This window comes from Rattus norvegicus, chromosome 14, assembly GCF_021556685.1.
Source record: "Rattus norvegicus strain SHRSP/BbbUtx chromosome 14, alternate assembly SHRSP_T2T, whole genome shotgun sequence".
Classification (NCBI taxonomy): domain Eukaryota; kingdom Metazoa; phylum Chordata; class Mammalia; order Rodentia; family Muridae; genus Rattus; species Rattus norvegicus.
This window is the reverse complement of record NC_141547.1, coordinates 61,557,600-61,701,778: the sequence shown is the minus strand read 5'-3', so window position 1 is coordinate 61,701,778 and position 144,179 is coordinate 61,557,600. Positions and strand designations below refer to the sequence as shown.

General features: G+C 40.3%; 1 protein-coding gene across 4 annotated transcripts; it reads left to right on the top strand.

Annotated features, from left to right (window-relative positions):
- The first annotated feature begins 27,819 nt into the window (after positions 1-27,819).
- On the top strand, positions 27,820-143,770 carry Tbc1d19 (TBC1 domain family, member 19). Of its 4 annotated transcripts, NM_001106008.2 has the most exons (21): positions 27,866-28,035; positions 46,584-46,656; positions 47,652-47,697; positions 50,125-50,200; positions 52,500-52,574; positions 53,899-53,962; positions 55,229-55,275; positions 55,437-55,547; positions 57,560-57,632; positions 58,490-58,528; positions 59,919-60,031; positions 67,974-68,048; positions 71,222-71,284; positions 93,556-93,640; positions 96,427-96,471; positions 114,613-114,645; positions 129,824-129,933; positions 131,825-131,916; positions 136,659-136,774; positions 140,811-140,881; positions 142,549-142,757. In NM_001106008.2, the coding sequence occupies exons 1-21, from the start codon at positions 27,937-27,939 to the stop codon at positions 142,621-142,623; spliced, it is 1,581 nt and encodes a 526-aa protein (NP_001099478.1). In that variant the 5' UTR covers positions 27,866-27,936; the 3' UTR covers positions 142,624-142,757. The 4 variants fall into 4 exon arrangements, 3 of the variants coding, with proteins under 3 accessions (XP_087438648.1, XP_087438649.1, NP_001099478.1); XR_015636536.1 differs by lacking the exon at positions 129,824-129,933 and having other exon boundaries at positions 27,820-28,035; positions 142,549-143,770; XM_087582522.1 differs by lacking the exons at positions 129,824-129,933; positions 131,825-131,916; positions 136,659-136,774; positions 140,811-140,881; positions 142,549-142,757 and adding an exon at positions 119,329-121,259 and having other exon boundaries at positions 27,820-28,035.
- Positions 143,771-144,179: the final 409 nt, after the last annotated feature.

The following is a 144,179-nucleotide window of genomic DNA, read 5'->3' as shown; positions in this document are numbered from 1 at the left end:
GTACAGGAAGGTGCTGTGCATGGTAGTACAGGAAGGTGCTGTGCATGGTAGTACAGGAAGGTGCTGTGCATGGTAGTACAGGAAGGTGCTGTACATGGTAGTACAGGAAGGTGCTGTACATGGTAGTACAGGAAGGTGCTGTGCATGGTAGTACAGGAAGGTGCTGTGCATGGTAGTACAGGAAGGTGCTGTGCATGGTAGTACAGGAAGGTGCTGTAAATGATACCAGAGAAAAGGAATCATCAGTGTTAGCAGCTATGATTCTGCCATGTGTAACAGTGACCAACTTGGCAAGATATGCCCACAGATTCAATGGTATTACCAATGTTACAGTAGCAACCAACCACTATGTAACTGGATTTAAGGTCTGTCCCACAAGACAGAACCCATGCCTGAAGCTATTATCAGAGCCAAGAACCTGGGGCTAAATAGGCCATAGCCTTTAGAATTTACTATTATTTTGTGAAGTGAACATGATGTTAGGCTAGCTTTAAATGACGTATCAGTATACCCATATGTGATGGTTTGAATGAGAATGCCTCCCATGGGCTTATATATTTGAATACTTGGTCCCTTGCTGGTAATATGTTTGGGAAGGTTTAGGAGGTATGGCCTTTCTGGGAGAGGTATGTCACTGGAGGTGGGCTTTGAGATTTCAAAAGTTCTTACCATTTCCAGTTTGCTCTCTATGCTTAGTGCTAACATCTCAAGATGTCAGTTAGCTCTCTGCTATGTCTCCAGCCCCATGCTTGCCTGCCTGATTGCCTGCTACGGTGTTACCTGCCTTGCTGGTCGTCAATTCTAACCCTCTGAAATTGAAGATCCAAAGTACATGCTTTCTGTTATAAGCTGCCTTGGTTGTGGTGTTTTATCACACCAATAGGAAAATGACTAAGACACCATATATACGCACATCTCTTGAATCTTACCAGAGAGCACCCTACCCTGCAAAACTGGTCAATGTGCAGAAGATAAGAAACTGTGGAGTCTCACAGCAGTCAGAATGGCTAAGATCAAAAACTCAGGTGACAGCAGATGCTGGTGAGGATGTGGAGAAAGAGGAACACTCCTCCATTGTTGGTGGGATTGCAAGCTGGTTCAACCACTGTGGAAATCAGTCTAGTGGTTCCTCAGAAAATTGGACATAGTACTACCTGAGGACCCAGCCATACCACTCCTGGGCATATTCCCAAAAGATGCTCCAACATATAACAAGGACACATGCTCCACTATGTTCATAGCAGCCCTATTTATAATAGCCAGAATCTGGAAAGAACCCAGATGTCCCTTAACAGAGGAATGAATACAGAAAATGTGGTACATCTACACAATGGAGTACTACTCAGCTATCAAAAACAATGACTTTGGGGCTGGAGAGATGGCTCAGAGGTTAAGAGCACTGACTGCTCTTCCAGAGGTCCTGAGTTCAAATCCCAGCAAGCACATGGTGACTCACAACCATCTGTAATGAGATCTGATGCCCTCTTCTGGTGTGTCTGAAGACAGCTACAGTGTACTTATATATAGTAAATAAATCCTTTAAAAATGGCTTCATTAAATCCATAGACAAATGGATGGAACATCATCCTGAGTGAGGTAACCCAATCACAAAAGAACACACAGGGTATGTACTCACTGATAAGTGGATATTAGCCCAAATCTCTGATTACGCAAGATACAATCCACGGACTACATGAAGCTCAAGAAGAAGGATGACCAAAGTGTGGATGCTTCAGTCCTTCTTAGAAGGGGGAACAAAAATACTCATAGGAGAGGAAATATGGAGACAAAGTTTGGAATAGAGACTAAAGGAAAGACCATCCAGAGACTGCCCCACCTGGGGATTCAGCCCATACACATACAGCCACCAAACCCAGACAATATTGGGGATGCCAAGAAGTGCATGCTGACAGAAGCCTGATATAGCTGTCTCCTGAGAGGCTCTGCCAGAGTCTGACAAATACAGAGGCGGATGCTGGCAGCCAACCATTTAACCGAGAACAGGGTCCCCAATGGAGGAGTTAGAGAAAGAATTGAAGGAGCTGAAGGAGTTTGTAACCCCATAAGAACGTCAATACCAACCAGCGCTCCCAGGGACTAAACCACCATCCAAAGACTATACATGGACAGACCCATGGCTCCAGCTCTTGGCAAGTGACAGCTACTCAGAGGAGGGTCCTTTCCCCTAAGGGCGTGGCCTCTAGTAGGTTAAAAACAGCTGAAAGTTGCCCTCTGACTTGCACATCTTCATCTTTCCTAATGTTTGTATCTTTCAGAAATGGGCCGTGACTCAGCTGACTGTTCCAGAACAGTCAGTCTGTTTCCAATCAGCTCTGGCAATGTGAAGTCATCCCCTTCCTGCACCTAATAAATACCTATTTCTGCAAAGACAGAATCTTTGTACTTCCTGGAAAGAGGGATCATGAGATGGTGAGAGCCGTGGACCATATGATGCTCTCGCTGGCAGGATTTCATGACGCTCAGGAAATAAAGAAACGTGAGCGAGGAAGAAAGGAGATTGCAAATGGATTTCTTTTTAATAACATGTCTAAAGAGTAAGACAAGGAGCATTCGGTCCCCTGAGGGAAACGAGCACTGATTACATTTGTTGTCAGAGTGGATGCTGAATCACTGGCAAGTGGGTGGGGTTTGCCTCTGAGTACCCAGCCTCCCCTAGGATCTCTAATATTTCTTAGGCTTCTGCAGTTTACAGACAGCTTTGCTTGTTGGTGGCCCCTTCCCTATATCCTCCCTGGCTCCCATGGGCTTTCATCAGATCTGATCTCAGGAATGCATTTGCTTAATTCATTCCTGGGAAACAGCATGAGATCCTTCACAGAAGACAGGGTCAAATGGAAAAAGAATATTATTCAAACAAAGGCAAAAATTACCAACAGTGTTGAATGTGTGACCTTTCCAGAGGCACTCGTAATTTCTCCAGAAAATAAGGCCCTAAGTTAAACAGATGAATCTCAAATTCTACACGTCAGTCAGCAGGAGAGGTTTTCTGAGCATGGGACTTGAAAATGTCCTTTTGTGATATTCTTGAAAAAGCTTTTGTGTTTAGGAAGCTATTTTGCTTGCTGGGAAGGTATTCCTTTCTCTCCCCAGGTCTGAATAGCTGGCAGCAGGCACTTCATAGGTTGGTTGAAATGAGTTAATTAGTGTATATATCAAAACTATCCAAAAATAAAGATTCTTGGGATGTTGGCAATTGGGGGAACCTCTCACATTCATGTGGTTAAGCCTTTTATAGACAAGGAGCAAAGCCAAGAGGAATTCTGGACCATTCTGTAGTTAGAACCACAAGACTCACATGTCTTAGTAATCAGAGAAGTTGGCAGTGTGAAAACAAGGCACAGACTGGGTCAACTGAGGAAGTCTCTTTAAATGTATTATAATTTAGACACACACGGAGGGTCCTTCGCTTGTGACCCTGTTATTGTGCCATTACTGTAATGACTACATGGGAGCAGTGTAGACAATCCCACTTCTATCAGTGCCTGTCAAAGTGTTTGCCTCAATGTAATCACTACTTTTTGTTCCTATATCAATCCTTAGTTCTTCAGTTTAGTCGTTTATGTTCGGTATAAATACAGTACATTCGTTTTTGATTCATCAAAAATTAATATTTAGCCAAATTCTGAAAAGGTATCAGATCTTTATTAATACAATTTTTACTACATTATGAATATCTTCCTCCTTGTTAAGATAGCATCACTGAGCTGTTGGGTCCTTTGTTAGTTTCATATCATCATAGGTTTCTTTTTCTTTTTTGATACAGAGATCCCCATTGTAGTTCAAGTCTTCAAAGCTAACTTTGAACTCCCCATTTTGCTACCTGAGAATTCCAAACAAGCAGGGGTACAGCTCGTGCCCACCATGCCAGATTCTTGAGATTATCTTTAGAGAGCATCTTGTCCTGTCATTTGGTGATGACAATTTGGTGATACAATGTTGTACACTCCTAGTTTCTCAGCAAGACAAGAATGAGACTTAGATGTTCTGAGTGGTAGCTGGGTCTCTGTCTGCCACAGCACAGGGTACCAGTTGACACTTTCAGAAGTCCCTGGTTCCAAAACAACACTGGTCCCACATCCTTCAAGCCCAGAGCCAGTTGACTGGCATGATGGCTTTAAACGAACCTAATTTTACAGGAAGAGAGAATTGGTGATTCTCTCTCCAGCTCTCATGAGGTCACCCACTGTGCTATCAGGTGATGTGTGGTGTCTAAGAGTTTGATTTTCCATTCAGCTCCACATTTTCCCGTGCTTGGCCTTACAAGGAAGGAAAATTCCATGTAAAAGATAAAGTCATTACCATCTTGAGTGTTTGTTTTATGCTTTCTGAAGTATTTCCATTTTGTATTTAAAACTCAGGAGTTCATTTTATTAGGGCAGAGGTTACAATCAAGGTTAAAGTCACAAAGAGAAACTGAGCTCTTAGGCGACAGAGAACACTCTTTCTAAGATGGACAGTACCTTGTCTGGTTATAGATTCCTGAAGCTAGAACGTTCACAATTCAAATAATTTCTTGGCTTCATCTACCCTGAGTCATCTGGAGAAAAGTTGGGGAAAAAATACAAGAAAATAAAACAAGAAAACAATACAAAACAAAACCCAGTTGCTGGTTAGGGTAACTTGGCCACATCATAACAAGTATAGCTGTTTGTAAATATCATGTGACACCCTGGTATATATATATATATATATATATATATATATATATATATATATATATATATATATATATATATATTTAAATCAGCTGTCTTTACAGCCATCTACTCTGAAATACAAGCTTGTATTATCATCCAGGAACAATTTGTTTCCACAGGAACATAATTGGAAATTTCAGCTACGAGTTTTGATGATTACTGTCTTAATGAATGAACTGAGTTTAGTGGGATGGGAAATCATGCAACTAAAAATAAGCAAAAATTAGTTAAAGGAAAATATCACGTGAAAGAAAGGATATAGCAATCGAGATGCAAGTTGCAATCAGAAGCCAGCATCCTTTAGGTATAATGAGGTGCTTTTACATGTAAATGCTTACCAAGTAACCATTTTAAAGTTTTCTACGTGATGGCAGAGTTTCAGCAATGCTGGGCCCGGAGTTGTCCTGCTGACTGACAGAAAGAAATGTCTACATAGAACTTGCAGTTTCAAAGGCTCATAGTTTTCTATGTGGGCGTCTGCAAAGCAATCTTTGGGCCCACAAACACCTACTGGAGCAGGGACAATTATACACGTGCTAGTCTGTTCAAATCACATCTCTTGGACTCCAAACCTCTCCCAACCTGCAACCTGGACTTCATTTCCTTTGCGTTTTACATGTTTGCACAAGCAATAATAATTTTTATGAGTTCAGTAATTGTTTGATGAATATAATTTAATGATTGTTTTAGGTTTAATTGTCAACCTCAGATAGCTTGGAGTCATCAGAGGGCAGAAGCCTCAGTTGAGGAGTTGCCTAGATTAGGTTGGTCTGAGGAATGTCTCTCAGGAATTGATTTGATAACTGATAGAGGTAGGAGGGCCCAGGTGTGTGTGGGCAGCACTGGTCCTAGGTTGTCCTGGGCTGTATACAAAAGCAAGCCAAGCATGAGCCAATGAGAGAGCCAGAGAGTGAGCCTTTCCTTCATGACTTCTGCTTTCAGACTCCTGCCTTGAGTTTCTGCCTTGACTACCCTCCCTGGTGGATGGAAATCAGCCCTTTCTTCCAATATGTTGCTTTTGGTTGTGGCATTTAGCATAGTAACAGAAAGCAGCTGGAAGGACGCTGAAGATTATGGATCTGGCCTTGTTGAGTGTCACTGCTGTCCCTGGCCACCCTGTCCTCATCTCAGATACATCAACCTTGCCACCAAAACAACCAGGATTATTTAAAGTGTTTCACATTTGAAAAGGGTGTGTTTGCAGTTCATTCCATTGTAGAGTGCAAGCACTGTAAGATCTTGTGGCTTGGCTACCCAATTTGTGACTGTGTCCTTTATTTAGGATGGCCCAGTATATGAAAGACACCTCATAATCATGTGTCAATCAAATATCTGAAACTTTAAGGCACATAGTCTTAATCAGATCTCTCTTTTTTCCTCTCTAGAATGAAACTCACTCCAAGTTGCCTTGCAAGGCAGGCATGGGTAAAAAAATCATAAAGACAAACAGAGAAATTTGAAACAAACCAAAAAAGCAAAATACAAGACTAAACAAAACCTGCAGAGCTGGACAGCAAAAGGAATAAGAAAAAAATTTAAGTGATTTTACAGCTAAATGTTCAGAAGCAAAACAAAAATATTAAGGCAGAAATACATTTGAGGAAACTGAAAAAGGCAGACATAGGTTCAAAAGCTTTAAACTGCAGACTCAATTGAGACATCAGGGAGGCATAGGACCTGGACCTCCTGGCATTACAAATGAGCCTGGGCATTGGAAACATTTAGTTTAGATTAATGCAGATTTTCCGTTTTCTACCATGTGACCCCAGTGAGTCACACAGTCCAAGGTTCATTCTCCTCTGCTGATGTCTTAGGTCAGGCTGCTGTCACCAGATACATTACAAGGGATTATTCATAAGCAACAAAAACCTGTCACTTCTAGCGCTGGAAGCTAGAGAGTCCAAGACTGGGGTGCTGGCAGATCTGTTGTCTGGTGAGAGTCCCTTTTGACTTCATAGGTGTGCTGGAGCTGTGCTCTCACGTGGGGTAAGGGGTCAGGGTATCTCTCAGGCCTCTTAACATTTATTTATTTATTTATTTCATGTATGTGAGTTCACTGTAGCTGTCTTCAGACACACCAGAGGAAGCCATCAGATCCCATTACAGATGGTTGTGAGCCACCATGTGGTTGCTGGGAATTGAACTCAGGACCTCCAGAAGAGCAGTCAGTGCTCTTAACCGCTGAGCCTTCTGAATAACTCACAGGCCTCTTTTTGCAGAACACTAATTCTATTCTTGGCAGGAGAACCCTAATGATTTGTTCATGGTCCAGAAGCCCTCATGTCTTAATACTACCTACAACACGATTAGATTCTTTAAAAGCTTTAAAAATATTTGTTTTCTTATTCATTTGTTTGTTTATTCTGTGAGTTCACGCACATGTGTGAGTACATGCATGCCGCAGTGTGTGAGGAGGAGGTCAGAGGACGACATGTGGTAGCTGGATCTTTCCTTCTGCCACGCAGGTCCTGGGGATCCCACTCAGACTGCCAGGATCAGCACCAAGAACCCTTATCTGCTGAGACATCTTGCCTATCTAAGGATTAGATTTGAACATGAATTCTGAGGGACACATTCAGACCACCATGGCTAAAAATCTAGATAGTTCTGATTTAGAGCTTAAAGGTGATTGATGGGTAAGGATCCCACACTATTTCTGATTCTTACTAAGAGTTCAGAGCTGCTCCTTTTATTTAAGCATTTTCTGTTCATGAGCAGAGAGCTCACAAGGAAAGCTGCCTTGCTTCCCTCTGAGACTAGGTTGCTCCTGAAATCAAAGAAGGGGTGGAGGTCTGCATAGAAATATAGCAACAACCTGCATGGAGTAGTCTGTATGCTCCTATCCCTTACTACTAAGTACTTGGGTTTTTAGGGAACTCCCTACATCTGGAATGGAGAAGAATGAATTAGAATTAAGCCTCGGACCAGTAGATGCAGTTCTATACACAGGGCTTGTTGTCCGGGGCTCGTTCATAACCATGTGTACATTCACCCTCCTCTCTACACTCTTTTGCTGAGACACTCAGCTCATGTTCATGCTCTCTCCTGGAGCAAATCCTTCACAGCAGACGTCTGTTCTACTCATTGTTATGGATGTATCATGGTCTCCCCAAATCTACAGTTAAAGTCCTAGCTCTGATTCAACTATATTTGGAGCTAGGCCCTTGAAAGGAGTAATTACTGTTAATTGAGCTCATTAGAGTCAGACTTAATCTGGTAGGAATGGTGTCTTCATAAGGAGAAAAGAGATGTGAGCTTTTGGGAGCTTTTTCAAGCTTCTCTGCTCACATAAGACGCAGTGAGAGTGCAGCATATTCAAACCGAAGAGGAGAGAGAATCCGGGAGAAACCATAACAGCATGACCTTGGGTTTCTACCCTGCAAAGTTTGGATAAACAGCTTTCTGTTGTTTAGGGCATCCTGTCTGTTGAGCTTTAGCAGACTATACTTATCTATTGTGACTATGAATGTATCTTTCCTGACTTTATCCCAGTGTTTCCCTCCTACTATTTGAGAGCTTGAACTGTTTCCCCGCTCCAGATGTTAATTTGATTCCCCAATTAGGTAAGCTCATATGAGATGTGGAGGGTTGAGGTGCAGGAAGGAACTTGTCCAGATGTTGCAAGTGAAATGAGTGCAGTCCGGAGGGTTTTCCTACCGAAGACTGTAGTGCCTGGTTCCCAGCTATGAGTGCCCTGGAAGCTCCGAGACAGTGGCTCATTAGAAGGCAATTAAAGGGGTGTCCTCAAATTCAACAGTTCTTCCTGGTGGCCACCCACCCCATCCTCCCATTGCTGGTGGCAGAAGTAGCAGCTGCCTTGGTAGGCCACTTTGGGAGGAGGGGGGCTTCAAGACATCAGTTCCAGATGGGGCCTAGAACTTGCTGAGGTCTTCCAACTATTTTGTTCTAAGTGTTTAAACAGCCTTTCCCACATGTTCTTTTGTTTAAAAAGTGACATCTGGTTTTTGCAGATGAACTGTAACATTCTTATCTGCCCGTGGCATTGAGCACAATGTTTGGGACATAAAAAAGATTAAGAAAGATTTATTGTGGATGTTTCCACTGGTGGTTTTCAATCAACATACTATCAGGTAGGAACCTAATATTGATCACTGAGCTAGACTAATTTCCCGGCCTCTGAATTTGTATCATTTTCTCTCAGCGATTCAAACACTCACACAAATTTGGAAAGTACTGGTTCGAACATTCTCTGAGACCAGTGAAGAATGAGACATACTATGAAGCACTTGAGGTTCAGAGCCTCGGATTGTTTTTCCTAATAATCTAATAAGGCATGAAATCCATTTTAGAGATGAGAAAACCGAGGCACACAGGCCTTAGAAAAGTACCTAGGATCACACAATTAGTGAGTAGGAGATTTTGATATCTAACTTTATGAGCACAAGCCACAAGCTCATGACTCACAAACTCTTCTATTTGCACGATTTCCCACTTGTAGTGTCTAAGCTGGAATTTATTCAAGTTTAAACTTAATTCCTCTAAATATTTTTTACTTACTAATACCATAATATTTCTGGCCAAGTCATTAATGTGCTAAAGACAGGAAATGGACTCAGCTCCTGTCTGTCCAGGGAAGTAATAGTGGCTTGAGTAAACACATGTATACTTCAAAGCCTAGTAAGATTTATTCAAGTCGAGGAATGGACTGAGGAAATAATTGCTCTCAGACACAGAATCGTCATGTTCCAAGTTCTATTATTATCTTTGAAGTGGGGGATGCCAGCAGTGACTCTGGGTCTATCCATTTATGGGAGAAAGTATTACGAATTTTCAAGAAGAATAGGAGGAAATACTGTTACTTAGCTGCAGAATCCCACACTCTTCTTCTTAGTAATCATGTTTCTAACATTTTAAAGATTGAATCTCTAAGTTTAATAAAATTCCATTATCCTTTAATATTTAGAAATTAATAATGTAGAGTCATATCCAGCTCTGTAGCAGAAAACTTGTGTGGTCTCCCTTTTTTATCTGACCCCATCCCCAAGGGATCGCAAAGGTCTTCTCTCTCACCCTTCCTTCCCCCAACTCATCCCGTCATCCCAGCCTCCAACACCAGCAGGCATTCACTGAGACCAGTTAAGCAGAGAAGGGAAGTGAGTATGCAAATGAAGACCCTCATCACTGTCTCCTCCCCTCCAAATCCAGTCTCCCAGTCTCAACCCCAGTGCTACTACAGAACACCAGCTGCAGCCTTCCTTCACTCCTGCCCACATTTCCTGTGGACCCCAGGGTGTATCCCTCTTAATCCTCCACCTGACTCAATCACTTTATCCCAGCCCCAAGCCCGGTAGCAGTCACCTTCTATCACCCAAAGACGGCTTTTCCCAGCACAACAAGCAATCTGAGGGCAGACCCATACCTCTCCTGATGCTCCTGAGATTCACCCCCACCCCTACCTCCAGGTTAGGACCTATTGTGGGCATATAGGTCCTTGTACTCACAGAGAAGCACTAAGAGACCCAGGGATGTTAACCCTCAATGGAGGGATAAAATCAAATACCTGCATCCCATCCAGAAAGCTGAAGGTTGTTTACAACTTGGTTAACCTTTTGCTATCTGAGGGGACAGAACTCCTCCAAATTCCCTAGAATGATTATCCCAGACTCCTGCTTCTAGACCATTATACATCTTTAGAGGAGATGTTATGTTTATGACCTGTTGCCCTCTATGCTATCAGTCAGAACCCAATTAAATTCTAAGCCTTTTAGCTATAGAGCCCACCCTCACATAACATGTACCTTGTAAAAGAGTTTCTATGTAGTCACACCTTAAGCTTTTTTGTGTAACTGAAATTGGACTGATTGGACTGATTGTTGCCTGGAAACCTTTTCTCAAATTGTACTGTGTTTTAAATACACTGACAATGAACCACCTGGCATTAGACTTCCCAGAGTATGATCCAGGTTGATTAAGTTAATTGACACAGGGTCACAGGGTTTTCATTCTTATCTCTTTGTAGGATTTGTTTCCTCCCATGGATACCTTCAGGGACCCCTTCATAGAACTATAATCACTAGTGAAACAGAAGTAGTCATTAAAAGTTTTCCAACCAAAAGAAGCTCAGGGCCAGAAGGTTTTAGCATAGAATTCAAACAGACTTTCAAAGAGTCAATGCCAATACTCCTTAAATTATTCCACAAAATAGAAACAGAAGAAACATTGCCCAACTCACTTTATGAGGCCACAGTTACCCTCATATCCAAATGATATAAAGATTCAACATATAAACAAAATTATAGATAATTTCCCTGATGAACATAGACGTAAAATACTCAATACTTGCAAACTGAATCCAAGAACACACCAAAATTTCATCCACCATGATCAATAGGCTCATCCCAGAGATGTAGGGATGCTTAAATATAAACAAAATCAATAAATATTATCCACCATATAAACAAACTGAAAGACAAAAAAAAATCACGTGATCATCTATCTCTTTAGCTGCAGAAAAGCCTTTGACAAAGTTCAACACTCCTTTATGATAAAAGTCTTGGAGACATTAGGGATACAAGGAATATATCTAAACATGATAAAGGCATTTTATAACAAGCTCATAGCCAATATAAAATTAAATGGAGAGAAACTCAAAATAATTCTACTAAAATCAGGAACAAGACAATGTCCATTCTCTCCATATCTATTCATTATAATATTCAGCTTCTTAGCTTAATAGGACAACTGAAGAAGACCAAGGGGATACAAATTGGAAAGGAAGAAGTCCAAACATTGTCATTTGCAGATGATATGATAGCATACATAAGTGATCCTAAAAATTCCTATAGTTGATAAACGCTTGCAGCAAGGTTGCTGGATACAAGGTTAACTAAAAAACAAAAACAAAAACAAACACCCTTAGTAGTCCTCTTCTATACAAATGACAGATTGAGAAAGAAATCAGGGAAGCAACATTTTTTACAATAGCCTCAAACAATATGAAATATCATGCAGGGTTACTCTACCCAAGCAAGTGAAAGACTTGTATGACAAAACATCAGGTCTTTGAAGAAAGAAATGGAAGATATCAGAAGATGGAAAGATCTTTCATGTCCATTAATTGGTAGGATTAACATATTAAAAATGGCTTTCCAACCAAAAAAATCAATCTACAGATTCAATGAAATCCTCATTGAATCCTCATTCCAACACAATTTTTCAGAGATCTTGAAAAAACAATTCTCAACTTCATATGGAAAAACAAAACAAAACAACAACAACAAAAAACAGGATAGCTAAAACAATCTTCAACAATGAAAGAACTACTGGAGGTTTCCCTATTTCCAATTTCGAGTTGTACTACAGAACTATACTAATAAAAGTCTGCATGGTATTGGCATAAAACAGACATCTTTACCAATGAAATTAAATTGGAGACCCAAACGTAAGTACACACACACACACACACACACACACACACACACACACACACACACACACACACACATTCAGGCACCTGATTGTTGATAAGGAAGCCAGAAATAAACACTGGAAGAAAGAAAGCATCTTCAACAGATGGTACTGGTCAAACTAGATGTCTGTATGAAGAAAAATGCAAATAGATCCATGCTTATCACCCTGCACAAAACTCAACTCCAAGGGTATCATAAAGCTAGATTGATACTGATAGAAGAGAAAGTGGTGACTAGCCTTGAATGCATTGGCACAAGAGATGGATTTCTGAATAGAAAGAACATCAATAGCATAGGCACTAAGATCAACAATTAATAAACAGGATTTCATGAAATTGAGAAGCTTCTATAAGGCAAAGGACATATCAACCTGACAAAGTGGCAGACTAGAGAATGGGAAAAGCTCTTTTTTTAAAACTAACTCCCCATTTGATAGAGGACTAATATCCAAAATATATAGAGAACTCAAGAAACTAGACATCAATAAACCAAATAATCCAATTAAAAAGGGTGTACAGATCTAAACAGAGGGTTCTCAATAGAGGAAACTCAAATGGCTGCGAAACCCTTCAATAAATATTCATCATCCTTGGTTATCAGGGAAATTTATTTTAGATAGGGCTTCACTGCTGTGAGGAAACATCATGATCATGACAACTCTTATACAGGAAAACATTTAGTCAGGGCTGGTTTACAGTTTCAGAGACAGTTCATAATCATCCTGGTGGGAAGCATGGCAGTAAGCATGGCATTGTGCAGGCAGTCGTGGTGCTAGAGGAGCTGAGAGTGCCACATCTTGATCCTCAGGCAGCAGAAAGAGACTGTGTGCCACAATGGGCATAGCTTGGGCATTGGAGACCTCAAAATCTGACCCCACATTGACACGCTTCCTCCAACAAGACCATACCTACCTACTCCTCCTAACAGTCTACTCCTTACAGACCAAGCATTCAAATACATAAATCTATGTGGCCATACCTATCACAAAATGCAAGTCAAGACTATTTTGAGAATGTCAGAATTACTAAGATTAATAACACGAGTGACAGCTCATGCTGATGAGGATGTGGAGCAAGAGGAGTGCTCCTTTATTGCTGGTGGGGGGTGCAAACTTGTACGGCCTCTATGGAAATCAATATGGCATTTCCTCAGAAAGCTGGGACTCTATCTACCTCAAGATCAAGCTATACCACTCTTGGGCATATACCCAAAGGCTGTGCTATCCTACCACACAGACACTGCTCAATCATATTCATGGTGTCTTTATTTGTAACAGAAAGAACGTGGAACCAATCTAGATGTCCCTCAACAGAAGAATGGACAAAGAACACGTGGTACATTTACATAATGAAGTATTACTCAGCTACTGAAAAAAAAAAGACATCATGAAATTTGCAGGCAAATGGATCAAACTAGAAAAAGAAAATCATCCTGCGTGAGCTAACCAAACCCAGAAAGATAAAAATGATATGTATTCACTTACAAGTGGATATCAGCCATTACAGAAATGATAACCGTTACAATTTGTAAACTCAGCAAGATTAGGTAAAGAGGAGGGGTCTGGGGTGTGTGTGTGTGTGCATGGATCTCCCTGGCAGGGGAAAATAGAAAAGATTTTATAGGCAGCCTGGGGGTAGGAGGGATGAGGGCATGAGAGGGATCAGGTGTGTGGGAGATATGGTGGAGGAGGAGAGTGAGGGAAAGACAGCTGGAGTTGGAGGACATTTGATGGGTAGTGTGGAACCCCAGTGCAGTGGAAACTTCCTGGAATGTATAAAGGTGATCTTAGTGAAGATTTCTAGCAATGGGGGATATGGAGTCTCAACAGGGCATCTCTCCTCACCAGTCAAGGCTTCCAGTGGTAGAACTGGGTTGCATTTAGTTGAGTTATTGGCCAGGGGTGTCTCATGGAAATTCTCAAATGATCCAGGCTGAGGCTAAGTCAAAGAGTTGCTCTCTACAAATGGACAATGGGGACTCATTGCTAAGGACAACATCCACACAACTCACTGAACTCAAAGAAATTGAGTTGGTGTCTACATGGAGCCCTAACCCCTATGTTCTAGTCTCTTTGGTGTGTGAAGGTTCTCTGCAGACTGCCAAAGGAGAAATGTGTGGTAACTTTATTGTACTTTTAGACAAATTATCTAATTTTAAATGTTGGCATCTTAATCTGTCAACAATGAGAAACAATAGCTCTCAACTTGTGAGGGTGTCAATGGTTAAATAAAACAGCATCACATCTTCTTCCTTTGCACTCTTGAAATGAAAAATGCATGCAAACAAATGAGTCATCAGCCAGGCACACGTTGCAAGATGCACATTTCAGGAGAGTGGAAAATTGCTGTACAAATTTTCAGCAAACTCAGTTGTGATCCTGGAATTGAGCCTAGATCACATTGTGTGACTTACATGATTCTCTGAATTCCACCCTTGGAAAAATATATTTCACTGTTGCTGAAGGAAAATGAAAAAATTTAGCTTTTCAAATTTGCTATGACAGCTAACATTTCAGGAATGTAGAGAATCTTAACATTGATTAACAATTTTATACCTTTGCTCATATCCTGAATAACATGGAATGTAGTTTTGACATTCTCAGTTCCTGTCTTTTCTTTTTTCATGTTATCCAGTGACGTGGTTCCAGCAAGCGAGTCTGTTAAGATGGAATCATTTATTTGTATGATGTAGTTTTCTAGAAACACTGTTTTAAAGTGTTGCCAGCACGATTGGACATTAAATAATGTCATCAAACAAATACAAATGCTTAGATTGAATTACCCCTGGTGAATTCTGGCTTTCCCTCTTTCTCCCCTGGGGACTACAGTTTGATTTATTTTTCCACATTTCGTTTCTCATAACAAAAGTGCAATTTGGCACATATTTTGTGTTTAGTTCCATAATTAAAATGTGTTTTGTTTTGGGGAATCTGGAGACAGTCTTACATCTTGACTGAGGCACAATGGACCACTGGATACAGATGCTTGCAGACAGCGTCTTGAATAGACCCTGTGCCCAACTCTAGTGGTTAGGCCCAAAGCATGGAGCCTCACTCAACAGAGTAACAGTAGATGGAAGAATGGAGCAATACAGAGAAGACCCAAAAAGCACCTGGAAACCAAAACAACCTACAAGTGTTGTAGAGATATCAGGGAGATGACTCCAAGGAAATTGTGATTAAGACATGGTAGATTAAAGGGTCGGTCATATCATGATCATGGAGACCTGTGGCAGTTTATTACTATGTGCCTCTGTGGTAAGGCTAGTGCACAAGTTTCTTAATCACTAATCCAGATGTTGCTGTGAGGTTATCTGACAGACTTAAGGAAAGCTTTTGATCAGCTGATTTTAGATGGACCTCTTCCTTCCATCATGTGAGGGTCTCCACAGCCAAGTCAAGAAGAAAAGATTCTGTGTCAGGATTGTAACATAGAAATTCTTTCTGAGTTTGTAGCCTGCTGGTCTGTATTCATTTTAGACTCAAGACTGTAATATTGTCTTAGTTGGAGTTTCCTTTGCTAAGACACCATGACCATAGCAACTCTTATAAAAGTGAACATTTAATTGGGTCTGGCTTATAGTTTCAGAGGTTCAGTCCATTATCATCATGGTGGGAAGCATGGAATCATGCAAGCAGACTTGGGGAGGAAGTACCTGAGGGTCCTACATCTTGATCTGAAGTTGGCTGGGAGAAGACTGTTCTCTTCTGCACTGGGTGGAGCTTGAGTATTAGGAACTCACCTACACAGTGCCACACTTCCTCCAACAAGGCCACACCTCCTAATAGTAGCATTTCTCATGGGTCAAGAATATTCAAACCACCACAATTCCCACTTTGAGTTATGCCACCCCCAACTGTGTGAATCAAATTCTCAATTATCCATCTTCTCTCATCCCCTCCCTTCTTTTCATCCTCTTCCTCCATATTCTTCTTCATTGGCTCTTGGTGATGAGGCTAGATTCACCTCTCTTAGCAATTTTCCTTCTCTATTGCTGGGTTTAGAAGATCCTGTTGAGCTGGACTGTCATACATCTCCAAGAACCCACCAATCTGCACCCTGAAGGAAATTGGAGATGGTTGCATTTTTCTTCAACCAGAAATCCTTAAGAACACTACCCTACCAGCTACTATATAGGGTTATGTCCATAAAACTGACAGTGAAGTAAGAACTTATATATGAATGGGACAGTGGAAGTGATTGCAGGAAACACTAATAGTGGAACACGAAGGGGAGAGAAGGAAAGGAAGGTGGAAGTAAATGGGTAGGCGTAGGGTTGTAGGACCGCTTCTGTTGTACCACTGGATACAGAGACTTGGGGAGATGGAACTCGAGGAGTTTGACTGTGCTTATCCCAGGCTGCTATGGGGCAGGTACTGGGCTGTGGGTGCTGGGGAAAGTGCAGTCTGAAATGTGGGAAAGCTGGAGTTGATTGGAGGGTTCCTGGGCCTGCAATAAGGCTGGAGCCATGGGATTCTCAGACCCTTGGTAATTGAGGCACTGAGTTGGGACAGGGAGAAAAGAGGAGCTCAGGCTTGTTACATGGGGGTTGCCCTTGGCTTGGTGACAGCAGGCTTGGCAGCAGCAGGCTTGATGGCTGTTGTGGCTGGGCGTGCAGAGAGGCCTTCTAGGGTGGATGAGTCTGCAAGTCTGTAGAAGAAGGCCTTCTTGGTTCACCATGGCAGATCCCGATGAAAAGAGGCAGCCCACGGTTCTGAACAGTTTATTGTCATGGCCGAAAAAACGGATGTGTAAAGCCATACCCTACTTCTCAGGGTGGGCCTGAGATTAAATAACTTTTGTAGGGAAGAATATCTGGAAAAGGAAGCTTATTGGCTAAGCCCTCTGGGCCTCTAGGTACTTCATTAACACGGAGAACTCAGTTTTGAGGCTATATGACCATGGGCCACATCTCTTTTATGTGAGAAGCATGGCACATGTTCCAAGTCAGGAGTCCGGCAGGGAGCTGGGCGTCACCTAAGCCTCAGGTGCTGTGCCCACTGAGTCTCTGGATCTTGACCTGCTCTACTTTACCAAACTTCCTGGCATGGCTTTACATCCCACAGGTAGGGTCTAGATGAGGACCACTGAGATAAATGACAGTGGGATGTCTGAGAGACTATGCAGTAGGGTTATGTATTTATTAGCTGGGTGTTAGTGGGGTACTAGAACCCAAGGATTGCAATGGTGCATTGATTTTAGGAATGCTGCATTATTCATAGGTTTTTCACATCACAAGAATAAACACATGCAATGGAGTACAGTCTTTGTGAATTTTTAGCAAAAAAAAGCAAGATAACTCATAGAAATTTTGCACTAAGAATCATTGTTTTTTTTTTATTACAGTCTTTCCCTTTTTACCCCCTCTCTTTTGTATAATAAACATTTAATTCAATTTTTGATCAACAAATTTCTTTTTTTTTTACCCAAGTCTTGTTCCATACCCTGTACCAAATTTGTTTCGGGGTCAAGTCCTGGTAGGAGATTTTGGTCCTTGCTCCAGGGCATCCTAAGGGCATCTTTGATGTGGCTGTGCTTAATCTACCCAAGGGTCCTGCTCCTGATTACTGGGTCTTGGATGTTTCTAGTTCTATTAGCTTACCCTAATTTCTTATCTGCAAACGTAGGAACAGCTAGTGAATGTCCATGATGAATTCAAAGATGCCCAATTGTACTCTTCAATGTAACCTCAAGGGCTAATACTCTAGTCACATTATTCTTTACACTTGCACTTGTCGTGTACATATTGTTACACATTCAAGAACACTGGCAGTGTGCATACACCAAGAGGGCAGGTGGTATGTAAGTTTCCAAGGAAACAGTAAAGAGAAGCACATATACAATAAGAAAAGACAAGGAAAGATAAATATCTAGAATTAAAATGTGTGAATGTGCAAGGGGAAGTTTGGTGTGACAAGTAAACAGAGTTGTGCTTAGAGAACCGAGGAGGCAATGAGCTAGGAAATCTTGTTCTACCATCAGCTCTGCCTGCAGGAAGGGACCGGAGAAACTAGGGCCTCTCTCTCTCTCTCTCTCTCTCTCTCTCTCTCTCTCTCTCTCTCTCTCTCTCTCTCTCATATTAACCAGTAAATTCCCTTTGCTCCAAATAGAGCAAATTGTGTTCCTAAAGGTCATTCTCATTTTTAGGACCAAAGAAAATCACTGAGAATTCTAGTAGAGTGACTTCCAATTATAGGGAGGAATTAGATGGAAGTAATTTACAAACTATTTCGTTCTCAAGTCACCAGGCCTGATCTATTTTTTAAAATTCCATTTGCAAATATTCTCCTCTTGTTATTTAGTCTCATACCATATTTTCTTTTTCTAAAATTGGATATTTTTTATTTATTTACACTTCAAATATTATCCCTTTCCCGGTTTCTCGAACATAACCCCCTATCCCATCCCACCTACCCCTTCTTCAATGAGGGTGTTCCTCCATCCACTCACCCACCCCTTTCTGCTTCCCCCTCCGACAATACCCTATGCTGGGGTGGATGTCCAGCTTTGGCAGGATCAAGGGCTTTTCCTCCCATTGGTGCCCACCAAGGCCATCCTCTGCTACATGTGGAGTTGGAGCCACGGGTCTGTCCATGTGTACTCTTTGGATGGTGGTTTAGTCCCTGGGAGCTCTGGTTGGTTGGTATTGTTCTTATGGGGTTGCAAACCCCTCAGCTTCTACAATCCTTTCTTTAAATCCTCTAATGGGGACCCTATTCTCAGTTAAATGATTCGCTGTGAGCATCCACTTCTGTATTTGTCATGCTCTGTCAGAGCCTGTCTGGCTCAAGCAGGAGACAGCTATATCAGGCTCCGGTCAGCATGCACTTCTTGGCATCAACAGTATTGTCTGGGTTTGGTGGTTGTTTGTATATGGGCTGGATCCCCATATGGGGCAGGATCTGAATGGTGATTCCTTCAGTCTCTGCTCCAAACTTTGTCTCCGTATCTCCTCCTATGAATATTTTTGTTCCCCTTTCTAAGAAGGACTGAAGCGTCCGCACTTCGATTGTCTTTCTTGAGCTTCACGTAGTCTGTAGATTGTATCTTGGGTAATCTGAGCTTTTGGGCTAATATCCACTTATCAGTGAGTGCATACCATGTATGGTTTTTTTTTTGTGATTGGGTTACTTCACTCAAGATGATATTTTCTAGTTCTACCCATTTGCCTATGAATTTCATGAAGCCATTGCTTTTAATAGCTAAGTAGTACTCCATTGTGTAGATGTACCACATTTTCTGTATCCATTCCTCTGTTGAGGGACATCTGGGTTCTTTCCAGCTTCTGGCTATTATAAATAAGGCTGCTATGAACATAGTGGAGCATGTATCCTTGTTATATGTTGGAGCATATTTTGGGTATATGCCCAGGTTATAGTTATAACTATAAGGTTATAGTTGAATCCTTAGGTAGTACTATGTCCAATTTTCTGAGGAACCTCCAGACTGATTTCCAGAGTGGTTGTACCAGCTTGCAATCCCACCAACAATGGAGGAGTGTTCCTCTTTCTCCACATCCTCTCCAGCACCTGCAGCTTTGTCTAGTCCCTGATTTTAGTGGGGTTGTTAGTTTGATGTTGGCTACTTTTTTGCTGTATATTGCTTTTACTATGTTTAGGTATGGGCCTTGAATTCCTGATCTTTCCAAAAAATTTTTAACATGAAGGGGTGTTGAATTTTGTCAAGTGTTTTCTCAGCATCTAATGAGGTAATCATGTGGTTTTTTGCTTTGAGTTTGTTTACACAGTGAATTACATTGATGGATTTCTGTATATTGAACCATCTCTGCATTTCTGGGATGAAGCCTATTTGATTATAATGGATGATCATTTTGATGTATTCTTGGATTAGGTTTGTGAGAATTTTATTGAGTATTTCCATCAATATTCATAAAGGAAATTGATCTGAAGTTCTTTTTCTTTGTTGGGTCTTTGTATGGTTTAGGTGTAAGTATAATTGTGGCTTCATAGAAAGAATTGGGTAGTGTTCCTTCTGTTTCTATTTTGTGGAATAGTTTGGAGAGTATTGGTATTAGGTTTTCTATGAAGGTCTGATAGAATTCTGCACTAAACCCATCCTGGTCCTGGGCTTTTTTTGGTTGGGAGACTTAATGAATGCTTTTATTTCTTTAGGAGTTATAGGACTATTTAGATGGTTCATCTGATCCTGATTTTACTTTGATACCTGGTATCTGTCTAAAAAATTGTCCACTTTATCCAAAATTTCCAGGTTAGTTGAATATAGGCTTTTGTAGTAGGATATGATGGTTTTTTCAATTTCCTCTGATTCTGTTTTTATGTCTCCTTTTTCATTTCTGATTTTGTTAATTTAGGTACTGTCTCTGTGCCCTCTGTTTAGTCTTGCTTAGAGTTTATCTATCTTGTTGATTTTCTCAAAGAACCAGCTCCTGGTTTTGTTGATTCTTTGTATAAATTTTTTGTTTCTACTTGGTTGATTTCAGCTCAGAGTTTGATTATTTCCTGCCTTCTAATCCTCTTGAGTGTATTTGATTCTTTTCATTCTTGAGCTTTTAGGTGTGTTGTCCAGCTGTTACTGCATGTTCTCCATGTTCTCTCCAGTTTCTTTTTTGGAGGCTCTCAGAGCTAAGAGTTTTCCTCTTAGCACTGTTTTCATTGTGTCCCATAAATTTGGGTATGTTGTGCCTTCATTTTCATTAAATCCTAAAAAGACTTTATTTCTTCCTTGACCAAGTTATCATTGAGTAGAGCATTGTTCAGCTTCCATGTATATATGGGTTTTCTGTAGTTTTTGTTGTTTTTGAAGACCAGTTTTAGTCTATGGAGATATGATAGAATGCATAGGATTATTTCAATCTTCTTGTATCTGTTGAGGTTTGTTTTGTGACCAATTATATGATCAATTTTGGAGAAGGTACCATGAGGTTCTGAGGAGAAGGCATATTCTTTTGTTTTAGGATGAAATATTCTACAGATATCTGCTAAATCCATCTGGTTCATAACTTCTGCTAGTTTCTCTGTGTCTTTGTTTAGTTTCTGTTTCCATTGTCAATCTGTCCACTGATGAGAGTAGGGTGTTGAAATCTCCCACTATTATTGTCTGAGGTGCTTTGAGCTTTAGTAAGGTTTCTTTCATGAATGTAGCTGTCCTTGAATTTGGAGTATAGATATTTAGGATTGAGAGTTCATCATGGTGGATTTTTCCTTTTATGACTATGAAGTGTTCTTACCTTTTTTGATAACTTTTCGTTGAAAGTCAGTTTTATTTGATATTAGAATGACTACTCCATCTTGTTTCTTGGGACCATTTGCTTGGAAATCTTTTCCAGCCTTTTACTCTGAGGTAGTGTCTGTCTTTGTTACTGAGGTGTGTTTCCTGTATGCAGCAAAATTCTGGGTCCTCTTTCCATATCCAGTCTGTTAGTCTATGTCTTTTTATTGGAGAATTGAATACATTCATGTTGAGAGATATTGGGGTCCAATGATTGTTGTTTCCTGTTATTTTTGTTGTTAGAGGAGGAATTATGTTTATGTGGCCATCTTCTTTTGGGTTAGTTGAAATTAGATTACTTTCTTGCTTTTTCTTGGGTGTAGTTTCCCTCCTTCTGTTGGAGTTTTCCATTTATTAACCTTTGTTGGCCTGGATTTGTGGAAAGATATTGTGTAAATTTGGTTTTGTCATGGAAAATCTTGGTTTCTCCTTCTACGTTAATTGAGAGTTTTACTGGATATAGTAACCTAGGCTGGCATTTAGCCATAGGGTCAGTATGACATCTGTCCAGGATCTTCTGGCTTTCATAGTCTTTGGTGAGACTTCTGGTTTAATTTTGATAGGTCTGCCTTTATATGTTACGTGACCTTTTTCTCTTACTGCTTTTAATATTCTTTCTTTGTTTTGTGCATTTGGTGTTTTGACTATTATGTGACTGGAGGAATTTCTTTTCTGGTCCAATCTATTTGGAGTTCTGTAGGCTTCTTGTATGTTTATGGGTCTCTCTCTCTCTCTCTCTCTCTCTCTCTCTCTCTCTCTTCTAGGTTAGGGAAGTTTTCTTCTATAATTTTGTTGAATACATTTACTGGCCCTTTAAGTTGGGAGACTTCATTCTCTTCTATAGCTATTATCCTTAGGTTTGATCTTCTTCTTTTTTTTTTTTAAAGATTTATTTATTTTGTATATGAATACGCTGTAGCTGTCTTCTGACACACCAGAAGAGGGCATCGGATTCCATTACAGATGGTTGTGAGCCACCATATGGTTGCTGGGATTTGAACTCAGGACCTCTGGAAGAGCAGTCAGTGCTCTTAACCACTGAGCCATCTCTCCAACCCCAGGTTTGATCTTCTTATTGTGTTCTGGATTTCCTGATTGTTTTGGGTTAGGAGTTTTTGCATTTTCTTTGATGGTTGTGTTAATGTTTTGTATGGCATGTTCTGTCCCTGAGATTCTCTCTTCTATCTTTTATATTTTGCTGGTAATGTTTGCATTTATGATTCCCGATCTCTTTCCTAGGTTTTCTATCTCTAGGGTTGACTCCCTTTGTACTTTCTTTATTGTTTCTATTTCCATTTTTAGATGATACCAAGGGAAATGCCATATGAATAAATAATTTAGATTTTTGATATGAATCATATGTGATCAGTCTTGAACCCATATGTTGCCTTTTTTAAAAAATTATTTAATCTTATTTTACAGTTCAGATTTTATCCTTCTCCTGGTCAACCCTCTGACTGTTCCACATCTCTAACTCCCCATCCTTCCAGACCTCTTGACTCCCTGGGGCCTCCAGAATCTTCAGGGTTAGGTGCATCTTCTCTCACTGAGTCCAGACTAGGCAGTCCTCTGCTGTATGTGTGTCAGGAGCCTTATGTCAGCTGGTATATACTGCCTGGTTGGTGGCCCAGTGTCTGAGAAATCTCAGGGCTCCACATTAGTTGAGACTGCTCGTCTTTCTACAGGGTTGCCCTCCTCCTCAGCTTCTTCCAACTTTTCCCTAATTCAACCACAGGGGTCAGAAGCTACTGTTCATTGGTTGGGTGTAAATGACTGCATTTGACTTTTTCAACTGCTTGTTGGGTCTTTCATAGGGCAGTCATGAAAGGCCCCTTTTTGTGAGTACTCGATAGCCTCAGTAATAGTGTCAAGCCTTGGGGCCTCCCCTTGAGCTCGATCCCATTTTGGACCTTTTGCTGGACCTCCTTTTCCTCAGGCGCTTCTCCATTTTTGTCCCTGCAGTTCTTTCAGAGAGGAACAAATATGGGTCAGGATTTTTGACTGTGGGATGGCAACTCCATTCCTCCACTTGATGCCCTGTCTTTCTGCTGGAGGTGGGCTCTACCATTTCCCCCTGCCCATCGTAGGGCATTTCATTTACAGTCCCTCCTTTTGAGTCCTGAGAGTGTCTCTCACCTCCCAGGTCTCTGGTCCATTCTTGAGGGTCCCCACACCTCCTACTTCCAGGAGTTGCCTGTTTCCACTCTTTCTGCTGGCCCTTAGGGCTTCAGTTCTGTTCCCCTACCCAATACCAGATCATGCTCTCCTCTTCCCCTCCCTGGCCCCTTTCCCACCTAGGCCTCTCCCTCCCTCCCCACTCCTGCGATTGCCTTCTTTTCCCTCCCAAGTGGAATTGAGCCATCCTTTGACTTGTTAACCTTTTTGAGTTATGTGGATTGTATCCTGGGTATTCTGTACTTTTGGGGAGCTAATATCCATTTATTGATGAGTACATAACAGGTATGTCCTTTTGGGTTTGAGTTACCTCACTCAGGATGATATTTTCTAGTTCTATCCATTTGTCTTCAAAGTTCAGGATGTCCTCATTCTTAATAGCTGGGTAGTAATCCCTTGTGAAAATGAACCACATTTTCTGCATCCATTCTTCTGTTGTGGGACATCTGGGTTGTTTCCAGCTCTGGCTATTATAAATAAGACTGCTATGAACATAGTGGAACATGTGCCCTGTGGAATGGTGGAGCACCTTTTGGGTATATACTTAAGAGTGGTATAGTTGGATCTTCAGGTAGATCGATTTCCAATTTTCTGAGGAATCTCCAGATTGGTTTCCAGAGGGGTTGTACTAGTTTGGAGTCCCACCAGCAATGGAGGAGTGTTCCTTTCTTTCCACCTCCTCACCAACATGTGCTTCCACCTGAGGTTTGATCATAGCTATTCTCTTTTGATTTGCATTTTTCTGATCATTAAGGAAAGAGGCATAACCCACATCTTTTCATAAGGTATTCAGTGCTTTTTACATGTATGCTTGGCAACTATCCAGTAAGATCCATACAAAAATCAGAGCATGGCTGAGAAAGGTGAGTCTTAGGGTTTTATTGCTGTGAAGAGACACTATGATGAAGGAAACTTTTTTTTTTTTTTTTTTTTTTGGAGCTGGGGACCGAACCCGGGGCCTTGCGCTTGCTAGACAAGGGCTCTACCGCTGAGCTAACTCCCCAACCCTGAAGGAAACTCTTATAAAGGAAAACATTCAATTGGCTTAAAGCTCCAAATTATTGTCCATTACCGTCATGGTGAGAAGCCTAGTAGTATGCAGGCAGTCATGGTGATAGAGAAGGAGCTGAGAGTTCTACATCTTGATCCAAAGGTAGCAGAAGGAGACTGTACCACACTGGGCACAGCTTGAGCATAGGAGCCCTCAAAACCCAGTCCCAAAGTGGCATACTTTCTCCAACAAGTCTGCACCTCCTAATAGTGTCATTTCCCATGGACCTAGCATTCAGACACTTGAGTCTATGTGGGCCATATCTATTCAAATCACCATAGGTGGGTTGGGCCCAGAGACCCAAATCTGTTGCTTCAAAAATACCACTCTTCTAATTTGAAGGTATTTCAGGGGATGCCTTTCTGTGACTTTTTTACTTATGCCTTTGTTTAGGCAGCTGTAACCACTCAGGTGACATTGGACTCTGTTATTCACATAGTAGGCTGAGTCAGGTTCACTGTGAAATGTGAAATTAGAACATCTTCCCAGTCTCTACTCATTGTGGGTACAGTAATGATTTTGAATGCAAAGCCCTCTATTGGAGCCTGGAATTGAGACTTTTCCTCTTCAGTTAACTGTGGAACAGGGCCCGGAATACAGCAAAATGTGCACACACACACAGGTGGAAGAATGATGGGGCCTGTCTTTTATTAAAGCTCTTTGCATACTGGCTACATCATCCCTCAGGGACTGAGAATTCCTTGAGAGAAGGGGTAGTTCCTTACTTATCTTTGTATTCTTGCCAGTCTGAAGCAGGTGCTTTGAAAGGTCTTGCCAAATTAAATTGGAAAGAGGGATCAGAGGGCAGTCTGGAATTGAATCACACTCCAGCACACCTGCTTCTATGTCTGTAGGAAACATTTTTTAGTGTTACAATTGAGGGTTTATTTTTCTTGTGTATGACTTGAGAATTAAATCTACACCAACTTCTTGACTGTTGCTTTAAGCCTGAACATTGGTCTCTCAGAAACGATTTAAAGCATCTGTCTGTACAAAAACCTAGGCTTGGCCCACTCATACTTCTTGTATGTTTAGTTACTTTCTGTTTCCTGTCAATATTTTGAGGTTTCCCCATAATTATGTCAGTTTTAATATCTTATTAATATTATAATACTAGGTACCCTTTTTCTACAGATTACTCACCAGGATGGGATTTTCTTTCTTTTTAAGGTGGGGAGGCTGAAGTTCTCATGGGGAAGAAAACTCACATAATTCTTAGGGCACATGCTAGGAAGGGAGCTAGAATGTTTTCAGAGTGCAGGAGTCTTGCTTCTTTGCTCCAAGACCCTCTTAAGCCTAAGCAAGCACAGTTACCACTTTCTGTATCATTCCTTTATTTGCCACATCAAAGGAGCATTTACCCTGGTTTTTATTTTTTATTGTTCAAAGCCAAGTTGCTTGGAACAGGTTCATGAGCAGGCAGGTCATTGACTTGGAGGGACTACAAAGAATAGAGTTATATTCATCACAGGTCTGACACACTCTGTGTCAAGGAATAATGTTTTGTAAAGAGACAAAGTACCCTTATCCCTTTCCTGCCTGGTTCCTTTGGAGTTGTTTTCTTGAACCGTGCAGACCAGGTGGATTATCTAGAATCTGTATCTATCTGTATCTATTGTCACGGTATGTCTGTGATGGTGTGACAAATGCCAGGATGTGGGAGTGGTACATAGGTGGCAGGTGTCCAATCTCACGGAATCCCTATTGTCTATCTGCTTTGTCCCTTTCCTATTTAAAATTTAGCTTCTGCGTCGTAAGTGTTACAATCTTCAGGCCACTGTCAGCAATTCAAGTTAACAGACCCCACTAGAGGCCCATTGAATCAGAACCCGCATTTGATTTAACAAAATCTCCTGTGATTCTTAAGCTCATTAAAGTTTAGTGTAATTAGGCTAAACTAGCCTTTTCAGCATTCTCAGGCTGTTTTCCTGAAATTATTCTCTTGCCTTGCTCCATATATATATATATATATATATATATACATATATATATATATAATCCTTAATTACCCTGGTGATATTATTTTAATGTGTAATTATACCTTAGGGCTTTTGCTGATCTACTATTGCCCTTTAGATTGACATTCAATTAGTTAAATCAGTTACTTCTAAATATAAATATGTTTCATTTATTTCCTTGAGGAAACAAACTGCATTTTATTAAATATTTGTGCTCACACAATTCCTTGTATGTAAATGCTTGCTAAACTGAAAGTTCGACCATGACTAAAAGATGGGATGAACACATAGAAATTTAGATAGTAGTTTCTTAAGACCAGGACAGACAGGATCTTAGTCATTTTTAAATTAAGAATACTATCAAAAAGTATTAGTAGTGGTTGTTGGTTAATTTGTATATGTAAGGAGACTAATTCTAGGATATGTTTCTAGACTCTAAATAGCAGTTCACAACCTGTGGGTCCCATGCAACCTCTCTAGGGGTCAAATGACCCTTTCACAGGAGTTGCTTAGGACCATTGAAAAACACATATATTTATATTATGATTCATAACAGTAGCAAAATTACAGTTATGAAGAAGCAACGAAAATAATTTTATGGTTAGGGTTCACCACAACATGAGGAACTGAATTAAAGGGTGGCTGCATTAGGAAGACTGAGAACCACTGCTCTATAGAGTCTAGAGAGTAGACACAGTATCGAAGGAGACAAACATCCAACTTCATGCATTGTTTCTTTTCTCAGCCAATTATCAAAACATCCTGCCAACTGGTGTAAACTGAATTTTGACATTTAAATACGTCTCTTAAGTGTAACATCTAGTGTCAGAGCACGACAATTGTGTGGTGTAATCAGCAGCAATTGTGTTCACAGGCTTGTTCTTTAGAGATTGACTGGCGGAAGAGTTATGAACCTCTGTAAAAAGAGTCTACATATACATTTCAACACACACACACACACACACACACACACACACACACACACACACACACACACACACACACACACACACAGAGTTCTCGGTTCTTTTTCGGGCATCCGAAACTTTGTGGCTGTGGAAGAAAAGCTTTTGTTCTGCATTTTCGATCAGACTGAGTAGGAACAATGAAATGAAATCTACTTCCCGGTCCTGCTCTCTTTCCGCCCTCGGAACGCATGTGCGAGGTCTTTCAGATGCGGAGGGGACCAGAGAGGGACGGACACACGGCCCAGCAGTTGCCAGGCAACGCCCGCTGGAGGAGTCCTAGCGTAAAAAAGGTCCGGGAGAAGTGTCAGCGGCCAGGAGTGGGACCCTGCAGCGCATTCTTTCCTTGCCGGCGGCCGTACCCGCGGCTGAGCGGGTTAGGGCAGGGGAAATGTTGCAGGAGGAGTCGGACCTGTCTCTCATCATTGCCCAAATAGTCCAGAAACTCAAGGGCTCCAATTTGTATGCTCAGCTGGAACGGCAGGCCTGGGTAAGCGGGGCTGATGGGAAGCTATGGAGACCGGCAGGCCGCAGGATGACCTGCCTGCTACTTTGCTTTCACCCAAGCCAGAGCTCTCTGCTCTCTCCACCCCTTTCTGGTGTTTTAAACCCCTCCCTGAGCCTTGCACCTTGTTTGCTCAGACTCAGGCGTGGGGTGATAGTATTTTATAAAAGATGGGTGGGGCTCATCACGCCCTTCTTCAAGCCAGAGAATGGCCATTCGTTTATCTATTCTTTTAGTCGTTTAAGGAACCTATTTTTTCTTTTTTTAAGCTGTTGGACTCACTAGCAGCATGCCTTCCTTCTCTTTTACTGTCTCGTAGATGGATTGGTGCCCCTATCCGGTTTTCTAATGTGTCACTTTGTTGCACTTTACTCTTCTACAGTGATTTCCTATGTGCCCACCAGCGTTTATTGAACTCATTTAAACAGACTAGGCACCACGACTAGACAGAATAACCAGGAGATCTTTACTATATGAGACTTTTGTGTAAATGGAATTCTAAACTTTTGTGGATGCTTCTGTCCTCGTTGGGCTTTTGGGATCCATCCGAACTTGGTATTTTAGTACTTCTGTTCCTTTTAACTGCTGGTTAATATTCCATTGTTTGGAAGCCCCGCCATTAGTTTCTCTATTTAGTATTTGCCTGGTAGAGATTTAGGATGCTTAGAGATTATAGAGAATGCCAATGTGCATATTCTGTGACTTTATCTTTAGCCCATGGGTTGTCTAGAAAACACATTGTTTCGTTTTCAAATTTGGGGAGAGATTTCCAGGGTTTTTTTTCTTCTTCCGTTGATTTCTAGTTTAACTTCAGGATGGAGAAAATTCATATTATGTTAATTCTTTAAATTTGGTTGAAGTATTTTTTATTTTTAAGATTCATAATTTGCTTTATCTTGTTGAACATTCTACCTGTACTTAATAAGCATCTTTTCTTAGGACAGTTTAGAAATGTCAGTTAAATCAAGTAGATTGGAAGTTTTGTTCAAGTGTTCTGTATCTTTACTGAGGCCAGAAAGCAGCACTCCTCCATGATCTCTACCTTAGTTTCTACCTTGAGTTGCTGCTCTGGCTTTTCTCAACGATAGACTGTAATTTGTAAAACAAGTGAATTCTTTGCTCCCCCAAGTTGTTTTTGGTCAGTGTTTTGTCATAGCAACAAAGATCAAAGCAAGATGTGGTGCTTCAGTTAGCATATATAGGTCAGGGGGTGAGGCAAATTCTGAGGTTTTCACTGTTACCTTCCTTACACCCTAGACTGCAGATTCCTCCACCTGGACTTCTATTACTTTTGCTTAGAGTAGGTCTTGGAACATAGAGAAATTGTCTCAATATTTCTATTACTTCCCCGCTTTCACAAGTCTCTCTGCCTGTGTGTCCCTTTCCAAGCAGTAGGCTGCTTTAGTCTGTGCTAGGATCATGGTAGGTGTGGGAGCTCCCAATTCTACATTATTAGTTCATCTGCTTTATCCGTGCAGGATCCTTCTTACCCCTGGCTTTTATCTTTCTCCTCTGTTTTGCAACCAAACTCTGCCTTGTATCTGTGGCAAGTGTGAGAGACAGACATACCTGCTCAGGTGTCTGCCAACCTTTCTGCATTGGCATGGGGTCCTAGAATTTTTTTCAACCTGTCCACAAGGCAGAGAGCTTTTACGGCAATTCTAACTGGGAGGAGTTATTGCCTGCAATTTTAAATAGAGAGTTTCTGATGTTGCTATGGTTTAGGGCCTTTGCTTCACACCAGAGGAGAGTTTGGTTGATGTAGCAGTTTTATGCTTGTTTTTACATATTTAGCCAGCAGAAGGTGCTCTCTGTGATACCCTGCTAGAGGCTCATGGGGAAGGGCATGAGATGAAAGTAGATTCTTTCTGTTGTCCTCTGGGCTACTCTAGACCGGTGCGCTAGCTCATAATTAGTCTGTATCACTTCTGTGGTTATCCAGATTATAGCTCACATATGGAAAGTTTAAAAGCTATGTCCACGTATGGCAGAAACCATACCATATTTATCTTTTTTGGGGTATAGGCTACCTCACTCATGATTATTGTTTTTTAGTTCCATCCATCCATCTGAAAACTTTATAATTTTATTTCTCTCAACAGCTGAGTAATAGTCCATTGTGTAAATAAACTCCAGTTCTGTTATCCATTAGTCAGTTGATGGACATCTGGGCTGTTTCCAACTTCTGGCTAGTATGAATAGAGCATCAAGGAGCATAGATGAGCAAAAGTCGTGTAATGGGAAGTAGAATCCTTTAATTATATGTTCAAGAGTAGTAGAGCTGAATCATAAGATAGATCAATTCCCTGAGAAACCACCACAGTGATTTCCATAGTGACTGTACACATTTGCCCTTCCCTTTGAATAGAAATGAATAGATGTCCCCCTTTCCCAGCAGCCTCGCCCGCATGTGCTATCATTTGTTTTATTGACCTTGGCCATTCTGCCTGAGGGAAAATGAAATATCAAAGTATCTTAATTTCCATTTTTCTGATGGCTAAGAATGTTACACACTAGTGTTTCTGAGTTCCTTGGGTTTCATCTTCTGGAAACTCTCTGGTTAGTTTTGTACTCCATTTTTTAAATGAAATGACTTTTTTAAAATCCGGTTTTTGGTTTTTATTCTTTTATAGTTCTGTATATAGACTATATACTAACCTTTGTAACAGTTGATGATCATTTCCCATTCTGTAGGTTAATGCTGTGCCTGATGATTATGTCCTTTGCTGTAGGAGAGCCTCTTCAGAGGAAGAGGAGAGAAAATATATTGCTATGGTGATAAAAAGGGGAAATTAGATAGATGATTAAATGAGGAGAGGGATGAGAGAGGGGAGAACACAGAGCGACAACTAACAACAAATGCTATTGGAAACACCAAATCAAAGTCTACTTCTGCAGAAACTTCCTAAAATATATACACATGAGAATGGAATCTAAATGAAGTTACCAAATGGCAGGTAGACAATGCTCCAGCTAGACATTTTAATGCCACCCAGTAAAGCTTGCAATGGCAGGAATGGATTAATATTGTTAAGTCATTGGTCAAAAGGGTCCTGTGAACATGCCTTCACCCCCAAACATTGAAGGCTATTGCCAAAGCTATTGAATACTCACCACAACCTGCACTATTGCTGAAGAAAAAATCTATCTACATTATCAGACATGGAGAAATCAAGCTGGTGCCTAACGATACGCTTCACTAGTACTAACTAGCATTCATGGTACCAGGAGTTATCCAGTCTACTACCAAGGGAGAAAAGTAATAATATCTCTCATCTTCAGACCCTGCCACCTGCAGCAGTGACTTGCCTGGGAGATTATATAGTGACACAGTGTTAAGGGAGAAACGCTAAGGCCCATGCCATAAGGTAGAACCCAGACCTTACTGTCTTAGTGTAGGTGTTTTTTGTTTTGTTTTTTTTGTTTTTTGTTTTTTAGCTGTGAAGAGACACTGTGTCGATGGCAACTCTTATAAAAGAAAGCATTTCATTGGGACCTGCTTACAGAGGTTTAGCTCACTCTTACGGCAGGAAGCATGGCAGCATGCAGGCAGACATGGGGCCTGGAGAAGTAGCTGAGAGTTCTACATTTGAATCTGCAGGCAGCAGGAAAAGAGAGAGCCACTGGGCTTCTGAACCCCAAAACTTACCCCCAGTGATATATTCCTCTAACAAGGCCACACCTACCCCAGCAAGGCCACATCTCCTAATCCCACTAAAGCAGTGCTGCTCCCTGATGACCAAGCATTCAAATGTATGAGCCTCCGGGGGCCACTGTCATTCACACCACCACATTTACACTGTTAACATGGTCAAGAACTCGAGTCTACATAGGTAACAAACCTACAGGAAAGCCGTTATTCTTCTAAAAGCTCAAAGTAATAAAATGGCTCCTAACATACATTAGAGCAACTTCTTACAGTAGAAGATAATTAACACAGAGACCCACACAGAGAATGTACAGAGAGTATGAGTCTTTGGAGAACTTAGTCTGTATACGATGTCTTTATCAATGCCCTTCCTTCAAGGCTTAGGGATCTATGTGGAAGAGAAAGATTCTGAGAGTCAGAAGTGATGGGTGATTCTAGGGAAACTGTATCTTCCAGACACAACAGGGTTGATGATCACATGAACTCACAGAGACTGTGGTAGCATGCACATGAACCTATGCAACCTCAAGTCAGATGGGGTCCCATGCTGAGAGGGGAAAGTAAACAGAATTTTTCACCTCTAACCAAGAAGCTTTCTGCAATTCGTATCTACTGGCAAAAAGCAAACCAAATTTTTCCCCAATAGATTGTTACTGGGTATGTCAACCATGCTCCAGGGTAGTCTCCAGCCATGCTCCAGGATAGTCTCCATGCCCATGGCCTGGTGGCTTTAACATTTTCTTTTTGTTTTGGGTGTTTCACCAGACTTGTTAAGATGTACATTGGTAAACTATTGTTGCGGATGATTGTTTATTCTGTCTGGGTCTGTGCTGGTCAGTCTCATGTCAATTTGACACAAGATCTAGTCATCTGAGGAGGGAGCCTCAGTTGATACAATGCCTCCATGAGATCATGAGGTAGGCAAGCCTGTGGAGCATTTTCTTAATTTGTGATTAACCCATTGTAGGTGGTTCCATCCCTGGGCTGGTGGTCCTGGGTTCTATAAGAAAATAGGTTGAGCAAGCCATGGGGAGCAAGCCAGTAGGCAACACCCCTCCATGATGACCTCTGTATCAGTTCCTGCTTACAGGTTCCTGCCCTGTTTGAGTTCCAGTCCTGACTTCCATCAGTGGTTAACAATGATGTGGAAATGTTCAGCAAATAAACCCTTTCCTGTTCAAGTTGCTTTTTGTCATGGTGTTTCTTCACAGCAGTAGTAACCTTATGTAAGATAGGGCCTATAGCCTGTCTGAAACCCAGTATCAGTTTGGGAAATCAATTGACTCACCTTTTCAAGTATGAGGTTTGGTTTCTTGTTCCTGGTTCCACATTAGGACTCATAGCTAAATATGCCTCTAATACTTTTTTTTGTAAATCTCTTTGCAACCCTTTCTGTTCAGTTTAGGGATTTCCTACGTGCTTTCTAATCCTGTTTTGTGCTGTATATTACCTCTAATAAATCTACCTAATGGGTTCTTTTGTATATATTATATCTTTTGGTTATAAAATATCTAGGTGATTTTTAAAAAAAGATGTATTTTTATTTATGTGTCTCCATGTGTCGACCATATGTATGTGTGTATGCACAGGCGGAGGTAAGAAGAAGTTGAATCCCCTGGACCTGGGGTTACAGGCCATTGTGAACCACTGGGTATGTATGGGTTCTGGGAACCAAATTCAGGTCCTCTGGAAGAGCAGTGAGTGCTTTTAACTGCTGAGCCTTGTGGACAACCCCTTCAGATGATTTTTGTTTAATGAGGCTAGTCCTGGATTTTTTATAACAATTTTCCATGTGGGTGTGATGTTAGGTTCTGTGTCCTTCATAATTGTAAAGGTCCCTCTTCATTAAAACTGTTATCTAGATTATCCATGGAGCTCTTTGTAGTCTTTCTGCCTCTTGCCTTTGTTCACGTGCTGTCAGTTAGACAAGCATGCCTTTATTGAGTGCTTTGCATTCTGTACAAATTAAAATATAGCCGCCAAACCACAACATCATTGTCACCTTCTCCACGAGTCAGTCTTGGACTAGTTACCAGTTTTCATGCCATTATGGACTGTGCTGAGTCAAGGCTGAGTTTTCTCAAGATCAATCTTCCCTGGGTTCTTTCCTGGGTCTCCTTGGTTTTCAACAAAGGATTTAATGTATTCTGTGTGTTCATTACATTTGGGTCTCAAACTTTAATCTTTTCCTCAGACTGTCAAAGTACTTTGTCAGTGCATTTTATTGTTTGAGTTTTTAGCCTTCTATCCCACAGAGTACCAGTTTCTTGAGGATAAAACTGGCTAAGCACTTAATACTTACAAAGTCTTTACTTATTTCTCTGTGTGTCTTCAGCAGCCCTGCATGAGACTTTGTGCTGGGCTAGTCCTGATTTTCAAGCTATGTCTTTGGGAATAGACTTACAATCCTATTCCTCTTTCAGGATTTTCTCTTGTTACTCTAAGTCCTCTTTACTTAGCAACAATTTTCTACATTTATGTGTGTGTGTGTGTGTGTGTGTGTGTGTGTGTGTGTGTGTGAGAAAGAGACAGAGACAGAGACACAGAGAGACAGAGGCAGAGAGAGACAGAGAGACAAAGAAAGAGACACACACAGAGACAGAGACACAGACAAGAGACAGAGAGACAGAGAGACAGAGACAGACAAGAGACACAGACAGAGAGACAGAGACAGACAAGAGACACAGAGACACAGAGACAGAGACAGACAAGAGACACAGAGACAGAGAGAGACAGAGACCGACAAGAGACACAGAGACAGAGAGACAGAGACAGTGACAGAGTCCACTCTTTGTACATCCACTTATCCCCTTTGTACACATTCATCCCATTGGTGAGGACTGAACAAGATAACACACTTCTCATTTATATTAGTAAGTTCTTTATAAAAAAAACCTTGGCTTTTAAAAAAGATGCAAATGATTCAGCATTTCTTCATCCAATGTCCTTCATTGTCTCAGTGTTCACTGTGGTACATTGCCCTTTACACTTGAAACACCGACCCACTTTTTCTTCTAATCGGCTTTGCTAATGTACTTTTAACCAGCTGACTGAATACTATGTGTCTTTTACATTTAATGAGCATATTTTCCTGCTGGTGTCTCCTGTACTGCCTCAAGTTTTCTGTTTAGGTGTTCATAGAAATTGGTAGGGCAACTTACAGAGTAAAACATAATTGTGTAAATGTTTAAAATTTAAATACAGATCTTAAAAATATTTTTCTCCTTGTAACCAAATGTCATCTTTAACATATATAATTAGCCACTGATTATGTTTAACACCTCTTACATAGTAGAATGGTCAAGTGTTTTGTTTTCTGACTATTCCTTAGTAACTGTCTTGAAGTTATTTTGAATGAATGGAGTTTTCTCATTCATTCTCATTCATTCTCTAGACACCAGGGTGACAGTCTAATTCCAGATTGATGGCCAGGGCTGTATTGGTATTGTTACTTTATTTTACTTCCCATTGAAGTGGATCTTGTATAAACATGTTGTTTCATTCCATTAAGCATTAAATATATCTTGTTAGTCAATTTATTAAATTATAAATAAGAGAATTATAACAGGCAGGGGCCCTGAAAGAAGAGCTTTGAGAGAGGAATATAATAGGTATTGTAATGTTTAGAATTCTGTGTTAGAATATTTTGGTACTAGTAAAAAGCTCAGGAAATTTTATCTCAAATATATATTAGTATGAAAGGTCTGTGCCTTGAGCAAAATATGTTCTATCTTTTAAAAAGGATTTTTATTATTTTAAAATTACATGTGTGCGTGTGTCTGCCTGGGGAGAGTTGGTGAGTACAGCTGCCTACAGAGGCTAGGGATGTCAGCACTCTCTGCAGCTGGAGGTAGAGGAACCTACCTGGTATGGGTGCTGAGAACTGAACTTGGATCCTCTGCAAACGCGGTGTGCATAACCTGTCCTTTTGGGTATATTTTCAGGCAGTGTTTGGCATATACGTGGGGAAGATACAGATTGGGTTGTTGCAGTTGGTATATAAATTGGAAACTCAGGGTCTCTTATTTGTCCTGAGCCAGGAAGAGGTATCATCTTTATTCTTCATATGTTGGCTTCTATTGTACCTTGGATTTTTGTAAAGTAGCATAGTAAAGAAGTGAATGATGGCATGTAGGATTCCAAGAGAAGGAAGTTCTTGCCTGTATGAGATTTATACTTCAGATACAGGATATACACTATAATGCAAATTTGGCTTGTTAAAATATATCTCATTTTTTTTTATGTCACACCCAGTTGCTTAGACAATGCCATGTAGGGTTCCTGGAATAGTTAGAACAAGCCTAAAGGACTAATTGAAAGATTGGCCATAAAAAGTAAACTGAGAATGATTTTACAAAAGGGAACAAGAGGTAACAGAATGGAGAAGAGAGTGTAGGTAGGAGAGTGGGTTAGCTTGGCCATGTCAGCAGAAGGCCCCGGGACAGATTCATCTTCAAGGTGAGAGAAACTGGAGCAGGGCGGGAATTATACAGCACATGTTGAGTGTAAGGCTCAGTCAGCGTTCAGGGCGCCAGGCCTTGCAATCTGAAATTAACACGTACTCCTGGCTACAGGGTGTACCACTGGGACTGCTAGGATTACAGCAATGAGTCTGCACTACGGTTTTAGATGGAACCAGAAGTATTAGGAAGAAATGGAGATACCCAATTCAGCATGTTTACATTGAGCGTCTCATTAGTGATGGTAATGGGCTCTTGAGAGGAATTAGATAACTCTAGAATAATGACAAGGACGTCTGGGAATTACTGTGAGAAAGGGCAATATCTTTTTAAATAGTATGTTTCACTTTTATTTTAATGTCTTTAATTTTGCTGTGAGATCTTTAAAAGCAAGAAAAGCTATCTTTTTATTTTTAAACTCAGCAACTAGCACATACAAAGAACTCTCATTGCAAGAGCAGTGTAGGTGAAGAGAGCATAGATGCACTTAGAGGGAATGGCTGGGGAGTCAGGAAGTCTGGGCAGTGTCCAAAGATGAAACCAGTTCCCAATGTTGGCACAATGAGAAGGCCACGCTGGTTTCTTGTGTGGAAACTTTCTAGATTGGTAGAAGTATCTAGGTTGAGTGACTAACTTTTTGGAGAGTTGGAAGTTTCTGAATGAATATTATTATCATCATCATCATCATCAACAACAACAACAATCACCACCACCACCACCACGGCCTGAAGAAGTTGTTGAGGTAAGTTCAGAAGGGGAAGCCACAGGATTGTTTACAGAGCTTACTCACATACCTTTGATAATCAGGAGAGACAGAGGACAGAGAGTGCTGTAGCTTCTTCCTGTGCTCGTTTTTACTTTCTCTGTTCTGTGGGATCTTCTGTGATTCCCTAGGCAGCCCATGAACTGAGGTCAGGAGCCTCCAGCTACACAAAGAACTACATGCAACTAAGGAATGCTGAGAGAGGGAGGAGAAGTCTTCCACAGGGAAGAGCAGACCCACTGATTATCCAGCACCAAGTTGTCAGCCCTGCAAACATACAAGTAACATACAGACTATGCAGGTTCTATTTAGGAATATATATATGTTATATACTTTATATTATATAATTACTTATATATTCTATAGTTACAATGCATATATTATATAATTATATATTCTATATGATTATTATATATTCTATATAACATCCATATATATTTCATATATAATTATATATAATTTCCATACACATATTCCACATATATAATTATACATAATATATACATTATAAGTGTATATAGTTTATAAATAATCATTCCATATTTTATACTATGGAATTTTATAACAAATATTTTATATATTATATATAATTATATATGGAATATATAATTATATGGAATATATAATCTAATGTAAAATATATTCCATAAGTATGGAATATCTATATGTATATAGAATATAATACATATGTATTTATGTAATAACAATTAATAAAAAAGAGACCGTGAATTTAAAAAACATCAAAGAGGGGTAATGAAAGGTTTGGAGGGAGGAAAATGAAGGAGACAGTGATGTAATTATAGGCTCAAAAAATAAAAGTAATAATTAAAAAAGTACTTAAGAGTTACAAGCAAATGGATTTGATTTTTCAAAAATGAAAACAGTTGTGAAACTGGCTAAAGCTATTATATATAATCCATATGCATTCATATAAGCTGTTATTCGTAGAATTGATGCTGTTATTCAAAATATTTGGAAGATGCTTTTTCAAAAAGAAATATGTGACATTAACATGCCACTCAAAGGAAAGCCATTGTGTGTGGTGATGAATTCAGGCTTTGAATAAAAATGAGGCATTGAGAGAATGTGCCTGTCACTGTGAACTTAATGGCTTCTCAATATTTAAAAACTATTTGTGGATGATACTGGTGGTGATATTAATGAATATTACTTTCTGATGTTGTTCAATGATTTAGTCAATCACTTGACTTAGTTAGCGAGTATCTGACCATGCATGATATTACAGAATCAAATGTAGGGAAAAGTCTCAGGTTCAAAGCTGAGCAATGCATTTTTATATGTTAGAGACCGGAGAGTTTATTGATATTAAATTCCACATCACAGCCAATCTTTAGGAAACCATGGGTTATCAGATCTTGGTGTTTCATAGAAGAACATCTTCAGTTGTCTGCAAAGGATAATAAAGTTCTACTCAATTTCCAGTTATTCACACACGTATAATCCAAATACATCAGACCAAACAGCAAGTGCCCTAGATTGACTGCCATGGAAATTACAAGAAAGTGGTAGTTTTTGTCTACTACTTTATACATTGTAAAGATTATATAATGCTTCTCACTGATGTTTTGAATTTGTATTTGTTTCTAAAATTAAAGCTGCTTTAATATTTAGGATGTTATATAATGAGTTATGATGATTATTTTAAAATAAATCAGATAATTCTTTCTTGTGGTCCAATATTCATAAAATTTAGCTCTGCTCCTTGGTTGAGCAGTCCTTTGGCATGAGGTACATTCACACTGTCGTTAAACACACCACTATCCGTGTCCAGAACTGTTGAAAACCTTCCCTACTGAAGCAGCGTGCTGTTAAACACTGACTCCCCCATCCATGATCAGCACTTTCTACTGTTTCTGACTGTGACTGTTCTGTATTTGCTTTTGTTTTCTTATGTGTGTGTCCCTTCAATGTCGTACGGTGTCTTCACAATCATCTGTGTTATAAACAGTGTCAGAAATGATATTCCCCTACAGACAACATTTTGCTTATCCACTCATTAGCTATAGTTTTTTGGGCTGTTTCCACCTTTGGGCTGTTGAGAATTAATACTGCTGTCAAGTGTCTATTTGGTTCCCTTCTTTGGGTTCCTTGGGGATGCACCCAGAAGTAGAATTCCTGAATCATGGCACAATCATGTACTTCATTTTAAAGGAACCACCATACTAACAATTACTTTTAATTGGTTTTACTTTAATCTAATTCTGTGCCAATACATATAATTTACATAAAGCATCTAAGAGTCCTCAATGATTTTTAAGAGAGTGAGGAACCTGCGATTGAAAAGTTAAGAATCAATGTTGTAGAGGAATGAGCTCCAGAGGCCAATTCTGAAGCCACAACCGTGGCAGACTAGCAAGGGGAGAGCAGCTCAGAGAGTGTCACAGAGCTAACTCTTGGAACAAGAGATCTTGAAGTTTGACACAGATGTGGTCTTGAGGAAAGAAAATTCAGTGAAGACACATCTATTATTAAAAGGCTCTCAGCAAAAGATATCAAGTGTACTCTGTGGCCTGAGGTGGGGGTCAGTGCTGGCACCTGTTAAGTCAGTGCTGCCTGGCATTAACTCAGCACAGGTGTAAGGTAAGGGAGGCACTGCTAAGGTTGCCATATAAACATTTCTAAGCTGAAAAGCTAATTCAGCTTCCATGTTGGACTTTCTCAGGCAGATCACCACAGGGAGAGAGAGGGCGTGGCCTGTATGTGGTTAGTGGTGCAGTAGAGCTTCCTCTAGGCCCTTCTAATCCTAAATTTCTATGATTTTCAGGCACAGATGGATACCTGGAGTGCAGCATTGATATGTGAGTGTAGTGAAAAGGGGAGGTGATGGGGACCTGTCAAGCAAAGGCTCATGGGAGTCTTTACTGTGTGCTCTGCTTTCTGTTCCTAGAGCACATACATGGCCTAAGCTTCTCTCCCTCTGCTTCTTCACTTCCGGTAATCACCAGGATCAGAAGTTTAAGATTGTTCATAGCTAAGGCTTTGAAATTAGGGCTGTTCTAGTGGAAATGAAAACTGTATGTGTCCGTGTGTGTGTGTGTGTGTGTGTGTGTGTGTGTGTGTGTGTGTATGTTTCTCCACATGTGTGTGCACACCTGTGCATCAGCAAGAGCAAGCATGTGTTTTTAGACATGCAGAATGTACACAGCACGAAAACTGTACATCTCCTGCCTGCTGTTTTGCAGGAGAGTATATTTTAGTTCTTATTGTGAGCTACAGGCATTGGGTTTAAAGAAGGCTCAAGTTCTGCTTGTAGATTTTCCAGAAAACCTCCTTCTCTAAGACTCATATCTTTTTCCTTGAAAATCTGTTACAGATACCTACTCCATTACCATCTGGACACATCTTACATTTTATAACATAACATATACTAGACTATATAGCCAAAAAATTACTTTGATAATTTTCTACTCAATTTTTATAATAACTTTATTTAGTTTCTTTTCTCTGTTAAATAAAAAAGAAACAAATGCAGAGATGTTAAGTGGCTTAATCAAATTAATAAGTCAGCCTGGGAGATAATGTCAGCTCTCTGGTGCCAAACCTAAGTGCTTTGTAAGCTGTGCTCTATTACAGCCAGGCTTAAAAACAGGCACTTGAACAGCTCCTCAGAGTCCCCAGCAGCAGCAGGTCAGTGCAGTCTGCACTGCTCCGGTATGTCTGTGCTCGCACACGCTTGCCTGAGCATCACACAAGCGAGGATGCGGCTGCAGCTGCCGTGCATGTCAGGGTGAGGGCCAGAAGAGCACAAGTGTTCATGCTCACTAGGCTGCTACAGTAGCACACTGCTGAGGCGAATGCAGCAAGGGAAAGATCCCATGCACACACTGGTGAGCAGTTGGTCAGAAGCCCTATTCTGATCTAGGCATTAGTGATAAAGGAATTTTGGATTTGTCCTAAAAATAAAAATTTCTAAGTACTTCTCTGTCATTTTCTCTATCTGTTTAGGTTGGGAGTGTGATTAGATTACTAGGAAATTTATTAGTAACACGAATACTTCTCTGTGAATCAGAATCTTTCTGTATCAGACTAAAGCTGCACCTTTTACACACTGAGTGTTAGTGAGAAAGGTTCATTGTGCTGCCTTCAGTGTGGTTTATACAGTGGGATTCCCAAAGTGTCTCGAGGGAATTTTTCAGAGAGGCTCGTGCTACTGAATCATGTGTCAGAACCATGTCACAGCATATGGTGCTCTTGTTATTGCCCTGCTGTGTGTTGGTCTGTGTGGTGACTGTCTCTGTGCCTTTGGTATGGCTTTGGTCCTGGGCTCTGACCCAGATCTTTGAGCCTGCTATGCAATCTCTCCACCACTTAGCTGCATCCTTGGATACCCTACCCTAGTTTTGATTCTCCATTTTCTAAAGATTTTAATAATTAACTTGAATAGTTAGTTAATTTGGTTCATGCTTTGTCCAGCAGGGCTCAGGGAATGGACCTCATTGGGGCAGCAAGGAGATGAAGGAGAGACAGGCAGGCAGGCAGATAGGCAGACTCATGGGCAGGAAACTGGGAGCCAGTGGTCTGGGCTCTCTGTCTCTGTCCCTGCCCCACCTCAAGCTCATTATGTTATTGTGGTAGAATTGAACAGAGAGGAGGGGTTATCGCATACAGATAATCAAGGAGGCAGGGTTTATGTAAATAGCTGAACCGAGGAGGCAGACTTATCCAATCTTATATCTTGAAGTAGTCTCCAGACAGTATCTCAGAAGAAAGCTATGGTGGATATTTTCTGCACTCTGTCAGCGTCCTTACACAAACTAGAGGGGAAGGAAGGCTTTGCTCTTCCTCCAAGGACCTGAGCCTCTGGAGTCTTTGCTGTGGCTCCCGGGTCAGTAGTACATATTCACTCGGGGCTGCACGCTCAGGCCTTCTCTGCTCCCTGTAGGCTGCATTTACTATAAAAGATCTACCAAGGAAGTCTAACAACCTTGAAATAGTGAAAATGTTTAAAAAGAATAACAAGCTTTTTCTTCATATTCTTTAAATGGTACTCTATGAACCATTTACAAATACAAACTAGAGGAAAGAGGAAAAAAAAAAAAAAAACCACAAGAGAAGTTAAGTTTCCATTTGCCTCCGTCATTGTGAGTAATGAGCCGGAGGTTTTACAGCTTTTAAAATCAAATACTTCTGGGGATAATGGACTGGAAATTACTCTGCTCAGTTAAAAATAATTTTATGAAGTTCCTTATTTATTTTAGGGTAAAATTGACTAAAAAAGATAGAACATGGTTCAGTCAGTATAATTTTGCCAAGCAGCAATTAATGCCAGTGTACTAAAAAGGATGCAGAATGGAGGCCCGGCCTTGTCCGCCAGCTGATAGTCTAGTCAGAAAGATAAATGGGACGAGAGCTCCATTGTTGTCCCTGTGCTGCCACAGAGGACATAGTGCTTTACCTTTGTTAGGGGAGCTGGAAGGAGGGGTTTGGAAGTTACTATTTTGTGATTTGTGATGAGGGAGCATTTGCTTCTAATGACGTGACATAAACAAAAGGGATTTCCAGTTGTGGGACCAAGGGATACTCTAACTAGTGAGTACCATGGAGAGAAACGGAGATCTTTAGCTTGGTCAGGCAGCACCAGCCACAGATCTGTAGGGCAAAGTGTATTTACACTGTAAAGGGCTACATATGCCTGTTGAAAATTTCAGGCTTCTTTGTATGTCTGGAGAGCCACAGCCAGGAAGACATATTTTAGGAAAAAAGCACTAGAAGGCAGATTGGAAAAGAAAGACTTAGGCACACCCATTCATTCAATAAACATTTATTATGTATCTGCTTTGTGAAAGTAACTATTTAAGGCATACAGATAGCTGCCCTAGTGAAGCTTGCTATTAAACGATGAGGCATATAATTTACCAATGAATACAGTAAATGAATCAACTAATAGTGAATGCTAAGAAAGAAGTAACAGAGCTTGGGCATGCAGGTGAGGCGTACAGTTGGGGTAGGGTGGTCCGTCAAGTTCAGAACCTATAGCAGTCAAGTGAAAGATGAGGAGGACTGACTGCGGAGAGCTCAGGCTTCACTCCTTCTTTAAAAGGGGAATAAGATACCGGTGGCAGGGAATAGAGAGGCAAAGATTAAAACAGACACAGAAGGAACACCCATTCAGAGCCTGCCCCACATGTGGCCCATACATATACAGCCACCCAATTAGACAAGATCGATGAAGCAAAGAAGTGCAGACCGACAGGAGCCGGATGTAGATCGCTCCTGAGAGACACAGCCAGAATACAGCAAATACAGAGGCGAATGCCAGCAGCATACCACTGAACTGAGAATAGGAACCCCGTTGAAGGAATCAGAGAAAGAACTGGAAGAGCTTGAAGGGGCTCGAGACCCCATATGTAAAACAATGCCAAGCAACCAGAGCTTCCAGAGACTAAGCCACTACCTAAAGACTATACATGGACTGACCCTGGACTCTGACCTCATAGGTAGCAATGAATATCCTAGTAAGAGCACCAGTGGAAGGGGAAGCCCTGGGTCCTGCTAAGACTGAACCCCCAGTGAACTAGACTGTTGGGGGGAGGGCGGCAATGGGGGGAGGGTTGGGAGGGGAACACCCATAAGGAAGGGGAGGGGGGAGGGGGATGTTTGCTGGGAAACCGGGAAAGGGAATAACACTCGAAATGTATATAAGAAATACTCAAGTTAATTAAAAAAAAAAAAAAGAGTACTCACTCTTTCAGTACTCACAAATTCAGAGGGCCTGAATTTGCTTCCCAGCACCCATCTTCAGTGCTTATAACTGTCTGTAATTCCGTGCCAGGGGATCTGTCACCCTCTCCTTGCATAGATTTTTAAAAGAAAAAGGAAAAAGAGTACTAGATCAGAAGTAAGACTTTAGAATGGAGTAAATGAGGGTATTAGAAGATGTGTTTTTCTTTTTTTCTTTTTTCATTTTTGAAGCTTTTCCATACAGATGACCAGTCTGTAATGCATTGTTTCAAGGTAAATGATCTTTGTAATACCTTACTTATGGGGGCAGGTTGGCTGTCATAGCCAGACTCCTCCATGAGCCCCAGTAGAACTGCAGATCAGTTTCTCCCTGGCCACCTGATGTTTATGCTTGCCAACTTCCTGCATATGTATATCTCTTAGTATAGCTTTGTCTTGCCAACTTAAAAATCAAATGCTAGTATTTTAGAATATAGGTTTATTTATTTATGTATTTATATGTGTATGTGTGTATATGTAGTTGTGTATGTATGCTCATGTATGTGTGCTCAGGTGCATGTGCACAAGTGTTTTTGTATATGTGGTTGCCAGAGGGTGATGATGGGTGTCTTCCTCAATCATTCTTCACTTCTTCTTAAATCTAAAACAGGGTTAGACCTTTGGCTACTCTAGTGAGCCAGCTTGCTCTGGAATCCCTTGTCTTTGACTTAGAGGTTCTAGAAATATGAGCAGGCCACCATATCTGCCTAGCATTTTATGTTAGTTCTGCGGATCCATGTCTGGTCCTCTCATTCTCACAGCAAGCACTTTATTCATTGAATCTTCTTTCCAACCTTCCTTCCTCCTTTTTAAAAGAATGGTTCCTCAGCTAAAGGCTGGACTGTTTATCTCAGTGTTCACATAGCCTGAACTTTACTGGCTGTAAACTGCTAGTACAGCTCACTGTGTTCTGTCCTTCATATGTTTCCTCAGCTGCGTCCCAGGCTTCATTGGACTTGGGTGTCGTCTTTTGGCACAGCTGCTGGTAGTAGAGTGTTCTTTCATTGAGCAACACACACTGTCTATGAATCTCTCTGCAGACTTAATAGCTGTGTCTGCTCAATGCCTAGGGCCAGCAACTCATTGGGGTTCTAACTGGATCTGTTTTAGTTGTTAGCTGTGATGTACAAATGATTTACCTTAATGTATATTTATACACCACATATATTCCTGGCGCCAATGGAGGCTAGAGTGTATTGAAACTCCTTCAACTGGAGTTAAGGACAGTTGTGAACTGTCATGTGGGTGCTGTCAACTGAACTCCGATCTTTTGTAAGAGCAGCAAGTGTCATTTGAGCTATCACTGTAGCCCATAAGCTGAAATACTTATATAAATTAAACATTTCCCTTTTTCTGTTTGGTTTCTCACTTGAGACAGGATAGAAAGACAGGATAAGTGTGTTTTCTTTTACTTAACAGTTTTCAAGGTAAGGAGAGATTTCTCTAGCATTCACAATTTGATTACCCATGTTTTCACTCTATGTGTTATTAGGAAAAGGAGCCCCAGTTGACTGTACCATTTTAGTTTCCTTACATCTCACAATGGAGTTGACCAAACCACTCCAGACTTTAGGTCCTGTTCTACAGTAGGCTCCTTAACTGCTCCAAAGCATATTTGTGGGCTAATTGGGGGGGTCTTTCTCCCGACACATGACAGGTACCCTTGATCACTTTGGTTTCTTTGCATACAGTTGCTAACACTGAACATATCTCCCAGCTGTTAAGTGGTCAGAGCCAGTTGTATTTTGGGCTTATGGTAGATATCACCTAGTCTTCCTATAAATATTTTTCCTGGAATTTTGATTTGATATTAGCTGGTCTGTTTATGTGATAATATAGGAGATTAAAAAAAAAAAACCAAAAAAACCAAACCTCCAGATAGAGATGACTCAGCAGTTAAGAGTGTGTATTAAACTTGAGAGAACCCAAATTTAGCCCCGGCATCCATGTTGGGCAGCTTACAACTTCATGTAATTCCAGCTCCAGGGAGATATGATACTTGTGACTTCCATAGGCACCTGCATTTGTCTACACATATACCTGCACAGAAAGGCATATATCCACATAATACAAAAATAAAAATAAAGAGGTTGAGCCACAGAGATGCTAATGTGCAGCTGAGAATTGCTAAATGTGAAGTTTCTGACCTGGAAGGTCAGGTGGGTGGCAGTTTCCTTGCAGAAGATTTAAAGTTTGAGGAAAGGAGCAAGGTAGATGAATGAAAGCAATCTTTGATTTCATAGGTTTGAGCGAGTATAAAATACCATGAAGTAACAAACTTGCTAAGAACTGTGTTTCTAGCGTTTCCCAGACAAAACTGTCATGAAACTCCCACACACTGAGGATGATCAAATCCATCACAAGCAGGAAAAGTACATTATTTATGGCAAAAACTGCAGTGTGGAATGCAAAGCATCCAGTTGAACATAAAAGAAACCTTATAATAAACACCAATGAATAGGGTTTTATGGACTTTGAAAAATAGGCACAACACATGTATATTGAGCAGCAATCCAACCTGGAAGGCACTATCCAGACATGTAACACATCAGCAGATCTTTGTCCAGGTGTGACTGCCATAGACATCAGATTTAATGTGAAACTAGATGGCTAAAATGTGAGCCTTTTTCTACTTGGACTTTAGCTAAGCATGCTAAGTATTTGTAAGCTGTACGTTGATGTATTTTGCATATGTTAGAGTGCTATTATGAAAGTAGGCAAGGAGACCTTCTCTGTGGGGAACCAATTCAGGCAGGTCTATGCTGATATAGTTTCCAAGTGCATTTCAAAAACAAAAAAAACCCAAACAAACCAAAAACCAAAAAACAGGTGTTTCTTTCTACATATTTGTTAGCATGACAACTCAAATGACTTAACTTTTACTTCTATTTTCTCTTTCCCTTGTTTTCCAAAAATCTAGGCCTGTCTTCAGAGACCCGAAATCAGACTTGAATCACTCAAAGAAGATATTAAGGAATTCTTTAAAATATCAGGTTTGTTAAGTCCCCAGCATTCTCAGACTTCCAGCTACTTCAAAACTGATGTAACTTGTTTGAGGACTTCTGTTTGGAGAGGATTAGAATGCACATATTGTAATGAAACTGTACCAACATGCGAGGACACTGTAGAAAGGACTGCTTCTCATTAGTCACTTGTTTTCTTCCTAGTCAAAATTGTCCCTAGTGTGGGGAGTATACCCTTAAATAAGTAGCTCAAGCAGCATATCTTCTCCTTCTACAGTATTTTTCTATGCTTTCAAAACACAATAAAACAATAAAACAAAACAAAACAAAACAAACAAACAAAAAAACCAAACGAAAAATCCCAGAGGCCAGAAATGAAAAAAAGAAAGGAAATTGTTAGTTTTTGGACAAGAAGGCCTAACATCGGACCAGCACTTGCATGTGGGAGCTGAGACTTTGCTTGGTGGCTCCTTAGAATGGTACATGATTGTTGGCCAGCAGTGTGTTAACTAGCCTCTGTACTTGGTTCTTATGTTCTTTCTCTGGTATGGACCAGACTGTCTATTCTTGATGCTGACACACTCACCCTAGTGTCAGTTCAGACACTGGCACGCATTTAGAGCTTCTGTAGTGGAAGAAGGCATTACTCTTAACTCAAGAGAAGGATTCAGTAGTTTTACTTAGATAGCAGCTAATTTCTTTCACAAATAACCATGATGCCAACATTTTAGTGAGTTAAATTTATTAAGTTCGGGCTAGAGAGAGAGCTCAGTAGTTAGATTACTGGTTGCTGTCGTCAGGGTCTCTGGTTCAGTTCCCAGCACCCACGTGGCAGCCTACAAATGTATAATTCTGGTTGCAGAGCATCTGATGCCCTCTTCTGACACTCGCAGGCTCATGCATGAATTTTGGTGTGTATATATACATTTAAGCACATATACGTAAAATAATAAAGTTAAGAAGCTATAAAAATTACTACGTTGCATATTTAAGAAACTAATACTTATTTTTTTAAAACTTAACAGGTTGGGAGAAGAAACTTCAGAATGCTGTTTATAGTGAACTGAATGTGTGAGTTTTTTCCCATCTATTTTGAGATACTATTTTGTTCAACTATACTTACTCTGTAAGTAGTAAAATTATTGTTGCTGTCTATACCTATACTCTTGTTAGACTACTTATAGAATTTCCAGCAAGTTACTATCACAGTCACTGCAGTCTAGTCTGAGTCTGAGTAATAGATAGGTAGGAATTTTCTATATTACCAGTTTGTATATTGAGAATATATTCATCCAAGGCAATTAGGTAATGAGATAGTTGTCATAATACTTACATTCTTCTTTTTATTGTTGAATTTAAAACATTATACTTCTTTCAGTTATTACAAACTGACCATACATAATTTCTTTTTCTTCACAAGATTATTATTGTTACTAAAAACCTAATGTTTTTATTTTTATTTGCTGTCAGTCCTTATTAAGATGTATAGAATTTTGCTCTCAAAACTATAGCTGCAGAATATTAACTTGGTGGTTTATTAAATACCCCATTATTCATCCACCATTCATGAGTGTTCTCTCTGCACTCAGGGTGTGGAGTAGAAAACTAAGCACACATCCTGCCCTCATGATGTGTATAATAGGCCAAAGGAGTGGTGTATCTGCTCTTTTGTTTAACCACTTTATCTGTCTCTAGCATGCTGTAGTTTCTAACACTCCGTTTCCCACAGTCTCTGTCTAAGCTATGTGACTGGGAACTGAGATACCGTTGTTTAATCAGACTGCTTCTGAGGTAGGCTCACATGAAGACCTGAGGATTTATACTTTAGATATACAACTAGTTACTTTTCTATTGTTGTGAAGAAACTTCAGGACCAAGGCGACTTATAAAAAGAATCATTTAATTAGGGGGTTGCTTACTGTTTCAGAGGGTGAATTCATGACCGTCTTGGTGGGAAGCAAGACAGCAGGTGGACTGGCATACTACTGGAGTAGTAATTGAGAGCTTCCACCTGGTGCATAAGGCCAAGATGGGGGTTGAAGCGGGTATAAGGGAGGAAGAGACTGGGCTTGGTGTGGGCTTTTGAAGCCTCAAAACATAATCTTCAGTGAAACCCCTCCTCTAACAAGGCTTAATCTCTTATTCCTTTATGAACAGTTCCAAAAACTAGGAACCCAACATTCAGATAGACAGTGGAAGCTATTCTCATTCAAACCACCAACACGTTTTAAAGTTAGATTTTAGTGCTTTGCCTATTATCATCTTCTAAGGTGGTCTGTGACGTCTCAGATAACATCGAATGTAAGTGCCATCTATTACTGAAATTGACTGCAACCATGCCATTGGTAGTTCTGGCTACTAAAGGAATAGGTGTTAGTTATGACAAGTAAATATTTACTTCACACAATGTAGTAGAGATACCTGCTGTGTATTATTCTCAATTCTGGCTTTTCAGTCTGAGATTTTAGTAATGACTTCTATTTTAGTGAACTGATGTATTTCTAAAAATAGTTTTGTATGACAGATTGTGCCTTTTTAGTTAATGACAAAGCCTATCTTTCATTCATTTTTATACCTTTAATATCCTACACAATGCAACTTTAATATTTTTTAATAACTAGTTGAGAGTTTTGTGGGAGTTCAGTAATACTGCCTTTCTTCTTACTTGGGTTCTGAACCAAAGGAGAAAAAAATCATAAAACATCATGGAAAGTGAGAGCTCAATATCAGACTTCTTTTTACTGAGAAAGACTAGGTAGACACAGGCATGCGAACATACACAAGTTCACATATATGTAAAGATACACAGACTTGTTTTTTAAGGCTAACTAAAGGCCATAGCTCATAATGAGAGTACAGGGAATCTCTAACCTGAACTCCAAGAATAAACAGTCTTAAAAATCCAGTCAAACAGTTATTTAAGTGGTCTACTATGGTTTAAATGTCCCCTCCGAAGTTCATAGGTGAAATGTAATTGACACTGTAATAATATTACCAACTGCAACCCTCTGGAGTCATTAGGGGTTGAACTGAAGATAGTGTAAAAGGCTAGGTTTGAGACTGTCTTTTTTCAGTGAGTGTCTTACTATCTGTCACCAGATGTCATCCAGATGTTGGGACCTGGATGTTTGACTTACCGGGCTCCAGAACTATAAGCCAGAGCATTTCTGTTCTTGACTGACTGCATTTTATCTGGGTGTGGTGTTGCACACATAGAATCTCAGTGCTTGGGAGGCAGAGGCAAAAACAGTTCAAGGCTATTCCGGTCTGTGTAGTGAGTTCCCGGTCTGCCAGGGCTACCCAGTGAGACCCTGTGTGAAATACAAAACAAACATTAACCATTAGTAGGATGATATAATTAAATATTTTATTAGACTCTGAACATACAAATGAACTATTAATGAATACTCTTATTTTGTTTGTAGCATCGACTTCTTACCAAGGTAATTCATTATTGAGAGCTCAGTATGCTAATTAGCTGCATCTCTTTGCTTCTAGGTTTCCTTTGCCCAGTCATCCTTCTGCACCCCCTGAGCATCTCAAAGAACCTTTGGTGTACATGAGGAAAGCACAGGTTGGCCAGTGTTCGTTTCATTTTCTTCTTGCATGCCAAGCAATGCAATGCATAGTGTATTTTTATTGGCATAATATATATTATTTGCCATATAAAGACTGGGTAAGGATCTCTTAAATAATAAGTCTTGTACACTCTGCCTTTTTCTTTTTAGTAATCAAGGGTCATACCTATTTAACTATGGTAACCTGGAAAACATTACATAGAAAGAAAGGGTCACGTACCATACTGGCCTGAAGTTTGAAATAGGGTAAAGCCTTCTATAACCATCTGTTCCTCATGGCCTGTGAATTTAAAAGAATGAAAACTTGATGAACACACACACACACACACACACACACACACACACACACACACACAAAACAACAACAACAACAACAACAACAACAACAAAACCACCAAACAACCACCATTCCCCAAACAACAAAAAAACTCTCTGTCCTTTGAAGCCAGTGTTACTGATACCATATTTAAAATAAATTTACTCTCCCAGCAGGCTATCACTGCTAATTGGCTGACAACAAGAGAGAAGCCAGTTTAAAAGTTAAAAATAAAACACGTACAGAGGGCTGGAGAGATGGCTCAGTGGTTAAGAGCACCGACTGCTCTTCCAGAGTCCTGAGTTCAAATCCCAGCAACCACATGGTGGCTCACACCCATCTGTAATGAGATCTGATGCCCTCTTCTGGTGTGTCAGAAGAGAGTTACAATATACTTTCATATAATAAACAAACAAACAAGCAAACACATACAGAAACTATGAGAAGACATTAACATGTAAAGTCAGCGAGCCTGTCGCTTGCTCCCTTCTCTCTTCACCGTCCTTTCCTGGGCACAGCCCTGCCTCCCTCTTTGGCACAGCGATGCTTGGGAACCTTCCTCTGAGTGCTGGAAGGGACTGTAGGACCATCACAGGCAGAGATGGGGTTCTTCTCCCCAACATGGCCTCAGAAAGAGATTGAACATTTTTATTATGAAAATTTTGAATCATTCCTATAGAAATCCTGTGAACTCATTCATCCCTCTGCTCCAGGTCATGCCTTTAATGCTGTAGAAAAAACTATGCTGTGTCCCATTGCCAGGTTCACTGTAGTATATACATTAGCAATATCCTAACTTTTACTTTCATTAAAATCTCCTTTAAATTAGATGATTGTCTTGGTTAGGATTTCCATTGCTGTGAAGAGACACCAAGGCAACTCTTATAAAGGACAACATTTAGTTGGGACTGGCTAACACTTTCAAAGGTTTGGTTGGTCCATTATCATCACGGTGAGAAGCATGGCAGCAGGCCAGCATGCATGGTGCTGGAGAAGAAGCTGAGTGTCTGAGAAGACAGCGAGGCAGCTAGGAGGAGTGTCTTAAAGCTTATCCCCAAAATGACACATTTCCTTGAACAAGGCCACACCTACTCCAACAAGACCATACCCACCAATAGTGTCAGTGCCTGGACCAATCATATTCAAACTACTACAATGATGATGTAGTATAATAGAAACCATGGAGAGTTTGAGGAAATATGTCATACATTTATTCTTGGTGATATCTCTAGAGTTTGCAGCTTTCCTACCAATCAGGTTGCGTACGTTTGAACAACACTGGATTAACTGATATTTAAACATTTAAGATTTTATCCAGTGTTATTTAAACTTCCGTGACTATGAAAGCTCATGTTTGTATATAATATTTTGGGAACTCCATTGGTACATTCAAATAAAGTGGTATCTGAAGAAACTAGTAGATGTATGGTGCTTGTCAGTGGGTGAGTTTTCTTTTACAGCAGTGTTAGTAGCACACTGAGCTCACGGGAACTAAGGACGTGGCTCACTGTGCCCAGCTTCACACATGCGGCCAGCTGTAGACCTGAAACATGACCTGAGCAGTATGCTCCAGAGTCCGTGCTTCCTGGTGGGACTCACCTGTGGGAACTCAAAATACACTATGTGTATGTCTGTTGGTTCCCCAAATGACCTACAGGACTCCTGCCCAGTGCCTTAAAGGACTTCTCACTACGCTCTAGTTCTCAAAAGTTCCCTTGCATCTCAACTATACACCACTGGGATAAAAGACTTTAATGCATCTATCTGAGACTATCCAAATTAAAGGACTGGACACCACAGCACTCTGGACAGTCAGTATCTGCACACAGAGAGAAGTCATCAGTGTTTGTTGAGTGAACTAATGGGTGAGGATAACCTCAACTAGCTTTGCCATTTCTGTGTATATCATAGTAACTGGTTTTCTTATTAGGGTAGATATTGTTAGTGAAAAACAATGATATATTGTTGTTTTGTTTCAGGGAAGTTGGGAAAAAAGAATTTTGAAGAGTTTAAATAGTATGTGCACAGAACTAAGTATCCCATTAGCACGAAAGGTACATTTAACATTTTTCTGCTAAAGTATTTTATTGTGAGTTAACTTCTTAAAAATGTCATAAAGTTGTATAATAGGCTTGGTATTCTTCATTTAATGGTGTGTCTTTATAAATAAAAATCTCTGTCAGTTGTTGTTTTGTACATATTCTTTACATATTTAATGGTTGCTATAATGAACCTATGCTGTAGCCTACTCAGATATTTGGCTATTGTCTTAGTTACTTTCCTATTTCCTATTCCTATGGAAGGAAGTGTTTATTTGGTGCTTACTGTTCCAGAGGGGTAGAGTCCATCCCTGTTACAGTTAGGAAGCCTGGCACTGCCCACTGTCAGGCATAGTGATTAGAGCAGCAGCTAGGATACACGCAGGAATCAGAGAACAAATTGGGAGTGGTACAACCCTTTGAACTCCCAAAGCACACCCCAGTGACATACTTTTTTCAGTATGGCCACACCTTTGAGCCTCCTGAAATAGTATCTACCACCAACAAGGGGAACAAGTATTTTAATGCCTGAGACTTTAGGGAACATCTCACTCAAACCACCACAGCTATAAAGAATGAATATACTTCAAAGATTTTAATGACATTTAGTTTTCGTACATTCTGAGTAAATGAGCTCCATAGCACTATGTCTTCAAGTTCAAGATTACTGCAGCCTTGTAATTGGCAACATGATGACACCTTCTAGTATTAATGTAATGAATTAAAAGAGTAATTTGTTGTATCTCTGCAGTCTTTGGGTTCTACTTCTTACTTAGTGGTGTGAGAGGTAGAAAAGGAAAGAAAAATCACCGGAAGTCTGTTCTAGATGCTGTAGCTACTCACAGGAGTAGAGAAGGAGTTTCTCTTCACTTTCTTCTCTACCTGTTAGTTATCCTCCACCACTGAATAGATCCAGACCGTATATTTTAAGGAGAGCCTGAAGTACTAACAGTGTAGTGTATACAAAAACCTTGCTTGAATGCATAGTATGATATGATTCTGTCTTTCACATCAGAAGATAATGCTACTGAAACAGCCGTATTCACCCAGCCATGCATTTCTGAGCTTGCTGATGGGGTAAGAGCTGTGGAATATGGCTGAGGAGCAGTTCTTTGTGAGATTTACTGGCCAATCTGATCTTGTACCTTCTCTTCTTAGACTCATTAAAATCATGTTCTAACTAAACCATTGAGACTAGATATGTTCCAATCATTTTAAAACTTAACTTATGTATAATTCAAAGAAGTTTTCAATGCTTAGTTTCCTGTATGCTATAGTACCTTATTTGAACTTTTGAATAAGTTACTGATTTTTAAAACTAATTAAAAAATCCTTTTAGAGACCAGTGGGAGAGCAGAAAGAACTTCTCAATAAGTGGAATGAAATGGGAACTGATGAGCCAGGTATGTTGGACTTCCTACAGGATTGGTGATTGAATTAAAATAACATAATACTTCCTCAGAGGCATGGCGACCTTCCACCTTCACTAATCCCCAGAGTCTGCTTTGTTGATTTCTATTTTGCAGCCTAAGAATTTCCACATTTAAGCTGTGTTTTCCATTACTTGGATAATATTAAATTGTTGATCCATTTTTTCCAAATAGCATTTTAAAACTTTTATAAAAAAGTAAATAATCTTTCTGTCGCCTCTTCTGTAATGCTCCTTGAACCTTAGATGTAGGAGCTTTGGTATAGATTTATCAACTGGGGAAAGGTTGTAAAAGACAGAGGACCAGGGTGTCTGCTGTGAAATTATGTCTTCTATAGAGGACAGCAAAGCTGTACCCATAAAATGACAGCAACATAGTACAGTGGCCTAAACAAGACCCGAATAAGGATACCACCAGCTGATATGCTCACATGGACAGGGAAGATCTTATGAAGGTCCCACTCCTAGACGGTTCTAGATAGTTAATGTCTGTGAGAAGGAAAGATCAGCGCCTTCCCTAGGGATGCCCCTAAGTAGTTACCCAACACCAAATGTTCAGCCCTAAAACATATGAGCAACACTAAATGAATTCAGTTGTATTTATAGACTTATTTGAATTCATACATATAACAATAAAAATTAAAGAAAAACACATAAATTAAATTCATTTACTAGATTCCCAAGACTTACCTTTTAGTTAACATAGAAATTCTGTAAGCTTAAGTATGTTGAGATGCTGAGGAAAGCTTGACTAGTGAAAAAATAAATTTTGAGAATTTAAAGTGTTTTTAAATTGTATTTTGTCTTTAAAGTTCATGCACAGTCAGCTCTGTAAACATAATGAGTAACAACTGTATATTGTAGATGCCTATAATCATTTGGACAGACACACACATGGCTGCTCTCCTCCCAGCCCCCACTGCTAAAACTAGTCTGGGAACTATAATAGGAGACAGTATGACTAAAATTGGAAAAGTTTAACCAAAGTTGAGGAATTCACTGAGAATGCATTATTTGAATTCTAAGTACTTTGAAATGCTCATACAGAATCTTTATAGGAAACTCGGTAGGTCTTCTATAGTATGTTGTTTACGTTGTCAAAGACAGGTTTTGTTTTTGTGTTCCCAGTGTCTCACATAATGTAAAACAAATGGTCAGTACTCTGTAATTATGTCACTCTCTCTGTTATGGTCATTTCATATATTATCTGAAATTTTGTTTTATTCTTAACTCATTCTAGATTTAAGCCTTTTTCGACCTGTTTATGCACCTAAGGACTTTCTTGAGGTATGTTCTGTTGTATAGATATGCAAATATGATGGTGTAATTGAAGAGTTGGGCATGATCCCAAATAACTTTTTAACCTGAGGTGCTACAACAAGAATTATCATGTTTGGCAAGAAAAGACATATAAAGAAACTAACCAGGCTTGTTGTTTATTTTTAAAGGTATTAATTAATCTCCGCAACCCAAATTATGAAAATGGTGATTCTCTTAGTTTTAGGACTCATTTGGGTTTAATCCAAGTTCCTCTGAAAGTAAAAGACATCCCTGAATTGGTAAGTATAGACCTTGAAGAATAAATTAATGTGTATTAGAAGATAACCACTAGAAAAATATTTTAGTGCAGCATGTATCTATTATAATCTGAGTCATAGATGTGTTAAACAAATTACTAATGTGACATCCTTTTTGGTGGAAATATGTACATAGAAAGAACAAGTTTTTGTGTACAAGTCAAGAAAGCTTACATTGGCCTATAAATGTTTTGCCCAGTCTAAGAAAGAACAAATATCTATGAGGATGTTTGCAGGGACTTGGGCATTTGATGTGTGGTTATAAACATGATTGGGGTGCTGAAGCGCACTGGCTGCTCTTCTAGAGGTCCTGAGTTCAATTCCCAGCAACCACATGGTGGCTCATAAACCTCAGCTCCAATACACCTCAGTTGTGGTGAGATCTGGAGCCCTCTTCTGGCCTGCAGGCACATATGCTGTTACATAATAAATAAATTTTTAAAAAATGATTGGAACAAATCATAAGATTGATAAAAGGCTGTTTAAGAAAGCACATGTTATTTAGTGTAACCAACTTCCCTGGAGCCCAGAACATGGTGAGACACTAAGAGAAACTGCCTTTGCCCTGGAACACAGTGAGGCCTTCATTTTAAAATGAAACTGTGAGATTTCCTGATGGTGGACTGAAGTCTCCATTATGCCTTCTTTTGTCACTCATTCCAAAATAATGAAGAATGTAGCATTGTCAGCACCTCTGGTGAAACTAAACAGATAGGTAGGCCATAATGAGTAACCTAAAGCAAGGAGAAGTCAGAGCAGACAGGAAGTGCGGATGACAGGTGCACTGTAACTGCCCCATCTGTCAGCTCCACATCCTCCACTCTGCTCTGCTGCACTGTGCTGGATCTGAACTATTGTCTTTTTGCCTGAAAGCTCATGTTATTTTTATGAATAAAGTCTGATTCTGGAGAGATATTTGAAAGGCTCCAGCAGGACAATGTTGTTGTTATAAAAATATAACAAATAAAATGGTATCTTTTATCCCCACTAGGTTGGCACTGCAGTGCCCCAAGATATCTGCTAAATATCTTAATCTAAGTCAACAAAGCATCTCACCCACTTTGTTCCATCCCGTATCACACTGCTGAAGGCCTCTCTCTGAGTATGGCAACAATCTCTCTACCCATCCAGTTCCCAAGACCAACTGGCAGAAATATACATCCTAATTCCACGGCGGCTCAGTGTCTCTAGCCGCTGCACACTCTCTTACACTTAAATCGCTACAAGAAAGAACACACAACACAATAACCTTTGATCCAATTGATAAGATATAATTGCCCACCTAAACATGCAAAGCCCTGTACATACCCACCCCTTAAGAACATTTATAACAACCTGTAAAGGTACAGAATGGAATCCTGACGTCAGCCTCCATGTTCTCTCTCTGCAGGAACTTGTCTGCCTTCTCCCCTCTCTTCCATTCCCTTTTCCTCCTCCTCCTTCAAACTTTTCTCCTGCCCATCCTTTCTTCTCATCCAATGACAGGCCTCATTCTATCTTGTGCCTGCCTCACCTGTGACATCATCTCACACGATGTTGTCTCCCTTCTGGTTCCTGTGTACAGCGGTGTCCTCTGGCCCAGCTCCAGCCTGCTCCTTTGGCATTTCTTTTTGTTGCCACCATTGACCATTAGTCTTGATCACAGCCTTGAGCACTGGGAGGAGACTTTTCTGACGTCATGTTTCCTTTCATGCATGCTTCTAGAAGCCATAGTTGCTTTCTGCACTTCCTGTACCAGAAAAGTACTGTGTAGACATTTTTCTCACTGTGTATGCCATCACTTTTCTACTTATGCTTATATCATGTGAATCTGACGCACAGCCATATCTGCAGTACACAGCTCTAATGTTTAGGGTCTGCTACCATTCTTAGATACTTGAATGAAATGATGATTCATTTTTACATGTGTGTTTTTAAACGTATCTAGGTACAAATAACCTTTTCACATTCACCAGAGCCAGATGTGTGCTAATTCTCCATATGTTATTTTTCAGAAAGAATGCTTTGTAGAACTTGGCTTAAACACAGGACAACTGGGTATAGATGATTCTACACAAGTGCCTCCTGGTTAGTATTTCCCATGTGACACTTAATTAGTGACAAGTTATAGCTTCCCAGTACACAGGCCAGCTCTATGCAGATCAATGGATTACAAAGTAGACACTGTGTGACCTCCAACCCAATCAAGAAACAGCATATTACAACAGCTCATGCCTCCCTCTAGTAACACCATAGGGCTGGTCCTGTTTGAAGCTCCATAGAACTGGTGCGGCCTGTTTGGAATTATTCACTGCATACACTTGAGCCACAGAGCCAGAAGCAGACACTGGATCCCTGGCGCTGGAGTCTGCAGTGGCTGTGAGCAGCCGACATGGATGCTGTGATCAGAGCTCAAGTGCACTTGAGCAGGCAGCAGCCGCTCTTAGCCCCCAGCCAGCTCTCCCGCCTGAGATGATAGGTCTTCTTTCTCAATGTATCAGAAGTATTTTTTGTATGAGAATATATTCTATTTTAACAAAATAAACAATTTGCCCATTTTTGCTTCCCAGTTAAATGTGTGAACTCACTTTTAACAACTTAGGAAAAGTTTCTCTACCCTTAGGCTGTTTGTTCTGGTTTTCAGAGCCAGATGCGGTAGTGAGTACCTAGAAGCCTAGCCTTAGACCGCCGAGGCAGCAGGGTTGTACACTGAGGGTTGTACCTCAGGCTACACTCGTGAGATTAAGACCAGCTGGAGCAGCAAGATTCTGTGCCAAATAAACACACACACAAATTCTTATAAATAAGAAATTCTTATGTTTTCTATATAGTTACCCGATTTTTAAGATAATTAAAAGTATTAGTACTGGGAAAAATACTTCTTATTCTGAATGTAGTTGATCATGTTTGTGTCTAATAATTTTATTTTCTTTTAATATTTTTAGAACTTTTTGAAAATGAGCATGTGCGTATTGGGCAGAAAGGTAAGTTTAGTCAGATTTATTAAAATCTATAAAAAATAAATGAGATAGCTAGCTAACTGTCCCGATGAAATAAGTTCAGGTGAAATTTATTCTCTGTAAACTGAAGCACTGTAGAGTTCTGATATTTAGCTGAGCAGGTAATCTAATGGAAATCTTTTTTTAGAAGCAAAATGCCCTGTGTTAGCTGTCTGAGTAAATGTAAGTTAAGCACATAGCTGGCTTGCTGAACAGGAAATGCAGACCAACATTTGTCAGCTTCATGAGAGTCGAGCACTCTGCAGCAGAATTTCATCTCATAATCAAGGAGGCAGCTTCCTCTTTGATGCACCCACACACCTCTCATTAGCGCTAATGAGGGCATGCTCCTGCATCAGGAGAGGATAGAGCTCTAAAATCCACTGACAGCTCACAATGATGAGGCTTAATAAGGGAGCAGGAGGAACAATTGCCCATCTTTTGGGCACTCTTTGTCTTGTTTCTATAATCCTTTCTTGTCTTTGGGGTGCAAACAAGGCTTTGTGTCAGATTGAACTGTCCATGACAATTACTGTCATGTACCAATGTCCCTACTGCAATTTTTCAAAGTCATGTTAATTTCAAAGGCCTCTTTTGTAGGCTCAGCCTCTTTCATTAGACATTCAGATACTGAGCATCCTTTTACATTATTATGCTGGTTTTGTCTCCTTTCTTCCTGTCATTTTCATTTAGCAGAAAATTTCCTTTTCACTGTAAAAGGAAACAAGAAAATGATGCTATTAGATAAATATTGCTTTTGTACTATGTCTCACTTTTTGTTTGCTTTTATTTTTGCTTTTTATGTCCATGTTTTAATTAAAGAAAATAAAATGAAGGCAAATTAATATTATACTGATTTTTAAAAAAATATGGGTACTTAAGGATAATTTTGTTGAAAGTTTATTAGTCTTTGTTTTGTATTTCTTTTCTATTTTTTAAAAACCTATTTGCAGAGCTAAGAAGTCTTTTGGTAGAATGGGTGCCTTAATATTCTTACATTGTTGGTGGGCAGGATCCTGTATGCACAGTGCTCCTTCTAAGTAACAGAAGCCCCATGACTTGGTAGCGTACATTTATGAGAATCATGGATTCTGAAGATGAGGCTCTGCCTGGTCACAGAGCCAGACATCAGTCTCATTAGTGGTTGTAGGTCTGTGGAGCTGTGGGCAAGCACGGTGAGGACCTGGGGAGATGAACCCGGGGCAGGCTGTACCTCTGCCACCTGGAAAGGCAGAGAGTGAAGGAAGACAAAGACAGATGGGGTTCTCAGATGCAGGCTGAGGATCTGCTTCCCAAAAGATTTATAATAAAGATTTCCAAGATGGTCCTTGCATTTGAATTTCCTAACGGATTATCTATCATTTGCATTTGACAGTTCTAGCGCAGCAGGACAGCGCTGCTGCCCAGCAGTACGTCCGACAGGGAAGCCCCACTGCACTGAGAGCGGAGCTCTGGGCGCTCATTTTGAATATCTCCAGTCAGCCTGAGGTAAGGAGCAAAGGAACTGGAGCAAACTTGAGTTGTTTGTTTGTTTGTTTTCTTTTATTGGATTTTTTTCTTTATTTACATTTCAAATGTTATCCCCTTTCTGGTTTCCGTCCAGAAACCCCCTGTCCCATCCCCATCCCCATCCCCGTGCTTCTATGAGGGTGTTCTCTCAACCACCCATTCACTCCGTCCTCCCCTCCCTACATTCCGCTACACTGGGGCATCGAGCCTTCACAGGACCAAGGGCCTCTCCTCCCCTTGATGTCCAACAAGGCCATCCTCTGCTACATATGTGACTTGGTTGGTGATTTAGTCCTTGGGAGCTCTGGGGGCAGGGGTGTGTGTGTGTGTGTGTGTGTGTGTGTGTGTGTGTGTGTGTGTGTGTGTGCGCGCGCGCGCGCGTGTGTTAAGTCTTCCGCGCTGCCAGCATCTTTTCTGTGAAGATAAAGCTTGTGACGTATTGCAGAGCAGTGTTAGAGTGTGGGATTTTGAGCAGTGTTAGAGTGTGGGATTTTGAGCAGTGTTAGAGTGTGGGATTTTGAGCAGTGTTAGAGTGTGGGATTTTGCTGATCTTTTGTGGTAACCCTTTGGAGATAATTGTTTACAAAACAGATTTGAGTAAGTTGGACAGGTTGTTTCTGTTTCTGTGATCCCAAAGGCATAGTTCTTGGCTGGATTTAAGTTCACAAGTAGCATGCTGTCTTCGCTGCTGTGGAGTGATGCAAATTATGTTCTCTTTGTAAAGCAAGTGTTACCTTTTCAAAACCAAATTTAGGATATTCCAAAAAAAATCACTTTAAAAATGACAGCTAATGATTGTTTTTTGCAGTATTTCAAGGTGATTTTTTACATTTTCATTTTGAGGAGGTAGGGATTTTTATTTTTAAATTTAAATGCCAAATCTAATATTTATAACTAGAAACTAGAATTTTCAGAAAACCATTGGAATGATTTGCAAATAACTGTTACAGGCAATTCATTGAGGGTGGGGTAGAGAAAGGAGAGAGAGGAAAATACTTTTTGCTAAATTAATTTTCTGTCAGTTAAACTACATATCCACTTATAGACCTATGGGCTTTAGGGTTTTGATGGTCTGTTTCTTCTCATTCATACATTTATACATTTAGTAAGCCTCCTCAGCTCCTTGGCTCCCATCACAGTTCCCTCAGATTGACAGTCTTGTCCGGTCTCTCCTCAGCTTCAGATGGGACTGATGATGCACATGAACATCTTTAGAACACCTTGGCTCAAGGTGTCTCAGCTCTTCCTCAAGTACAACCGTCCATCAAAGAACCCCAGCTGAAAGGCCGTGCTATTCTTTCCTTCCCACCTGACTCTCATACTGCACTCACCAGTAATTCCCTCTTGCCTCGGCTCCTCAGCATGGTTGAAAGTCGTGTAATTCTCTCTGGACATATTTTTGCCAATTCATTTCAAAATAGTGTTTTGTATCTGGATTCAAACCATCCAGTGTACTGCATAACCTCGTTCCCTACAAATCCTTTAAAACATCCTCTCTGGCATGCTCTATGCATTCTCTACCTTTTCTCTCTCTCTCTCTCTCTTTTTTTTTGTTTTTTATTTTTATTTTTTTTCCCAGAAGTGTTTCTCTGTGTAGCCCTGACTGTCCTAGAACTTTCTCTGTAAACCAGGCTGGCCTCAAACTCAGAGATCTGCTTGCCTCTGCCTCTTAAGAGCTAAAATTAATGGCAAAGACCTCACCCAGATGTTTCTGCCCTTTTGCATAAAAATCTTAGACCTTTTCTTTATGATTCTTTAACACACCTTATTTTTCTGTGATCTCTGCATATGTCTCATATACCAACCAACCAACCAACCAACCAACCAACCAACCAACCAAACAAACAAACAAACAAACAGTATTTCCCCCTATTTCAGGCTGTGGCACTCCAAGTCTGTTTTGTCCCTTTCTCTAGAAAGTCTGCCTGGCACCCATACAGACATTAGAACTTTCTCACTAGATAGTTAACCAACAACTACTTACTTAGTATTATTTTTCTGTTCTGACTGATATGGCAAGAGAGAAAAAAAAATCATACCTAATAACATTGAAGATGGCCAGGAAATATTTGTTGAATTAATGGATCCTTATTTAGTTAAAACATAATATTTTTAAAAAAATGTTGTGTGTGACAATGTGTGAATGTATATCTGTACACCACTTGCACGTGGGGCCTTCAGAGGCCAAATGAAAGCATTGGATCCCCTGGCCCAGGAGTCTACAAGCAGGTGATTGAACAGAGAACTTTAGAATTGTAGCCGGTGCTCCTAAGTGCTGGGCTGTTGCTCCAACCCGCAACTTATTTAATTTTTGAGAAGTTAAAGATAGACATATTCATGAAGAATCAATATGACTACCTTTATGGTCATCAAATTCTTTCTTAGAGAATGGTGTCCAAGTTGAGATGAACAAACACTACTATAGAAAAAAAAAAGTTCATCTATGCAGCCACCCCCAGATAGCCACTGCAGGCTGGCAGGGAGTCAGTTTGCTGCCTCTCTTGTAGGAACTGAAGTAGATTAGAGTCTGTGTTTCCCCTGCTCTCCCTGTTCCTCTTTCCACTCAAAGCTTCATCCTAAACAAAAGTTTGCTATAGTGAATTCCATTAATGATTTGCATTAACTAATAAGACGAATTGCTTTATTTAATAAATTGCTCAGTCTGCCATACTCTAGTGTATATGTCCCGACTGATATCAGCAAATGCCCTACGCACGTTGCCAAAGGGCAAGGAGCGAACTTTTTAATCTGGTAGCTGCTGTATTTGATGCTGTTGCCTGTTTTGTCCTTGGAAGAATCTTCGTCTTCATTTTAATTTACCTTTTTTTTTAAAAGTTTTTTCCTTTTCTTTTCTATTTTCATGGGAGAGTAGGACTCCTTAGAGGGGCATAAACAGTTACCCCTTTCTCTCCTACTGCTCTGAGGGTGAAGACAGCCTTAAAAATGGTTTAGTAGATGCTTTTAAATCTTGAGGAACTACAGTAGTGTGGAAAATAGCATTTACCTTTAATTTATGAGTATTTTGTTCTGAATAAATGAAGACACTATAAAGTATATGACTGTCTACACTATAATAAAACACATTGCACAGTGGTGACCCTAGGAAAGGGTAGCTCATGTCACCTGCCAAGAACCGTCTCTGAATTTGTGCCTAAATTCCTTGATTTATAAAACAGTCTTGGGGCTGGAAAGATGGTTCAGCAGTTATGCACACTGGCTGCTCTCCCAGAGGACTAAAGTTTGATTCCTAGAGCCTATGTAGTAGCTCACAAACCATTCGTAACTCCAGTCCCAGGGGGACCCAATACCTTCTCTGGTATACAACCATGAATGCAGGCAGATAACCTATATATATATGATTTCTAAAAAATTCTTTTATGTCTTAGGTTAACCCAGTTTTATGAAGATAACTTGTCTATCTAGATTTCTGCCATGTCTCTAGCTCCAATAGATAGAATATTAAATATCCAAAGCATTTTAACTAAAATATGCTAAAAGTTAAACATTTGTTTAGCTGAATAATACAGCATATAAAATAATTAAAAGAAAAATTAAAAAAAGTTTAATTGCATGATTATTTCCTGTACAGAAACTTTGGTATATACCATATCAATAAATTATTATAATTTATTGTATGTTAATTAGTACTAAAATCAATGTGAACGTGCTATTGCTATCTTTATTTGATAAAGGCTACAGAAGCCTCTTCATTTGCTTATTAGAAAAAGAATATATATATATTTTTTTTATTAACTTGAGTATTTTATTTACATTTCGAGTGTTATTCCCTTTCCCGGTTTCCGGGCAAACATCCCCCAATCCCTCCCCCTTCCCTTCTATATGGATGTTCCCCTCCCCATCCTCCCCCCATTGCCGCCCTCCCCCCAACAATCTAGTTCACTGGGGGTTCAGTCTTAGCAGGACCCAGGGCTTCCCCTTCCACTGGTGCTCTTACTAGGATATTCATTGCTGCCAATGAGGTCAGAGTCCAGGGTCAGTCCATGTATAGTCTTTAGGTAGTGGCTTAGTCCCTGGAAGCTCTGGTTGCTTGGCATTGTTGTACATATGGGGTCTCGAGCCCCTTCAAGCTCTTCCAGTTCTTTCTCTGATTCCTTCAACGGGGGTCCTATTCTCAGTTCAGTGGTTTGCTGCTGGCATTCGCCTCTGTATTTGCTGTATTCTGGCTGTGTCTCTCAGAAGAGATCTACATCCGGCTCCTGTCGGCCTGCACTTCTTTGCTTCATCCCTTTTGTCTAATTGGATGGCTGTATATGTATGGGCCACATGTGGGGCAGGCTCTGAATGGGTGTTCCTTCTGTGTCTGTTTTAATCTTTGCCTCTCTATTCCCTGCCAAGGGTATTCTTGTTCCCCTTTTAAAGAAGGAGTGAAGCATTCCCATTTTGATCATCCGTCTTGAGTTTCATTTGTTCTAGGCATCTAGGGTAATTCAAGCATTTGGGCTAATAGCCACTTATCAATGAGTGCATACCATGTGTGTTTTTCTGTGATTGGGTTACCTCACTCAGGATGATATTTTCCAGTTCCAACCATTTGCCTACGAAGAAAATATATTTTAACTGCACATTGAAAAGCATATAAACTTGTTTTGTGACATATTTTTGACATCTAGCCTGCAGTCTTGACGTTCTTATGGACAGATGGCTTTGGAACAAGCATGGCCTTGTTTTCATTCAGTCATCCAGTATTTTTATTTGTTGTTTTGTTGCTAATAATGTATTACTTGTCTGAAGTTTAACCAGTTCAATGAGTCCATGAGATCACTACATAGTTATGTTTATGGGATTGTTGACTTTTTTGAATAATTGGACCCAATAAAATTTGTCTTTATGTTTAAAGTTTTATTCAATGCAATTGAATATATATTTCTTTATGGAAATATCTGGTCCTAAAATTAGTATTTTAATGATTTCTCTTATTAAGATACTTATTAATTTTCTAGCAATGACTAGGGAAAGCATTGATTAATTGATAATAAAAACATAGATACAATTGCTAATAATTTATTGAGCATAGCAATTAAAGTAAAATTATCTGTGAGCATTTATAATTCATGAGTAATGCAGATGAAATATTTTAATGTATATTACCCATGGAAATAATTTCTGTAATTGGTTTTATTTCAGTTTTTAATGCCAGCATACATATGGACAAACATTTTTAACAAATTGAATTAAATATTAGTAGTATAAACTCACTCAGCCTTTTCAGATGTCACCAGGCTGTTTCTCTCTGCTTTCTAGAGGAGATAGAAAAGTCCCAGGGCAACATGTAGTTTAGCGTACCTCATCAGTAGTACTTCTGTCCTGCAGAGCTGTCTGCCTCTGACAGGAGTGGCCATCTTCTTTGGCTACACATATAGCATAGATGACCACTGAGTGGGGAAAGGCGGCTGTCCTGTCCAGCGTGGAGCAGCTGACTTCACATGGGCAGGGCACTGAGTACTGGGTGGTACAGCTATTGGGCCTTCAGTCACATACATCAGCAAATTAATGGGGAAAAAAGGAACAGTCAGTGCCATATGGCCTTGATAAAATCCAAAGGCCATTCCAAATCAAATGTCGCCATCCAAGTACTGATTGTGAGTATGTCCTACGGGCGATCTGAGTAAGAGCTGAACGGCGCATCTCACCCTCTTCTCACCAGGATCAGAACGAGGCTGCAGTAGCGCCCCTGCTCTGCAGCATCGTTTTTAAGGCTCCAGGCAGTGTTGACAGGGAAGTGACCTGGTTTAGGATTGGAGAAAGAGACACAGTCATGCTCTCCAGAGATGATCACGATACGTTAAATACCTAGAAAACTAAAACATTACTATAATTAAAATATTTTAGTAAGATAGTACATAAAATGTTTAAAATCAGTTGCTTTTATCCATATTATCAATAAGAACTTGAAATGCAAAAGTGGAAAACACCTGGTTTATAATAGCAGAAATATGAAAAATTGAATGTCAAGAAAGTAGGAAAGCCACAGAGCTCATATGAGGAAAATGTACCCAAAAGGCAGAAAATAAAACCTGACCCTCAGAAAATCTGCTTTCTAGAGGAGGCCCCATTTGGAGCTTATTGTATGTTTCCATTCCCCTCATATCAACCTAACAAAGCTGGTGTTATCATTTTTCTAAAGCTCACAGGAGGTTGTGGATTTGTCTTGCATGACTAAGATCTCCGTCATGTTCTCCGATGGGATGCCATAACACCATAAAACATCACCTTATCTGAACCAAGTATTTAGGACAAACTCTGTAGGTAGGTGTAGTTATCTTCAGGTTTTTACAGAGGTTAAATGCCTAAGAATAACCAAGCTATTATCAAATAAAACAGGGTGCTGGATTAATAAATAGCTCTTAAGCTATAATTTTCCTAATGGCACTGTTAATGCTGATGCTGATAATTCACTGTTACCCTCACGGAAAATAATAGGACCCTTTGATACCAGATGCAATAAAAAGTTCCAGGAGGCTTACAGACATTTGAGTGAAAATTAGCAGTTTTTCAAAGCTGTTTGTGTAAATATGTGGTGTGGAGACCTTTCCTAATGCAAGAAACCCAGAGCCAGAAAGAACATTTAGAGAGTTGTCAGCATTTACCATAAAACTCAAGCAACATGTTATTTTGAAGGAATGTTTACAGCACAGTGACAGAAGGTAGTTCTTCCCCAGAAGAGTCTGACAGGTTCTACAGAGAAAGAGCACCTAACGCACTGGCCGACAATACTGTGAAGGAGGACTCTCTGCTGTGGAAATTCACATGGCCAGGAAAAACAGGCTTTCAGATTGAAAAAGCCCAAATGGACAGGACAGCGAGCTGTCACCTCTCCTGTGACAGAGTTTATAGAGGCAAAGGTGTCGATAAAATAGCACCTTATTTGGCTAGGGGAACTTGAACTTTTGTTCTTGAAGAGTAGTCAGGCAGTTCTGCACTACCCAGTTATCCTGCACACAGAAAAGCATAGTGCAGGAGAGGACTTATTGTAGATTATGCACAGGGACAGACTGCATAGAGACAGCCTGAGTCTCCATCTGTAGGGCCATTATTTTAAAATCAGGGTATACAAAATTAGAGGCATTGAGCTGGCTGGGCCTGAGGACCAGCTCTCATAGTATGCAAAGGAGCTGCCCAAGCTGCCAAGGGGGAGCCATTGGTAGTCTTGCCAGCTAGGAGAGTGTCAAGCTGGAGCTACAGCACTCACCAGTCTGTGGCTGTGGACAGAGACGTCTTAGTTTTCTCTCTGGGCCTAAGTTCCTCAAATGTGGGGGAAGATAGTTCGTTCTCATGGACCTATTTCGGGGGTTGGGGATTTAGCTCAGTGGTAGAGCACTTGCCTAGGAAGCGCAAGGCCCTGGGTTCGGTCCCCAGCTCCGAAAAAAAGAACCAAAAAAAAAAAAAAAAAGAATCATGGACCTATTTCACATTGTTCAAGAAATCAAAAGATATACCTAGTTCATAAATATTATATTCCTTTTTGTGTTTATTGCTATTTTTTATTGGATATTTTTCATTTACATTTCAAATGTTATCCCCTTTCCCAGTTTCCTGTCCATAAACCCCCTATCCTGTCCCCCTTCCCCTTCTTCTATGAGGGTGCTCCCCCACCCATCCCCTGACCACTTTCCACCTCCCCGCACTGACATTCCTTTACACTGCAGGGCAGAGCCATTCTTATTAAAATCAGTTTGGCAAAATTGATTGAAAATCCACTAGGTACCAGTGATGGAAATAGGCATATTATTGAACATCTACTATTACTTGGCTATCATATAGTAATGAGTATGTGAATTATGAATAAAAAAGAGGCCCTATACCTCTTAATAGCTATAATTTTATCATTGTTTACTGTTTATTAAGTTTGTGGCTGACCTTATAAACATTGAATCTTTGTCTATTTTACTTTTAAATTTAGGATATCCTGTATTATGAGCAGCTGAAAACCAATGTGATACAGCACGACCTTTTGGTGGACAGTCTAATTTATAAAGTAAGTAAAAGTATCCATCGTTTTCCCATCTCATTAGTAACAGTTCAAATGGAGACTTTTCTATCCCCGGGGCTTGAACTGGGGGCAAAAGTACATATGAAACTTGAAAAATAATTTGAGTGGCTGTGTATGGTAGTGCATATCTGATGCCTGTACCCTAAAGGCAGAGGAAGGAGAGTTAGGAGTTCAAGGTCATGTGTGGCTCCACAATGAGTTTGAGACCAGCCTGGGCCTTTGGAGGCCCCGTCTCAAAAAGGGGGGAGGGCAGGGGGAAGGAGGATATACTGAACGATTGTGATACCTGTGAAGCTGAGGCTGGCTTCCCAAGCCTCGGGTCTGTAGGCAGTGTACTGTTGTGTCCCTTCCTAGGGAGTTATTCTAGTATTCCTTCCCCAGTTTTTCTGAAGATAAAAACCATTGGCCATCTCAAATTCAAGTCTTTCATATGAAGAAAATGGAAAGTAACCAAAATTAAAATAAGATATAGAATTTTAGTTTTCTTTATCTCTTAATTCCTTACATTTTAGTCAAATATTTTCTTTGTAATAAAACTATTTTGAATATTTAAAATTATGTATATATATCTTCATGTGGGAGTGTTTTTGCATATGAGCGAATGCACCCCCGAAGCTAGAGTTACAGGTAGTTGTGAGCTGTCTGAAGTGAGAAAACCTGGGTCTTCTGCAAGAACAGGACTGTACTTGACCATTGAGCCATCTCTCCAGTCACATTAATAAACTTTTTGTTTTCTTTCACTTCTAAATATGTAGCTGTAAGTATATCTCAAGTTTTATGGTAGGGATAGTAGTTGGTGCCAAGAGCCAGACTGTAGATAAAAACATTCCTCTGGATAATTATAGCTCAAGGAAGGTGTGGGAAGCAATATCAACTACCTTCCCTGAACTGAACTCTTAGATTCTTATAGTGTACCAGGTTCTCCTTACTTCCCAACGGTTAGCCTTGTGCCTGGCCCTCTGGTTCCGTGGTTTACTCTGTCACCAGTTAGACCAATGCTTGTCATTCTTCATGATCACTCTCCTAAGGAAAAAGCTTAATTCCTCTCTAACAATGATAAATGGCAATGAACAAGGTTATGTTGGGTGGGGATTAGCTTTGGTGCTCCACGTGCCTCTTTAATAAATTATTTATTATTTTCCTTCCAAGAACCAGTTTTGCCTCAGGGTATCAACTCTGCTGAGAATGCACCATCTTCACTTTCACTATGGAGCCTCTGGGTCAGATGAATGACCCTTTCTTTCCCTGTACTCTGCAGTTTCAAGTTTTCTCCAGAGCTGTTCATGACTTGTGCCATTAATTCCTTAATTGCTGTTTGATTCATCTGCTGAATTGAATATTCTAGACTCTTTCAGCTATACAGTCATGGATAGTTAGAATCTGTCATTGTGATTCTTCCCATATTTTTACTACATATATGTTCTTGTCATTGATGTGGTAGACCTATTCTTTTTTAAAAGCACATATATACATATACGTAGATGTATGTATATATGTATGTATGTGTGTGTATGTATGTATGTATGTTCTGCATGGACATGCAGATGGGGGTCAGGCAACAGATCCCATAGGGCTACAGTTACATACAGTTGTGAGCTGCTGTGTCAGTACTGGGAGTTGAACTCAGGATCTCTGAACCACTGATCCACTCTCCAGCCAATATGGTTGACTTCTTGAAGACAAACATCGTCTTCATTTTCTTTGTTTGCATACTTGATCCTGATCAATCAGTACTTGTTGAATTGGTTAAATGGTGGGTTCAAAAGTATCATCATACAAGGTACAGTGCCTCTTTTTAAGTATATACCCGAAGAGGCTTTTGTTCAGAGTTTTCTAGGTATTGTCTCGGAATCTGATGCTGTCAGAGCATTTACTATAGCTTCTGAAGCAGGTAATATTGTCCCTATTTACAGACATGGAGACTCAGCTTTCTGTTGTTACAGTGACACAGTATATGACACACTGACGTTTAAGAGGGAGTGCTTTACTTTTCTGTATATTTCAGTCTCAGTTCATGGTCATGGGACCTTACAGCTTTTCAGTTTGGCAAGTCAGTACCTCATAGCAGGAGTCAAGGTAGAGAGCAAAGTCACTTGACACATGGCAGCTGGGTACGAAGAAAAGGACAGAAAGGTGCCAGGGCCCATTGCCCCTTCAGAGTCAGCTCTCAGTAACAGGACTTCTCTAAACGGGTACCAGCATTTAAACTTCTAGCACTTCTCAAGAGCATATGAAGTAGAAGAGTGTTCAAGCCTTTAACACATAGGCTTTGGAGGTCACTTATCAAAGCAGAGAGACCTAGATTTAGAGTACTAGAGATGCAGCTAGAAGTCTCATAACTGAATTTTCACAATCAGCATGTTCAACTCACCATAAAAGCTGATCAGAGTCAAGCTAGAAAGAACGGGAATGTTTTGCTTCGTTATTTGAGCTTTTTGCAGTGCAGTGCACTGTAGCACAGAGAACTACAATTAGTTTCTGCTAGTCTTACTGTTTGAATTTTTCATCATATATGTGTTGGGCATTTAAGTGTCAGGCCTTGTGATGAAGCTAAGCATATAAAGCAATGCATAGGAGCTGAGGGAGCATGGAGTCTCACTGGGAGAGTAGGAGTTTTTTAAGTAGTCTCTGACCAGGAGCTGCACATAGAAGTGTCTAAAGAAAGGACCAGTATTCTACCCAGGGGATTTCATGAACTAGTCCTGAAGGATGAAGGCAGAAAATCACATCAGTTATTAGTCCCAGGAGCAGATGATGATTTCAGGTAACCAATGCCAAACACATAGTGGGGAGAGAGAGAGAGAGAGAGAGAGAGAGAGAGAGAGAGAGAGAGAGAGAGAGAGAGAGAGAAAGGTTTGTTGCTGGGGATTGTGATCCTGTTTGTTTTTCTTTTCCAGCTTTATGACATCTAAAAGGAAGGTTAACTGAAATAAATCACAAACAGTTATTAATGAAATCTTAAGGAATTAGAAATCAAATATAGATATTTTGTCCAAGTAAATACATAGTGGGGATAAAATCTCAGTAGACAATGTCTATAGCATTACATAAAATTTAAAATTCATTGTAATATTATATCCAAACATTATATTTATTCCTTAGAGCTATAAGCAGGTTCATTTGAGTAATTTTCAGTGCTTCGTAATTTTTAATTATAGGATGTGAAGCTGACAGCAAGCAATGATGATTACTATTTTGTATTTGAAGATTATTTATATCAGGTAAGTTTTAAAATTATTCAGTATCTTTGTTTTAGGTTTTCTACATTATAATGCTTAATACATACTCTATAGTTAAGTAAATTCTCTGAATTCCCAGATGAGCTTCTGTAGCCAGGATGAACTAGCAGGTTAAATTTCTATCATTTTTGTTGGCACAAATTCTAAAACTTGATGTCAACTTAATATAGAAGTAATTCCAAGATGTTTAGAGAATACATTTTATATGATCCTTTCTATCAGAAATATGAAAAAATAATTGTTTTAAAATCAATGGGGAGAATCATGATTATTCTGATCATGTTGACAGACAAAAACTTCAAAGCATCAATTAGAAATATTTCTAAGTACAAGGTAAGTGAGAGACGGGAATTTGGGATGTATAGAATGAAGATGTATTGTATATGTGTATAAGGTTGAATAAACATTATTTAAAAATCAGTATGTCAAGGAACTAAAAGAAATGTTTCTTAAATAATGAAGGAAGGTATAATAACTTATATCATCAAATACAAAGGTTAATAAAGAGAAATTAAAAAAATAAATTCTAGAGTTGTAAAATAAAGAACTGAAGTGAAAAGTTCATTGGATGGCTCAGCAGTGCATTTGAAAAATCAGAAAGCACTCAGTGAGTGTGGAACACAGATCAATATAGAAGTGAACACAGCTTGCTTTCTTATCCAAAACTTGAAGGTTTTCTTCATTTTAGTATTTTAGTATTTTAATAGTGCTAGCTGGCCAGGGTTTCCTGGCATCAAAGAATCCTAGATTTCCTTCTCATGTTATAATTCCTGTATATAACGGGTCTTCTCCTGAACTGATTCCTAAGGAAACAGAGAGTAGTTAAACAAGTAGAGGAATAATTTGAATAAAAAACCTAAAACATCCAAATTTATCTGCTAATTAATGTTTTTGATTCTTTCTATGCTGTTTTTTTTAAATGAAAAGCATTTGTTTATTTGAAAATACCAGTATCTCCAAATCTACTATATCATCTTTGACTTGGCAAATCATTAATAATCAAATGAAATATTAAGCTGTTCACTATGCAGTAGTAAATATCATTTTCACCTAATTCCATAAAATAAATTTATTTATTTATTTATACTCCAGATTTAATCCCCTCCCGGTCCACCCTTCGACTGTTCCACATCCCATACTTCCCCCCATCTCCTGCCATCTCCACAAGGATGTCCCCACCCCACCCACCCAGACCTCTAACCTCCCTGGGGCCTCCAGTGTCTTGAGGGTTAGGGCATCTTCTCTGACTGGACCCAGACCCCGGAGTCCTCTGCTGTATATGTGTTGGGAGCCTCATCTCAGCTGATGTATGCTGCCTGGTTGGTGGCCCAGTGTCTGAAAGATCTCAGGGGTCCAGGTTAATTGAGACTGCTGATCCTCCTACAGGGTTGCTCTTCTCCTCAGCTTCTTGCAGTTTTTCCCTAATTTAACACAATCAGTAGCTTCTGTCCATGGATTGGGTGTAAATATCTGCATCTGACTCTTTCAGCTGTTTGTTGGGTCTTTCGGAGGCCAGTCATGGTAGGTCCCTTTTTGTGAATGCTCCATAGCTTCAGTAATGATGTCAGGTCTTGGGGCCTCCCCTTGAGCTGGAATCCACTTTGGGCCTGTCTTGGGACCTTCTTTTCCTCAGGCTCTTCTCCATCCCTGCAGTTCTTTCAGACAGGAAGAATTATGGGTCAGAGTTTTGACTGTGGGATAGCAACCCCATCTCTCATTTGATGGCCTGTCTTTCTGCTGGAGGTGGGCTCAATAAGTTCCCTCTCCCCACTGTAGGGCATCTCATCTAGAGTCCTGAGGGTCTCTCACTTCCCATGGTACATTCTAGAGGGTCCTCGCAACCTCCTTCTACCCAAGGTTGCCTGTTTCCATTCTTTCTGCTGGCCCTCAGGGTTTCATTTTTTCCCCCCTAACCAATACCAGATCATGTTCCCCAATCATGAACACAAAACGGTTAACAGAGGCAGGGAGATGGCACTCTGAAGCAAATGCTTGGCTTGTAAACTCAGGGATTAGAGTTCATATCTCCAGAACCCATGTAAATTCTTGGTGGACATATGGTTAGACAGTAATTCCAATGTTCATAAGGCACGGGCCAGGGATCTCTGGAGCAAAATGGCTAACTAGACTAGCTTGTATTCTATCTCTGGGTTCAAGTGAGAGACCCTGCCTCAGTGAATAAGGAAGACTCTGAAATCACCATTGGATCTCTTTACACATATGTACATGTACATACATGCAACCAAATATACATGTACACACATATATGCCCCCACATGCATGAACACCAACCATACCACATTAAAAACTTATGAATATATAAATTAACACATGTGAAAAAGACAACAACAACGACATGATTTATAGTCTTTGACTATTGTGTTTCAGAGCTTAGTTCCAGAAAGTGTAAATTTGACAAGTTTATCATGTTTTGTGAATGAAGAGAGACTATCAGGTTTAAAGTCTTGTGGTGGGGCTACCATGAGCTTGCGAGGTGACAAATGCACCTCACTTGCTGAATAGAGTCAGTAAGCAAGGGTAACTAACACTTTCTCCAGTTAATACCAGATATAACCCATCAAGCATATTCACCCCTACACCTAAGTCACTTACATGTAAGAAACTTGAAAGCGGACAAGTCAGACAGCAGAATCATTTTCAAACAGAGGATGTGTTTTCTAAGGAAATTAGAATGATCTTCAGGAAATCCTTACAATCACCACACTGAGTAAACTTCAGTTCCTTTGATGGGCCTGCAGTGTAGGAGAGGAGGCAGGGCATGACTGTATAGTGCTTTTGGAGATGCTGGTAGAGTGCTTATGAAAAGCATTCTCCATCCAAGTACTAGCCAGGCCCGACCCTGCTTAGCTTCTGAGAACAGATGAGATCGGGCATGTTCAGGGTGGTATGGCCATAGACTTGGACTCAGCTAATAAAAACAAAAGATTACATGAAATTCATAGGCAAATGGATAGAACCAGAAAATATACTGAGTGAGGTAACCCAATCGCAAAAGAAAACACAGGGTATACACTCACTGATAAGTGGATATTAGCCCAAAAGCTTGGAATACCTAAGAAACAATTCACAGATCATATGAAGCTCAAGAAGAAGGAAGACTAAAATGTGGATCTTTCAATCCTTCTTAGAAGGGGGAGCAAAATACTCATGGGAAGAAATACAGGAACAAAGAGTGGAGCAGGGACTGAAGGAAAGACCCTCTGAAGACTGCCCCACCTGGGGATCCATCCCATATACAACAAACCCAGTCACTATTGCAGATGCCAAGAAGCTTGCTGACAGGAGGCTGATATGGATGTCTCCTGAGAGGCTCTGCCAGAGTCTTACTGATACAGATGAGGATGCTTGCAGCTAACCATCAGACTGAGCATGGGGATCCCAATGTCAGAGTTGGAGAAAAGACTTAAGGAGCTGAAGGGGTTTGCAACCTCATAGGAAGAACAACAGTATCAACTAACCCACTCCCCTCCTCCCCTCCCTCCGAGTTCCCAGGGACTAAACCACCAATCAGTGAGTACACATGGAGGGCCCATGGCTCCAACCCCATATGTAGCAGAGGATGGCATTGTCTAGCATCAATAGGAGGAAAAGCCCATGGTCCTGTGAAGGCTCAGTTCCCCAATGTAGGGTAATGCCAGGGTATTGAGGTGGGAATGGATGGGTGGGACGGGAAGCATCCTCATAGAAGCATGGGGAGAGGGGAGGAGTGTAGGAGAGGGGGGAAAGGGGATAACATTTGAAGTGTAAATATATAAAATGTTGCTGTAAAATTAAATCAAAGGCTGTCTTTTACCCCACACTAGGTCTGGCACCATAGTGCCCCAAGATACCTGGTAATTATCTTCATCTCAGTCACCCGTATCACACTGCCGATGGCTACTCTTTTAGCCTGACAATAATCTCTCTACCCATCTAGTTCCCAAGGCTGGCTGCCACCATGCCAGACATATACATTCCAATTTTGTGGCAGGCTAGTGTGTCTAGCCACCACACAGTCTCTTAAACTTAAATTGCCACATGAAAGAACATACAACACATTAACATCTGATCCAATTGATAATATGTAATTTGTTCATCTAGACAAAGCCCTGTACACATCCATACCTTAAGAATGTTCATAACAACCTTTAAATTTTCAGAGAGGAATCTTAACATCCACCTTATGTTCTTTCTACTGCTTCTCCTGCTCCAGTCTCCTCTCTAGAACTTTTCTATCCCCCATCCTTCCTTCTCATCCAATGACAGGCCTTGTTCTATCTTGTACCTGCCTTGACTTGTGTAATGACATCATCCTACAATAAAATATCCAAGAAATATAAAATTAAAAAAAGCATTCTCTTTAGACATGGAGTACCTTAAACATGGCCTTTAGTCTCTCCTTCCCTTCTTAATATTTTAGTTCAATTTTTTTAAGATTTATTTTATGTATATGAGTACACACCAGAAGAGGGTATCAAATCCCATTGCAGATGCTTGTAAGCCACCATGTGGTTGCTGGGAATTGATCTTAGGACCTCTGGAGGAACAGTCAGTGCTCTTTACTATTGAGCCATCTCTCCAGCCCTAGTTTAATATTTTTTCTAGTCACATCACATGACTACTATAGCTGCTGTTAGTGGTTTACAAATAATATTAAATAAATAAGATTATTAAATAATTACTACCAAGTACATGTGTTGCATAGCCTATATAATGGATTTATGATAGCTTTTGCATAACTAAAATGCTATCCCACTGAATATCAACTCCCTCTGAGCCCTCCTCCTGGCAAAATCTACTCTAATCTCTGTTAGTGTGTGTTTGCCTGTGAGAAATCACACCAGTACAGTCCTGCCGTCTTTGCCTTTCTGTGACAGGCTTATCCCAATTAGTAGTATCTACCATGTTCTTCTGACCTGTCTCCTGTGGCAGGACGTCCTCCTTTCTAAAGACTAAATATTAATCTGTTGTGCATTATACACTATTTTCTTTATTTTTCTAAACAAGCTTCACTGTGGAATTTTATCCTCATTGCATAAACAAAAGATAATTACAACATATAGTTTTCTCTTTTGAGGAATTACTCAATTAAATTTTTTATATAGCCAGTTAATAAAAAGTATTTTTCATGATGATATTTTAAAGTTATTGTGCAATTACTTTGATTATTTAAAACTTTATAAACAATCTACTTGCCAATGATGTGATTTTATACATAAAAGACCCCCAAAACTCCACCAGGAATCTTGTACAGCTGACAAACACAGTCAACAAAGAAACAAGATACAAAATTAACATTCAAAAATCAGTAGCCTATCTACACAAATGACAAAAAGAAATGAGAGAAACAGCACCTTTTACAGTAACCTAAGGTAACAACAGCAATAAAACTGTGGAATAACTCCAAGCAAGCACATAAAAGACTTTTATGATAAAAAAAACTTTAAGGCACCAAAGAAAGAAATTGAAGGAAAGTCCAGCAGATGGAAAAATATCCCATGCTTATGAATTGGTAGGATTAATTTGTGAAAATAATACTAAAAACAATCCACAGATTCAATCCAATCCCCATCAAAATTCCAACACAGCTCAAAGAGATTGAACAAACTTGTCTCCAGCTTCATGTGTAAACACACACACACACACACACACACACACACACACACACACACACACACACACGCACGCACACACACCTAAAATCAAAACCAAAAGCAAGAGAGAACAAACAAAATCCTGACTAATAAAAGAATCTCTCGAGGCATCACCATCACATATTTAGAGTTGCATTACAGAGCTATACTAATAAAAACAGCATGATACTGGCATAAAAACAGACACATTGATCAATGGAAAGGAATTGAAGACACAGACATTAAGTCTATACACCCATGGACATGTGATTTTTGATAAAGAAGCCAAAAATTTCATATTGGAGAAAAATGTAACATCTTTTTTTTCTTGGATATTTTATGTACTTACATTTCAAATGTTATCCCCCTCTCTCTCCCTCTCCCCCTGCTTCTATGCTCCCACAACTACCCCCCCCCAACTCCCACCTCAATACCCTGGCATTCCCCTACACTGGGGAAATGAGCCTTCCCAGGACCAAGGGCTCCTCCTCCTATTGATGCCAGACAATGCCACCCTCTGCTACATATGCAGCTGGATCCGTAAGTCCTTCCATGTGTACTCTTTGGTTGATGCTTTAGTCTCCTGGAACTCTGGGGTGTCTGGTTGGTTGATATCGTTGTTCCTTCTATGGGGTTGCAAACTCCTTTAGTCCTTTCTCTAACTCCTTCATTGGGATCCTTGTGCTCAGTCCAATGGTTAGCTGCAAGCATCCTCATCTGTAAGGCTCTGGTAGAGCTCTCAGGAGACATTCATAACAGTAAGCACTTACTGAACATTCCTGTCAGTAAGCACTTCCTGGCATCAGCAATAGACACTGGGTTTGGTGGCTGCATGTGGGATGGATTTCCAGGTGGGGCAGTCTCTGGATGACCTTTTCTTCAGTCCCTGCTCCACTGTTTGTTCCTGTATTTCCTCCCATGAGTACTTTGTTCCCCCTTCTAAGAAGGACTGAAGGACCCACATTTTGGTTTTCCTTTTTCTTGAGCTTCATGTGGTCTGTGAGTTGTTTCTTGAGTATTCCAAGCTTTGGGGCTAATATCCACTTGTCATTGAGTGCATACCATGTGTGTTCTTTTGTGACTGGGTTACCTCACTCAGGATGGTATTTTCTAGTTCCGTCCATTTACCTAAGAATTTCATAAAGTCATTGTTGTTGATAGCTGAGTAATATTCCACTGTGTAGATGTACCACATTTTCTGTATCTATTCCTCTGTTTAGGGATATCTGGGTTCTTTCCAGCTTCTGGCTATTCTAAGTAAGGCTGCTATGAAGATAGTGGAGCATGTGTCATTGTTATATGTTGGAGCATCTTTTGGGTGTATGTCCAGGAATGGTATAACTGGGTCCTCAGGTACTATGTCCAATTTTCTGAGGAACCTCCAGACTGATGTCCAGAGTGGTTGTACCAGTCTGCAATCCCACCAACAATGGAGGAGTGTTCCTCTTTCTCCACATCCTCTCCAGCATTTGCTGTCACCTGAGTTTTTGATCTTAGCCATTCTGACTGGTGTGAGGTAGAATCTTAGGGTTGTTTTGATTTGCTTTTCCCTGATGACTAAGGATGTTGAACATTTCTTTAGATGCTTCTTGGCCATTTGATATTCCTCAGTTGAGAATTCTTTGTTTAGCTCTGTACCCCATTTTTAATAGGATTATTTGGTTCTGTAAAGTCTAACTTCTTGAGTTCTTTGTATATATTAGATATTAGCCCTCTATCAGATGTAGAATTGGTAAAGATCTTTTCCTAATCTGTTGGTTGCCATTTTGTCCTAATGACAGTGTCCTTTTCCTTACAGAAGCTTACAATTTTATGAGGTCCTGTTTGTTGATTCTTGATCTTAGCATTTAACATATGGTGTTCATCAGATTGGATGGCTGCATGTAGGAGAAAAAAAATAGATCCATACTTATCATCCTGCACAAAATTTAACTCCATATTGATCAATGACCTTAGCATAATACCAGATACCCTCAATCTGTTCAAAGAGAAAGGGGAGTGTAGACTTGATCTCACGGAAAGGACGTCCCAACCAGGACACCAGTAGCACAGTACTATATCCAACAGTTAATAAGTGGGACCTCATGAAGCTGAGAAGCTTTGGTATGGCAAAGGGCTCCATCATTTGGGCAAAGCAGCAGCCTACAGAATGGGAAAAGATCTTTAGTAATTGTATGTCTGATAGATGGTATCTAAAATATATGAAGAACTAAAAAACCTGAACATTAAAAATACAAATAACCCAATTAAAAATGGGGAGAGTTCTCAAAAGACTTAACATAAATGGCTGAGAATACTTAAAAAAATCAATATCCTTATCCATGAGGGAAATACAAACTAAAACAATTTTGAGACTTCATTTTATCCTAGTCAGAATACCCCAGACCAATAAAACAAATGACAGCATGTGCTGGCAAGGATGTGGGGAAAGGTATCACTTAGTCACTGCTGGTGGGATTCGTTGCAAATGGGAACGACCACTAGTGGAAATCAGTATGCTGATGCTTCAGAAAACTAAGCTTGCTCTACCTCACGATCCAGACCCACCATCTTAGGCAAATATCCAAAAGACTCCTCATCCTACTACACAGAGAACATGTGTCCATCCTTATTACCACTTTATTCATAATAACGAGAAATTGGGAACAGCCTAAATATCCACCAACTGATGATGCTGAAAAAAGTGTAGTACATTAACCCAACAGTATAGTGTTTGGCTGTTTAAAAAATGAAATTAGCAGGTAAGTAGATATATCTAAAAAAATTATCTGAAGTGAGTAACCCAGATCCCCAAAGATAAATATTATTGTTTCTCTCACATGTAGATGTTAGCTTTTCCGCCTGTGATATTTGTGTTACAATCCAGATAACTACAGAGGTTAGGTACTTAGTAATAGGGAAGAGAAGATCTCCTAAAGAATGGGAAATGGAGTATAATGTTATTGAGAGGATCTCTCAAAGAATAGAAAATGGACTATAGTGTCATAAAGTGTAAAGTAGAATCAAAGATTAGATAGGAAAGGAGATGGGAGAACGGTAAAGGAAGACACATAGGGAAGGGCAACTAACACTAAGAGCCATTTGAAAAACCTTATGAATGCCTACATTATAGAAGCTTCCTAAAATATATACATATATGAAATGTAGTCACCAAATAATAGAGGAGAGAATGCACTAACTCAAGTGGAACCTTCAGTACCAGGAATGGGTTACGTCTTGAGTTGTTGGCCAAAACAACATCCCTATATAAACTCATTTATCTATCTATCTATCTATCTATCTATCTATCTATCTATCTATCTATCTATCTATCTATCTACCTATCTCTACCTATCTATATAAAATACATTGAAACCAACATTGTACTATTTAAAATTGCATTCATTTTCTTTAGGGAAAATTTTATAGATTTTTACTCATACATATGCATTTGTATGTCAATGAAAACAGTAAGATAAGAAAAACATTTCTTTGATTCCATTCCTGTTGGCACTTGTCTAGCAACACACCTACTCTAAGGAAAACTGTTAATGATAATAGAGAAAATTTGGCTATTCTGGTATAGCAAGGGCTTGTATTCCTTCCAGTTAGAGTGAGTTTATTAAATTTTGTGACTGGACTACAGATTTAGATGGTGTGTGGCATGGTGATGCCAAGTACAGAAGGGGGACTCCAGTGATCTTTAAGGCAGCCTGGCCATTTTCCATCTGGGGCAGGCCTGCCCTTGAGCATCTCTTACTTACCTTTGCATCTGAGGATGCAGTACAAATTCTGCAGAGATATTTTTAATAAGGAATCAACTTAATATTTTAATTTTAGTTTTTTTTTTACATTTTTTTTATTAACTTGAGTATTTCTTATGTACATTTCGAGTGTTATTCCCTTTCCCGGTATCCGGGCAAACATCGCCCTCCCCCCTCCCCTTCCTTATGGGTGTTCCCTCCCAACCTTCCCCCCATTGCCGCCCTCCCCCCACCAGTCTAGTTCACTGGGAGTTCAGTCTTAGCAGGACCCAGGGCTTCCCCTTCCACTGGTGCTCTTACTAGGATATTCATTGCTACCTATGAGGTCAGAGTCCAGGGTCAGTCCATGTATAGTCTTTAGGTAGTGGCTTAGTCCCTGGAAGCTCTGGTTGCTTGGCATTGTTGTACATATGGGGTCTCGAGCCCCTTCAAGCTCTTCCAGTTCTTTCTCTGATTCCTTCAACGGGGGACCTATTCTCAGTTCAGTGGTTTGCTGCTGGCATTCGCCTCTGTATTTGCTGTATTCTGGCTGTGTCTCTCAGGAGCGATCTACATCCTGCTCCTGTCGGTCTGCACTTCTTTGCTTCATCCATCTTGTCTAATTGGGTGGCTGTATATGTATGGGCCACATGTGGGGCAGGCTCTGAATGGGTGTTCCTTCTGTGTCTGTTTTAATCTTTGCCTCTCTATTCCCTGCCAAGGGTATTCTTGTTCCCCTTTTAAAGAAGGAGTGAAGCATTCCCATTTTGATCATCCGTCTTGAGTTTCATTTGTTCTAGGAATCTAGGGTAATTCAAGCTTTTGGGCTAATAGCCACTTATCAATGAGTGCATACCATGTATGTCTTTCTGTGATTGGGTTAGCTCACTCAGGATGATATTTTCCAGTTCCAACCATTTGCCTACGAATTTCATAAAGTCGTTGTTTTTGATAGCTGAGTAATATTCCATTGTGTAGATGTACCACATTTTCTGTATCCATTCCTCTGTTGAAGGGCATCTGGGTTCTTTCCAGCTTCTGGCTATTATAAATAAGGCTGCAATGAACATAGTGGAGCACTTGTCTTTTTTATATGTTGGGGCATCTTTTGGGTATATGCCCAAGAGAGGTATAGCTGGATCCTCAGGCAGTTCAATGTCCAATTTTCTGAGGAACCTCCAGACTGATTTCCAGAATGGTTGTACCAGTCTGCAATCCCACCAACAATGGAGGAGTGTTCCTCTTTCTCCACATCCTCGCCAGCATCTGTTGTCCCCTGAGTTTTTGATCTTAGCCATTCTCACTGGTGTGAGGTGAAATCTCACGGTTGTTTTGATTTGCACTTCCCTTATGACTAAAGATGTTGAACATTTCTTTAGGTGTTTCTCAGCCATTTGGCATTCCTCAGCTGTGAATTCTTTGTTTAGCTCTGAACCCCATTTTTTAATAGGGTTATTTGTTTCTCTGCGGTCTCATTTCTTGAGTTCTTTGTATATTTTGGATATAAGGCCCTATCTGTTGTAGGATTGGTAAAGATCTTTTCCCAATCGGTTGGTTGCCGTTTTGTCCTAACCACAGTGTCCTTTGCCTTACAGAAGCTTTGCAGTTTTATGAGATCCCATTTGTCGATTCTTGATCTTAGAGCATAAGCCATTGGTGTTTTGTTTAGGAAATTTTTTCCAGTGCCCATGTGTTCCAGATGCTTCCCTAGTTTTTCTTCTATTAGTTTGAGTGTATCTGGTTTGATGTGGAGGTCCTTGATCCACTTGGACTTAAGCTTTGTACAGGGTGATAAGGATGGATCGATCTGCATTCTTCTACATGTTGACCTCCAGTTGAACCAGCACCATTTCCTGAAAATGCTATCTTTTTTCCATTTGATGGTTTTGGCTCCTTTGTCAAAAATCAAGTGACCATAGGTGTGTGGGTTCATTTCTGGGTCTTCAATTCTATTCCATTGGTCTATCTGTCTGTCTCTGTACCAATACCATGCAGTTTTTATCACTATTGCTCTGTAATACTGCTTGAGTTCAGGGATAGTGATTCCCCCTGAAGTCCTTTTATTGTTGAGGATAGTTTAGCTATCCTGGGTTTTTTGTTATTCCAGATGAATTTGCAAATTGTTCTGTCTAACTCTTTGAGGAATTGGATTGGTATTTTGATGGAGATTGCATTGAATCTGTAGATTGCTTTTGGTAAAATGGCCATTTTTTACTATATTTATCCTGCCAATCCATGAGCATGGGAGATCTTTCCATCTTCTGAGGTCTTCTTCAATTTCCTTCTTCAGTGTCTTGAAGTTCTTATTGTACAGATCTTTTACGTGCTTTGTTAAAGTCACACCGAGGTACTTTATATTATTTGGGTCTATTATGAAGGGTGTCGTTTCCCTAATTTCTTTCTCGGCTTGTTTCTCTTTTGTATAGAGGAAGGCAACTGATTTATTTGAGTTAATTTTATACCCAGCCACTTTGCTGAAGTTGTTTATCAGCTTTAGTAGTTCTCTGGTGGAACTTTTGGGATCACTTAAATATACTATCATATCATCTGCAAATAGTGATATTTTGACTTCTTCTTTTCCGATCTGTATCCCCTTGACCTCCTTTTGTTGTCTGATTGCTCTGGCTAGAACTTCAAGAACTATATTGAATAAGTAGGGAGAGAGTGGGCAGCCTTGTCTAGTCCCTGATTTTAGTGGGATTGCTTCAAGTTTCTCTCCATTTAGTTTAATGTTAGCAACTGGTTTGCTGTATATGGCTTTTACTATGTTCAGGTATGGGCCTTGAATTCCTATTCTTTCCAGGACTTTTATCATGAAGAGGTGTTGAATTTTGTCAAATGCTTTCTCAGCGTCTAATGAAATGATCATGTGGTTTTGTTCTTTCAGTTTGTTTATATAATGGATCACGTTGATGGTTTTCCGTATATTAAACCATCCCTGCATGCCTGGGATGAAGCCTACTTGGTCATGGTGGATGATTGTTTTGATGTGCTCTTGTATTCGGTTTGCCAGAATTTTGTTGAGTATTTTTGCGTCGATATTCATAAGGGAAATTGGTCTGAAGTTCTCTTTCTTTGTTGGGTCTTTGTGTGGTTTAGGTATAAGAGTAATTGTGGCTTCGTAGAAGGTATTCGGTAGTGATCCATCTGCTTCAATTTTGTGGAATAGTTTGGATAATATTGGTATGAGGTCTTCTATGAAGGTTTGATAGAATTCTGCACTAAACGCGTCTGGACCTGGGCTCTTTTTTTGGGAGACCTTTAATGACTGCTTCTATTTCCTTAGGAGTTATGGGGTTGTTTAACTGGTTTATCTGTTCCTGATTTAACTTCGGTACCTGGTATCTGTCTAGGAAATTGTCCATTTCCTAAAGATTTTCAAGTTTTGTTGAATATAGGTTTTTATAGTAAGATCTGATGATTTTTTGAATTTCCTCTGAATCTGTTGTTATGTCTCCCTTTTCATTTCTGATTTTGTTAATTTGGACGCATTCTCTGTGTCCTCTCGTTAGTCTGGCTAAGGGTTTATCTATCTTGTTGATTTTCTCAAAGAACCAACTTTTGGTTCTGTTGATTCTTTCTATGGTCCTTTTTGTTTCTACTTGGTTGATTTCAGCTCTGAGTTTGATTATTTCCTGCCTTCTACTCCTCCTGGGTGTATTTGCTTCTTTTTGTTCTAGAGCTTTTAGGTGTGCTGTCAAGCTGCTGACATATGCTCTTTCCTGTTTCTTTCTGCAGGCACTCAGAGCTATGAGTTTTCCTCTTAGCACAGCTTTCATTGTGTCCCATAAGTTTGGGTATGTTGTACCTTCATTTTCATTAAATCCTAAAAAGTTTTTAATTTCTTTCTTTATTTCTTCCTTGACCAGGTTATCATTGAGTAGAGCATTGTTCAATTTCCAAGTATATGTGGGCATTCTTCCTTGATTGTTATTGAAGACCAGTTTTAGGCCGTGGTGGTCCGATAGCACGCATGGGATTATTTCTATCTTTCTGTACCTGTTGAGGCCCGTTTTTTGACCAATTATATGGTCAATTTTGGAGAAAGTACCATGAGGAGCTGAGAAGAAGGTATATCCTTTTGCTTTAGGATAGAATGTTCTATAAATATCTGTTAAGTCCATTTGGCTCATGACTTCTCTTAGTCTGTCTACATCTCTGTTCAATTTCTGTTTCCATGATCTGTCCATTGATGAGAGTGGGGTGTTGAAATCTCCCACTATTATTGTGTGAGGTGCAATGTGTGTTTTGAGCTTTAGTAAGGTTTCTTTTACATATGTAGGTGCCCTTGTATTTGGGGCATAGATATTTAGGATTGAGAGTTCATCTTGGTGGATTTTTCCTTTGATGAATATGAAGTGTCCTTCCTTATCTTTTTTGATGACTTTTAGTTGAAAATTGATTTTATTTGATATTAGAATGGCTACTCCAGCTTGCTTCTTCTGACCATTTGCTTGGAAAGTTGTTTTCCAGCCTTTCACTCTGAGGTAGTGTCTGTCTTTGTCTCTGAGGTGTGTTTCCTGTAGGCAGCAGAATGCAGAGTCCTCGTTGCGTATCCAGTTTGTTAATCTATTTCTTTTTATTGGGGAGTTGAGGCCATTGATGTTGAGAGATATTAAGGAATAGTGATTATTGCTTCCCGTTACATTCATATTTGGATGTGAGGTTATGTTTGTGTGCTTTTGTTCTCTTTGTTTTGTTGCCAAGACGATTAGTTTCTTGCTTCTTCTAGGGTATAGCTTGCCTCCTTATGTTGGGCTTTACCATTTATTATCCTTTGTAGTGCTGGATTTGTAGAAAGATATTGTGTAAATTTGGTTTTGTCATGGAATATCTTGGTTTCTCCATCTATGTTAATTGAGAGTTTTGCAGGATACAGTAACCTGGGCTGGCATTTGTGTTCTCTTAGGGTCTGTATGACATCAGTCCAGGATCTTCTGGCCTTCATAGTTTCTGGCGAGAAGTCTGGTGTGATTCTGATAGGTCTGCCTTAATATGTTACTTGACCTTTTTCCCTTACTGCTTTTAATATTCTTTCTTTATTTTGTGCGTTTGGTGTTTTGACTATTATGTGACGGGAGGTGTTTCTTTTCTGGTCCAATCTATTTGGAGTTCTGTAGGCTTCTTGTATGCCTATGGGTATCTCTTTTTTTAGGTTAGGGAAGTTTTCTTCTATGATTTTGTTGAAGATATTTACTGGTCCTTTGAGCTGGGAGTCTTCACTCTCTTCTATACCTATTATCCTTAGGTTTGATCTTCTCATTGAGTCCTGGATTTCCTGTATGTTTTGGACCAGTAGCTTTTTCCGCTTTACATTATCTTTGACAGTTGAGTCAATGATTTCTATGGAATCTTCTGCTCCTGAGATTCTCTCTTCCATCTCTTGTATTCTGTTGGTGAAGCTTGTATCTACAGCTCCTTGTCTCTTCTTTTGGTTTTCTATATCCAAGGTTGTTTCCATGTGTTCTTTCTTGATTGCTTCTATTTCCATTTTTAATACCTTCAACTGTTTGATTGTGTTTTCCTGGAATTCTTTCAGGGATTTTTGTGTCTCCTCTCTATGGGCTTCTACTTGGTTATTTATGTTTTCCTGGAATTCTTTCAGGCATTTTTGCGATTCCTTTCTGTAGGCTTCTACTTGTTTATTAATGTTTTCCTGTGTTTCTCTAAGGGAGTTCTTCACGTCTTTCTTGAAGTCCTCCAGCATCATGATCAAATATGATTTTGAAACTAGATCTCGCTTTTCTGGTGTGTTTGGATATTCCATGTTTGTTTTGGTGGGAGAATTGGGCTCCGATGGTGCCATGTAGTCTTGGTTTCTGTTGCTTGGGTTCCTGCACTTGCCTCTTGCCATCAGATTATCTCTGGTGTTACTTTGTTCTGCTATTTCTGACAGTGGCTATACCATCCTATAGGCCTGTGTGTCAGGAGTGCTTAGACTTGTTTTCCTCTCTTTCAATCAGTTATGGGGACAGAGTGTTCTGCTTTCGGGCGTGTAGTTTTTCCTCTCTACAGGTCTTCAGCTGTTCCTGTGGGCCTGTGTCTTAAGTTCACCAGGCAGGTCACTTGCAGCAGAAAAGTTGGTCTTACCTGTGGTCCTGAGGCTCAAGTTCACTCACGGGGTGCTGCCCTCGGTCTCCCTATGGCGGCAGCAACCAGGAAGATCTGCACCGCCCCCTCCAGGAGCCTCAGTGCATCAGGGTTCCAGATGGCCTTTGGTGTTTTCCTCTGGCGTCCGAGATGTGTGTGCAGAGAGCAGTCTCTTCTGGTTTCCCAGGCTTTTCTGCCTCTCTGAAGGTTTAGCTCTCCCTCCCCCGGGATTTGGGTGCAGAGAACTGTTTATCCGGTCTGTTTCCTTCAGGTTCCGGCGGTGTCTCAGGCAGGGGTCCTGCCGCTCCTGGGCCCTCCCCCACAGGAGCCCAGAGGCCTTATACAGTTTCCTCTTGGGCCAGGGATGTGGGCAGGTGTGGGCAGTGTTGGTGGTCTCCTCCGCTCTGCAGCCTCAGGAGTGCCCACCTGACCAGGCGGTGAGGTCTCTCACTCTCAAGGGGTCTGGGAGCCCAGATGTCATTGTTTATTTTCTCTACATATTTCTTATGTTAGCATCTTCGAGATCATTGTCCTAACACACAAATCTATTAAATTTACCATCAGATCTTTTGTGGAACAATGTCATTTGACTTTTTTTTTTTTTTTGAATGGGCATAGTTTCCCATTTCTTTGTATTTATTCTTTGTGATTTTTGTTGAAAACTGGACATTTGAGTATAATATGTATATCAGAAAATTAAGTTTTCCTCACTTCTCAGCCCAAATTTTTTTATTGTGGAATTTTTGATTTTGTTTCATTGATTTTTGGAAGTTATTTCTGAAATCAGCATAAGATATAATGTTAAGGTCTTTACAGAGATTTTCTGAGCCTACACTTTTACCTGGACATATAAGATCACTTCCTAATTTTCTCTGTAGTTAGGAACATTTGCTAAATGTTCTGTGTCTTAGTAAGAGGACAGAAGAATGAAGCAGGGGTAGGATCATATCTCTTTAAATCCCAGGACCTTCCTTTCAGCTAGAGAGCTATGAGCTGGCTGTCTTGGAGGTGTGCACAACACGTGACCCTTCTCCCTCCACATTGGCTGCCTCTGCAGCACCCTGGGCAGAAGTAGTAATCAGCAGGCCAGGTCACGGTGTCCAGTGTGTTGTACAGCTCTGCAGTAGTGCAACTTTCCAGTACAAGCAAGGAAGAACTGCTCACTCACACGTTGATGTGGAATTCTCAGTTGAATTTCTCTGTCTTTATAGAAGTGTCAGGCATGCTGGAATTTTGTAGGGCATATACTTTAAGGGGGCGGCAATCGTAACTAGAAAACTGGTTACATACAAATTCAGTGAAAATAGCCTTTGTATTGTCCGAGGTTATACATGGTAGTATTTGCTTTCTTTGAAAGAGCCTTAAGAACATGTACAACTGCTCGTTGACAATGTGGCATGGGGAGTGGGTAAATGGTGATGTGTTACCAGCTGGCATTGACCAGATTAACCACAACTTAACCACTGAAGGTCTCCCCGAAATTCCAAGATGTTGATAGACTCCCTGCTTCCCCGACATATCTGCCAGCTTGCTAGTTTTCTGGATAGAAAGTAGCTTTGTGTGCTCCCTAATTCATTATCTTAGTGTACGTCTCTCGATGGCCAATTCCTACATCCCCATTGTTTGGGTTTGATTTTTCAATAGCATCTTGCTATGTAGCCCCTGCTGTCCTGAAACTAGTGATCCTCCTGCCTTAGTCAGATCTCAAGCACAGGGATCACTGGCATGCTTGGCTCTCCAGGGCAACTTGATGTGTTTTTAACAGATGAAAAGGCAAGAGATAAGATGCCAGCTTCATACAACTACAAAGACCCCGAACCAATCCCATCCCTTTCTAAAACTCAGCAAGCCAAGCTGCCCTTTAATTTATAAAAATTTAATTCAGGGTAAAATACTTTGAAAGCCATTCTTGAAAAATGTATCATTTCTTCATTTGCTTGGAGAAAATACTCAAATACACAAATGGGAAGATGTTTAGCATTTATATGATAAAGGTGTTGCTCAGCTGGTATCTACCATTTTTTTGTGGTTTCATTACACAAACAACCTATTTCTTTAGAAACATTTATAAAAATATACTTTGTCATATTTAAGAAAGCTCTTTGTAGACATTCGTGGTCTGACTCTGTAGTATCAACTGACACTTCACATCAGTGCCTGGTTCCTATCTTTCTTCTCAACAACAGAGCTCCTAGCTGTGAGTAATCTCACTTAGTACATTTATTTTTTTTTTAGTCAATAGGTAAGCAGGCCTTTCAGAGTATGTAACCTAGCAGATCTCCAATGAGCCTGCATCTATTGGCAGATAGAGAAATCAGAGTTAGCCACACTCAGACTAGTGCTGGGGTTGGCAGCTCTCTGCTTGTCTCCCAGGGTTGCACCCCAGGACATACTGTCTAACACACTACCTCTGCCATTCTCACTTTACAGTCCCAGGATTCTCCTTAGAGAAGTCTCAGATGTCCTGCCTTCTTTGAGGCCCACAGGCAGCAGGGCCTCTATGGGGATATATTTAATCACAGAGCTTCTTCTAAAGTTACTGTGCTACCTCAGCCTGCGAAACTGAGGGGACATTGATATAGACATTTCCTTGGATTTTCCTCTCTAAGGCAACTGTAGATTGCTACAGGTTTATATTTGGGTATTTTTCCTTTCCTTAGATTTATTTATTGGGTTCATTTATTTACTGTATTAACTTGTGACTATAATGCATTATTATAATTCACTGGTTTGAACTAAATAAATCCTCTTGAGTTTCTAAACATAGAAATCTGAATGGCTTTACTTGACTATATTCATGTTTCATGGGGCTGGGTTACTTTGGGGGCTCTGAAGAAGAGCCCATGTCTTTCTCTTACCCTGTTTCCAGAATGTATTTTTATTCTTTGCCCCCTGCTGTTTCCCTCATTTTCAAAGCCAGCAGATAGTATGACACTTTGACTTCCTATCTTCTGTGTCTCATTTATAAGATCCTTATGATTATGTTGGGTCCAGTCATATAATCCTGGATAATCTTACCATTTATGATTGTGAATTTAATGTCATCTATAAAACCAATTTTTAAAATTATTTTTATGTTATAATTAGAACATTTATGCCTTCCCTTTTCCTCCTTCCATGCCCTCTTGACAACTTGCTTTCTTTCAAATTCATGGCCCTTATCTGTATAATTGTTTAACTTTCAAATATATTTATATATTCCAAAGTACATAAATATAACCTACTCAGTCCATATAATGTTACTTGTATTTATGTTTCCAGAGGTGACCATTTGGTATTAGATAAGCAGTTGGCATGCTCTTCCCAGGGGAAGACTATTTCTCCAGCTCTCAGCATTCCTTGGTTGACTGTGGTTCTTTATCTAGGATTGAGGCCTCTTGAGTTTCCCCCTTCCACATTTGCATGTCTCTAAGTCTCTTCCTTGTTCAGCTCATATTCAGGCAACTGTGTTGCTAAGATTTCATGGGTGTAGCTTTACACAGTTCTAGGAGACACAATCTCACAGCAAACTGTGTGCTCTTCTGTTACAATCTTTCTGCCCCTCTTCAAAATGATCCCCAAGTCCTAGGTGCAGGAGTTGGCCAAGAGGCTCCCAAAGTATTATAGGCTATTGTTATTGCTCTTGATTCTACCCAAAGTAGAGGAGAAGTCCCTATTGCTAAAAACACAATGCACTTTAAGGTAAGGGCCCAGAGGTCCCTGAACTGGAACTGACCCAAAAGCCTCCTCCCTGAGGACTTGCTTTTATGGTACAGAAGGCACTGTGCCAGCTTCTAAGGGAGGAAGCAACTAGAGGTCCTACCCAGCTGTGCTGCCTACAAACCACAACAACAACCAGCATGGAATGATAACCCTAAGTGTGCAATAGTGGCATGTGGAACTTGGCAGTAATGAGTTAGGCTTAAGGCTTGTTAAACAAGAGGAAAATGATGCCTAGTACTGAAAACCTAGCCAACTTCCTGGGCCTAGTGAAGTCACGTATCTTGGACAAATACCTACAACTACTACTTTATTAAACCAGCACAATTCCTAGCTGCATTCTAAATATTTGTCTTTATTCCCACAAGTAAGCATAGTTCTCATCTATTATCAAGGAAACTTGTTTTGCATAAGACAGAGACTATTACAGAAAACTACAACCAATCAAAATGCTTAGTTCTGAAGACTAGTCTCCACTGATCCAATTACATTACTTTTATCACAGAATACCAGATAGCTACAGGTCCCAAAGACTGAGATTTGAGTATCTTTGGAGCATTATTCTAACCTATACATATATATATATATATATATATATATATATATATATATACACACACACACACATGCAAAAGTACTTGAAAGTCTGGCAAGAGAAAAGGTCAACTACTCTTATCTATGAGTATAAAGGTAAATATTTAGAATTTAGTTAGGGATTGTGCTGGTTTTTAGTAAAGTGGCTGTTATAGATTCTACTCCAAGATCTGTGACTTCATTAGGCCTAGGTAGTTGGCTAGGTTTTCGGTACCAGACTTGATTTCCCTCTTCCTGAGTCTGCATTAAGTCCAATTAGACGTACTAGGGTTTGAAGGCACATATTGAACCCTAAGGGTTATTGTGAAACAGATTGAGACCATTACAATTGATCAGTTATAGACCCCAGTCCCAACTGATACATCTAGAACATAATTCCTACAAATATGGCTCAGGGATCATTGTGGAAGAGGGAGCAGAAAGTAAGACAGGGGAAGAGGAAGTTTACTGTGAGATTGTGTCCGCTAGAAATCTCTTAGAGAGGCTACATCCATGAAGTCCACCAGTATCGCTGACTAAACATGACCTGAACAAGGACAACTTCAGTAGACATAATAACATGGAAGGGACATAGCTTACAAGGCTTCAACTCTAACAAAGTAGTACAAGAACTAAGGAATGCTGAGATCAGAAATATTCTTCTCCAGGGAAAAGTATACCAGTTGTTTATCCAATACCAAATGGTTAAAATGGTTAGCTCTGGAAACATACACATACAAGTAATAGAATATGGGTTGAGTAGGTTGTATTTATAGATTTAGGAACACAGAAGGGGGGAGAGGAAGGAAGGGAGGGAGGGAGAGAACGAACAGTTAAAAAGAAAGAGGCTATGAATTTGAATGAAATAAGATGGGGGCTATTTGGAAAGGATTGGAGAGAGAAAAGAACTGCTGGCATCTGTGCTCCATCTCCACAGCCCCAGAGCCTTCTCTCTCAACTAACTTCCAACTGCTGCCTCTCCCTCCCAAGGTACTCTTCCCCAGTTAGCCCCCTCAGTCAGTTTCTCAGCCCTTTTCAGTGTTTGGCCAGAGGGCACCTTCTGAATAGCCACTTTCTATAGAATGCCAAGCCCTTCTCTGGGCCTCCTTTATCTTGTTCCTACCTAATGCACTGACTGATGTATCACTCAGTACACTTGCTGTCCGTTCCCTCCCTTCAGCTGAGCTCAAGGCCTTGTTTGTGTTCTTTCTTGTGATGTACCCCTCCTTCACACTGAGATTCGTGCTTGGTGAGGTAAGAGTGAAAGCAGACAGTTAGCCAACTGATTTTTTAGAAATGGATGTCCTCCAAAGTGGACATCAGAGTGACAAAAATAATTTTAAAGGAAAGCACGTTGGACAAGTGTAGACCATCCTTATAAAGTTTTCTAAAGGTAAATAGAGAACAATGGGGGATCATTCAAAAATACATTGCTGGAGTATTTTCCAGATATATAAAATTTTAAGTTGAAGAAACATGACAATTGAGCAATATAAATAAATCCAAAACAAATATATTAATAGCCAAGAATAACAATATAGAAAATTAGTAGTAATGTAGTAACAGCTGTAGAGAACATTTTAATCATGTGACATCCCAAGTATTTTTCTAAACACTTCCAATTATTCCCCACAATACACTTTGGTTGAAGCATCATTATTACATTAATATTGCATGTAAGAACACAAATGCTTAGAAGTCCAGTCACCCGACCTTGTCATTCAGTTAATAAACTGGAGCTCCCTTCATGTCCAGCAACATTGTCTACATGGCCAAGAGCCCTGACCCAAAGGTTTCTAATCCATTCCTCACTCTGGGCCCATTTCCTCCAGTTTTTGTGGTATCTTTAGATTCCCGGGTCTTCTAGATGTCCTTTCATCTTCCTGGCACTGGACTCCTGCCCTCAAATTTCAAGCTAGTGTCAGCAATCCAATTTCGTCTATCAGGAAGCCTTGGTCCTGATTGCACCCTCTCTATTTTAGCTCTTGATAGAGTTGCCATGTGCCCCTGCTGGCTGGGATAGCCAGTTTCTACTTGTATTTGGGAAAACCTTTCCTTTGCTGCTGCCATCTTTGTTGAGAATGGAGATGCCCTCCTCATTCTTGACATGCCCAAGTGTGAACTGCACACCAATTAAGTCTGGTTCCAATTTCCTAGCCCACTCAGTGCTTGTGTGTGATTACCCATGGGTACCCTGATGTAGTTCTCATCTGTTAAGTTTCTCACATGTGATTTTCATTTCTAGAGAAAACATAGGAAAATCAACTCATAGTTAACAACTTTTGTTTTCTACTGTTCAAAGTCTGGGGAGCAAATAGGGAAAATTTATGAGAACTGGCTGCATTCATGGGGAGTCTCTCTGTGAACATTTGATGTAGGTGTGCCAATAGAGGGCACTGTTCCCATTGCAAAACGACACACTGAACATGAGCAGTTCCATTCCAGGGCCTCCTCTTTATGAAATGAAAGATAATTTAATTACTGTCAGTTGTTCCATAGCAGTGCTGACTGTTCATTTTCCCAATGTTCTACCCAGGTGTTACTTTGCTTTTCACGGGATACGTCTGTGCTGGGTCACTTTGCATACAACAGTGCTTCACCACCGAAATCATACATCAGAGGTAATGTTTTAATAATTCTAAGGAGAAATTACTAAAGACTTTAATGATCATTCCAAGAATGTTTGAATATTTCATATTGGTATTTCCAATTTTTAAGTTGAAAATTATTTCCAATTTCTCTGCAGTAGTAATTAGTGTCTTTTCCTTTCAATGTCAGCACCCAAGCAACAGATCACAGATCATTCTCTGGTAGTTAAAGAGATCCCATTTTGGTTGCCTTTTTGGTTCTTGACATCTCCTGCCTCCTCTCCCCCATTTGTGCCAAACATGTTGTTTTTGTCTTCTCCCTAACCATGAATTCATTGTAGAGATTTGTCTTTTCAATTTTTCTTAATGTTCTTTTAGTAAATTAGTCTTTGAATTCTAGTTCTGCTACACTTAAACACTATGGTATGGTATATGTGCTACGTTACCCCTCTAATTTCTAGTCTAGTGTTCTTTACTGCTAGCTGCCTCAACATGTCCATGTACCATCGCAGTGTCCTGTCCTCACCTGAAGACTAAGCTAGCCCCAAGCACTAAACTCTCACTGCCCTGCTGTCTGTGTGCAGCCCTTCTGCTGCTTCCAGGAAGAAACACTACTTCTTTAGGATTTCATCGCTGCCTGCCTATTGCCATTCTTGCTCTAGGACAGACCACATTAGCTTGTGTTGGAGTCAGGCTCTTTCCCAATGTGGGCTGCTTTGATTCTGAAATGAATACATAAAAACTTCCTCTTCTTTTATCTTAGGAAGGTATTGGGCTGAGGAAATGGCTCAGTGGATAAAGTGGCTGTGGTGCAAACATGAGAGCCTGACTCTGGTTCCCCAGTGAAGCCACACAGAGCAGCGTGCCTATAGCCCTAGCACTGGGGAACAGGGACACGTGGGTCCCAGATGCTCATTAGCTGGTCATCCTAGCTAAACATTCAGAAAACAGGGTTGACGGTGGTCTAGGAAGACAGCTAACTGATCTCTTGTCTCTACATGCAAAAATACACACACACACACACACACACACACACACACACACACTGCCTGTGCATGTAAACATACACACTCACACGAATATGCATATACTACACACAGCCTTTCATCTCATCCTGTACACAGAGTTATCATAAAACTTAGTTACCTAATGGGCTAAAACAAACTGTAATTTTAAGACCCTCCACATGCCCACACCAACTTAAGCGAGCTTTCTTTCCTTCCCTGGTAATCTCACAATGTACAATATTCATTCTAGCCCCTATATTGCCCAGTGCATGAAAAGCTTCATATTCTGTCACCACAAATAATAGCCCTTGGTGAGCTAGCCTCCATGTCATGTCTACCAACCTATCATCAATTTCCCTCCCCCCTGAGCACTGAAACCCTTAAAAACCCATTTAGAAGAAGTCAGCAAACATATTGTATTATTTTGTGGTTTGGTCTGGATTACAAACCTCTGGGTGGGGACTGTACCCTGTATTTGCTGTACTTGTCTCGATGCCTGCTGCTGTGCTCAATTGTGGATCTGTTTGTTCACCATTCCCTTCTTCCTTCACACAAAGATCAGCCCTGTGAGTCTTCACCTTAGCCTAAGATAGCCCTGCTATTTACTCCTATCATCTCTCTTAAAAACAATTTAAAAAGAAAACCTTAATAATGATTTTTAATTTAAATCCCAGTGCAAGAATGACTGTCTTTTTAATAACTTGGGGTTCTGGAGATAGAAGCCACATGGTCAGGGTTTCTGTTGCTGTGATGAGACACTCAAGCAGCGTGGGGAGGAAAGGGTTTATTTGGCTACAATTCCAAGTCACAACTCATCATTAAGGAAGTCAGGAACTCACACAGGGCAGGAACCTGGAGGCAGGAGGTGATGCAGAGGCCATGGAGGGGTGCTGACTACTGACTTGCTCCACATGGCTTTCAGGGCCTGCTTTCTTATAGAACTGAGGACTACCACCCCAGGGATGTTCTCACCCACAATAGGCTGGGTCTTCCCCCATTGATTGGTAAGGCTTGTCTACTTACACTCTGGTCTTATGGAGACTTTTTTTTCAGTCAATGATCCTTTCAGATGGCTGTAGCTTGTGGTAAGGTGATGTGACACTCTGAAGCCCACCTCCTGAAGTTACTTAGTGGAGACAGGAAGAGTGAGAAGCTGTGGACAGTATAAAGAAGGAACTTTTATACAACAGTTTTGTTTGCAACTGTTTATCCTTTCTCCCTAATCACATAGACTGTGTTGGGAGGCAGGATATATGACTGTGATATAGTTGAAGATATTTAATTTGTAACTCCAGCACATTTTCTAAAACATAAACTAATAGGATATGGCAAGACTTCAGATTTACTTTAAGCAACAGGGTTGTTAAATTCAGAAAAATAAATCTATGCTTAAGAAAATTTGAAAACATTGTTTAATCAAATTATTGAGTTTAATTATTTTTTGTTAAAGATTTCTTTATTTGCTTTATGAATACACTGTCCCTGTCTTCAGACACACCAGAAGAGGGCATCAAATCCCAGTAAGGATGGTTGTGAGCCACCATGTGGTTGCTGGGAATTGAACTCAGGACCTCTGCAAGAGCAGTCAGTGCTCTTAACCGCTGAGCCATCTCTCCAGCTCCTTGAGTTTAATTCTTAAAGGGCTTTCAAGAGATTTTTGTTTAAAGATTTTCAACTAATTCCATATCATGAAATGAAATAAAGTTGGACTATGGTTATTTTAAAAATTCCATTCATTATCCATTACTTATTAGGACATTCACAGAAGGTTGCTTTTTGAAACTTTACTGAGTATATGACCTTCCCTTACAGGAAAACTAGGATTAGAAGAATATGCTGTCTTCTATCCACCCAATGGTGAGTGATGTTACTGCTTCCTTTGGAGGGAAATGGAGAAATAACAGCTTTTGTACTGGGGGGAGGGGTGGTGGTGTAACTTTCTCATTCTGTCCTGAAAATGGAACACAAATTATCATCTAAAATAACCCTTCCTCCTGGAAAAGGTCCATTTTAGTGACTTCTTCATGTTTGTGTAGTTTAATGCCAAACTCTGCACATCTTTCCAGCTCTTCTTAGGACCAATAGAAGTTTGTGAGAAGCTGAGTCAGCATAAATGCCCACATCTAAGCATGCGGTTTTCCTTGAGGAAGGCTTCTTGTTATGTCATTGGCACAGCACAGAATGAGGGGAACAGAGTGCCTTGTGTGTGTTGCAGTTCATTGTCTTTATAAGTGGCCAGTGTGGTATTTATTAAATACAAGATTCTGAAGGAAATCATTGACTTCTGAGAAGTGATCGCATATGACCCTGTATTTACTATTTAGACATTTAATGTCAGGTCTTTTAGTATGCTTAGAAATGTGGCATATAACGTCCTTGTCCTGATGGTCTTAATCCACACCCTGTGGAACTTTTGCTTTAAAGGAAGTCAGAGCTTGGACAGTGGATCTGGGTTCAGGTCCAAGCTCTGCCAATTCACTCGCTGACCTTGGTAAGTTATACAACTTCCGTGACCTTGAGTTTCATTAACCTAGCCTGTGGCTAATGATCACATGAGGTGTGTTGTGAGATACCAGGACAGGGCCTCACTTTGGGTGCAGAAAATACAGCCATGATGATTGCATTTAGCAGTTTCTGGCACTGTCTGATTGCTGGGTATTTCCTGCCTGTTCTAGGTCCTGCCTTTTGGCCCTGTGATCCTGGTTCCTTATACTCTTGTTTGGTTGCTCTCTTTCCTCACGTATTCCCCTAAGTTTCTATCTGCTTTCATGGATCTATTTGTTAATTTCTAAACTTCCTTTCTAGTTCTAACCTCTTCTGTGATTACCTTAAAACTAATATGACCCAGCTGAGCATATATATTTTCCTGTGCCCCTCAAGAGAAAAAGAATTAAAATAACAAGCAGACAACCTGTCTCAGTCAGCTGCCATTTTCATCTAGCCTGCCACTCAAGGCCTGAATCCTGGAAGTTGTAGAACTGTAGACAGCCCAGGCTTGCACCTCCCCATCTGTCTTCTATGCATTTCGCTCTCATTTGGGGTCATCATGTTCTCACTCTTACTGCTGCCTTGCCCACCATGATCTTGCCATAGCCAGTGTAGGTGTAATGACCATCTATACTGGTGTTTCCTCCCTAACATTTTTAGTCCTCAGTTATTCATCCAAAATCAAAATCAGAAAATTTCTAATTTTCTTAAAGCTCCTTAGTATTGCTGAAAGTTTAATACCCCAGGCTTCTCCGTATGACATACACAGTGGGACCCCTGGAGTCTCACCAGTGTATAGTCTACTACTACCTAGCTTCATAAATTACCATTTCCTACCTCACTTTTTAAAAATTAATATCAATATCCAACTATTTATTCTCACAGACTCTGACACAGACACTATGTCGCTTCTTACCTCATGCGAGCTGTTGTTTCCAGGTTTGAGTAGACCATGCAGCCCTGTCTCCTTTGGCCATCGTGGAGGCTTAGTTCAGGCATAATCCTGTTTGGATGCATCACTGAAGCCCTAGCTAAGGGCCCTTCTCTAGGCTCTCATGGACTGTGGCAGAAAACTTTGGTTTCTCTCAACTCCATCTCCTTCTCAATGTTGCAAACTTTAGAAAGTTCACAACCATATTCTCATTCCATTATTAATCTCTCAGTATCTAGCATATAATAGTATTGCAACACTCATTTGAACTAAATTAATATGTGTGTGAATTTTAACATCTCTGTGTAGACACAAAATTGTTGTTTTGTCCTTCATCCCAGGGACTTAATTTTCCAATAACTTTTTATATTTAAAAAGTAGAAAAATCAGAAAAAAAATGTGAGTAGCTGAAAAAGTGTGTTCATAGACTCAAGGTAACAGGAGACACCACAAGATCTTTGCTTTTACTTAAATACATGCTGGCAAGCCTGCCTCATGCTCTCTCAACAGGAAGTATGATCAGTGGCTGACACAGGTAGGGAATGACCAGCAGCTGTCAGACCACCTCACACTATAGAGCGTTATGCAGAAGCACTCCAGCAAGTCACCTGGGACTGATGGATAGAAAAGCCCTTTACAAGGGTTTACAAAGGTTGTAGATTGTAATACATTGTAATTTCAGCTCTTTTGTATATGTGTGTGGCACTGGGTGTTAATGCCATGTGTCATTTATGTGAGGTACATACTCTCCCACTGTGTTCTTATCTCCAGTCCTAAGATCAGATCTTTATAATAACTTCAAGTCACATATATGTGAGTTGTTAGTAATAATTTAGATGTAGTTGTGGATACATCAGCTAATATCTTCTGAGCTGTGCAGCTAGAATTATGTTAAGTATATTGTATGTATTACTCCTTATTCATACGATATAATCCTTATAATATAACCCTTATAATAACCCTATGCTACAAGTACTACTGTTATTCAGTTTACAAAGGAGCTGAGGCACATAGGGTTCATGTGCCCAGCGAGCGAGTGACAAAAGCAGGATTTGAACCCAAGTTCTCTGGCTTCAGAAACAGTATTTTTATCACTTGCCCCTAAGCCACAGTGAATGTTATTACAGTATGTTTGGAAAGAAAAGAAAGTGACTGCAATATCAACAAAGCAAAGAGTTGCATTTAGTAGTTCTAGAAAGATTTCTACACACACTAGAAATAAATACTTGAATATAAACTGAGATTAAAGTCACAGCTGTTCATAAGTTTAATTCCACAGAGCCACTGCTTAGGCGGTTTTAGGACTTACAGGATCAAGGATGCCTGTCTTAGTGTACAGACACCTTCTGTTGAAGCTTAGGCGATCCTAAACATCATTCGACACTACCTCTGCCAGAATAACATCTCTTTAAAATTTGAGGGTCATCTATAGAGCAGTCAAACCGGCCTGGCCTTCTTGGGTAGAGACATTTACCTAACACTCTCTGAAGTACCACCAGCCCCTGAGCAGCAGCTGCTTCCTTGGACAGAGTTTTCTCACCACCACCCACATCTTCCCTGCAAACACCTGCCACCACCTTCCCAAGGATGGAATTGAAGGCCATGGTGGCCCGAGACATTAGCTTATGAAAGAATCATCACTAAACACTTCCCCTCTAATACATTAAGTTCTTGTTAAACAAGATTTCTGAGCTCAGGGAGACACCTCACAGATGTCCTATAAGCTCTTCATGTATGTATTCTATTCTAGTCACTTCCTGTTCTGACTCAGTTCTCGAGTGACCCACAGTGTAGTACACAAATAAAGGACCTTCTGCCAAGGACCTTTCGTGCTAGTAAAGTAGATATTCAAGAAAGAGAAGATATATTTGAGAGGGTTAACTGAACAGTCCAGGTATCAGAAAGTGTGGGGGCTTAGGGAAGGCCAAGCTAGTCTAGATAAGGCAGATAAAAAGGTACCTCTGAGGAAGTAGAAAAGAGTGGAGTCCAACTGAGCAGAGTGGGCTATGCAAAACAGCAGGAAAGAACATTCTGGAGAGAGAACTTAGCACATGTAAGGCCCAGTCTGATGGTTTGAAGAGCACCACAAAGGGTAAGTCTGACTTCTAGTGAGCTGGTACATGCCAGACCAGGGTGGGATATGATTGACGGAGATCCGTCTAGGACTCCTCAAGGACGGTTTCTACTCATTTATTTTTACTTCCCCTTGTGGATGAGCTGTAAGAGCTGTGCTTGGTTTATTTGCCTAGTAGATTTTTTTTCCATTGCTGAAAACTGGCTCTCTTCCCTACTATATTGTGATAATTCTGGGAATCAGACTGCCTCCCTCCAGAATTCACTGTTGTTGCTTGCACTTGATAATTGTTTGTTAAATAATTTAGGAAAATATTTCTAAACTTTAAATCATTACTAAATTTTAGTAAACTTTCTATAATTATTCTTTTTGCCTACTGAAATCTCTGATCTTTTTAGATTAATGGTAAGCTAGTAATCTGATAAGCATTTCCTTAAATGTTTTTAATTCAAAATTATGACATCTCTTAGTGTTTGCAAACTGACTTGGAGTGGGTCACGCCGTGAAGCTTAGCTAAGCCATTCACAACTCTACACTAGTCCTCACTCCTTTTGAGGCTAAAAGTCTGAAGTGAAAGCCTATGTCCTCAGTCCTTCCCTAGATCCTTCTGTGTGCTATACAAGGGAGACTTACTTCAAAGTCCTCATTCCCCATATCCCATGCTTTTCAATCTGTTATTTTCCTCATCTGTTATTTCTTCTTTGGGGCCACAGGTAATGTATTTTCCTCTAAATGCTCTTGACAAATGAGCTTTTACATGATGCTATCTGAAAAGCCACTTCAGTCCTGAGAAACCACTGGGGCTAGCAGGTACAGCAAAGCACACCTGAGCCCATCCCTCACGTACCTGAGCTGCTACACAGGTAAAACACAAAGGCACTTTTTTTTCCATAAAAGATCTGTAGATCTTCACCAACACGTTGTGCTAGGAAGGTGGGCTGCTGTTTAACTGCTGTAGCCAAGCTGGAGAGAAGGAGCGATAACGTACCAGATTTTAGTGTATAAGATTAACTTTTGATTAGATAGCAGAATGTTACAAAGATTGACTCTAGCAATTTTTTTTTCAGTTAAGCCATACAGGAAGGGAGTAGTGCTTGGGAGTTCTTTCCCCACTTCTTCTCAGTGATGTCTCTCCTCCACTTTCTGATTGGTACTTTCAAAAATCATCCTGTCTGCTATGTAGAATGTGAGTGTTCTTAAAATGTAAACTTGAATATATGCAGCATTTGCAGTCATGTAACATGAAGTCTATGCTCAATAAACATTATAGAATCAATGTGCAAATAAATGGGGGAGCTAGCATACAAGAGTCCAGAGGAACAAGAAGAGAAATGAGATTTCCTAGGCCAACATGAAAAATTGACACTTAACTGTGATTTTTAAGGTCATATAGCAATCATTAATCACTAAATAGCATTAAGTAGGGAAGTTCTGGGCTCTAGAACAGTGGTTGTCAGCAGAGGCTAATAATCCCCAGCATACACACACACACACACACACACACACACACACACACACACACACCCCTAAGGACATTGCCCTTATCAGGAGACTTGGCCAAATCCCAGCGTGGGAATGGGATGCTACTAACATCTTACAGCACACAGAATAACCTCATAACAAAAGATGAGGGAAGACTCCTGAAAAAATAATGAAAATATATTACTTTAAATGTCTTTGCAAGTGTAAAATTGATAACTTTTTTATCATCTATATTAATTAAATAAATTTAAAGTACCATATAACCTCATATATATTTAGAACATAAATTTAGGTAGAAATGCAAAAACTCATTAAAATTTTATTTTTAAAATGACCTCTGGATTCACATTTAGATGTTGTTTTTATTGTAATGGTTTGAAAATTTTTAATTACTAAAGTATCAAAGTCATGTTTTAAAAGTCTTAGTTTATAAAGATAATGAAAAATCCAATTTATCCATTCTCTTGATCTCTATCTTTACTGACATGTTGGTTCTGTGTAAGATGAGAATACAGAGGAATTTATTATCTCAACAAACGAATGTAATAATCTGTACTAAGGAATTCCAAGTGAAAGGGTATAAGCACTTCATCTGGTGCGAAATGAAGTGACCTGAGGCCCAGGTCCAGCCCGTGCGTGCTCTTTGGTTGGTGGTTCAGTCTCTGGGAGCCCCCAAGGGTCCACATAAGTTGATTTTGTTGAGCTTCCTGTGAAGTGCCTATGCCCTCCAGGTCCCTCAATCCTTCCCCCAACTCTTCCCCAAATCTCCTTGAGCTCCGTCTAATCTAATGTTTAGCTGTGGGTCTGTGCACTTGTTTTGGTTGGCTGCTGGGTATAGCCTCTCAAAGGTCAATCGTGTTAGGCTCCTGTCTGCAAGCACAACGAAGTGTCAGGGATTGGTTCTTGCCCATTGCCCATGGGATGGGTCTCAAGTTGGGCAGTCATTGTTGGCCACTCCCTCAGTCTCTGCTCCATCTTTATCCCTGTACTTCTTCTATGCAGGACAAATACTGGGTTGAAGATTTCATACATGGGTTAGTGTCCTTATCCCTCCACTGGAAGTCCTGCCTTGCTACAAGAGGTGGCCACTTCAGGCTCCGTATCTACCACTGGTAGGAGGCTCAAGCTAGTTTCACCCTAATAGACACTCTGGAGCCTTTCCTATCTCAGGTCTCTGGCATGTCGAAATTTGTTTGGTTTTTGTTTTGTTTTGTTTTGTTTTGTTTTTTGTTTTGTTTTGATAGTGTTTTCTGAGCTTTGGCAAGGGTCTGTTAGTTATATCACATGGGATGTGCAGTTAACATTGAGACCTTCCAATGCATAGGGGCAGGGAAGGGGTATGAATCCATAGCATATGTGGAACTTAGAAGCCCAATCCGAAATGCCCCAGCACTTAAGGCGTGTGCTTGGATAGTAGCCGGGTGAATACAACTTGCCTCTTGGAAAGCTAAAGCGTTAGAGGCAGAGGAGGGGCTCTGAAGAAACTCTCTAAGAAACAACCCTACGATCCAAGAGACCCAGTGTTTGTCCTGGGGTGCTCCTTGGGCTCCCTGCTTTTTTGCCCCAGTGAGGATTTTACTGTCTTTCTTTTTGGAGCCCTCTTTAATCTTAGGCTTTTCTTGGATTTTTGCTTACACTTACATGTGTCACTTTCCATTTGGAGGGTATTAAATAGCTATGGGTATTAAACATTTGTGTTGTACTAAAGATTATACTGATTATATTAGTACACTTTAAATACTCACATTTGAGGGGACTCAGTAAAAGTGCATAAATTAGAATAAGGATTCAGAGAAGATTGATGACTTAACCAAAATCACAAAGAATTCAAAATCATGACTATAAGACATCATTGATTTTTTGTTCTTTACACTGAATCAAAGAGGACATCCTATGCTAAATCTTAATCACACATTTATAAGTAAATTTTTACTTTAGTGTTTTATTTACAGGCCTTTATTGTACTTACAAACAGAATTATATGTCACCTCATAGAGGATGCTGAGCTGGATTCTGAAGATAATACATGATGTGAAATGTGGCCCTGGCTTTATGTAAAGCAGTTGATGATTTCAGATCTTAGGAGAATGTGATGAAATTTAATTGAGCATGAGTGATATTGATGTGCACAGCCCTTTTGATTGCTATGCAGATAACTAGCCCAATCACTGTAATCTTTATTAAAAGTGCCTTGTCCTGATTATGCTATGTCTCACTTAGCAGATGATAAGAATTTGTAGTAGTTTTAAATAACAATGTGTTCATTTCAACCCACTGGTTGAAGTGTTTCAGTAAAGGTTTAACAAGTAAGACAAAAAACAGGGTTTTAAAAAATATTTTACTTTATTTTGAAATATCACAGGGGGTGGAGCATAAAAATGCAGGTGCTCTATCAAAATAAATGTGTAATTAGGGTTAGGAGGGCAACGATTTTTGTTTTTATTTTTAGCTTCTAGCTCCCTTTAGTAGGATTCTGGTAGGATGCATTGTATATAGAATTATCAGTGAAAGCTACTGAAGTCTGAAAGCCTGCTGATGGTGAATCTGGTGTGCTGTACCCCAGAGACTCCAAACTCAGGGTCAGACAACAGAGGAAGCAGAGATGCGTGCAGCCTGAGCTACTCGAGGGGTGAGTGAACGGGCAGCAGGAGGCCATGAACATACCCGCCTTCCTCACAGCGTCAGCGCTGTTCTCAGAAGATAACGAGCAATTTCACAAGCTGGTTAGTGAGCTGAACATTTGGAGGGAGGAGCAGACATTAGGAGGCTTTTGTAGACCCACAGGTAAGAGCTCACCAGAGCCAATTACAGGTCCTGGATGGAGGTAACCAAATAAACCATTCAAAAACAGCAGAGGCAGACTCAGCAGACTTCATGACTCTTTCTGCAAGCATGACAAGTATATTCTTGTTACAGTGCTTATCTTGGTGGGTGGATAAGTAATATCTATCCTATACGCAAAGGATTTATGTTTTACAAAAATAAAAATAGGTCAGTGAGGTAAGAGAAGGAAAACGACTTGTGTTAATTGCTGACTTGTCAAGTATTGGACTTTAGGACACACATGGGCTTTGCTATCTCACCTTCCAGTTGGCAGTGCTATAGGGAAAAGCTAGGCTTTCCCTCACCTCACAGGATCCCTCACAGGATTCGTCTGTCATAAATCTAAGTATTAAAAGTGGTAAGCCAGAGCAAGAATCTAGTAACTTTTTTTTGTGCTTTCTGGCCTGGACACAAATGCCTTTATAACAATGTGGAAGGCCAGGTTTGGATTCTCTGTCTCCTCAGCCGTCCCTAGAATACAGTAAGCACACCCCTTTCTCATACAGTTGATGCTTTCACAGAGAACCACCCTTGGACCACTTCTGTATCCTGCAATATATATATTCTTCAGGACTGAAAAGAACAATCAAGCTTTGTGAGCTGGCTTTAGGGAATTTGGCCTGGAAATATGGGGTGGTCACTAAGAAGAGTGAGCTCAGCTTAAGGGTCACTGTCCTTAGCCTGAGAGAGTTGTAGAAGAATAAATAGGTTAAATAACTCACCTCTATGTCTGTTAGACAGTGAAAGCTAGGATTGCAGTGTTGTCTGGGCACACAGAGTCGTGCCTCATCCATTCAGGGCAGGTCAGCTGGTACAGCAGTACTCTGTGATGAACTGTTTTGGGTAAGAAATTCAAGGACTACTGGGAGCTGATTCTAGAGTGTTCCTGAATATGATCAAAATATAATACGGAATCTAAAAATCCAAAATTTTTTAGATCCAAATTTTGGATCTAAATTTTGGATCTAAATTATTTTAGATCCAAAAATCTAAAATAATACGGAATAAAAAAACCTTTGAAGGAGTAGGCTGGGGGCAGGAGGAAATCATTGCTTTGAGCCCTGTCCACTCAAAGGCTGAAGAGGATAGCATCCTCTTCAGAACTGAGGATTAGAGTCCTGTTTTAGGTTTGTAAAGGAATGATGTTAGTGATATAGCCCAGCTGACCAGAGAGAGACAACATACTCCCTCAGGTACCAGAACCAAAGGAGAAGTAGAAAGCAGTAACACTCCAAAGGATCTTTTCCTGTATGTCAGGGGATGTGCTGAGCAATCATAGAAACAGCATCAACAATAAGGCAGGATGCTGGGATTTCATGGTTTCAATTAAAGATTAATAATGAGAACTCTGATAGAGAGAGTCTTGGAACTCGCTGAGATTAAGTATGGCCAAAGAACCACAGAGAAACAAAACACATAAACAGAAGTGCAGGGAGACAGCCTACTCCGCCCAGCTCACCATTACGTGGTGAGGTCAAGGATGAGAAGTAACCTTCAGTTGTCTGAAGCAAATTTAACCACCTCAGACAGCGAGATCCCTAGATTTGGCTATCAGAAGTTAGGACTGCAAAAGCAGAAAATATACTGCATCATGTAAGGGTGTCTGGGAAAGTAAAGGGAAGGAGTATAGAAAGTTGATCTTTCTGGGGGGGTGTGGCTTCAAAGGAAGGAATTTTACATCTATTTAATGGAAATATCAGATTTGGGAAAAATGGACTTCTAAAGATGTATGATGAGGGCATATATAGGTGTGTGTGTGTGTGTGTGTGTGTGTGTGTGTGTGTGTGTGTGTGTGTGTGTGTGTGTGTTGTATGTAAAACCTTTGGCTGAAAGGTTTCCCTAGAAACTAAAGATAGAAAACTTAGAAGCTCACTCTTGCTTCTCTGCTCCATAAGTAGAAGTGAAGAGCAGATCCTATGGCTATCCACCCTACACTAGCCGTGCAGAGTGAGCCTTTCTCCTTACAACCGTCAGTTGACTGCCAGAGCTTCCAGCCTCTGTGGCTTCTTCTCCCTTTGCATGACCTGACTGTGCCCCTCATTCCTCTTTAGCCTGCTATTTTTTTTTATAGCATGTATCATCGTCTGAATGTAGAAACTTATTTTATGATTTTTCCATTTATCCCTGCTTTGGAATCCTGTCCATCAATTATCCTTCCTCCCTTCACAGGTATTACTCCACAAGTATCTCCTGAACATCCTAGGATGTGTTATTCTAAGGACTGTAACTGGCAGGGATAAATGACAGGCTAAGTAGTCTACGTTTTTCTGGTCACTTTCTCTCTGTTCTGTATTACCATTTGTTTTTGGAAATACTCAGCAACAGCCATTCCTAGCTCACAGTGAAATTAGCTTGCTGACAACTGGAGAAGTCAAGGAAACAGGATTTGGTGATCTGAGAGGGAATGGGAAATGTCTTCCTGCTGAGGATGCAAGTGAGGAAAAGTCAAGTATAAACAACAGACAGGCCAGAGTTCATGCCAGTGACCTCGTCTCCTAGTGCAGTGGAGGGAGGGTCTGCTGGGTGTTAAAAGGGAGGACATCTTCAAAGCACGGAGAGGCTAAACAGAGTGATAACAAGAATCCTAAAAAGCACCAGAAACAGCCAAAGTAGGGCAGTGTATGATAAATCTGTCCAGTGCGATCAGGTGAGACACCGGAAAAAGGCTCCTGAGACTCAGAGCACGTGACACCTAAGAGCTGTTCAGTCTAACTTCTGGGTGGGCTGGCACACTAGCTCAAAATTATAACTGGGTTCCCATGATATTTTTATTGAATTATTTTTAACAAGGATATTGATATTATTTTGTGAATGCTTATATCAACTGTATACATTTATTACAAACCCATGCATTTTAATTCTCTATTAATGGCTGAGCAATGGTTATTATCTCATTTAATCATGTAAAGCCAGTTTTATTATGCTCTGATTTGTGGATAAGGGAAGTAAAGCTTGCAAAAGTTAAGAAACTCACTAAAAAGCACAAAAAGTTCCTAAGTGACAAAGCTAGATTGGCCAAGCAAGTATGTTGTCACCAGCTGTGGCCTTTACAGACTGCACCTAGGGACAGTTACTATCCTTACCTTTCTCATGCATCATTTTTATGTTGCCTTAGATAGTCTATGTCAGGGAGGCTAGCAAACAGATTAGCTAACAGTCCAAACCCAGGATTATCTCCAACTGGAATGGTTCACAAAGAAGAAATGTATCAGATAAGGAAATAGAGCCTACTTGGGTCCAAAAACAACAGTCCAAGTGCACTGTCTTAGCTGTGTCTGTGTAGGGAGGAAAATGCTTAGAGGTTTTAGTCATCAGCTTTCAGATAAGAAGAAAATGGGGATCTGAGCCAGACCAGTTTTTTCTGAGGAACAAATCAAGAATTTCATAGAACCTCAAAGGGTTCCCACTTGTGACAGGACTGGAACTAAAGTAAGTATTTATGTTTCTGCATATTTCCAGACGGGTTGTATATGACCTTCATGGTCAGTATTGGGAATACAGGGTAGACATAGCAGGGAGCAGGGATTTGACCCAACGTGACATAAGCAAGCCTTGGGAACGGCCATGTCCACCATTGCTAGGCATGCTTTAGACTGAGATCCAACTGGGATTTCTTGGAACTTAGTCTAGAGAGCCTGCCGGCACTGTTCTGCCTCCTCCTGGTCAGAGAGTGCAGCATTCCTATGTGTTAACGTAAGTAAACAAACAAGTCAATAAAAACTTTTTGGACTTTTTCTAGAGCGCATTGATAAATGAATTTAGTGCACTGTAAAACATTTAGTAGTATAAATTAAAAATATTCTGTTTGGAAACAAGACTATATAAATTCTAGCTTTTCATGGAATATAACAAAATGTTAAGTATGCGCAAGTTACATTTTAAGTCTTTCTTTGCAACTGATGTGAACTTTGTGTTAGATTATTGCCAATTATTTTACCATATAAATTTATACAACAGCCCTGTCAATATGTCACTCCAAGAACATAATTATTAGTAAAATTGATTAAACAGTTGTGGTATTTTATATGAAGTGATGTTTATAAAAACTACCTTGAAAATCTCACTGATCCTTGGCAGACTAGACTCTAGAAGTTGGATGTAGTTGTTTAAGAGGAATGAATGAACTAACTTTAAGGACATTGCAGTAGTTCTCAAATTTACTTCCATGGCCAACCTTAGAGCTTGAACCTCTTCTTTGTAAGCATGTGTATTAGTTTTGATTGCTCTAGCATCTCAGTAGAAAATTAATTTGAATGTCTCATCAGGAGAAGATTTCTCTTGAATCTAGTCTTTTTTAAAATCTTTATTAAATTGGGTATTTATTATTTACATTTCAAATGTTATTCCCTTCGAGGTTTCCAGGCCAACATCCCCCTAGCCCCTCCCGCTCCCCTTCTATATGTGTGTTCCCCTCCCCATCCTCCCTCCATTGCCGCCCTCCCCTCAACAATCCCATTCACTGGGGGTTCAGTCTTGGCAGGACCAAGGGCTTCCCCTTCCACTGGTGCTCTTATTAGGCTATTCATTGCTACCTATGCAGTTGGAGCCCAGGGTCAGTCCATGTATAGTCTTTAGGTAGTGGCTTAGTCCCTGGAAGCTCTGGTTGCTTGGCATTGTTGTTCATATGGGGTCTCAAGCCCCTTCAAGCTCTTCCAGTTCTTTCTCTGATTCCTTCAACGGGGGTCCCATTCTCAGTTCAGTGGTTTGCTGCTGGCATTCGCCTATGTATTTGCTGTATTCTGGGTGTGTCTCTCAGGAGAGATCTACATCTGGTTCCTGTCAGCCTGCACTTCTTTGCTTCATCCATCTTATCTAGTTCGGTGGCTGTATATGTATGGGCCACATATGGGGCAGGCTCTGAATGGGCGTTCCTTCAGCCTCTGTTCCAAACTTTGCCTCCCTATTCCCTGCCAAGGGTATTCTTGTTCCCCTTTTAAAGAAGGAGTGAAGCATTCGCATTTTGATCATCCGTCTTGAGTTTCATTTGTTCTAGGCATCTAGGGTAATTCAAGCATTTGGGCTAATATCCACTTATCAATGAGTACATACCATGTGTGTTTTTCTGTGATTGGGTTACCTCACTCAGGGTGATATTTTCTAGTTCCATCCATTTGCCTATGAGTTTCATAAAGTCATTGTTTTTGATAGCTGAGTAATATTCCATTGTGTAGATGTACCACATTTTCTGTATCCATTCCTCTGTCGAAGGGCATCTGGGTTCTTTCCAGCTTCTGGCTATTATAAATAAGGCTGCGATGAACATAGTGGACCATGTGTCTTTGTTATATGTTAGAGCATCTTTTGGGTATTTTGGGTATCTTGGGTGCCCAAGAGAGGTATAGTTGGGTCCTCAGGTAGCACAATGTCCAATTTTCTGAGGAACCTCCAGACTGATTTCCAGAATAACTATTGTACCAGTCTGCAATCCCACCAACAATGGAGGAGTGTTCCTCTTTCTCCGCATCCTGGCGAGCATTTGCTGTCACCTGAGTTTTTGATCTTAGCCATTCTCACTGGTGTGAGGTGAAATCTCAGGGTTGTTTTGATTTGCATTTCCCTTGTGACTAAAGATGTCGAACATTTCTTTAGGTGCTTCTCAGCCATTTGATATTCCTCAGCTGTGAATTCTTTGTTTAACTCTGAATCCCATTTTTTTTTTTTTTTGGTTCTTTTTTTTGGAGCTGGGGACCAAACCCAGGGCCTTGTGCTTCCTAGGCAAGCGCTCTACCACTGAGCTAAATCCCCAACCCCTTGAATCCCATTTTTTAACAGGCTTATTTGTCTCCCTGCAGTCTACCTTCGTGAGTTCTTTGTATATTTTGGATGTAAGCCCTCTATCATTTGTAGGATTGGTAAAGATCTTTTACCAATCTGTTGGTTGCTGTTTTGTCCTAACATCAGTGTCCTTTGCCTTATAGAAGCTTTGCAGTTTTATGAGATCCCATTTGTCGATTCTTGATCTTAGAGCATAAGCCAGTGATGTTTTGTTCAGGAAATTTTCTCCAGTGCCCATGTGTTTGAGATTCTTCCTCACTTTTTCTTCTATTAGTTTGAGTGTATCTGGTTTGATGTGGAAGTCCTTGATATACTTGGACTCAAGCTTTGTAAAGGGTGATAAGAATGGATTGATCTGAATTCTTATACATGGTGACCACCAGTTGAACCAGGACCATTTGCTATCTTTTTCCATTGGATAGTTTTGGCTCCTTTGTCTCGTACTATTACCATACAGTTTTTATCACTATTGCTCTGTAATACTGCTTGAGTTCAGGGATAGTGATTCCCCCGTAAGTCCTTTTATTGTTGAGGATAGCTTTAGCTATCCTGGGTGTTTTGTTATTCCAGATGAATTTGCAAATTGTTCTGTCTAACTCTCTGAAGGGGATTGCATTGAATCTGTAGATCACTTTTATCTATCTTGTTGATTTTCTCAAAGAATCAGCTTTTGGTTCAATTGATTCTTTGTATAGTCCCTTTTGTTTCTACTTGGTTGATTTTAGCTCTGAGTTTGATTATTTCCTGCCTTCTACTCCTCCTGGGTGTGTTTGCTTCTTTTTGTTCTAGAGCTTTTAGGCGTGCTGTCAAGCTGCTGACATATGCTCTCTCCTGTTTCTTTCTGCAGGCACTCAGAGCTATGAGTTTTCCTCCTAGCACAGCTTTCATTGTGTCCCATAAGTTTGGGTATGTTGTACCTTCATTTTCATTAAATTCTAGGAAGTCTTTAATTTCTTTCTTTCTTTCTTCCTTGACCAGGTGATCATTGAGAAGAGCATTGTTCAACTTCCATGTATATGTGGGCATTCTTCCCTTATTGTTATTGAAGACCAGCTTTAGCACGTGGTGGTCTGATAGGGCGCATGGGATTATGTCTATCTTTCTGTATCTGTTGAGGTCTGTTTTGTGCCCGATTATATGGTCAATTTTGGAGAAAGTACCATGAGGTGGTGAGAAGAAGGTATATCCTTTTGTTTTAGGATAGAATGTTCTATAAATATCTGTTAAGTCCATTTGGTTCATGACTTCTGTCAGTCTGTCTATGTCTCTGTTAAATTTCTGTTTCCATGATCTGTCCATTGATGAGAGTGGGGTGTTGAAATCTCCTACTATTATTGTGTGAGGTGCAATGTGTGCTTTGAGCTTTAGTAAGGTTTCTTCTATCTATGTAGGTGCCTTTGTATTTGGAGCATAGATATTTAGGATTGCGAGTTCATCTTGGTGGATTTTTCCTTTGATGAATATGAAGTGTCCTTCCTTATGTTTTTTGATGACTTTTGGTTGAAAATTGATTTTATTCGATATTAGAATGGCTACTCCAGCTTGCTTCTTCAGACCATTTGCTTGGAAAGTTGTTTTCCAGCCTTTTACTCTGAGGTAGTGTCTGTCTTTGTCCCTGAGGTGTGTTTCCTGTAGGCAGCAAAATGCTGAGTCCTCATTACGTATCCAGTTTGTTAATCTGTGTCCTTTTATTGGGGAATTGAGTCCATTGATGTTGAGAGATATTAACTGCTTCCTGTTATCCTCGTATTTAGAGTTGAGATTATGTTTGTGTGCTTGTCTTCTCTTTGTTTTGTTGCCAAGACGATTAGTTTCTTGCTTTTTCTAGGGTGTTGCTTGCTTCCTTGTGTTGGGCTTTACCATTTATTATCCTTTGTAGGGCTGGATTTGTAGAAAGATATTGTATAAATTTGGTTTTGTCATTGACTATCTTGGTTTCTCCATCTATGTTAATTGAGAGTTTTGCTGGATACAGTAACCTGGGCTGGCATTTGTGTTCTATTAGGGTCTGTATGACATCTGCCCAGGATCTTCTGGCCTTCATAGTTTCTGGCGAAAAGTCTGGTGTGATTCTGATAGGTCTGCCTTTATATGTTACTTGACCTTTTTCCCTTACTGCTTTTAATATTCTTTCTTTATTTTGTGCGTTTGGTGTTTTGACTATTATGTGACGGGAGGTGTTTCTTTTCTGGTCCAATCTATTTGGAGTTCTGTAGGCTTCTTGTATGCCTATGGGTATCTCTTTTTTTAGGTTAGGGAAGTTTTCTTTTATGAATTTGTTGAAGATATTTACTGGTCCTTTGAGTTGGAAGTCTTCACTCTCTTCTATACCTATTATCCTTAGGTTTGATCTTCTCATTGTACCCTGGATTTCCTGTATGTTTTGGGCCAGTATGTTTTTCCGTATTATCTTTGACAGTTGTGTCGATGATTTCTATGGAATCTTCTGCTCCTGAGATTCTCTCTTCTATCTTGTCTTCTGTTGGTGATGCTTGTATCTACAGCTCCTTGTCTCTTCCTTTGGTTCTCTATATCCAGGTTATCTCCCTTTGTGCTTTCTTTATTGTTTTCAATTCCTTCAACGGTTTGATTATGTTTTCCTGTAATTCTTTCAGGGATTTTTGTGTTTCCTCTCTAAGGGCTTCTACTTGTTTACTTGTATTTCCTGTGTTTCTCTAAGGGAGTCCTTTATGTCTTTCTGAAAGTCCTCCAGCATCATGATCAAATGTGATTTTAAATCTACATCTTGCTTTTCTGGTGTGTTTGGATATTCAGTGTTTGCTTTGGTGGGAGAATTGGGCTCCGATAAGGCCATGTAGTCTTAGTTTCTGTTGCTTGGGTTCCTGCACTTGCCTCTCGCCGTCAGGTTGTCTCTGGTGTTACCTTGTTTTGCTATTTCTGACAGTGGCTAGACTATCCTATAGGCCTGTGTGTCAGGAGTGCTGTAGACCTGTTTTCCTGTTTCTTTCAGCCACTTGTGGGCGTGTAGTCATTCCTGTCCACTGGCTTTCAGCTTTTCCTGTGGGCATGTGTCCTGAGTCCACCAAGCAGGTCACTTGGAGCAGAAAAGTTGATCTTACCTCTGGTCTCGGGCCTGAAGTCGCTCCTCGGGACTGCCTTTCGGCTCTCCGTGAGGGCAGCAACCAGAAGTGCCTGCCCCTCTTCCTCCTGGGTTCCTGTGCACTGGGGGCCCAGATGGTGTTAGGTGTTTTCCTCTAGAGTCAGAAATGTGGGCAGAGAGTAGTCTCCTCTGGTTTCCCAGGCATGTCTGCCCCTCTGAAGGTCTAGCTCTCCCTCCCTCAGAATTTGGGTGCAGGGAGCTGTTTGACCGGGTCTGTTCAGATCCGGGCACAGTCTGGATTTCAGGGATCCTGCAGCTTGACTGTCCCTATCTTCCTGTGCCTAGAGGCCCTATACAGTTTCTTCTTGGGCCAGGGATGTGGGCAAAGGTCAGCAAAAGTGGCGGTCTCTTGCCCTGCAGTCTCAGGATTGCCCACACGTCTGGGCGATGAGCTCTCTCTCCCATGGTGTTTGGGAGCAGGGGCTGTGGGCCGTGATCAGCGAGGTTCGGGCGCCAGCTAGAAACCCAAATCTAGTCTTTTCAAAGGTAAGAATTAAGCTGAGAGACACAAACTGTGTAGCAGAAGTTTATCTACAAAGCAAAGCAAAATGATAGTATAACGCAGAGCAGTTTGAGCAGGTTGATCCAAACCTGTGTATCAGCATGTTGGGGCTGAGGGGTTGGTGCCCAGGGGAAGGGGACTGGATAGACCGTTTGATATTGCCCTGTTGATTTTTTAATATATTGTAGATTTTATGAGGTGTGTGTATATTTATTCATGGGATAAGGTTATCTTCTTGTTCCTTACAAATCATAGTGAACCCTATCACCTTTATAGGACATTTCTCCCCATGATTCTATTGAAAAGCCAAGGAAGGAAAAGGTCCAGATCATAATGCAGATGCTATTATAATTCAACCTGGGCTTTTGAGGAGAATAATAACTTGCCTCCTTGATAGCACATGAGTCAGTGTTAGGAAGGGATAATGACCTACTGAGTTCTGACACGGAAAACCTAGCTGCAGTTGAGGATGGTCATGCACAAAGCTGCACTCTGACTATAACTGGACTCACAGGAGCAGATTGTCAGCTCTCTCCTTTCTAATTCTCCCCTAAGATGAAGGCACAACGGTAGTTTTCCACAGTCACCTCATAGCTAATTCCTTAGTCTCAGATACACGTTTGAAAATGTCTAGTTTACTTTTCTAAGAGTGTTAAAACACTGTTTTGTTCCCATCACTGTCTTTCTGAAATTTCAGACAAAGTGCAAGCAGAAAGTAGCTTTAGTGCATCCATTTGCACTTTAGAGTCTTTAACTCCTGCATGAAGCAGCAGTGTGTGACCGATTCTCTGTTTCTATTTCAGGTGTCATCCCCTTCCATGGATTTTCCATGTATGGTAAGTTGAGCTTGATATAGTCATCATTTTTGTTATGCTTGGAAATTTTCAACATAGTGATAATGTTCATTATCTCACCATTTATGTGGATTTAAAGTACATAAGCATTTAAAGCATTAAATTTAGTATTTTATATGTCTAATTAAGAAAATTAAAAATAGGCTTTGAGGCTTGGTACCATGAAGAGAGCCTATGAGAGGCTATTGGTGAAGCCTAGTTGCAGCAGAAGACTCCAGTTTGCCAGTACAATGGGATGATCACCAAGAACAGCAGTGGCAGCAGAGTGGATCAACCTGAGCTTAGACTGCTACAGAGGACAGAACTGGAGTAGTGATACAAGCCCTTTGAAGAAACCCAGAAGATCATGTGTGGATCGCAGACATTAAAACAAGAAGCTGTGACATTGAAATTGCCTTGGACCCCAGGATGTTTTAGATGCCAGAGCCATGACCATGGTCTATCTGCTGAGGAAAGTTGCCAGTAGGGAGTAGAACCAGCCCAGGAGAAAGAAGTTTATTGCAGTCAACAAAGCTGAAAAAGGATTTGGAGATCTGAAGACTGCTTAGACATTAGCCATGGAGATGCAGAGTTTGGAGTTTGCCCAGCTGGTTTCCTGTCATGCTTTGGGGGTTACAGTTAAGTGATTGGATCAGAAGAGACTTTGAACTTTGAATTTTTGAACTTTTTGGACTTTTAACATTGTTGAGACTGCTTGGTATAGACTATGGAGACTTTTGAAGTTGGATTAAATTTATTTCGCATTATGCTATGTTTAGGTATGAACTGCATAGACATCTATTTGAACAATCCTAGGGGCCATGGAGTGGAATGTGATAGTTTGTACATGTTTGGCCCAGGAGGTGGCACTATTAGAAGTTGTGGCCTTGTTGGAGTAGGTGTGTCACTGTTGCTGTGAGCTTCAAGACCCTCAATCTAGCTGCCTGGAAGTCAGCTTCCACTAGCAGCCTTCAGATGAAGATATAGAACTCTCAGCTCCTCCTGCACCAGGCCTGCCTAGATACTGCTATGCTCCAGCCTTGATGATAATAGACTGAACCTCAGAATCTGTAAGCCACCCCCAATTAAATGTTGTCCTTATAAAGTTGTGAAGGTGGCTGTGAGCTTTGTCATTGAGTCTAATGGGATAAGAACACAGTCATATTTAGCTTTACTATAGTAATAAAAACAGCATGGAACAGGCATAAAACCAGACACTTGCTTACTTAATGGCATCAAACAGAAGCCCAGGACATGTTTACATACTTGTGGATATCTGGTGGGGGGGGGGGTGTTTGTTTGGTTGGTTGGTTTTTGTGGGGTGTTTTGTTTTTGTTTTCTTTTGGGTTTTTTGTTGTTGTTTTTGAAGAAGAAGCAAAAGCATTGGAGAAAATACAGAATCTTCATCAATTGGAGCTCATCAGACTGGATGGCTGCATGTAGAAGAAAGAAAATAGATCCCTACTTATCACGCTGCACAACATTCAACTCCAAATAGATTAAAGACCTCAGCAAAGACCAGATACCCTGAATCTGGTAGAAGAGAAAGGTAATCATCTGTGTTACTCAACTACAAACCTTGTGACCTACATCAGTGACCTGCCTGCAAGAAAGACATGGGGATGAAATAGTGGCATGAATGCTATGGGAAGAACCAACCACTTTCCTTTCCTTTTATGAAACTAGATTATTTTCTCATATAATTTATCCTGATAAAAGTTGCCTTCCTCCAGTTTCCTTCTCACCTTCTCGCCTATCCAGATCCACACCTTTTCTGTCTCTCATTAGAGAAGAACAGACTTATAAGGGAATGTCAGGGCAGGGAGGTAGGAAGGGGTAGGGGGTGTGGGAACACCCTCATAGAAGCAGGGGGTTGGGGATGGGATAGGGGCTTATGGACGGGAAACCTGGAAAGGGGATAACATTTGAAATGTAAATAAAAAATCCAATAAAAAAGACACAGTATTAAAATATAACAAAATATAAGATCAAACAAAATCTATTACATTGAAGTTGGACAGGACAAACCAACAGGAAGAGCCCAGGGAGAAGGCATAAAAGTCAGAGACCCACTCATTTTCACACTGAGGAATACCGCCCCCCCTAGAAAAAAACACATTATACTTTAGCCATATATACATACATATATGGCTAAAGTATAATGCAGGCCCGATGCATGCTGCTTCAGTCTCTGTCAGTTCATATGAGCTTCGTCTATGTTGACTGAGAGGACCTTGTTTTCTTGGTGTCCTCTCTCCCCTCTGGCTCTTATAGTCTTTCTCCCTTCCACAGGGAGGAACCAACTGCTTTTTATTGGACTTAAGGCCCACTCCATGAAATGGAACCCTTACCAGACACTAATAAAATGACCAAGACCCTAAGAATAGATAGGTCATGGGCCTAGAGGAAAACACACTGCCTTATGCTGCAAAAAGAATATAGCAATAAAATAACTTCTAGGGACATACTGCTATACTCCACAAATCAGTGCTTTGTCAACCCCATCAGAGCAGTTTCTTACAGTAGATGGGAATTAACACAGAGTCCACAATGGGACAATTCGCATAGAGTAAAAGACTTTGGAGTCCTTTGTCCTAAATTGAATGTCTTTATAACCTCGCCTCACAGCTCAGGGATCTGTGCAGAAGAGGCAAAAATATAGGACCCAGAGGTGAGAGGTGAATCCAGGGATTAGTGTCTTCCAGTCACAACAAGACTGGTGCATGTACGAACTCACAGAGACTGTGGGAACATACACAAGGCCTGCACAAGTCCAGCCAAGTAGAGTCCCAGCACTGAGGGGGGGAGTGGATGTGGGTCCCACCCCTACCAAGAAGCTCTCTGTAATTGATATCTACTGGCAAAGGGAAAATCAATTTTCTTCAGTGGAGTATCACTGGTTATATCAGTCTTACTTCAGGATAGGTCTCATGTCTAGGAGTAATTGGCCAACACCGCATAAATTCAGGTATATTTGTGGACTTTTTGCTTCATTTTTTTTCTTTTTGTCATTTTTGGTCTTCTGGGTCTTTTGCTTACTGGTTTTGATTTTTGTTTTTGTGTTGTTGTGGAGGTATTTTTGTGGGGTTTTTTTTTCTGTTTTTGTTAGTTTTTGTAAGTGGAAAATGAACAAAATGTTTGGTAGGATCCACTGGAAGGAATTGTGGGAGGGGAAAACATGATCAAATATATTTTACGATTTAAAAAAATGTTTTCTTTTCTTTGAGATTTATTTATTTTATATATATGAATATACACTGCAGCTATCTTCAGACACACCAGAGGAGGGCATTGCCTCCCATTACAGATGGTTGTGAGCCACCATGTGGTTGCTCGGAATTGAACTCAGGACCTCTGGAAGAGCAGTCAGTGCTCTTAACTACTGAGCCATCTCTCCAGCTCACAACTCTTTTTCTTTTAAAAATTATTTAACTGTAGCAGGTGCAAAACCAGGTTGCATAAGTTTCTTGACTGACTACTAGACTCTTATGGAAGTCTTTTAAAAATATATATATTATGTCAAAAAAATCTGAAAACAAGGACACGAGTGGTGGCTCCTGGTTTCCCTAGACTCCTGGTATGCCTGCTGTTGTCTCTGTTTACACATTCATTCCTTCATGCATGGAAAGGCTTGAGGCCTTTGGGACCTCAGTTGGCATTGACTGAGGAATGGTAAAAGCTTAACAAAGATGGCAGGAGGAAGAACACTCTGTGTACTTCATGATGTCATGTAATTTGTATGCGTTCATGAGTTACCTAAACTTTGCCATCCTCTTTATTCTGACCCTTACCTTTAGGATACATAGAAATACTTTACTATTTTAAACTTGTAACATAAACTAGCAATATACCAATATCTTTCTTGAAAAAATACTTCTGCATTGACAGTCAAACTCATTATGAAGGACAGAATGTATTTTGCAAAGTAAAGCAGGGAAGACTGTGCAGAGGCCTGGAGGACCATGGCCGCGTGCCGTCTGGACAGTGTTGCTCATAGCTTTGCATGAGAGCGTGTGCTACTTTATTCTCCTGCTCGGCAGCTTGAAATATAAACATGCGAGTACTAGAGTGAGCCTCTGGCATATGAGATTGTAAGGAATCTGAGACGGGAAACAAGAAAAGGTTAAGAATGTATATAAATTTACCCTTGCCGTTTATTATTTCATTTCACTAAGTCTTAACTGTTAATATTTTCCAAGTAAATACTGTTTAGCATACACAAGTGGCTTGAAGTCTACAGAGTTCAGTACAGTCAGACTTCTGCTTCACGTTCAAAGTCATTTTAATAGTCTAGCACTGATATGCCCAGAGAGAAGGGTAAGGATACAGGTGATAGAAACTATTTGATGAAGAGTTCACATATACCTCATGAGAAAACTCTGGAGGTATCCACAGATACATACAGCATACAGCCAGTGACTGTGGCACAGCATGTTGAAGCATCTCTGTGTAGTTAGTACTTTGCCTGTTCAGTTTCTTCATTTTACAAAGTACAGTATTTATCTATTTTTAAAATCCATCCAAAACTCACTAGTTTTAATTGTCTTCTGATCCTCATTTATATAGATTAATAGTTTTATTATAAGTGATTATCATTTCATAGGGAAAGTTCTGCCATACAGGATCTAAGTAGCTTTAAAAGTTAATGAGGAATCTCAGGGTTGTTTTGGTTTGCATTTCCCCCAGTCAGGATGGCCAAGATCAAAAACTCAGGTGACAGCAGATGCTGGCGAGGATGCGGAGAAAGAGGAACACTCCTCCATTGTTGGTGGGATTGCAAGCTGGTACAACCACTCTGGAAATCAGTCTGGCAGTTCCTCAGAAAATTGGAAATAGACCTAACCTGAGGACCCAGCTATACCTCTCCTGGGCATATATCCAAAAGATGTTCTAACATATAACAAGGACACGTGCTCCACTATGTTCACAGCAGCCTTATTTATAATAGCCAGAAGCTAGAAAGAACCCAGATGTCCTTCAACAGAGGAATGGATACAGAAAATGTGGTACATCTACACAATGGAATACTACTCAGCTATTAAAAGCAATGATTTCATGAAATTCTTAGGTAAATGGATGGAACTGGAAAATATCATCCTGAGTGAGGTAACCCAATCACAAAAGAATACACATGTTATGTACTCACTGATAAGTGGATATTAGCCCAAAAGATTGGAATACACAAGATACAATTCACAGATCACATGAAGCTCAAGAAGAAGGACAACCAGAGTGTGGATGCATCAGTCCTTCTTAGAAGGAGGAACAAAAATACTCACAGGAGGAAATATGGAGATAAAGTGAGGAGCAGATACAGAAGGAAAGGCCATCCAGAGACTGCCATACCTGGGGGATCCATCCCATATACAGTCACCAAACCCAGACAATATTGTGGATGCCAAGAAATGCAGCTGATAGGAACCTGATATAGCTGTCTCTTGAGAGGCTCTGCCAGAGTCTGACAGATACAGAGGTGGATGTTCATTGCCAACCATTGGACTGAGAACAGGGTCCCTAGTGGAGAAGTTAGAGAAAAACTTGAAGTAGCTAAAGAGGTTTGCAACTCCATAGGAAGAACAACAATATAAACCAACTGGACACCACAGAGCTCCCAGGGACTAAACCACCATCCCAAGAGTACACAGGGATGGAACTATGGCTCCAGCTTCATATGTAGCAGAGGATGGCCTTGGCAGGCATCAGTTGGAGAAGAGACCCTTGGTCTTGTCAAGATTTGAAGCCCCAGTGTAGGGGAATGTCAGGGTGGGGAGATGGGAGGGAGTGGGTGGGTAGAGGAGCATTTCCTTTTGAAAACAGGAGAAGGAAAGATGGGATAGGGGGTTTCTGGAGGGGAAAACTGAAATGTAAATAAAAAAGTCCAATAAAAGAAAAAGGTTTTAAAAAATGTTAATGAGGAATTTATTTTTATGGACGAACCAAGTAGGGAAATATTCATGAAATCAAACTCGAGGTCATGCTTACTTTTTGCGTATTATATGAATATATAAATGTAATTTTGCTTATAAGAATTGGATTGATGGTATGATGTTTTGTTCTCTCATAAATACAATAAAATATTGAATAGTGATTATTTGCATAAATTTTTGTAGTATTTATGTTTGTGAAAATATATTTACCTTTAAGTTCAATCTTCATTTCTTTATTAGACATGATTGTTAAAAATTTTAGAACCCATAAAATCTTCAGTTGGAGGTTTCATATTTTATTTATTAAAATAAATTTGGAGAATTTCATGCACGTGGACTGTATTACACCATTCATGCTCCTCCGTCTCCTCCAGCTTCTCCCATGCTACCCAGCCTCTCTTTCAAGTTCATGCCCTCTTCTGTACTCATTGGAAATTGGAAATAAATTCTAGTTCTTCATTTTGAAGTTTTATTAATAATATGTGCTTGTGTCACATTGATTTTGTTAAGGTTTGGTATTACAATTAAAGCATGAATTACAAATTTTAAATATGTGGAATGCTTTAATGTGTGCTATTTTAATAAATAGCATTGTATTTTCATATATTTTAAATGTTAGTTTTGAAATGGGAGGGCATACCTGTTTGGATTTCAATTTTATATCTATATAAAATATGTACTTTATGTAAAGTTTTCTCTATATCTGGGTCATTCATTCATTCATTCATTCATTCATATTCTAACTCCCCTGAAAGTAATTTGTTCTTCTCATGCCTATAGAAAAACTAGAATTTGCTATATGAAATGCTGGCTTTCAATGAATCAGTCACACTGCAAAGTATGCTTTCAGTCATATAATTGAAGCTTTGTGCACAAACATTTAAAATATTTTTACAACTTTTCTGTTCACCTTGTCAAAAGAAAGAATGCTAAATTATTCCATGTTTTCTCTACTGAGTTAATGTCTACTGCCCTCGGGATTTACCAAGACATTATAGAGCCCTGCCTAATTTCTATCACATGAAAACAATATAAATAATTTTTTGTCAAAATTAATATCTAGATATGCAGTTTTATATCTTTGCATTGCTTATGACTGTCTCAATTTTCTGGAAAATATGACCTTGTTTGTCAAAATAGTAGAATCACATGGTCAAAGTAGTCCCCATGATTAGCACTTTCTGACATTCAGCTATGGGATATCTGAATGGTTGACAACATACCTGCACTTAATGGACAATAACTGGATGCAAAGGAAAATGTCACTTAGAGCTTGTTACAGAAATGAATCAGTGGCCTGAGGAACATTTTAAGTTCATGGAAGATATTTTGATATATAAAGATCAGTTAGGAGCTGGGGAATATAACTTGTTTGGCAGGAAGACTTGGCTCTAATCCGCAGCACACAGGAACCACACCCCCTAGCAGCAGCAGCAACAACAGCAAAGCATGCATGGTAGTACATGCAGGAGAAACGTAGAGGACAAGCAGACGTTCAGGGTCATCTTCTGCCTCAGTGAGGTGGAGACTGTAAAACAATATAACCAGTACTAGGAAGATACTATTCAATTTTTTTTCAAGGTGAATTAATTTAAACTGTGGAGAAGTATCTTATGTTTACTTACTTAGCTTCCAAAATTAAAGTCCTAGATGGCACAGTTTGTAAAGGGCCTGCCACACAAGTCTGAGGATGACCAGAGTGTGGTCCTCAGCAGCCACATAGCAGCCAACTGTGATGGCACTCATCTCTAACCCTAGCACTGGGGGTGGAGTGGGGAGGACAGGTGAAGGGGAGACACAGACAGGTGGGTCTCTGGAGCTTGCCCGCCAAATACTCTAGCCAATTCCTACACATTTGATGTAAGACCTGTGCCACAAAGGAATGTGGTGAGAATGGAGATACTCAGCCTCAACCTCTGCTCTTCACATGTACTTGCACACACACCTGTATATATGCACACAAACATACATATAATTTTTAAAAATTTTTGTATTTAAAATATAATTACACCATTCTTCCCCACCCCCTTCAATCTCTCCAGGACAACCCTGTCCCTAAATGCACACCTTGCTTCCTCCCCAAATTCATGGCCTCTTTTTAATTGTTATATACATACAACCTACTCAACCTTTTTTTTTTAATTGGATAGTTTATGTATTTACATTTCAAATGTTTTCTCCTTTCCTGGTTCCCCCCTCCCATGCCCTCTGGCCCTGCTTCTATGAAAATGCTCCCCCTCTCACCCACTACCACCTCAACACCCCGGCATTTCCCTGGGGAAATGAGCCTTCACAGAGCCAAGGGCTTTTCCTCCTATTGAGGCCAGACAATGCCATCTTCTGCACATATGCAGTTGGAGCCATGAGTCCCCGCCCCCCAATGTCTACTCTTTGGTTGGTAGTTTAGTCCCTGGGAGCTCTGGGGGGTCTGGTTAGTTGACATTGTGTTTTTCCTATGGGGTTGCAAACCCGTCGGCTCCTTCAGTCCTTTCTCTAACTCCTCCATTCAGGTCCTCCTGCTGAGTCTGACGGTTAGCTGCAGGAATCTTAATTTGTATCTGTAAGGCTCTGGCAGAGCCTCTCAGAGGATACCCTATCAGCAAGCACTTCTTGGCCTCAACAATAGTGACTGGGTATGGTGGCTGCATGTGGGCTGGATCCCCAGGTGGGGCAGTCTCTGGATGGCCTTTCCTTCAGTCTCTGCTCCACTCTTTGTCCCTGTATTTCCTCCCATGAGTAGTTGGTTCCCCCTTCTAAGAAGGGCTGATGCATCCACATTTTGGTCTTCCTTCACCAACAATGGAGGAGTGTTCTTCTTTCTCTACATCCTCCCCAGCATCTGATGTCACCAGAGTTTTTGATCTTAGCCATTCTGACTGGTGTGAGGTGGAATCTCAGGGTTGTTTTGATTTGCTTTTCCCTGATGACTAAGGATGTTGAACATTTCTTTAGGTGCTTTTTGGCCATTCGATATTCCTTAGCTGAGAATGTTTTGTTTAGCTCTGTACCCCATTTTTTAATAGGGTTATTTGGCTCTCAGGAGTCTGACTTCTTGAGATCTTTGTATATTTTGGATATAAGCCCTCTATCAGATGTAGGATTGGTAAAGATCTTTTCCTAATCTGTTGGTTGCCATTTTGTCCTAACAACAGTGTCCTTTGCCTTACAAAAGCATTGCAGTTTTATGAGATCCCATTTGTCGATTCTTGATCTTAGAGCATAAGCCACTGGTGTTCTGTTCAGGAAAATTTCCCCTGTGCCTATGTGTTCAAGGTTCTTCCCCACTTTTTCTTCTATTAGTTTGAGTGTATCTGGTTTTATGTGAAGGCCTTTGAACCACTTGGACCTAAGCTTTGTACAAGGATATTAAGAATCGGTCGATTAGGGGCTGGGGATTTAGCTCAGTGGTAGAGCCCTTACCTAGGAAGCGCAAGGCCCTGGGTTCGGTCCCCAGCTCCGGAAAAAAAATAACCAAAAAAAAAAGAATCGGTCGATTTGAATTCTTTACATGCTAACCTCCAGTTGAACCAGCACCATTTGTTGAAAATGCTGTCCTTTTTTCTATAGGATGGTTTTAGCTCCTTTGTCAAAGATCAAGTGACCATAGCTGGGTGGATTTATTTCTGGGTCTTCAATTCTATTCCATTGATCCATCTGCCTGTCTCTCTGTACCAATACCATGCAGTTTTTGTTTCTGTTTTTTAATCACAATTGCTCTGTAATACAACTTGAGGGATGGTGATTACTCCAGAAGATCTTTTATTGTTGAGAATAGTTTTTGATATCCTGAGGGGTTTTCCAAATGAATTTGCAAATTGCTCTTTCTAACTCTATGAAGAATTGAGTTGGAATTTTGATGGGGATTGCATTGAATCTGTAGATTGCTTTCAGCAAAACAGCCATTTTTACAATATTAATCCTGCCAATCCATGAGCATGGGAGATCTTTCCATCTTCTGAGATCTTCCTCAATTTCTTTCTTCAGAGACTTGAAGTTCTTGTCATACAGATCTTTCACTTACTTAGTTAGAGTCACACCGAGGTATTTTATATTATTTGTGACTATTGTGAAGGGTGTCATTGCCCTAATATCTTTCTCAGCCTGTTTATCCTTTGAGTAGAGGAAGGCTATTGATTTCTTTGACTTAATTTTATACCCAGCCACTTTGCTGAAGGTGTTTATCAGGTTTAGTAGTTCTCTGGTAGAACTTTTGGGATCATTTAAATATACTATCATATCATCTGCAAATACTGATATTTTGACTTCTTCTTTCCAATCTGTATCCCTTTGATCTCTTTTTGTTGTCTGATTGCTCTGGCTAGAACTTCAAGAACTATCTTGAATAAGTAGGGAAAGAGTGGGCAGCCTTGTTTAGTCCCTGGTTTTAGTAGCTGCTGAATCTTTATAATGTTACTTGTATATATATGATTTTAGGGCTGACCACTTGGGGTTGGGTAATCAACTGGTCTCTTCATTGGAGAAGTCTGTTTTTCTTGCTCTCAGCCCTCTTTAGATTCCTGCATTTCTTTGTCTAGTGTTAGGGCCTCATGAGTTCTTCCAGGTCCATGTTACTCTGTTAATGCCGTCCTTGTTTAAATATTCTTTAGGTAGCCATGGCATTAAGATGTGGAAGTATAGCTTCCTTGAACTTTAGGGAAGAGACCTAATCTCATATCTGATTCTCTGTTCTTTTGACTCTTAAAGTCTTTCTGCCCATCTTCTACAATGAGCACTAGGTGCAGGTGCTGTGTTGAAGATATAGGGCTGGGCCCCACACTATCACATATCCTCTGATTTTTAATTGGTTGTGGTTTTCTGTAATGGTCTCCATCTGTTGCAAAGAGATGTTTCTTGGATGAGAGATAAGAGCTATACTTATCTTTGGATATAAAGACAAATATTTAGAATATAGTTAAAGGTTTTGCTAGTCTAGTAAAGTGTCAGTTGTAACAATTTCCTTCAACATCCATGACCTCACTGCCCTGAGTAGTTAACTAAGTTTCCAGTACTAGGCATGATTTCCTTCTTGTTGAGTGGGTTGTAAGTCCAATTAGAGAGCTGTTGGTTACGACCAAGATATCCATGCCACTGTGGTACTCTGAGGGCTATTGTGCTGTACTGGTTGTTGTAGTTTGCAGGCACTATAGCTTACATGGAGCTATTTGTTGCTTCCCTTCCTTTTAAGCTTACATGGCACCTTCTGGTTTACTGAAATCTAAACTTCAGGGAGAAGGAGTTCAGGTTAGATCACCTTGGATCTTCTAAGACCTATGTCTGAAGTACGTGGTATCTTTAGCAGTAGGGACTTAACCTTCAACCTTTGAGAGTTAACCAGGGGCAAAAGCAATAGTTTACAATTTTGGAGAATATCTTGGACTACTGTGACCAACATCTGGAGAGTGAGCTTCGCATGTACTGTATTAGGGTTTTTGTTAGATAGTCTATGGCTCATTGTCAGTTCAGGTGGGAAAATATCACTTGACTATATATGTATACATATAAACTTTTATGAGACTTCAGTAAATAGATAATATTCCTTATGACTTTTTTCAAATACCTTTTTATTTTACCCTCGCCATTTCCTCTCTTTCTCTTTTGACATCCTTCCCCCTCCTCTCTAAATATCTCCAAAAACCTTTCCATTTTCCTCTTCAAACCATTTGTACCCTGATTTTCCCTTCTCTACTGCTCCTCCCCTAGTCCCTTTTTACTTTCCTGGTTTCAGGTACTCTAGGTTATATGTTCACATCTAAAGGAGCCACGGGTGACAGAGAACATATAACACTTGTTTTTCTGGTTCTAGTTTACCCTACTCAATAATGGCCTTTTCTCGTTCCTACGTCTACCTATAGAGTTCGTGATTTTGATTTCTTTACAGCTGTATAGCATCCCATCATATGTATATCCATCACATGAAGAACATTTAGGGATTTTCCACTTCCTAGCCATTGTGAGTAGAACATCAATGAATATGGAATATGGCTGAACAACTATCTGTGGAGTAAGATGTCTGCTCCGTTAAGCATGTGCCAAGGAGTGGCATAGTCGCACCTTGTGATAGATTTAGTTTAGCTTTTTGAGAATTCTCCACACTGTGGCTGGGGGTATTTGGACCCATTTTCATTCTTACCAAATATGAATGAGGGTTCCCTTTTCTCAACATCTTCCCATGCACTTTGTATCAACTGTTTTGTTGATCTTCACTCTTTTGATTGGGGTAAGGAGAACTCAAAGTTGTTTTGATTTGCATTTCCCTAATTGCTAGGCACAGCGGATGGTTTTTGAGAAATTTGTTATTTCTTATTTTATGAACTCTCTGTTCAGATTTTTTTAGTCCATGTTCTCTCTCTCTCTCTCTCTTTCTCTCTCTCTTTCTCTCTCTCTCTCTCTCCCTCCCTCCCTCCCTCTCTGTCTCTGTCTCTCTCTCTCTCTCTCTCTCCACTTTGTTTCTTAGTTCTTTATGTATTCTGGCTATTAATCGGTCAGATGTACTCCTGGCAAAGACTGTCTCTCATTCTATGGGCCTCCTCTACACTTGATTGATTGTTCCTTTAGCTGAAGCCTTTTTTTTAATCTATTTTTTCTTTTATTGGATTTTTTATTGACATTTCAAATGTTATCCCCTTCCTCAGTTTCCCCTCCAGAAACTCACTATCCCATCTCCCCTCCTCCTCCCTCCATGAGGGTACTCCCCCACCCACCCACTCACTTCTTTCCACCTCCCTGCCCTGGCATTCCCCTATACTGGGGCATCAAGCCTTCACAGGACCAAGGGCCTCTTCTCCCATTGACATTCTACAAGGCCATCCTCTGCTACATATGCAGCTAGAGCCATGATCCATCCCTGTGTACTCTTGAGATGATGGTTCAATCCCTGGGAGCACTGGGGGTCTGGCTGGTTGATATTATTGTTCTTCCTATAGGGTTGCAAACCCCTTCAGCTCCTTCAGTTCTTTCTCTAACTCCTCCATTGGGGACCCTGCTCTAGCTGAAGCCTTTTATTTTTATGAGTTCCACTCATTGGACTTTATTCCTGGGCAAATGAAGTCCTTTTTTTTTTTTTTTTTAAGGGTGAACACCACCATGCCCAGCAGTTTTTTGGTTTTGTTTTGTTTTGTTATTTATATGAGTTCACTGTAGCTGTCCTCAGACACACCAGAAGAGGGCATCTGATCTCATTACAGATGGTTGTGAGCCACCATGTGGTTGCTGGGAATTAAACTCAGGACCTCTGGAAGAGCAACCAGTGCTCTTAACCTCTGAGCCATCTCTCCAGCCTGAAATCCTATTTTTAAAAATCCAATCATATGCCTGTGTCATGTAGGATACTGCCTGTGGTTTCTTCTAGTGAGTTTGATAGTCAGGTCCTTGATCCACTTGGAGTTAGTTTTTGCTTCATTTTGTTCTTTAAGGTGGTAGATAGATATCTATTTTCATTCTTCTGCAGGTAAGAAACTGATAAAGATGCTCCCTTGGTGCTGCTTGTATGGTATAGTCCTTTAAAAGTCATAGCCAATGAAATAAAGAAAAATAAATAAGAAGATAAACAAATACTGAAAGTACAAAATAAAACTTTTATTGTTATCAGATATTGTGTTTATGTGCATAGAAAATCCAAAAGTATACTCAGATCATCTGTGAGGCTGATGAATGAATTTAGTTAGTGAGGCTGATGAGTACACAATGATGAATGAATTTAGTTAGTGAGGCTGATGAGTACACAGTCACTGCAATAATAAGTTTCCTTCCTATGCTCCACAACAGAGAGGCATAAAAATTACATGTGGGATAGTGAAAAACCCTGGCTCCCAGTTGAGGTTTGAAACCCCGGTGACCCTGTTTGGCCTGACTCCCAGGAAACCAGGCCGGTCACTGGCCCACAGACCTCCATATTTGTAACCTTCAGTCATGTAAAGGCAACAAGGGCAATGTGACCTACAGGTCACATAAGCTCTAGACAGGTGTCCATTATAATGAGGTACCTAAAGGCCTGGAGGCTTAGCCAATAAATTTCTCTTCCTAGACACTCCTCCCTGCAAAAGGTATCTAATCTCAGGGCCACTCTGAGACTTGGAGTACGGTTTTACTCATCCATGACAATAAATGCCTTGAAACCATGGACTGCCTCATTTTATTGGGATCCACTGTGGGAAGCCACAGAGAAGAAGGCCTACAGAGCTGCCATCTAATCGCACAAAGAAGGCCTCCTCGCCTTCCCAGCAGAGGCAGCCACTGAGCCCACCACCACAGTCAAGTGAAAGACTCTCCCTTCAGGACAAGCCAGAGCTCTCCCTCTTTACCCTAAGCCCTGGGTTAGATCCAGCCCTGCAGGTTCTCACTCTGTTCTCAGCTCTTCTTCGACATCCCAGCAGCGCCTGGATGCCCAAGAGCCTGAGAAACAGACAGCCCTAGCTTCCTTCCTGGGGAAGCCAGCTCTGGATGTCCCATGCCTAGGACTGTGCTTCCCCACCCCTGGAGCAGTGTCTCATTGCTTCCTATAGCCTGACACCCAGTGGTTTCGGGTAAGCTCAGTTAAGTGGCCCAAGCCCTGTAGCGGAGCTGACAGGGAACCACACATAACCTACACTCTGATTTAGTGAAAAGTGTAGCATGTCACGTTTAAGATGTGCTATGGAGTGGGGTCTTCATTTCTGAAAATCTCCGAGGGTGCATGAACAGAAAGCTGGTAGAATGGAGGAAAGCACAGTCTACCCTTGGATAAATTCCTTAGCTCTCTTGTGCCTCAGTTTCTTCATTTGCCAACCTCAGATGACAATATTATTCTAATGAATTGGTTGTTATGGTTATTAAAAAAGAATGAGGAACTTCCACTTGGGAGGCTGAGGAGCAGAGGGGCTCAGGGTTAGGGCAAGCATGGCTAGGCCACCCTGCCTCAGAAAAGAGTAAGGTGGCCTGGTTGTTGTTTCCTTGTTACTTCACTCATTAAAAGATATTTGATGTAGCTCGGATGGCTCTTTGAGTTTGTATGCATACATATTCATATACATACACTATAACTTCATTCTCAGGTAACAAGAGTGGGAGTCTAACCATTTGTAACTCGTGCATCTGTAATATTAGCAGTTGTTTGAACTTATCCGTGTACACACATACCTCCTCTGAACATTGAAACAATGATGCATGACATCAAAGCTGTGGCTATGAATACTGTATTTTCCTTTTGTCCTTTGCCTTTCATGGGCTTATTTGAAGCGTGTTAGTCCTGCATTCTTACCAGTTATCTTCTCTTGCAGTTGCACCACTGTGTTTTCTGTATCATGAACCTTACAAATTGTATCAGATATTCCGTGAGATGTATGTCCGCTTTTTCTTCAGACTCCACTCCATCTCCTCTCATCCTTCTGTAAGTTCATCAGTTGGATCTACTCAGACTCTAAACTGTTCTTTCCTTAAAGAAAAAGTCTCCCACTTAAATTATAAAGCAATCCATTTTAATTTTGATATCAAATAATATGTTTCTAGACTCAAGGGAAGAGAAGAAAGTGATGTTTAAATATTTTGGGGAGTAGAGAGGAGAACATCTCTTATTAACTAACAAGATTTTAGCTTTCCGGGTTGGGAGGCAGGATTCTCAACCTTAACAAAGATGCCTTTCCTTCTTTGTTGATGTCTCCATCTGAGGAGGGAGGGTGGTGAGGTCATCTGCTGCTGCAGGGAAGTTTACAGAGCAAGCAAGCGAAGACTGGGCGGGTTCTCTGCACATGGCTACTTTCTTGTTTTGATTGTTGCTAATTATCATTATCACCTTATCTTTTTAAATGTTATTTTACCACATATTTTTCTTACACTTATTCAATGCCTACATTAACAACAGTTTAGTCTTTTTTATATATTTTTATTTCTTTATCATTTTTTGTTTTGTTTTCTTTTCTTTTTCCCATGAGCCCTGCCGGCAGCATTTACTTTTCTGTCAGCTTCCCCCTTTGGTGTTCTTTGGCCTTCCTGTGGGTAGCCTGCCTAGCTATCTGTGAGAACCTGTCCACTGGAAGGAAGGGTGGGCCTGCCAATCAGCTCCGTGAAGCCTGAGTTCTTCTACTAAACTGAAAAGCTGGTTTTTATTCTTCCATTTACAACTGTATGTTCCTGCTCCACTTTCTTTGTCTTCAGTTTCCCCCCTGTATTGTTAGTGAAAGTTGGCAAGTAAGAAAATTCTAGAATGTCACAAATAAGCTAACAAGTCATCTTGAGGTCCAAGAGAATGGGATTTTGTTATTATTTTCCATTCCTATTTAAAAATAAACAGAGATAATGTTAATAATTTCCTTTTCTAAAATTATCAGGATCATATTCTCATAACCACATATACATCCCCCCATTCACATACAACATTCGCATGCACATCACACATGCATATGCGCACACACAAGCACACAGAAACACGTGCATACAGTCTCACATATGCATTTTATGCCTCAGAGTTTTGAAAAAACCAAGGATCTGGATTCTACCCAGCACACCTTCCACCCCTGCCCCTTCCCTTCATTCACTGGGGGAATTGGCAGAAGCTCATGTCCTTTTCAGACTCATAGCCAGACTGAAACTATTGAAAACCATGACAGTTTAGAAACTGTCAACCCAGGGCCACCAAGCCTCAGAAAAACTTTATTCAGAGTTGCTAAGGAATAAACACACTTGAAAAAAAATACTTGCTTAAATTGTTTATTTCTATTTATAAATAATACTTCTTTTTAAAAAGTAGATTTAGGAAACAAACAAAACTTGTATTCTGAGTAATGAGATATTTTTGTTTGGTAACTTCTTGATGTGATCCAAAGAAGTGAGGAAAGCAGGAAATTGTTTTCCCAAAGGGTGAGACTGGAGGCAAAGAGACACATGTGGGGACAGACAGGGATGGCAAAGTCACCAGGAAATGCCTGGGACCTGGAACACATCCAGAAAAAATGAAATTTGCTAGACCAACGTGGCCATATGTGGTTCACAAAATGGCAGGTTTTTTGTAAAGGATATTTATGTTTATCTTGGTTTCTTTGGCTATTCAGGGAGAAGGTGGGGCTCCTCTAGGGAGCCTTTTGTGCTTAAAGGGAGACTGCTGAGCATGCCAACAAGTGTGTATTAATGACACTGTAAAGTTTACCTTTCAGTGCAGTGTCAGTGATCAACTGGTGTCTTCTCTCTTTTTACTCATTATATGCATTTTCTTTTTGAATGATTTGATGTCATACTTCATATTTAAAGACTAAACTATGTCTCTTCTGACTCATTATTGGATGCAGGGTATTGTGTCACTGTGTTTGCTGTTTGAAACTCTTCTTCAAACGTATCTTCCCCAACTCTTTTATCATCTGCGAGAAATCGGAGCTCAACCGTGAGTATTTTCATTGCCTTGCTGCATCTTCACAATGCTGGAAACACAGGAGCCTGCTTCCATCACTCACGGATACACTATATCCTCAAGGAAGTAAAGAAATAGTTCTCCCCTCAAAAGTGATAGTCGTTAAGTACAACTCTATTGTGCCCCCCAACATACACACACAAACACACATGAAAGGGTTCTTAGTAGAGACCTGGGAAAGTAGCTTGGTGGGAAAGCACTTGTTTTACATGTGTGAGTCTCTGGGTTCAGTTTCCAGCACTGAAAATACTTGGAATGACTAGCATCCTATTAGATAGAAGTTATATTCACAGGTATTGATTCTTATGTCACCAAATTCATGTAATTTCCATTTATAATGTACATTCCCAGTACAACCTGGAAAATATGATACCATTAAGCCAATGTATCAGATTACAACATATGAAATATGCAAGGTTAAGGTTTGCTATTTTCACAAAAGGGAAGCTGAACAAACACCTCCCAACCTCCCAGCAGCTGTCCTGTTTTCTCCTTACAGAACTTTGGATTTGCTTCACTGATCTCAGTATGATCTCAGGTGAATGTATAGATTATCTCTGACCTTAGTAAGTGGTTCTGTCTTCTTTTAAATCTTATCTCAATTAGTGTTTTGTTTCCTCTCTAAGCAGCACTCCTCCCAACACACACACACACACACACACACACACACACACACACACACACACACACACACGCGTGCGCTATTAAGGAAGAGCTGTGTAAAAAACGAACACTAACTCTCTGAGGCCACGGACCTTAATGGCAACCAAGTGTGCTATTTGTCTTCATCATACTTAAATCTACACAGCTCCTCCCTGAGTGGGTGTCAGTGTAACCCAGCTGCAAATGCCACTTCTGTGAGGCTGTGCCACCAGGTAATGTTATTTGTGCTGCAAGGTCTTCATACTTAAATCAAGATAAGTAAATTTCCATACCTTAAAATGAGGACAATTCTCAACTTCTGGAATTGTTTGCAGATTCGGTGGTTACTGACAAGATAACAGACTTGGAAGGGGCAGATGTGAGTGTTACAGCTCCCTTCTCTGAAGCCCCAACAGATTTAAGAAAGATTTCAAGTGTTGTTTAAAAAATACTTCATATTGCCATTTAATAATTCATAATTCTACTCTTTCCTTTGAAGCCTCTCTCAAAAAGTATTTTGCTCTTGAGACTATAAAACAAGGATGTGGCAAAAAAAATGTTTATATTTAGTGCAACCTTTTCTCTTAAACAGTTCACTGACCTCTGTTCACTGCTGTGAAATTAGATGTTGGACATAACTAGGCTTTCCTTTATTAGGTTGAAGGTATTTGGTAGAAACTAAAATGCTGGTGGTTTTTTATTTAGTGTACTTACACATTTTAAATCACTACAAGGAATATTAAGATTTTGGTGAGTTAAAAATTTTTCAACAGGAAACATTTAAAGGCCCAGGGGTCAAGGTAGAAATACATTTTTAAAAGGTTTTGTATGTGACATCTGTTCCCATTGTGGTTTTGGTTTTTACCTGTTTAATGCATGTGGGGACACACACACACACACACACACACACACACACACACACACGCACACACACACACGGAGTGGGGAGGTGAAAGAGGGGAAGGAGAAGAGGGAGTGAGGGAGATGGACAGGGGTGCACATGCACACACACAGATCAGATCGGATTTGTAGCAGTCAGTTCTCTCGCTGGCGCTGGTCCTGGGATAAGACTCAGTTCCTTAGTCTTGACAATGCCGGCCCTGCCTCTTTTTGTTTTTTATTCTGCTTAGAGATTTATTAACTTTAGCCATCTTTGAAAGAATGGGTTTCATGTTCTGTTGAGCTTTCTCTTGTTTTACAGGGTCAATTACATTGATTTATGCTCTTTTATTCTTTTTCTCTTTATACTTTGTGTTTATTCTGCTCTTATTTAAGATACCGCTATCTTTTTTGATATATAAGTATTGTTACAGATTTCTCTCAAAAGTCAGTTTTACTTCCACTCAATAAAGTTTTATGTGTTATTATCTCATATCAGTAAATTTAAAATGTTTAATTTCTTTTATGACTTCCTATTTGACCATCTATTATATTAAAAATGTTATGTTCATGGAGAAATTGAACTTGTGCTCCATTAGAAGCTTCCTTCCTACTGATTAGCATGCATATTGCTGGAAGGTACTAAGCACAAATGATTAATAGTCTTGCCAGCTACAAACCTGAGAGCCACAATAGCAACCCACCTGCAAGACATACCCACTGGTACAGAGCGGCACAAGTGTTATGGGTGTAAGTCACCACTGTTTGATTGGGCTTATGGCCTACTTAATGACATTCAGTCCATACCTGAAATTGCACACAAGCTCAAGAAGCAGAGACTAAGTAGGTAATGGTCCCTAGGGGAAACTGAGATTCAATTACATGAACATAGCGACTAAATGACTCCTAAGGATATACTGATATCTCCATAAATGAGTGCACCCCCTTATCTCTCACCGAAGACGCTGCTTCACAGTAAGTAGATGGCAGATAACACAAAGATCCACAGCTGAACTGTGTGAGAGGGAGAGGCCTTGAAGCACTCAGCCCTAATGGGATGTCACCATCTCCCGCTCCGCTCAAGGGGCAAGAGGAGGTGGAAAGATGCGGAAGAGCCGGAATTGGGCATGACTCCTAGGAACCTGTGTCCTTTAGATACTTTAGATACTGCACATAAGGGTCCCTGTGATGACATGCACAAAAGAAGGGGGAAATGAGTACAAAGTCCCACCTCTAACCAAGAGGCTGTTTGCAACTGATTCCTGCTGAGAGAGAGAAAAATCAGCATTCCCCAGTGGAACAACACTGAGCTTATCAACCATACCCAGGACAGGCATCGTGCCTGCAGTAGTTGACAAACGGACCAGACTCTCTTTAGTTTCTTTGGGTCTGTGAATTATAACATTGGTATTCTGTACTATTTACCTAATACCCACTTATCAGTGAGTACATACATATGTGCTCTTTTGTGACTGGGTTACCTTACTCGGGATGATATTTGCTAGCTCCATTCATTTCCCGCTAAAATTCATGATGTCCTTGTTTTGAATAGCTGAGTAGTGCATTGTGTAGATGAACCACATTTTCTGTATCCATTCCTCTGTTGAAGGGCATCTGGGTTCTTTCCAGCTTCTGGCTATTATAAATAAGGCTGCGATGAACATAGTGGAGCACGTGTCTTTTTTATATGTTGGAGCATCTTTTGGGTATATGCCCAAGAGAGGTATAGCTGGATCCTCAGGTAGTTCAATGTCCAATTTTCTGAGGAACCTCCAGACTGATTTCCAGAATGGTTGTACCAGTCTGCAATCCCACCAACAGTGGAGGAGTGTTCCTCTTTCTCCGCATCCTTGCCAGCATCTGCTGTCACCTGAGTTTTTGATCTTAGTCATTCTCACTGGTGTGAGGTGAAATCTCAGGGTTGTTTTGATTTGAATTTCCCTGATGACTAAGGATGTTGGATATTTATTTAATTGCTTCTTGACTGTATTATTTCTGATACATGCTCTCACTCATTGCCTCTTTCCTTGGCCGTCTCAATCTGCCATCAGGCCTACTTAGTCCTTTGGAGGTTTCGCCATTATGTTTTATTTTTGCAAATAACTATTATACTGTGCAATTCTACAATTTTCACTTAGACATTCCTCATATAAAACTCATGGAACTGTGTACTTGCAAGGGTAGATTTTGCTATGCTAAATCATCCCCCCAGTGAACTTTATCAGGTTAAAGCCATTGCTGTGCAGTCTCTATGGGAAGAGACTCTATTCCTTCCCCAAGACACTGAGAATTTGAGCAAATGAAAATTATTGAATGTAATAATTTAGATATGTTTTTCAATATTAAAATATTTATGGCCAAATGTTTTCTTTTACTTGATTTAAAACAAATCCAAAGGCTCGATTTGTGTATACTACTGACCAATACTTGGACATACTAGAATCTAGAACAATTCAACAAATATGACTGTGACCTTTCAGGAACAGTCGAGTGATTTTTAGATGCTCATAAACAGCACAGAAATGTGAGAGGTCTATTTGTCTCCTAGGACATTAAAGCACAGTGCTCATTTCCAGATTCTGGGGAAAACTATTACTGTAAAATAGATGACCTATAAACATGGGGTTCCATAAATCTTAGAATTTTTTGTAGCAAAGTGAATTCAGTTGAATTTGTTTTATGACCTTGTCACTAAAATGACAGGTTTGAATAAGAGTCCTAAGGTCTCTTGTTGCTTTAGACCATTCATCTTCCAGATATCCTACTTGTTGGTTTGCTTTACTTTATCCACTCCATATAGCAGCTCGGCTGAGATGTACGGGTAAAACTTGCTGAACTGAAAAGTGTAAAAGCACTGAACGTTCTCTAAAATATCTAGAACAATCCAGATTGCCATAGCTTATCTAAAATTAAGATTATTGAGATGAAGCTCTTGGTCACATGCTGAAAAACTACAGTGTATGATTGTTTATAAATATATATAAATATGTTCATACATAAGTCTTCCTCTTAATAGTTTTAGAATATTAAACTGAGGACTCACCTTCTTGCCTCTGACGTTTTACAGCTTTTAGGAAATAAGGAGCCTCAGAAGATGTACAATAATGACAGAATTGGTTGGATTCTTCAAATATTGCCTTTTTTAATGAGAAAGATCTGATAATAGTATTAATCCTTCTTTCCCTTACCTACAGACTTCGAATATCATTTAAATGGATGGTTCGAGCTTTTTCTGGATACTTAGCTACAGATCAACTCTTGCTTTTATGGGATAGAATCCTAGGATACAACTCTCTGGAAATTCTTGCTGGTAAGAGTAAGCGTTTCTGTGTGAAGCCCCTTTCCTGTTTACCACTCACTGCTTGTCACTAGAGAAAGGTCTTCATTCACCATTTCTAGTGCACAGTGGATTGAGCAGGCTTAGAAAACATGGTCTGCACCCATTAGCTGCCTTATTCCTAGTCCTGGGAGGCTTACGCAGCAGACAGTGCGGTTGCCTTTTGCTGTAAACCATGAGCTTCATCACATTCTGTCCTGTGCCCCTTCTCAGAGGATGAGCCCCGCATATGCTCAAAGTCTGTTCTTCTGGTCTGCAGTTTATCCTAGATTTCTAGGTTCCAAACCTTTTCATTTTTACTAGTAATCTCTGGCATCTACCCTGGTGCTGAAATTACTTCTTCTAGATATTATCTCCTAAAAACCAAACAAACATGTCCTCCTTTGCTCAGAGAAGCCACAGAGCCATCTATTGTTGGTGCTTAAGTAGTTATTACAACAGATGTGCACCAGGGCAGTCCCACCATAACACACTAGGTACATGCTCCTCATGCGTACTGTACCCCAGCGCACAGGTGGCTCCATTGCTTGATCACTAGGATTATTAGAAAATTCCAATAACAGGATTATCTCTACAGTCATAGGTGGGGTACAGGAAAGATAGCGATATTGTTTACTTCCTTCCTTTACTGTTAAAAATCACCTCTCTGGGAAATTGTGGAAATAAGGCTGATGTTGAAAAATAATGTGCCAAGAGTATTCTCTGGGCACCATATTAACATTTTCTTGAATGCCAGAAGCCCATAGTATCTGGGTGACATTTGGAAAGGTGAAATTAGAATAACTATAAAGTACCATGAGGATAAACGTTACCCCAGATGCAGTAAGACACTCATTGATTAATGCTTTAACAGCTCCCAGCATCCTTCTCTCATTTCTCTTAAAACCATACAGCCTTGTGAGAGAGGAACCACCTGCCCTCATCAGCTCAGCTGAAGGCCAGTGACATCATCTAGGATGCAAGGAGTGCCAGCGAGCGCCTGGCTGTTCAGACACTTCTAACGAACTGCCCTTGCCCTGCTGTGACACTTCAGTGCTAGATAACGCTTCAGACGGCCCGTGTCTTTAAAGGATAACATGGTTGTTAACATGTGCCCTTCTTAGGGCCTTTGAGATGGCTCAAAGTGAAGATGCCTAATACCAAGTCTGACAACCTGAATTAAATACCCAAAACCCACAAGGTGGAAGAGAGAACCACAAGCTGCAATCTGATTTCTGCACACATACCATGGCTTCCATATGTGCATCATGGCACTCACACCCACACACATACATATCTGCAATACACACATATGTACATATATACATACATACATATATACATACATACATACATACATATGCAATAACATAACTTTTAAAATAAAAAGCATCCCTCTTTTCTTTTTAAAGGTGTGTGTGTGTGTGTGTGTGTGTGTGTGGTGTGTGTGTGTGTCCACAGACAGCGGAAAAGGGCATCAGATCTCCTGGAGCTAGAGTTGCAGGCTGGGAGCTGACTCAGGTTATGTAAAGAGCAGCAAGTGCTCTTACCCTCATGTTATCTCTTCAGCTCCAGACGCCCCCTCCTCAAACCAAGATTGTTCCATGGTTTTCTCTACTTTCATTCTCCTTCCCTAGAACCTTCTAGTCTCCCCACAAAGCAGTCTAGATTTCTGCTACCATTTACATTTGATATTTGATTTGATATTTCACCAAGTCACTCTCCTTCTGGTCTACCATACACTTGCAAGAGCATTCTCCACAGCTTTTGACCTCCTTTCAGACATGGTCGTGGGTGAGTGTCAAAGGAGGGAGCTCAGTGTGAGAAAGTACTTTCTCAGAGAGTGATTAAGTAGAGTGAGCTCTGTGTCACCTGGAAAGTGGCAAAGTTTTACTGTGAAAGAAGCTTCAAGTTAGCAAACTTTCAAGGACCCTTCAAACTTAAAGTGTCTCTGACTTTGTTTCCTCATCACCCCCGTAGCTGGAGGGAAAAGGAAGGAAAAATGCGCAGGCCACTAGATTAGCATCTCTGCACAGAGGCTCTGTTAACCCAACACAGTAATTAAAATCGAATGGACAGTGGGGCAGGAACTGATGCACTTGGTACATTCACCCACTTCCTCGAATGCTCTCAAAACTCAACAGAGAAGTCTAGAACATCTACCCTGATACTGGGGTTTGGAAGTCACATGAATCCATAATAATAGATCATTGCACATAGAGATAGGCAGAGTCCCATTGATTGTGTCACACAGTTTTGATATGTCTGTTTAAGGACCACCTTTTTTTATATCAAGTATGTTATTATAGATTCTTTAGAAAGCTTTCCACAAATATATCAGTCCTCAATTATGACTTAGTTTAAGAAGATAAGTATAAGTATAAAACATAAGTATCATAATATCATGATAAGGTTATTAAGATTAAATTAATGAGAATAGTTGTTTAAAAAAGCCATACTAAACACAATTTCCATATTTCATATGAAGCATGATTTCAGTTAATATCCCAAAGCAGAGGTCCTCTCCCTATGGCAAGCAAGCCTGTTCTGTGCAGAAGGATTAGACAGACTCAACATGAAGCAAACAGAAAGGCACTTGTGTGATGTGACACGCAGATAAATAAAGGCTATGAGCACACATTTGGATGCTGAGTTCAATCAGTGGCCTTATCTACCTCTGGACAGCTGACTCCATCTAAGGCTCTTTCCTGCTGCAGCAGAGAATTTGGACATCCTGCCAAGCTCTGACCCACCTGCTCAACTGCACACAGGAATGAAAGAGGGAATCATATTTCTTAGCTTTAAAACTGTCCAAAACATAATTGCAGATAATGGGAAGCCATAGGAGAGCTCACCGTCTCTGTCAGGGCTGAGCCCCTAATCCTTGTCTTTGGACTCAATAGGGAAATCATGCAGAGATCACCTGCACAGGCTTTAGAACCAGATGTAGATATCAGCTCTGCATTTCTACCTGTGTGCCTCAGTTTCTGCAGTAGCAAAGTAGACTTGATGATAGTGCTTAAAGCAAGAGTGCATGGGATGAGAATCAAGTGCATGGTTGTTCTCACAGGAAATTATTGTTTAAACGTTTGTGTTAGCTGTGCAGTGCAGCTAGGAACCAGTCTCCTGAGTCATTTGTATTGCTCCTTACCTCATATTCCCCAACTGTCAGTGCTCTGAGGTGTAGGGAATGCTAGCACCTCAGATCTCAGATCATGGGGAACAAAGGTAGAGTCAGAAGTCCTCCCCAGGCAATTTTACCTTCTCAGGGTCACCTGTCTCTCATACATGGTCCTCTGCTCCCTGTAACTCATCATTCTGATGGAGTTTCATGGTCGCTTCTATAGTGATCAATGGTGAGTGCTTACTTGGCCCTTCTTGTGTGTGCTTAACAGGAACAAACAGTCACAATGTTTTCTACTTAAAGTGTCTGTTATTAAACTTCAAACTGTCCATGTTTTCAAAATTTCAACTTATTGAAACTTGTAATGTTACAAGATAACACTGTAAATATCAAGATTAGCCCCACAACAGCCTTCTCCATAGAAGTATCCATTTGTGATACTAAGAAAGTCAATAATGAATACACAAAGATATAAATATAACAAAATATTATAAAATCACTTTTTAACGCTTATATACCCAAGTTTATATCAGGATACCTCCTTCAAATATATTAAAATGAGTTTTTAAATTTTAACTTCATGTTCTCAATATTATATACTAAAATCTGGGAGATATTAGAGCATATTTCAACAGTTGTAGTGTTAGTTGTATGTGTGAAAGAAGTCATTTAAAAATAACTTTTTAAGACCAACAAATTTTTCTTTCTCCAAACTGTGGAAGTCACTCTGTGAAGGAGCCAGGCTACTCTTGAGAATAGTTGTCCCACTCATCGTGACTCCCTAAGGCAGAGGGCAGGGCGACAGCTGCACTGCCTTGCTCCTTCGCCTTCTCACAGTGGCTGTGGGCATGAGTGTCTGGGCTGCTGAGGAGGCCAGCCGTTGAAATAGTGTGCGTTCTTTTCCAGTGCTGGCAGCTGCCGTGTTTGCTTTCCGAGCAGTGAACCTGATGGAGGTGACATCACTGGCTGCAGCTGAAGTAAGGATAAGTTTCACTCCGATGAGATGGAAATAGTTCCTGAGAGGCCGCCAGGCCGTCACTTTAGTGTCTGGTGCATAGAACACGTACTACTTGTAGCTGAATTTTTTTAACCCTGGTAAAACCTATAAATTCTGAGTTAAGTATTATTAAGTACTCAAATTTCCATAATTACTTGAAAACAACCTTCTTATGAAGGGTCATAAACAAGATTATTACAGGAAACCATTATTACCATTATGGGAAACCAGATACCTAGTGATTTTAATTGAAACCATGAGGGTGATGGCACCCTTTCTTGTTGCTTATGCACATGTGTTACAGCAGGAAAACTAGTTGAAAGAGTTAAATAGTATGCATTTACTGATGCACTGATGTACAGGCTTTGGACTGGTTTTGGTGATGAATTAATGATTTAAAGCTGATTCCTCCCTCCCTCCCTTTTTCCTTCCTTCCTTCCCTTTTTATATCATCTGTTTATTTTTATTCATCTCAGAATCCAGTTATGGTCCTAAGATTCTTGCTGGTGCTCCGCCATTACCCTCTCTCTTCCTGCTCTTTCTTGATGAAATCATCCTTCCCATTTGTCAGTATCCATGCTGGTACCCCCTGTGTGTGTGCGTGACCCTGGGGTTTAATTAGGAGCTTTCAGGAGCTCAGGCTAGGGTTATTTACTGAGGTATAGGCAACCTACTAGCAGCTAAACCACGAAGAGAACGATCCCCTGCCTCCATCAGCCATTAACTTATGAACCAAGGAATGGTGAGAGCCTGTGAGCTGTCCCCATATGGCTGCAGTACTGATAGGCTTAAACTGCCGCAGGCCTGCCTCACGAAGGTCGCCACAGGTCCACGACCCTGCATCCTGGCCTCCATCTCGTACATTTTTTGTTTTGTTTTGCCCTCTTCCACAGTGTTCCTGAGCTTTAGTAGCAAGCTAAGTACTTGACACTCCCAAAAAGAAGATTCTGTAATATAAGGATCAGATTAGCCACAAAATCTATGGGGGAGGAGCCCATGAGAGGGACTATTTGCAACTAACTTGTTTGAGGGGTGTCATTCTACCCTGTGGTGTAAACACTGACAAACATTAAAGCTGAGTCTTTCAGTGATAGTGTTTATACCTGAGATATGGTCCACTTAAGCAGTGCCCCCGAGTGCTGTTTGTTATCTCTCAGAGATGTGGAAGCACTGCCCTTCAGTGGCCTTCTGCGTGCTGTGCATAAAGGGAAGAGGATGTTTATATGTCTTACAATTGAATAAATATCAGCTCCATCTCAACAAGGTTCCCTGCAGTCATGTACTCACTGCACTGGAGTACCGAGTCCCTGCAGTCATGTACTCACTGCACTGGAGTACCAGGTCCAGGATTCATAATGGAGGTCTATTTCTAGAAGCGAGCTGAAATGTTAGAACTGTTAGCCCCCACCCACCACCTTGTGTATGTGAGGGAAGTGCATGGCCGGGGGTGGGTCATTTTCTTGTGTGCACTTTAGACTGTGTGCATGTTCAGAGATCCGAGGAGGAAGCTGTAGCACAGTGAGAGACTGAGGCCAGCGGAAGAACTTAGCGGGAATGGCCACCAAGGTCACACTGAGCAGGTGTTTCTGTTGTGCATGCTTTCACAGACCTTGGTGTTAATAATTCCTTTTTGGTTCTTTGTTCCAGGCAGTTCTGGCTGACCTTTCTACTTTAAAAGTCATGCCTCTTCTTCAAATTTTTCTGTTTGCTACCGTCACCTGATCTTCGAGGTTGCTGACACCACCTCTGGTTTTTCATTAGAAACTAATCATGAACTATGCAAACCTGCATACAACCAGAATTAAACTTTGCACATAAGCCAATAAAGATCATGTTCCCTCCTCGGTTAAAGCTAAGAAGTTTTCACTTTTTAAAACAATGGCCCTACACACCAAATACTGCGCTTGCATGCTGACGGTTGCCAAGAGAAAAGCAATAGATACCAGTTCTGCTGAGCCGAGCATCCTCCATGCACAGATTCCTAGCTCATAACAGGCACGTACCACAGATGCAATAAGAACTAAAGACACTGTAATAAACTTGAAGAGGTAACATAGCTTCTTGTCAGTTTGTAAACTTCTCCCTAGATAGTAGTTTTATTTTATAAATTGCTCCCCACTAAAGCTAATTGGTTGGATGGGGCTTGAAAAGGCTTGAAAGTAATTCATTTGAGTGGGATTCAAATGTATGTTATTATTTTTACCAGTTTTAATTTATGATGATTTCGGACCCTCTTATTTGGTCTGTCCGTCAGCATCTCTGTTGGATACAGGTGTCTCCAGTTCTGCTCTGGCTTGTTCTGTTGTGGACTGTGAAATAGTCTTATATAGCCCAGGCTCTCCTCAATTCACTGCGTAGCAGAGAATGGCTGAATTCCAGATCCCCTAGCCTCCATCTGCCAAGTGCCGGGGTTCCCGGTGTGTCCCACCCCATCTGCCTCCATCTGATAATAGTTTAGAAATGTACAGAGGGATCCCCTTGCACTTCCCAGCCTCCCTTCCTTTACGCAGACAGCACCTCGACACTGCTGACGCTTGGTGCCAGATTCTGTTTCCTTGGACGAGTACAAGCAGAGGAATCAAACCCAGCCCGACTCTGCCGAAGCATGGTCCTTCCAGATGACGTCCGAGCAGAGCAGCTCAGAGACACCACTAGTCCTCGTTCATTCTACAGCGGAAGCTGCTGTGCGCGGCACTGGCCTTTATTTCAGTGTTTATTATAAGCCAAGGGCATTGTCTTGTTTTATGTTTCCTAATGATATGCCATTTCATACATGGAATAATGAACTGTAAAGGGAGAAAACACTGTCTTCGAATTGAGGTGAAAATTGACAATGCTGATCACTCTAATAAAACTCAAATCAACAGATTGATACTCTTTATCCGAAATTTATTAAGTTTTATCCAAATGTATCTTACAAATCTGTTATTTTCACAGCATATATTAGGAAAACTATGATATTTGACATAATCCTTCAAGTATGGCTAAATTTGGTGTCAATAGTTTACTGAAAATCTAAATTCTCTTATTCATCAGGTACTTGCTGACTTATTGAAGTCTAAGCAATTTACTCTATTAATTCTTAATAAGTCCCCGTCTTACTGTTTTGATGACGCCTCCGTGTCATAGGTCTTGCCATCATGCACGTCCAGGTGCCCCTCCATGGAGGGGGCAAGCATGAGTCTAGGGTTAGTGTCCCCCTTTGTCACAGTGGCAAAAATTAGGAAGCAGTTGTGTTTCAGATGATTAGTAGATGTACCCAGTCATGCCCATCTTTA

Coding starts and splice junctions, on each gene's coding strand:
- Tbc1d19 (NM_001106008.2), top strand. CDS start 27,937: ATGTTGCAGGAGGAGTCGGACCTGTCTCTCATCATTGCCCAAATAGTC. Junction 52,575..53,898: donor GTATCCCATTAGCACGAAAG/GTACATTTAACA, acceptor AAATCCTTTTAG/AGACCAGTGGGAGAGCAGAA. Junction 55,276..55,436: donor CACCTAAGGACTTTCTTGAG/GTATGTTCTGTT, acceptor TTATTTTTAAAG/GTATTAATTAATCTCCGCAA.